Here is a 134538-nt window from a genome sequence, read left to right as displayed (position 1 = left end):
GAACGATATCAATCAACCAATCAAATCACAAGGATCTATCCAAGTGTCATATAAAATTATTTGATATTAATAACTTTATGATGATATAAAGAGAATGATGAGGTAACTTAGGGTAGAATTAGACCGTGTTATAAAAATAAATGAAAAAGAGGGGTGGTAGGCCAAAGAATATAAATAGCCAAGTCATGACCCCCACAATCACAATTGCCATTAATCCAACTTAATTCTCTATTTTTAAATAACAGGTTCAACTAGATCATGATTAATGAATTAGATTCACCATTCTTTTCATGCTAATCAGGGCGGCGGAAGCAGGGGCACTTGCCCCCCCCCAAAAAAAAAAAAAATTCCGTAGGAAGCAAAATAAAACACATTTTAGGTTAGAATTCTTAGGAAATAAAAAAAAATTGGGGGTCGCACTTTTCGCTCGCATCAATTATTGTTAAGTAAGGTACTCATCCTGTTCATGGTTACAAAAATGTTTAGAATGTCCAGTTTTTAGATTAGACAAGAATCTTTTTGTGATTACAATAACTACTCAGAATATTTAGTTTTCATGTCTGAATTGTGACATATGTCCAAGAGTTTGAGCTAACGATTCACACTCACATATCGCAAAGATCATGCCTGTTAACAGTGATTAGTGCCATAATTTATCTATATCTTATCAATCCAATATCACTTCAAAAAGGCTTTGCTCAACATAATCACTACAAAACTCACAGCTAGGGCCCACTTCATGCAGATGATAATCTTATGGTGAAAATATCCGTTTGCACTCATGATGCTAATTTTGACACACATAAGTTCCCTTTTTGGCTTCCCCAAATGAAAATATGTTCCACAACCCCTGATGCTAATTCTTATACAATAATAAAATATTAATGGCAATGCTCGTTTTCACAGACCAAAATCTTCGGTCTCGGTTATGTTGATTGTTCCGCTGAACTCCATTGGCTGACTTGGCTCCACTGCACCAATTACAGAGACCGAAGTTCTAACTCTATCTGTACAGGAACTAAATGGCCATATATATGCAGCATTAAGTTTGGATAAACCAGGGAAGTCGGAGTTTCGCAACAGCCATAGTTAGTCAATATCTTATTCTTTTAATTTTTTCCCATTTTCATGCATTTATTCAGGCCAAAATGAAATGACCATCTTTCATTAGGTCCAGTTCTTTTTATATATTTTATGAAGTGAAGACAAAAATCGATGAGCCCCGTCAGGGGGATTTGGCATTGACTGTTAACCCCTAATTGCGGCTGCACGATCGCGAGCCGTCTGTGTAAGAGGATTTTTTTTTTTTAATTTAAATGTTTGAAATCTCCTTGAAACAGACGGCTGCCAGAGTGCCAACTGTCTATGTTTTCAAAGTCAATGCTCATTTAGGACAAGTTATCTCTCTTTCTAATCCATTACATTACATTAAGAAGTGATTAACAGAACACGAAAAGAATGCATTAAATGATTAAAGTACTAGAAGTATATCTATCACTCATCAGCGTACTGCTCATGCAGCTCAGCTATAACTGCACAGTACTGCATTTCGAGGTTACAGCTCAGCTAACCCAGGGGGCTCCCGGCCGCGTAGCGGTCGGGAGCCCATGATCGTACTTGCAATTTGGCATACTCACCTGACAAGCGTGAAGTACATGTATGGTCAAAATAATTCTCTGAACAAATAAAACAGAAATCAAGCACTTACCAAGATTATATGGATGATGGTCTAATGAGTGGCAGTTTTTCTGACATCTGGGCACAGACTAGAACCTCAAAAAACTAAAAGTTCTCTCCTTCTACCCCCGTCTCGATCGGCCATTTTGTTACAATTCATAACAAAAATGGCCGATCAAGTCGGGGGTAGGACATTGTAGGAGAGAACTTTTCGTTTTTTGAGGTTCCAGTCTGTGCCCAGATGTCAGAAAAACTGCCACTCGTTAGACCCTCATCCATATAATCGTGGTAAGTACTTTATTTCTGTTTCAACTATTTATTCGGAGAATTATTTTGACCATACTTCACGCTTGTCAGGTGAGTATGCCAAATTGCACATACGATCCTGGGCTCCCGACCGCTACGCGGCCGGGAGCCCCAGCTGGGTTACAGCTCAGCCAGAGTTCCGGCGAGCATGAAGACCCATGCAGGGGCTCCCCTCAACTTTACTCGCAATAAAATAAAAATTTACTCATGTGGCTTCCAAGGAGCTGCTTATCTCAAGATGGAGTAGAGGGGTATCAGATGGACGGGGTCTCTTTCCTTTCAGATCCATGTAAATAAGCTACTGGGCTGAACAATTTACATCTTTTGGCCGCAAACCTGAGACGTCGACAAAGCTCATCATCCAGTTACGCTTCGTTGCACCTGTTCACGCTAAATCTGTTGTTGTGGTAACTTGATTCCTACATTATTGTATAGGGGTGTTGCGATAAAGAGTGATGTACATACAACAAAATAAATGCTAATTCTGTCAAGCCCGTCTTATATAAACGTAAAAATTGTTAAAATGGTATTTAATTTATTCTTTAATCAATAATTCATAATAAAACAATGTAGATAATGCGACAGTCGGCACCAATAAGTTTCAGAATACCCATCTATCGAGTGAGCTCGTCTCTGGATTTGGACTTGTCAATTTGTGACAAATTTATGGAGCGAGGGGGGGGGTTATTGTTCACCTTTTTCCGAGTGCCAATACGAGACAGAAGGGGAGTGTTGCAAAGTGTAAATGTTGATGTTTCAAGTTTCAAAATTTATTTATAAAAATCCACACGTATTGGATAAATCTCAATTTTACAAACACTTATATGGACAATTACAGTGATTATTAAGTTACAAATCTCCGGTACAAATCAAATAAATTTTGTTCAATTTGAGATAAATTCATATAGGTTCGGTACTATCACTGAGGGGAGAGATCAGTGGGAGAAGGGAGTGAAGAAGAAGAAGATCGATCTAGAAGAAGGATCGGGGAAGGGGCTCAGGGCTCAGAAGAAAGGTCTTGCCTTCTTCGATCTTCTTGGGGAGGAGAATTAAAGGAGAGGAAGAAAAAGAAGGAGGAGGAAAAGATCCTTTCTTTTTCTTCGATTGATCTTCTAAAGGAGGAGAAGTAGATATATAAGAAAAAGTAGAAAATAAAGGAAGAGGAGGAAGTTGGAACCTCGAGACAGCCTCGCCACCCGTTTTCATTTTGTTTTGTGAGATATAATACACCATATGCTTAGAATATTAGAAAGTATATGCTTGAAAGTAAATGAGGCTTTAATAGGAGGAAATCATAATTTGTAAACAAATTTTCGGCATTACTCCTATGTATTAAGATCGCATGCTCGATCTTTAATACACAGGAGTAATGCCGAAATTTTGTTTACAAATTATAATTTCCTCCTATTAAAGCCTCATTTACTATCTATTATCCATGGCAGACTGCATTTGCATGTTATGGATATTAATGAGTCAGAAAGAAGAGGATCGAGGGCACTTGAATTCCAGTTCATCGTGATTTAGCTGTGAACCAGAATAGTGGTTAAGTCGCTGCCCGGAAGCAGTAGATGGCAGGTTCGCGAATCCCACTGGTTCTATTATTTTTTTCTGACTTATGATTTTCATTAAAGATCATGCATGAGATCTTAATACATAGGAGTAATGCCGAAAATTTGTTTACAAATTATATGCTTGAAATGCGGTTGGAATGTCCCTTTTTAAGGTTTCACTATAACAAAAAACAGCTTATATTTCGCGCTTACATTTTGTTTTAATCTCTGGGCTGCGGTGGGATTCGAGTTCACACGAAACTCGATCTGCGACTGTAGGTTCACCCCCCCCCCCCACTGTGGCAGCTAGTGGCCTCCTTACCCTTGGATAATCCTTTAATATGCACTTTTTAAAAATCTTGATCAGTGCGAGTAGGCCATATCCTATAAAGATTATCATTATGAGGGGATCGAGCCCGCAGGGGAGATGAGAAATTAAACAAAAGGAAGAAAAGAGAATAAAAGGAGGGGAGGGGGAACCCGAGGGGGAAACTAGAAAAAAAAATCAGGTCACGGTCCCTGGTCGTGATCCCTGTGATACGAAAATTAATATGAAAAATAAAAATGTGTTTCTAGTTCAGTGTCTCTCCTCCCCATGTTTCCCTTGTCAGTTTGCTACACAGAAACACCATAGATAAGATCCACGCCAAAGTTGGAATTTACTTTTCTTTGTTTAATAATAATCAAATTTACCAATTATTTTGTGTGGCTGGCATCGAATCGACATGGCAGGTAAATAATTGAATTCTACTTAAAATATTGACGTAAAGAGCTCAAAAATTTCTCCTAGATTAAAAGAACTTTTTTGTATTTGAATTCAGCTGTTTATAATAAGTAGGCCCACAAATAGGTATTCATGTACGGTACCGTATTATATAGTCATGATAGTGTCCAAACTTCTTTAAGTTCTTACTGCTTCTGCAAGTTCTGTCTTGTTTAGACAGCTGGCAGCCGTCTGTTTCGAGTTTTTTAACTTTTCTTTTTTATTTCTCCTCGTACACAGACGGCTCGCTATCGTGCAGCCACCATTAGGGGACTTGCAATGCAAAATCCCCCCGTCGGCCGTCGGGGCTCTTCAATTTTTGTCTTGAAGTTGAATGAATAAAAATTTTGAAATTAACGCGACCAAAAAGCAAAATGCAAATTAATATTCCTTCTTGGCATTTATTGCCAAAAAAAAGAGAAAAATCAAGTTAAAAGGAACAAAAACAGCGACCATGGTGACTTACCTCAGCTGTTGCACAAATCACTCCTAGTATAGTGAGTGATTGTATTACCGACCGGCCTTGTATTACCGAACGCGCGCATCATATGCGTCAGAAAATAATCAAATACGCTCAAACCTTTGCAACTTCCTTAAAAAGGGAACTTAAATAGAAAAATGATGAAAAATTATCAAAAACACAATTTCGAAGTCTTTATATCCTCAACACAGGAAAATACCCTTATAAAAAAAATTGAATGGTATACCATTGACTACCATTTATCATACACCATTGATATACCATTGGAATACCATTCGCACAGCACCCACCATACACCAATGGTATACCATTCAAGCCTCAATGGTATACCATTCAAACTAATTTAAATAATTCGGACGTTACTATTACCATATTCATGAGCACCATTTACCATTCATATACCATTGATCAAACACCATTCACCATTGATCTACCATATGGCCACTATAGACAGGTTTACCATTGACCACCATTCACCATTCAGCCACCATTCACTGGCCTACCATTTACCATTCAGCCACCATTCACCGGACACCATTGGCCTACCAATTGCCTTTCACCATACACCATTCGCCTACCATTGACCATACACCATTCATGTACCATTCACCATCCGCGTACCATACACTGTACACCATTCGCGTACCATTGACCGTACACCATTCGCGTACCATTCAACGTACACCATTCGTGTACCATTCATCGCTCACCATTCAACTACCATTCGCCGTACACCATACACCGTTCACCATTGATTGACCATTCACTTTACACCATTCTACCATACACCGTACACCATTGACCTACCATTTACAGTACACCATTGGCCTACCATACACCATACTACTATTCACCGTACACCGTAGGCTTACCATACACCATACAACATTGGCTTACCATACACTGTACACCATTGACCTACCATTTACCATACAATACTGTCATACCATACACTCTATACTATTAGTCAACCATTCAAATAACACCATTGGTCATACACTATAGACCACAAGTGTACATTCAATGGTAGACCAATGGTAGACAGTAGAACAAAGATGTGCAATGTATAGTAAGCCAATAAAGTACAGTGAATGGTAGACCAATGGTGTACAGCATATATCTGGGGTTAATGGTAGGCTTAATAATGGAATAAGTATACACAAGAAAAAAAATGAAAGCAGTTATTTCAAGAACGTCATTAAAATGTTTTTACTATAAGAAGTTTAAGTACAGCATAAATGGCACAGAGTATTCACAAGTATAGACTTTATAATTAAAGCACATAAGTTATTAATATATATGACTTAGCTACTCGTTGATATCTCTGTCAATCTTGTTATGAAAAAAATAAACATGTATCAAGACAGATCGAGTTTGATTGAAAAACACAACAAATGAAGACTAACATTTCCAAGAATAAACCTGTTCTCTCTTATTGCTTTTTACATGGATTGAGTACTTGGCAAAACCACTGTTCTGCATACAAATCTGATACTTGATGTTAAATCTGTTGTGTGAATTGCTTTCAACAATATTAATAAACATTTTTTTACTAATAAGTTCAAGTACAAAAGAGTATTGACAGGAATGGTAATAAAAGCACCATATTATGAATACATGTGACTGCGCGACACTACAAGAGATCAATGATTGCACTCCACATAGGTATTATGTTAATCTTCCTATAAACGAATTTACATGCAAGACAGAATTTGGACAACAAACTAATGAACACCAAATTTCGAAGATTAAACTCAAAATGTGCGATAGCCTTCACATGGCCAAATGAATAAAGGGTACCACACCTAGAAGAAATGAAATATCTCAAAAGGGGGGGGGGGAAATAGTACCCCCGTCCCCCAAATTGTTCTTTTTTTTCTTTTCACCTAAAAAGATATATCAATGGCGTGTTTCTACAAAGAATTGTTAAAAAGTATTACCCGCCTAAGTATCCAGAATCCTGGATAAGTTTCCTGTAGAAATAGACGCGATGTGGTTAAATGATTAATTGCATCGTGCAAAATATGGTTTCACATAACCATCTTTGAGAGGTGGTTATTGCCATGTTAATCCGTTTAACTTTTCTGTAAACATGGGGCAAAATAGCATTCATGTCTGGCTTAAGTGCTTGAACCCAGAAGTGCGATCTCACAGTATACATATATACTGGCCTGTTTAATCTCGCCAGCTGATCGCGAAACATATATACCTGCTACAATGAGTGAGATGTACCATGAATTTTGAAAATTTTCCTAACGAGATGCAATTTTTGACATACCAAAATGCAATGTTGATGTTATAGTTTGAATTTTCCGATTTCTGCCGTATTTGCGAAGCGAAATGCAAGTTGATCAGATTATTTGGTCTGTAGAAACAGGTTGGTTTAAGAGCGATAAGGTTATTCGAGTCCGGAAAAGATAAACTGTTTTTAATGATTTACTGTAGAAACACGCCAAAAGTTTATCATAAATACAATAAAGATAAATTAAGAAATAAATAATATATCACACATAGAAAGAAAATATAATGAAAATAGGGAAAGAAAATTATTCAATTTGGAACACTAAAAAACATAAAAAATAGAGACCTCTTTTTGCAAAATATATAGAAAATAATATATACAAGATACCCACTTATTTCTTTTCTGTCTAATTTTGCTGTGCTGAATCAGATGAATAACTCAACTATGTGTGAGAAATAATATGATTATTGTCTTACACAGAATCAGTAGTCAATTGTAACTTTTTATAACCTAGCTTGGACAAAATTTGAATTCATATAATACAAAAAATATATAAATTGTGATTTTGTATATTCATGAGGACTTGAAGAGAACAGTTTTACCAAAAAATAACAACTTTAATTCGTCATAACTTCGTTAATCCGCAACAAATTTTGATGAAATTTTCAGTGCTTTTTGTTTGTCTGATGTACACTTTGAATTGTATCACATAACTTTCAGTCTCGAGTACCTCTAGCCCTCCAATCAAATGGGTTGGACGACCGGTTACATTTTACACATGAAATAGTTATAAGGAGAATGAAGGGGACCATAGAAAGAAAGCATGAGAAAATGGCAGATTTTGGTAAGGAGAGAATGAATCAGAAAAGCATCATGCTGAAAATTTCATTAACATCTAATAATAACAAAGTTATTGAATTTGAAATTTTAACAATATTTTGGTAAAAAATAACCTAATGTACACATGATCGTCAGGAATATTTGCTAGGCTTATTGTATAAAATGAAATCATAATTATTTAATATTTTCATACATGTGTGTATGATATGTCCCAAGTATCATATCATTATTTCCAGCAATGCATATCTTCACATTAAAGGTCAAGTCCACCACAGAAAAGGTTGTTTTGAATCAACAGAGAAAAATCAGGCAAGCATCATGCAAAATATTTCATCAAAATCGGATGCAAAATAAGAAAGTTATGACATTTTGAAATTTCGCTTATATTTCACAAAATAGTTATATGCACAATTTACCCACATGCATATGAGAGAATCGATGATGTCCCTCACTTTTTGTTTTGTTTTTCATTGTTTGAATTCTACAATATTTCAAATTTTACAGATTTGACAATAAGGACCAACTGGACTGAACCAAATAATGTTAAGCAATGGTAACTCCACATGTTCAGTGAGAAATAAAACTTTATTTGATAGGTCAATGGGGAGAAAATTATATTTCATATTTAAAAAAACAAAAGAAAAGTGAATGAGTGATGTCATCAGTTCCCTCATTTGCATACCGACCAGGATATGCATATAACTATTAAGTGAAATTGAGTGAAACTTAAAAATGTCATACCTTTCTTATTTTTCATCCGATTTTTATGTTTGATTTTTCTTTTTTTAATCAAATCAACTTTTTGTTAGGGTGGACATGTCTTTGAAATAAATTTTCACTCCATTTTTTAGAGTTCTCGGAGGACAAAGTGTAAATAAGCACGACTTCTTGTAATAAAATACAAAAGAACAAGTGGGGATATAACATCAGCTTGGGTACGTCGTGGTCTAGTGGTTCTGACTCTCACCTTACAAACAGAGGGTCATGAATTTGAGTCCTAGCCATGGTGTGTTTTCCTTCAGCCCAAAATTTATCCGCACTGTGCTGCACTATAGACCCAGGTGAAGTGAATGGGTACCCGGCAGGATCAATTCCTTGAAGCTGTAATAAGAAATATTGGATGAAAACAATGCAAAGGACAGTATATTAGCTAAGGGTTCAAAACATCAATGCTTGTCGTGTGTGTAAGCTTTCTTTAGAAGTTCATATATTTTTTTAAATATCGAGAAATTTGCAGTATACACTACCATTCAATTGAATGGTACCAATTAACAAATATCAACAAAACATTTTGTAAAATATGATAAATAAATTTATGTTTAACCATAGATGGGAAGAAAATAACCTATTATCTCATGGGAGGCCCCAATGATGACAAATACCACAACAAATGAATACCTGAGGACAAAGTGTCCACCCCTCCCCCTCAGCCAACATACTGATTTTTTTTCAGCTATGCCACTGCAGGAATACAATCTGTTTTATCTCATGAAGCTTTGCAATTTTTCCTACTGAAGAAAATTCTTACACACATACCTTTCATAAACTCCATTCTTTTCTTGTACACGGCACGTTTTCTGTGTTCAACACCCGTCGTGTCACTCCCAGATAAGGCTGGACCATTAACCTTATCATCCAGTGTATCCGTCGTCCAAACTTTGAAAATGAAATAAAATCAATTTGAGTGTTGTAAAATCTGCATGTATGTGCAGAATGCAGATACAAGCAAAAATAGAATACTAATATAGTAAAAGAAAAAGAATGATCTTAGAACTTTAATTTTAGAGATATTTTTCATGGATCTCTGATTATCAGCCCAGAATTCAGGAAAACAATAAGGAAATGTGATATTGTTCAGCTTAGTTCAGACAAGGCTGTATTATAACTATGCATGCTTTATACTAGTAATAGCTATGTCATCTGAAATCAAATTTCCAGAGCAGCAATTTTCAAAAGGAGGGTAATCGATGACATAAATTCCATTTCCCTGGTATTGACAATCGCAGAAGCGGATCCAAGTGGGCACATTTGACCTGGAGTCCGTTGTATATTTAGAGTTGCAATAAATCGCAACTCTAAATATCATGCGCAACTTGATTTTCAACCAATCAACAGCGCGCATTTGGGACTTGCGATTGATTTTTTACCTGCGTTTAAACGCAACTCTTTCTGCAATGGACCCCTGTGCCCCCACCTTGAGAGCAAGATAAAAATGTGGCTTTCTTACACAAGTGTTCACCCCCCCCCTCGATAGTTACAGCAAATATTTATATTGAAAATATTGTCTCATACAAGAGGATCTCTTTTTTGGTTTGCTTGTTATTTAAAGTTTCCTTGGGGAAAATCTGCCCCACTACCCCCTTTGAGAAATCATGGATCCGTTCATGGAAAATCATATGCCAGTGGATGAATTCCAGACATTGTTTTAGGCAAGTTTTGATCAGTAAATAAATAAAAACAGATAAAATGTGATCACAGGACAAACTTAAAAAAGGGATAAAATTTACTTTAAAAATTGATATGCCTAGCCCCATGAAAAGATCTAATAATATCCTCCCGCATTAATGCTTCACAAGTTTCACACAAGCCAAATGCGAGCAAAACTCCCCACCAGAAATTGTCTACACACATTTTTCAAAATATTGCGGATCGCTTGGATTTGCCGTCATGTTGATATGGACCGAAGTTATGCGACCAAAAGATTCGCATGTGGCATGTTGGCTGTTTGTTCGCCACATGTAAACATCATTTGTTCGCTAGCTTCAGTCCCAATAAACATTACAGCGAATCCAAGCAATCCGCGAAGTGATGTCTACGGATTAGATCAACGCGTCGAGATCGAAGACTAAATACAGCCGTTCCAGATATTTTGAAAAGCGGTGGTATTCACAACGAACAACTGTGTACAACAGATAGCGGAGCGTGAACGTAGCGGTCGTGTACAGTTTTGCTTATTACATGACGTCATCCAGCCCCTGCCGAGAACCAATTTATGAATGAAAATATAGTAAGCATGCGCAGTGCAAGCCTTTTATTTCCTCACACAGAATTCCACCAAAACAAGTGTGCAATTCTCTATCACCTCTTACCAAAATCGACCTAGAATTTCACTTTCCCGTATTTTATATGAATTATGAAAGGTATTGTCGGAGGATCTATTTTCTCACCGATACTGCACAGGTAAGCAAATTTCGATTACTTCTTGCTTTTCCGTCAAAATCTTACGAATTAGCATCTATATGCCATCGTGTTCGTTGGAATTTGTAGAGTCTATCGCAACGTGCACAAAGTCAATTGGCTTCCGGGTTTCGGAGCGTCGCCTGAATATGCATGAAATTGCAGAGTTTCGATAATTTTCGATCAATACCGGAGCGATCCGATCACGAACCAAAACTATTTACGGCGTACACAAAGTGACCGGATATCGTTATCGCTATCGATACTTCCGCACGCAGTCCGAAGGAATTATTTTTGGGACCACGTGGTCATGACGTGATCTGCGCGATTGACCAATCAGCGGTCTTCGAATCGCTGTGCGGAGACGATCTATCCGTTGTACACAGTCTATGGACAATTGTTCGTTGTGGTATTAACATCGAAATGTGACTGAGAGACCTGTCATGACATTTGGGAACAAATTTTGGTGATGAGGTATGCTGGTAATCGGCCGGTGCAAAACTGCATTAGCGCCACTGCATAATTATTGCAGCCTCTGTAGAAAAATTGAATAGGAATCGTTTGTCACTATGTCCAGTCACAGTTCCACACACAAAGTGCTCATTTCACCATATGTGCCATGAGTGGTACAGTGTAACTTTATAGGGGCTGCGTAGCCTTTATCATTTTTTAAACTTTAGGACCCCTTCCATGTTTCACCTCCATTTTATCTCATTTACCAACATCTATCAACAACAACAAATTATAGACCTAATTCCAACACTATTTGTCGGCAAGTTTTCAATTTCAGTGAATTAACGTTGTGCAGTGTTTCACAATTAACGCTTTGACAGTCTTGACATTAGATTAACAAATCATTCATTCGTGAATTCAACGTATTCAGAGATGGTTTTTGTAAAACATTGACAATAAACATCAGGCAATATGAGCGAATTACTAATCTATTCAATGCTCGTCGAGCTAAACTCAGCCAACACAAAGCATAAGCACTCCCTATCGCCATAGCCACGTCCCGGCCAGTAGAGCAGCGGCCAGCGCCAACGGGGCAATGGCGGTGGCAGTGCAGTGGTCGTGGCAGTACACCGACATCTAACATTTTGAGACAATTTGAGAAATAAATCAAAGAAAATTGTTATAGAACTTACTGTTTAGCCTTCTACAAATGACTTTGAAGTCGCTGTCCGAATCTGACCCGTGTTCCTGTATTAGTTTTTGATGAATTATCGACGGACTTATCAACAGCAAAACGGCGGTCCCGGTAGATGGAGTTTTCTTTTTCAAATATTGCAATCGGCGGTTAGACGTGCGCGCGCGCGTGCGTGCGATAGAGCTAGCTAGCAAGCAGCCAAGCGGCCCTGCTTGCCAACGCATATGGGGGGAGGGGGTGAATTAAAACCAAATTAGGGGTGTCTCCTTTTTCCTCTCGATTGGTTCTGGGTTGGAAACCATGATGGCGTGAGTGCCACTGTTTTCCTTGGATCTTGGAATCTATGAAAAAAGTTTTCGATCCCTTCACTTTTTTTTCCTGTTCTCTCTCTTATATTTTCTTTTTTATTTTCGCTGTCTTTTTTTCTTTTCTGTTGATTTTTCTTTTCTTCTTTGCCTTTTTTCTTTTCTTGTTTTTTCCCCTTTATATATATATTATTTAATCACTCCTCTTCCCTTTTAATTTGCTTTTGTAATGATTGAAATTGAGATTTCATTCAGTAGATTTCTTTTCTGTTACATTGTTCTATATCCTGTATGGCGGCAGGGAATTTTGATAGGGGTGAGGGAGCAAGACCATGTGGATAAATCATTTCAATCAAGTATAATGACCGGCCTATAGAATAGCTCTCCTCTTTATGAACGCCGTCCACAAGTGGGAAAGAATATTTAGGGCCTAAAAAATAGAATTAGAATTTTTAAAATATCATTTGTAAAAAAAAGAGAAATAATTCATGATTGGAAGCAGCTATAATAGCGTACAAATGGGTTCAGAGGGGGTTTTGACGTTGCAGACAGACCAAATCAGGGTTGCGAATGGGAATTTGATAGAGGTTAGGGGACCAAGACAACCAACAGTGAATTCATTTTGAGCAAAATATGGGACATTGCAAGAAACTTGCAATCGAACGCAAATCAATTTCAGACTCCAAAATCATGAGAGTCATACTTTTCATTGCAAACTTGCAACTGATCCATAAAAAAAATCCAAATTGTTATGTTCTATAGATAAACTTAATGTATCATTTTCTGTAAATTTGCATCTGATCGAATTTTGGGATTGATTGCAAATATCTTCTTGGAACACTCAATACATAGTTCTCTTTATAAAAAGCGGCCATAAACAAGCAAAATGATTATAAAAATAGAATAAAACTTATTAATTAAAAATTAAAACCCTTTTTATCAAAAAAGATTCATTGACCGATTGATTTTGTTTTTGCACCCATTGCATCAGATTTAAATTTAGAAGGTAATATGTACAATTGTAAAATATAACAAATTTATGATATTGTATCATAACCACTGGATCAATAATATTTAAACACATATAGACCTTTTACTTTAAATAAGGACAAAGGCAATTTAAAAGAATGCAAGAGATCATGTTTACAATCATGAGCGATTACACTTGATTTGGGGAAGCTGCTCGCATAAAAGTCACAGCTCAAATATTTAATTAACTCTAAATACCTTTTAATCTTTGATACATTTTCTTTAAACCTTCGGAATTATGTTAATGGGTAATGCAATTGGGCATACCATTCACCATTAACACAAATGGCATTCATTAGGCAAACACCACTAAGCCACTATGGCTTTACAATTATCCAACATGATTATATATACCACTAGGCACTTACTACTAAGACACCATATTGATACCAATCATACCATTATAGAGGCACATACTACTGAGACACCATTGAATACCACTGAGACACCATTTGACACCACTGAGACACCATTGGGTATATGGTATACAATTCATCATACCAGTCATACCATTATAGAGACACATACTACTGAGACACCATTGAATACCACTGAGACACCATTGTATACCACTGAGACACCATTGGTGCATGGTATACCATTCATTATACCAGTCATACCATTAGAGGCATATACTACTGAGACAATATGGAATACCACTGAGACACCATTGTATACCACTGATACACCATTCGTGTATGGTATACCATTGATCATACCAATCATACCATTACAGGCACATACTACTGAGACACCATTGAATACCACTGAGACACCATTGTATACCACTGAGACACCATTGGATGTATGGTATACCATTCATTATACCAGTCACACCATTAGAGGCATATACTACTGAGACACTATTGAATACCACTGAGACACCATTGTATACCACTGATACACCATTCGTGTATGGTATACCATTGATCATACCAATCATACCATTACAGGCACATACTACTGAGACACCATTGTATACCACTGAGACACCATTGGATGTATGGTATACTATTCATCATACCAATCATACCATTACAGGCACATACTACTGAGACACCATTGAATACCACTGAGACACCATTGTATACCACTGAGACACCATTGGATGTATGGTATACTATTCATCATACCAATCATACCATTACAAGCACATACCACTGAGACACCATTGAATACCACTGAGACACCATTGGGTAAATGTATACCATTCATCATACCAATCATATCATTAGTCACATACCACTGAAACACCATTGGGTATATGGTATACCATTTACCATTAAATAAACTACCAATTACCATAAGAACTTACCATTGAAACACCACTTAAATACCATTCGCGTACCATTTACCATTCAGATCACCATTCAACTACCATTCGGCACCATTCAAATACCATTGGCGATTTTTATAAGGGTATGGTCAAAATAGCTCATCAGTGACTTTGTTGTTTTCCCAACTTTTCCCATAGAAAACACACGTTCGGTAATACGATACCTTTTCAAGTGACCAAAATATTTCACTTGCGAAGAGGGGTCCGATTGGAAGCTGATGTCGTAAAAATGAAAAACAATTTCGGCAAAATTTCTGCATGTTTATATTTTGTAGGTATTTGTGTATTTATGGTGAAAGTTTGGTGAATTTTATTGGAATAATGTGTTTGATATGATCAAATTCATGAAAAGTGTTCGGTAATACGATCCACTACCATACCAATGAGGTCCAAACATTAACATGTATGGACCTCATAGGCGACATTACCCAAAAATATGGGTTAGACAATGCTGTTCTGATTTCCAACCCAAGACTTTGGTAAATGTACGCCTTAATACAAATTGGAGTTACGTGATATGACTTTCATTTGTTGGGGAGACATTAAAAGTATTAATTAAGTAGTTCAAATTAAAATATATTATCATTAAACTTACATTTCAGGCCCTTTTTGTTGATTTTCGGTGAGCGTTCCACACAGCTGCGACGAGTGATCAACTCCGAAGTGATACGCGAACTGGTCAGCTGATCGGTCAGGTGATCGGTAGATTATCTTTTTGTCAGACGTTCATAATTTATGTAAAGCGTATCAATCTTCAGTATCTTGATTCCAAAGTATCAGTATTGCAGATAAATGTCATTATTGATTGAAATCAGTGGCGGATCGGGGGGGGGGGGGGGGGGGGGGGTGGGGGTGGGGGTGAGCATTTCTGCCCGATCCCCCTATTGAGATTTGTAGTAAATATTTTGGAATTAAATACGTTGTTCATACTAGTTATGCGACCCCTCCCTTATGATGATCACAGCATTATTTGTAATGGGGATATTTCTTCATAATTATTCTTGTCTCTTCTTTCTCCTTTTTAGCCTTTTTTTGCTTGTTAAAACCTTTTTTCCTTTTTTTTTGGGGGGGGCTCGCCAAATTTTACGTGGGTCAAAATTACCTTCATTTTTTTAGTGACAATCTTTTTTTCATTTGTCCAGTTCTACGCGAGACAAAATACCTTCGATCATTATTATAGTTAAAAACTTTTTTTTATTTTTTATTTATTTATTTATTTTTTTGGGGGGGGGGGGAGGTTGCCAAATATCACGCGAACGTTTGTCAGCTTTTACTGTTTTATTCGACTTATAATCAAATATTAAATGGGGCTTACCACAGTTTTTTTTAAAGTCAATTCATAAGAATATTCCTCCTCGGGATTTGAGCTTTCTTTCATGAAATATCAATTTTTTTCATGATTACCAAAAATACTTAAAATTTTTTATCGGTGTATGCCTATAAAGCTTTAGCTCATGCGTTGCGCCTGCCATATTTTAATGCTGATCAACTTTATGCTTTTAATGAATTCCTAAAAACAATAAATTCTCAGATCATCAATTTTGTCGCAATCGAATAATTCGATTGCGTCTCTCTATCAGTTTTGAATATTCATAAAAAATATCAGCTCGTGCTTTTTGCTCATAATATTTTGATTAGTAAATTCTTCTCTTATATAATCGAGTCGGATAGATAGATAACTAGAGAGAGAGAGTTGGGGGGGGGGGTCCCTCAGCTACTTGTCCTCGCTTATTTGTTATTATTTGTTATTATGCTCATGTTGTGAGAGCTTTGTGTTTTCACATTTTTTTCTTTTTCAACCTTTTTATTGTCTCGGAGCTTCCCTCTATTTCTTTACACTATATTATAATGTAGTCCTGTTTCAATCATTGGCGGCGGAAGCCCCAAATTTTAGGAGGGGACAACCTAAAAAATTTTGACAAGCAAAAAAAAAGGCTCTCAACCCAAACATTTTAGGGGGGACGTGGGAAAATAAATTGACAAGCAAAAAAAAAAAAAGGTCAACAACAAATTTAGGGGGGAACGTCCCCGCTTCCGCCGCCTATGGTTTCAATTCTTTTTTTTGTTCTCATTTCAATGAAAACATCATTATTAAACTGACGTACATGTAGAAGACTTTATTACGAAATTTTGACATTGTTTTGTTTCATTTGTTTGGCTTTCTTTTTTTCTTCTCATCTTCTTTTTCTTCTTACTTTTTCCCTTTCCTTATTTTCTCTTCAGTATTTCATTCAGGTATCCGCCAATTTATACAACACCAAGCATATAGAGGCGGATAATCAGTGAGGGAGCATGACGGTGTGCCGCTCTAAAAAAAAGGAGGAATATTGGAAGAAAAAAAAAAGGAAGGGATGGGGAAAAAATAAAGAAAAAAAAAAGATGATGATGGCAATGACGATGATGAAAATTATCTTGGTGATGATGATGGTTGTGGTGACGGTTGTGGTGATGATGATGGTGATGCTAATGATAGTGGTGATGATGATGATGACGAGATGTAATTTTGTTATTTTGTCTTTGAAAAAATTAAGTAGTGCAAAGTTGAATTCATTTAAAGTTTATTATGAAAATAGTAGAAAAAAATTGGTATGCGTTCGAGGAAAATCCATCCCCCACCAATCTTTTTCAAAGGTAAGATTTTTTTTTTGCCCGGGGGGGGGCCACTTCCATTCACGAGTGGATACCATGCGCGACCATGGGGTCTCGAAAAGCACCCTAAACACGTAATTTCCATATTCTGAAAATGCACCCCTTAACAAGTATTGGCGTGTGAAACCCTACCCTTAACAAGTATTGGAAACAAAACGATACTCTTGGCAAATATTCCCTGAAATGAACCCCTAAACAAGTACAGGAATGTTTTATTCTTACGGGTCCTTCGGTCGTCGGCTTTACCTTATTTGGTTTAGTACGACCCCACCTTCTACACCTCGCGCAAATCGGACTCTAAACACGAAGTGTTGGAGCAAAAAGGACATCCTTTATAAAACATTTTGATTTTGTTTTATCATCCCCGCAAATTAGACCCTAAACACGACGGTTTTCCTAGCGAATTAATAGATACCCTTTTTTCGTTATTTTTGTGTTTTTGACACCCTTATCACGTTACGTAGGTAACGTGCCCTATCGTGAAAAGGACATCCTTTTTTTTGGTCGCGCATGGTATCCACTCGTCAATGTAAGTGCCCCCCCCCCCCCCCCGGCCCCCCGGGTTTTTTTGTGACGGCGTAGGCCTTTGCAAGCAGCTATTATTATGGTAAAAAAGTAAATGAAATGTCAAGAAATACATGATAATGATTTTTATGGTACATTTTAGTAGGCCTATATCAATTCATACTTGTTATCAAAAAGAAAAAAGTGGGTCGTTACGGACCATTAAAAATGGGAAATTTGGGCATTTTATATTTAGGATAGAGCAACTGCTCGTTATAGACGTCACAATAAATCAAGCATTCTAAATTCTATCAACTCCATTTTTTGTCAAATAACACCTTCATCGATATTTTGGAATGACTTTTCTCATATTTTCATCATCTTTTTATCAGGGTGAAATTCCCCTTTAATTTACAAAACAGATTCGCAAACAATATCAAGAGTAGTGGGAGGCAAGGGTGGAAATCTAAGGTAGGGGACCAGGGCTGGAAAACAGGCAAAAAAAAAACAAAAACAAACTAACAAAAAAAAAAAAAAGGAAGGTTTATCACCCCCAAAAGAAGGTCGTCTCGTCCAAAATACATGTTTTACTTCGATTTAAATGATGTAGGCCTATTTCTTTCCATCATATATAAAAGAACAAAAATAGTAGGGGGACATTTGATAATGTGCCCCTACTATTTTGGGTTAGGGGGAAGTGTCCCCCTGGGATTTGCGCCCATGTGGGTGGGGGGTGCTGCACCTCCTTTCGGAATCATTATGGAACAGTGTGAATAGTCGCTGTGATTTCGATCTCATACCTATAAAAAAAATAGAACAAAAGAACGCCTTGACCACAGGCCAAAATGCCTAACAATTTTTTCCGCGGCATTAACAACTCTCGTAAGGGGCGCTCCATTTATAAATAGAGTTGCATGTGTAGCTGTCTATGGCAACAGAATCCATCGCAGAATTGAAGCCAGAAGCGTGGGAATTTGGCAGAAAATTCAAGAAAAGAACCGGTGAGTACCGATTTAAGAGTAATTATATATTCATTAACATTTATTGAATCATAAGAATAAAGATTTTTTTACGGAAAGAAAGCTTAGTTCTAAGCTAGGGCTGCCCAAATGCGCGTGAGTGGAGTCTCAGTTTCTTAACACGGGTAAGTATTGCGGTGTCGCCTAGAGTGGCACAAATTCACTTCCCCGTTTTATCCGATCTTATTTTGGGCATATTTTTGTGTACGTCCTCTATTGGTGGAAAGTAATATGGTAAGAAAACTTTCATTTTTCAATCTCTATTTTTAATTAAAAAAATATTTTAAAGAATTAAATTTACATAAGTGCCAAGTTATATGATGAATAGTTATGAAAACTGAAAAGTGTAAGAAATAAAGCATTTATCCCATATAAAAAGAGAAATTAAGCCAAACATTGCCACCATTATTTTGCCACACATGGGGATGTAACTTTGTATCATAACCTTGTTCATTGAATGAGTGGGTTTCTGTATTTGGTGAGTGAAGCCAACGGAGTTCAGCTGAACAACCAACATAACAGAGACCGAAGCTTTTGGTCTATGTCTTGTTCTGACTCGAACGTTGAAAGTGATGTGAAGGAGCAGAAAAAAAATGGAAAGGGGGAAGAGAAACAACAAGATTAAGAAGTAGGAGGAGGCATGGATCTGCGGAATCGATTGGGAGGTGGAAAAGTAGAACAAGACTGATAGTGATACAAAGTATTTAAAAAAATGATTTTTTTTTTATTCTAACTTTGTTGGTGTTACTTGTCTAATGTCTTCTCTCACTCTGTGACTGTCTCTCATGTCATTTTAAAAAAAAAAATTCTCTATGATTATCTGCTCTCATTGCTGAACATTATACTTTGGCGCTGGCTCTGCCTTTCTCTTAACTTAAGGAAGTTAAGCTCTCCTTTCTTGGCCTGGACTTGAGTTATAAGTTTTGTTTTCTGATTTTTTTTCCTTTTATTTCATTATTTTTTTCTTTCTTTTCTTTCATTGTTGAGACTGGGTCAAAGATTAGGGCGGCTGATTCTAAATGTAAACTAAACATGATATATTCTCATTCCCCCCCCCCCCCCATATTATCAATGTGCGCCTAGATGTTGATTGGTTTTCTGGTGAAGGGGGAGGAGATGGTGGAGGAGGAGGTAAATCAGGGAAAAAGAATCAGAAGAGACGAGCCAAGGCTAAGAAGAGTAAGAATGAAAGCAGTGTTTCCTCCCAGGCACCTCAGGTTGATCCAATTGAAGAGCTCAGGCAGAGACTAGCTGATGCCAAAATCAATAAGGTAGTTCATATTTCATCAGTGTGGCCTTATCCACTCTTGCTATTTACTTTTGCAATATGATTGTCATTTGTATGAAAACTTTCACTTTTTCATTGATGGAATAATTGTTACAAAATTTGTTGAATTATTCGTTTATGTATTGTGCATTATGAACATAAAGGATGCAACTCTCGACTGTCAACTCTCTAATTCAGTGACTTGATAATTGATGTTTTGAATATTTGGCTTTTTTATACCTGAAGACAATAGCTTCCAGTATCTTATTTTTTTCCCACTGTTCGAAAATCAATATTCACAATCTGTTATCCATCTATACACATTTATGTATTGTGCGTTTTAGAGCCCCTCTAACTCTTAATCCCTCTCCCCCCCCCCCCCCCCCATTAGTAGTATACTGTATTATAATTTCTGATTGAGTTTTATAAAAAGAAAACGAATTGATAAATAAGTTGTCCAAATTATTATTTTTTCTTTATCACATCATATTCATTTCAAAATATCTTTCGACCATATAAAACATAAAATACTATAATTATATACATAACATAAACAGTGATACAACAATGTATGATTTGAATACAGCATAATGAAAAATATGTATCTACAGCAAAATTATACAAGTTTGTCCAAATTTGAAACCACTGCACCATGACATATTAACATTAAAAAGTTTATGTAAAACATACATGCTATGCTACCCATCCATTGGTAGTCTTTACTTATACATTTTTCAACTTGCCCATGTTGGGAAAATGAACACTCAAGAACTGCACACTCGCAAAGTAATTGTTTAGAGGAGCAATTATTTTATATGGAATTTGATTCTTTGGAATGACATATCCAATAGAATAGAAATAGAAAGATGTTATTATCCCTCTCCTCTGGGACCTCTGGATTTTCATTTTCATTTCATTGTTTTTCTATGTACATATAGTCTAGGGACTTTTTATTAACTAATCCGCCATGAATTGCAGGGCCGGGCATTACTCTGTTTTATTTTCCTCATTTTTAGGACCAGAAATTGGCAGGAAAACTCAGGCAACAACTTTGGATCGTTCAAGACTTAACAGCTGGAGTGAAGTGAGTCTGGCATTAAAATCCTAACTGAATATATCTTAATTTCACTTTTTAAAACTTTTTTGAAGATTAGTCATTCAAAGACAGACAATCCAACATTTAGATATCAAACAATCAATCTTTTTTTAATCCAGCAGTATTTTTAAAGAATCTTGTAATTGTTTGGTCACCTAAAGGGATGGTCCAGGCTGAAAATAATCATATCTAATGAAATAGAGTAAAATTCACAGAGCAAAATGCTGAAAATTTCATCAAAATCAGATAACAAAGTCATTGAATTTTAAAGTTTATCAATATTTTGTGAAAACAGTTATATGCACATTGTCATGAATACTCATAATGTGGGCTGATGATGTCACATCTCCACTTTCTATTTTCTTCTGTTATTACATGAAATCATAAATTTATTTTTTCATACATGTGTAAATGATGTGTCTCCATTATGATGAAATAGGTTGCGGCAATGATTAACTAATGCACTTAATCAGTTTTCAATCCAATTGTGGTTCTTGGTAGAAACATTTTGAATAAACCTAATTTCATATAATAAAATACAAAAGAATAAGATGGGATATGACATCATAAGCCCACCTAATTCATATTAAAAAAGACGTGGCTAGAACTAATCTTTAAAATTCATTAATTTTGTTATTTGTCATCCAATTTTGATCAAATTTTCAGCATTTTGCTCAGTGAATTTCACTCAAATTATTGAGATATAAACATTCCCAGCCTGGACCATCCCTTTAACCCTATATAGCCCGGGGGGCTATATAGGGTTAAAGGGATGGTCCCCCCCTCGACATTTTTCGCGATAATTTCTAAATGCAAAAAAATAATACGCTGAAATTTCATGACTTTTTCTTTCACATCTCCCGCACATTTTGAGACCCTGTTTGCGAAAATCGGGGGTACACTTGCGGAGATATAGCACATATTCGTGACCAATGTCACCGAAAATGGCAATTTCCATCGACTTTTGTGTGTACAATGTATGGGTTTTACAAGAAGTGTTGTCAGATGAATGTTTTTTTTTCTGTTTTTCCTCACATAACTTTCTTTTGGGCTATCACCAACTATTCTAGATTAAAAAAAACAATAAAAAATAAAGATTTCAAAACAAAGAAATACATAATAAATTAAAAACAAAGAAATACATAAGAATTTGGAAATACAGAAAGAAACAAGAATATTATCAAGAAAAATTAGCATATGCGCATATTTAATTATTTTTAAAATCTAATAATTGTACAATTTCAATACAGTTGAGTGAACTGTCTTTTAGATGACATGACTGGCTACTACCATGCTTGATTCCATTGCATTTTCTCAAAAATGGGGGAAAACTACAAAAAAATGAAAATTCCTTGAATTTTTTTTAAATATTTGCATAATTAATTAGATAAATAAAAAATGATATTAAATATCACAAATTTGACAATGCATTCTTGTAAAATACATATTGAGACACCCACACACCAAATTTGGTCGCAATTGGTCGATAAACGGCCGAGATCTGAGGGGAGGGCCTAATAGGCCCCCCCCCCCCCGGGCTATGCAATTTCAAAATAGCCCAGGCTATATAGGGTTAAGCTGGAAGATGGAATGTTTGTTCCGTTGATTGATGGATACTTATAATTTTGTCATGAAAATTTACCTTGTAGCTTGTTGAGTGCATGGTATAGATGGTTTGTATCCTCCAACATAACACATGTTAATATGGATGCACATTTTTCTGCAGACATCCATTTAGTGAATTAAACTTATCTGCTCACTCAATTCTTGGGGACCAAAGAAATCTGTTCAACCTAAGAGGAACTGAATTTGAAAAAGAATGAAACATGTTTTAATGGTTTATTTCCTATTCGTCTAATGCCAATTCATCCAATGGCCAACTCGTCTACTATCATTTGGTCTACCATCAGTTCGTCCACTCACCACACGGTCTACTTTCATTTAGTCTAATGCCATTCCATGTAATAACCAGTTGGTCCAAAGGCCATTTAGTCTATACATGTATAGGGGAAGGCGGGGTAAGTTGTGACAGTTTTTGCTTTTTGCATGTTAGAATTGATATGATTAATAATCTTGTCAAAATAAGTACCTTGCCTTGAAATTTAATTCTTCTGAAATATTTTCCACCTATATATAACTTTCTATCCCCACACTGAAAGTCATCGTGACCTTTGAAAAAAAACCATGTCAAATGGCTCAACTTGCCCCATATATGGGGTAAGTTTGAGCCACCTTCTGGGGTAAGTTGAGCCACAAAAACTATGTACAAAATGTATGAGGGGAGAACCAGCATGTCAATTTTTTGTTTAAAGTCTTTTCACTTGCTATTCTCTATAAATACTAACATCCTTTAAAAGGAAAAGAGCAGTCATGTAAATTTGCTCCTTTCAGCCAGCATTTCAATCGATTTTTATGGTTTGTTTGTTTTTTAAGATACATTACCATAGGAAATACCATGGCTCAACTTGCCCCATGCTGTTTGGCTCAACTTACCCCAGTCCGAACTTAGTGCGATAATTTTATATCCACACATTTATTATGCATCCATCATATAAAAGACTATGACAAGAATGAAGATCCATACCTGGACTAATAATGTTGTTGTCATGTCTTTATTATATTTAAAGACGTGTGTGTTTATAAAGCACTTATCTATTTCACACTCTTTTTTACTTTTTAGGCTGAAATTCATATTTTTCCCTCTAAAAAACAAATTTTTGTTTCAAAGTTGAAAACAATATGGTGGGGTTAGGGGTTATACTATGGGTCATCAATACATGACACCACCACAATGTCTGACTCATTCATTATTGGCCTGGGGCTGGTGGCTCAACTTGCCCCTATGCTCAACTTACCCCGCCTTCCCCTACCATTTGGTCTAATTGGACTAAATTGTGCAGAATGTGTGAAAATGAAATGGAAATTAGACCAACTGGTTATGAGACAAAATGGTCATAGACGAAATGGTGATTAGACAAAGCGATGATTGGACCAAATGGTTGTTAGATGAAATGTTGATGGACGTAATGGCATTAGACTTAATGAAAATAGACCATGTGGTGATTGGACGAGTTGGCATAGATGTATTGGCAATATACTGTTTTGAATAATCTGGTCTGAAAAGTTGCTTTGACTTGGGAGATTATTCAACTTATGGGAGGTTGATTTATAAATGCATGTTTCCTTGTAGTTATACAAGTTTAAAGAGAAATTCCAGTAGTTGCAGTAAACACTGATTTCATGAGAAAGTCTGTAAAACCAGGCTTAATTGTCAGTATATCATCGAGGATGAAGATCTGGTACAGTTACATAAACTGAACTTTGTGAAATCTTGAAATCTACGCTGAAAAACGTTCACACTGAAGATCACAAACACAGATAGGCACACGTGGGACAGTGTATTATTATTGCTGGAATAAAGACCCGACGGAAGTGACAGAATCCGCGCTTATTTTGCTTATTTCTCAGCAATTACACAGTTTCTCCCAGAATCCTTTGGCACATATTTTTTATTCATACAAACAGACACTTGGGTGGTCATTATATTAGATTCTGTAAAAAGTCATTTTGAGATCGTTACCAAAACTGGAATTTATCTTTAAACCAATAGGTTATACACGAAAGGTAAATGTCTTTAATATTCCATATCACTCAAATACTGTAAAGTTTCAATATATTGTAAGTTTCAAAATGGTTGCAATTCGCAAAATAATTTCACTCCCTTATTCAAACTGACTACTGTTTTTTATCACAGACCACAAGTAGATCCAGAAGACCGAGATGGACAAGCCATGGTGAAAGAGTTTGAAAGGACTGGTATCATATCTCTCCCCTCTAACAATGCAGCAAGCCCAGAGAGTAAGGTGGAAGAGGAGGTCCCGCAGTCTGGACCAGTCTTCTTTACCCCCGTAGCTGGCGGTGCGGTGATAGAAGACAAGAGACTGAAAAACCTGAACAAGAAGTTGAAGCAGATTGAGACTCTCAAGGAGAAGCAAAGGAAAGGGGAGAAACTAGAATCTAATCAGGTTTGTGTTAGTTAACAGTTATTGTTTTATTGTCCTGGAGATGGTAGGTTATCCCATCAACTCCAAAATCAGTAATTATTTGGTATATTGTCCTAGAAGTAATAGTTTGGCCCATCAACTCCACAAACAGTGATTTTTTTGTTGTTGCTATATTGCCTTAAAATGATGGTGAAGTGATAGGTTGTCTTGGCTTGGCTCTTCCACGTCTTATTTGGCCATCCCCTTCTCCTTAAACCACCCAACTCAAACTCCCTCAAAAGCCCTTCTTAAAACATGCCTGTCATCCCTTTACCAACAAAAATTGTTTTCTTTTTGTTTTAAGTACATGTATTTGATAAAGGATGCCGAATGAACCAACTATCTTTAGTATCAACTCATCTCACTGATCTCTTTGTTTTTTACATCTGGTTTGCAGCTAGAGAAAATCAAATCAGAAGCTGCCATCCACCAAGAAATCCAGGAGATCGAGGAACTCATCAGTAAACTTTCTGCTCAGATCAAGAGTTGACGTCGGCTGTTCATCTTCAAGAAAAAGCAAGCAATTACCTCATACTGATGCAAGATACTGTCTTCAGATTTTGATAGGCCTTTTGCGAGAGTCTCTGGCATTTCGTGTGCTTATGAGGCAACAAGTGAACTGAATGGCTGTCACCTCATTGGGACTCTAAATTGCAGAATTACTTCTGCTTACCGCTTGGTCTAATTGCAATTTTAGCCCATTTACCTTTTTGTCTAATTTTCAGTTAGGCTCTACCCATTTTGTCTAATATCCAACAGAGTTAACATCGTTTAGTCTATAGTGTTAGATGAACTGTCCATGAATCAAATTTTTGTATGACGAAGAGTAAAATGATTAGTAGACAATGGGAAATAATGAATTAATTAGACTAAATGAGAAATAGACTAAACAGGTATTAGACCAGGTGCAGTGTAGACCAAAATGGCAATTATACCAAAGGTGTATTAGTTGTCAAGTTGGTTTATCCCATGTGGTAATAGAATATCTGAGAAGCAGAAAACTGCTTTGTAGACTGAGTGAGTATGAACCGTTCAGACTCAAAATGTGAGGACAGTTCGGACCAACAAGGTAAGTTAACATAAGCCTGATCATGTATGGATGTTGCTTCTAGCTTGAATTCATCTCAGTGTCTTTTCACTTAAGCAATGGGGGAGTGTGAAAGCTGCAGTGAAATCCAGCATGTGGGAAAGCTTTGGACACAGCTTTTGTTACCTTTGCCTTGTGTTCCTTACTTTAAAAATGCCAAATGGAACTTTAACTGGATGTTTGTGAGGAAGCTCAACGAGATTATGAATTTAGGGGATTTACAATGAATTCAATATTGGAGTTTGGATAGCAGATTTAAAGGCCATGCGGGAAGATTTAACGTCTACTGTAGTTTGAGGGAGGCCATTCCAGAGTTTTACAACTTCGGGAAAGAAGGATTGTGTGAATGGTCGGGATGAGCATTGGAAGACGGCTAGTTGCCTAGCCTATATCTGTGTACTTCTTCGGGCTTTCCTTTGAATGTAATCCCTATAAACAATAAACATGTTGTTGATATGGGTCCAGCCAACCTTTATCCAGGTATGTGTTTCATAAAGCTGTTCATAAAGTTATGCAGACTTTACGAAAGATTGGCACATGTTCTCAGATGCTAAGGCAGCTATATCTAGGGATATCATTTAGCACAAAAAGTGTCACCAGTCTTTTGTTAAAGTCGCTCATTACTTACAAACAGCTTTACGGTACACCAACTGGAGCATATGACCTCCCAATAAGACCCATGCACCCAGACAGTTCATTTTGCAAAACGTTATGGATGAAGGTATGCATGAGAACCACTGCACCAGGAAAAACACCATGGTCCGAATTCACAAAGGTTGTTTTGAAAACCCATGGTTGAATCCATGGTTTATGCAGATTTCCTGTATAAATAAATTATTTTACTGCGTATATTAAAAAGTGTTCAATGCCGATGCACGCTTTAGTCACAGTGCGCCAAATTGATTCCTGTTGCCGTGATTATCCACGCTATTTCATCCACTCGTCAAACAGTGGACTCATGAATAAAATAGCGTATCTAACCATGGTAACAGTTGTCAATTTGGCGCACTTTGACAAAAGCGTGCATCAGCATTGGACATTTTTTATACATGCACCTGATACATGCTAAATGAAGCGTAATTTATACAGGAAATCTGCATAAACCATGGATTTATCATTTATCAAAACATTCAAAACCACATTTGTGAATTCGGGCCCTTGTGTCTAAGCATTCTGCAGTAGGCCCGTCATGTGAGATCTTACAGTATGTTGTTCTTGTTCATCTGAGGGATGAAATGTATGCACTGTTGGAAATACAATTTAGGCTTTCATGATACTGAGGATAAGGATGGTGATCATGACAATCATGATGGTGGCAATGAGGATGATGATGATGGTGGTGGTGGTGATGATGATGGTGGTGATGATGATGGTGGTGATGATGATGACGTTGGGTTGGTGATGTTGGTTGTATTAAGCATGATGATAATGAGGATGGTGATGGTGATGGTGATGATGATGACATTGGGTTGGTGATGTTGGTTGTAATGAGCATGATGATAATGAGGATGATGTTGATGATGACGGTGATGGTAATGATTATTGTCCAGGTGATGATGATGCTTTAAGTAAATTATGATTTCATAACTGTATTGAAAATTTTTCAAACTAGCACTGAAAATCAATTGTAAGAAATATAGGAATTGAAAGTCATTATTTTAAGAAATGAAGATGAAAATGAAAATTTATGTAAAACTGGAATTTAGGCACAATGATGGATTATGTATAATGTATGACCAATGCATTCCTTAATTTTGTTCTCCGTGATTTGTAATCTTTAGAATTTGACTCTTCTGTATTATTTGGCATGGTGTTAAGTATTTATGGTTTATTTTGCTCCATTGTTGATGTAATATGTAATTTTGACTTGCACCATGCTCAATACTGTATGTTCAATCATTCTCGATCAATTTATATAAATATACATGATATACAATTTCAATATTTGTGCGTTCAGTTGAGTAGTAATTTTTGAGTATTTCTAGATATGGGATAAAGATGCTTGAGGGGAGAGGTCACATGGCCGGGAATAGGGCTTATCAGTAGAAAGAAAGGCATGGAAGAGAAGAGAGAAATGGATTTTTGAATGATTAAGAGAGAAAGTGAAGGAGAGAGTTAGAGTGGGAATTAATGAGTAAGAGTGAATGAGTGAGGGAGTGAGTTATTAAATGATTGATTGATGACTGACTGATTTATTTATCTGTAGAGAAAAGTAATTTGAGAAAGGGTTAGATTAGCTTCTATTGATAAAGGTAGATGTAGAAAGAGGGGAGCAGGAAAAGAGAAAGTGACTGAATGAGGGGGAAGAAAAGAGGTGGGTGGGAGAGACGAGAGTGGGTGAGGAAGAAGGTTTACATATGCTTGATAAAGGAAGATGTAGAATTAGAAAGGGGAGCAAGAAGAAAGGATGATAGACCTGAAGGATAAGAGGACAATCCATGGGATGGTAGATTAGCTTGGTTGATAGAAAATGAAGAAAGGATGGAGGGATAAAGGAACACATTGATGAACAGTAAATACTGAGAAAGGGATGAAGAAGAAAAAAAGTGGTTATAAAAACAAATAGGATGTGAACAAGAAAATCCACCCAACTTGGGTAATTTTCAGGTCCTTTATTGTAATTGAAAATCATCAGTGGAGAGAAATGAAATCTTGTCCTATTATCACAGAAAAACAATAGAGACATTCCAATAAAAATAACCAAAATGACATCACTTGCTTTGAAAGTGTTCTTTAATAAAGCAATAACTGCTGGAAGCATACGGGTAGGAGCAATAATACAAACATTCACATCAATCTACCATCATACATCATGATGAAAGCAAGCTGAGAAATGCATCGAGTGCAAGGCCCCGTAACAAAGAGCTTAGCGATTGATTGTGGGTTTGAGTATTAATACTGATCATACACAGTCAATAATGAAATCAATCATAGATATTGGTCCCAAGATCAATCACTAAGGTTTGTGTTACAGGGCCGAGATTACAAAAAAAATCGCACTTAACTACATATCTGCACTGGAATGGAATAATTGTGAAAGGAAATAAATGAAACACGAATGAAAGGAGGTATTTCACTGGTCAATGTCATGTAAATTTTAGTTACACTTGCTTTTACATTCCAGCGTGACACACAGGTACGTTTCGCATTCCTGTGCAGCTTTAGGTCATAGATACATTCCAACTATTTCTAAGGGGAAGTTGCACAAACCTTTTACAATCAATTGTAAATTACATCCAATTCTAAAAATGCTATAATTCTACAACTGATAAATCAATTTTAGCCCTTGCAAATCAGTTTACACACCTTGTTACATAAAGAAAGTCAGCATTAAATTGCAAACGTGTAATTAATTGTAAAACAGAAGATTGATTTCAATATATATGCAATTGATATGTTTCCTGCAATTCCCTTTTAGTCATCAATAAAATCCTATCATAACTAAAAATATACAAATCATAGAGTATATTTGCAAGTGACCGTGGATTAAAGTCGAGGAAAGACTATTACTAGCACATCTTGGATGTATAATTGAGATCTCATGATTACAACACTATTTACGATCACATCTTGATTCCGTAATTGAGATTTGACAAATAAAAACAAATGTATTACAATCTGAAGCACCATTCATACGATTGCACAATATTATTCAAGAATATTTGATGAAGAATTTAGACTGCTTGCGAACAAAATTCTCTCCATGTATCCATTCTATCTATAATCTTCTTGCTACTTAGTAAAAAGATTCTTTTCTATTCTTTTACCCACTTGCCCCCCCCCAACATTTCACAAACAAAGAGAACATGATGGAAAATTGGAAGCCCCCCCCCCCCCCCCCCCGAATTTGAAGCATGATCTAGCTTAAGTTTCAGGAGTTTTTATTTTTTATAATAAACGGCTTCATAATCGTAAAAGTAAATCCCACAGGAATAGATAATGATAAACAATTTTTAAGAGCAACAGCATTAAAACAAACAAGAAAAGAGGTAGAAAATAAGCTTTAAATGATAATAATACAATGGCAACAAGGAGAAAATATAGTTCACAAAAAAGAGGGAAATATACGTACTTTCAGATATAGAACAACTCAATTGGCAAGATTACAGGGAATATACATACTTCCAGAAGAGGACATTTGTTCAATTGTGGTAGCATCTATTACACAAAACAAAACTGAAAACATACATTTATCTTAAAAACAGAATATAACTGCAAGAGATCATCAGGTTTCAGGAGAATAAACTTCATTTTATATATCTTCAAGACAAGATGTTCCATTACTGGATGAAAAATAAAGTTTTTACAGAGAACAGCCTCTCTTTAACAGATTATCTGTTAACATATATAATATTTCAATATGTTATTACTCTCAATATGACCTTTGACTTATGAAGATTACAAGAGGTATCTAACTGGGTAAACTAAAGTATAAATGGTTCATTAAGGAGTATTAAGTACAATTCATGATATCTGGCTAAAAGAAATGCTGAAAGAATAATCATTTATGTAATAGGATAATTGGGTGATTTCAACTAGGTATCAAAAGTGATATTTGTGTTGAGGCAACATTTTGGCTAGCCACAACGATGAAAGCAAAATGTGTTGTTCAATTGTAAGAGCTTAAATAGCTCATTACTTCTTTATAAAGCTTTTCTCATCTTGCCATATGCACTCAATGTCAACTTGTACACCATATTTGAACACAATGCTTGAAATCATCCAATACATTTCAACAAATGGTAAATGAAATATACTGATTATACCAATGCCAATAACAGTACTTTGCATAAATTCAAAACTATTGCCAATGCTCGAAGAGCCTGCAAATTACATTCATCCAAAAGCTTAAACTTTCATTGTTTTATTTCATTTCACTGGGTTTACTAGTGAGCAGAAAAACTGCATCACATATCAAAGATACAATGGCTATACTTACACAGGACTAACATAAGTACAAATACATGTATTATATACCATCATCAAACAAAAAATCAATTATATGTAGACCTGTGGAATGAACTCATCAATATGAAAATAAATCAAACATATAGAAAAGGGGCAACTAATATTACAAGACTAAAAATAGAATGCTAATCCAGATAAAATTGGCAGAAAAGATATATTCCTTAAGAAAATAAAGCTCATATTTTCATCCAAATTTTTCAAATAATGCAAAAAATGGTCAAAATAAACATATACAATGATAAGAACTGAATAAAGAATATACATGTATATTCAAAATATATTTCATTTGTAATTATTAAAGCACAATACAAGCATACCGGTATTTAGATTGCATAAAATATAACAAGCACGTCTCAAATAGCAATTGGACATTCCGTCAATGCAACCAAAACCATAATGTATAATCTTTTGAAAAAACATTGATGTATATGCTCCACTAGTATAAGCGTCCTATCAGTTATTGTATTTTCATATTGGTAAACTGTATACAAATGTATAAATTGCCTGGCCTAGCAACAGGCCATGTACAGAAAATGCAATTTGATTGCTGAAATAATATAAAGGTGGGTTATAGGAAATGTTACTAATAAAGTAACATGTTTCACGAGCTGAGTACATTTACAAAAATGACCAAAGATTATGAAAATAATAATAACAATAAGTCTCCCCATTTGTGAATTACTATGTTATGATTTACATCTAAATATTTGTAAACACATTTTCAAAGAATAAACCAAATAAATGGAATGAGTAAATCTTTCTTGCGAAGTATATTAAATAAAGGAAATTATTCATACAAGATCAATATGTTCTATCCTATTTCTAAGCACTTGTGGGAATTGGTTATATATTCAAAGCTTGTTATCACAAGAAAAAATTGCCAAATATATACATGAACATCTCCTCGCAGAAAAATATAATGTGACGCATTTGAATTATCACAAGACAGACACAAAATGGATGGAATCCAAAATAAATTGGTACCTCAATATGCAAAAAAAATATTACAAATGTGCAGGAGTTATATAAATGGTCTGTACATTGAATGTCATGCATAACAAACTATTGCTTGGGTGCCACACACATTGATTATACACAAATCCGAGTTTCACAGATATGCGAAAGTGACATCAAAACCTTGAGCTAAATAGACAGGTGTAATCTACATACAAGACGTAACATCACTATTTCGCTGCAAGAAAATGCCAGTGATAGAGTGCTCTATAAACGCCACTGAAAATGGAACCTTTTTTTGCAGAAACCTGCTACAATGCCATTAGATAACCTTGTGCTGTGCAGTGCATGTACCGATTTCAGACAAATGCTCAAAGCACCTGGAAGCTATGAGCCAGGCTCAAGTCACACTTTACACTTTGTGAAGCGTCCCCAGATCACCTATAATTGATATATCCATTTATCTATCATTGATCTGCATAGCTTCTTACTTTGCCTACTGGACACTGTATACATGTACTTTGACTACTACTACGACAAAATACTACTGACTAATTTCTCTACAACCAAGACAAGCACAAACTGCCTAACCTCTACAGCTCTTTTTATCATTAATTTTCGTAATTCAACACACTTTTCTTACAAATCTGAAAGCACTTTCCACTGAATCGACTATAAAAACGGACACTATTGCTCAGTTTGACAAAGGTGCAGCAACTGTGTAGGTACGTCTAGTACAAAAAAAGCAATTACATGTAACCTCAACGCTCAAGAACGCCTGCCATTTTTTCGTCTGATTGCATATTTTCATGAAAAAGTAGAAATAACAGGCCAGTTATCTTTGTCAGCTGTTTCATGAAAAATGCCTTTTGACTGAAGTTTTTATTTTTTATTGTTATTTTACACATGAATAAGTGCAACATGATCAAACAATACCTCCTACTGTTGCATATTGACAATCAGACTGACCAAAGGCCACATACACAAAAGATGAGGAACACACTGACTAAAGGCAATATTAACAAGAGATGAAGAACACACCTTCATACATGTAGTTCAGTTGTTTAAGGAGTGATAGCCTGGGAGTTTCGAAATAATCATAATGTTAAAAAAGGGCCTGGCAAGCTACATCTAACACCTACACCTACATCAAATATGGAGATAATTTCCTTGTATGATACAGCTATATTGAATTTTTGATTCTGTCTCACTCGAGGGAAAAAAATCCTCAGAAAACCTAATGAAAGTGGCTTTGTTCTCATTACTTTCTCTACAATTTTCATTAGTTTGTTACAACTACCTATTGTTTTGCAATATATACAGCTACCTATGGTCTGTCATGAATCTAATGCTAAAACAATTTCTACGATCTATTCCTTCATTTTGTTTATCCAGAGTTATCCTCTCTGCGGAATGAGCTAATAAGAGTCTCTACCAGACGGTCCAATAATATGAAGGTCAAATAAATAGCGAGTACCGACGACGTTTGGATCTGGACGGCTTTTTGAAAACCGACCAGTCCGCAATACTAGGAATGCACAAGACAAGGTACAGCAAGACAAGGGTGTGCGGGTAAGGAGTGCGCCATCTATAGACAGAGTTTGGCCAATGTTGGTTCGACTCCTCACAACTGTAAACTGAATGTTAGTCAGTCCACAGTAGGTTCACTTAATTATTAAATATTCCATTATACAACAACATGTCAATGGCATAGATTGGAGTGGCAAACCTATCGTCTAGAGGGGGATCTATTGTCATTCCCCCCACTTGAATAGTGTGACGACATACGTCTCCGCCAGTGCAACATGCTATGTGCGTTGCGCAGATATCATAGTGCACTACAATGCAATATGCAACACTATGTTGTGGGAAATGACATGTTTCATACAGCTGTTAGTAAAGTTACGCACGACTTGAACATGTTCTTAGGTTCCAAGTCACATAGGAAGGGATATTTCATTTAGCACACAAAAGGGTCACTAGTCGTGCGTCAATCCATTTGTAACAGCTTTATAAAATGGCTCCCGACTGGTGCATTTGTGAGAGCGCTGCAACACATATTTTACATACTACATGTGCTGTGAGAGTGCAACCTCTGACAAACGCATAAACACAACGGAAGGAATCATTTAAGACTCGACGAAACTCTGGCCTATCAGAAACATATCCCCACTGATGCCACTCTGCCAATGCTTTTCCACTATACCACTCCAATGCAAACCAAATTGGCAAAAACTCGTCTAATCGACAGCGATGTAAAACGGTGCGACTAAAGCGCCCTCTCCTGTTGGTTATGCCGTCTCTCCGTTGACTGGGTTCCTCCCATCCTCCATGGTGATGACCTCGATGACATCACAGTTGTACGACCTTTCCTTCGCGAGGCCGGGGTTCTCAAAGGTCAAACAGTGCGTACTGAATCCCTTCGTCAGATCGCCTTCTAACAGTATCCCGTCTCCGTCACTGAAAAGGAAGGGACGATGAAATAATGTGAATTTTACCGCCACTTTTAGGCAGACTATATGCATCATAACAACCAGTTTGAAGATTGAGTTTTTTCCACTTTCATGATGGCTAAATGATTTTTTAAAAATGGCATTTTCAGCTGTCATGTAACAGACAAAATTACATGGTTGATTGCAATAAGAAATTTTTTATTTAAATCACATCATATCCCGTAAAAAACAATTTCAAAAGCAAATGAAAACAATAACTATAAGAAAAAAAGTCAACACATTTTTGCTAGAAAGTAGGCTCACCCTCCTCCAACGGCAATAAGGCTCTTTGACGCTCTCATGAACATCTCGTTCATTTTCTTCTTGAAGTCTCCTCCGCTGGACCTCCTCTCTCCTTCTCCATTCTCCTTCACCTCCCCCTCCTCCTTCTCCTCCTCCTTCTTCTCTTCTTTCTCCACCTCCTCCTTCGTTTCTTCCTTGGGGAGGATCCCGACCCAGGGGTACTTCTTTTCTTCCGGTGCGAAGCTGAAGAGGAAGCTCTCGCCGGTGCCGAAGTAGATACCCTTCTGGTCTCCGTCGTTTCGGGTGCTCCAGCTTGCCGATAGGTAAGCTCCAAAGATCTACAGAAAGGACAGAACAGGAGTGACATGGTAAGATGTATATCTGTTGAGATTTTTGTGATAGCTCTTCTCCTGGTATAACCCTTTTCAAGCTCCTTTGTAGCTTTTTGGTTTTTCCCATATTTCTCTTACAAAATAAGTTTTAAATTTCAAATTCAAATACCTATTTATTATATCATTGATTCAATTATTACGTTTTTATTGTTTGAATGTACATATTTTTGATTGTTTTCATCATGACAAATAAAGTCTATCAATCAATCAATCCATCAATATAGCAAATTTCAAAAGCTATTTCATACTATTATTATTGACAAGCATCATCATTTTGCAATAATCACTACTTTCATCCCTGTCATCATTATAATCATTACCATCACTATCACCATCATCATCATTACCATCATCATTACCATCACCACAATAATCATCATCCTTGATCTTCATCATCACCATCATCCTCTTCATTATCATCATCATCGATTACTGTCTCAATCATCATGATCACTACTACCACCACCAAAGTCATCATAATTTCCTCCACCAAAACCACCATTATCACCTTCACATCACCACCAACACCATCGGAATCATCCTCATCATCATCACGATCCTCCTCGTCCTCACCACACTACCATCATCACCATCATCATCATCCTCCTACCTACCTCTTGGTCCGACGTCTTGATGAGTAGAATGGTAGGCTCACAGTATTCACACCTTGTATAGAAGGTCGTCAACGAGAATCCATGCTCTTGTGTCGTGAAGACCAACCTCGGCTGATAGATGCTAAACCGACTTGGAACCCAGCTCCATAGAGTATGCAGCTAAATGGCAAACAATAAATACATCAATTAGAAAAGTATGACGACTACATTCTGAATGATGTATGAAGCATGATGTCTCATACTAGAGTCATTGGACCCGTTGCAGAAAGTAATGCACTTAATTAAGTGCAACCCCCCCAAAAAAAAATCAAGCACAAGTCCCTAAGATTTAATTGGTTGAAACTCTTTTTTTGCAACTGGCCAATTATCTGATAGATTTTGAAGGCTAAAGACTTTGAACTGAGATGATTCTGTTTATCAAAAATCATTGCCATACTGTTGGTGTCAATGTACTGTTCATAGAAGGCACTATCGGACACATCTGAGTAAATCCGACTTTCTTAATCCTATTAGACATGGCTATTACGACGCCTAAGACAGGGGGGGGGGGATTCAGCCGCCTTTATGATCTCGGCCATCGCGCAATACCCACAGCATAATCTACAAAATGAAATTCTGCGAAAAATCTCAATGCGAATTGTTTATGCTAGTTCATTCATAAAATCAAAAATTTGTTCTTATTAACTAAATAATGCCCCTAAAATGCAAATATTTGGTTCACAGATTCATTGTAGGAATCTGATCGAATGCACATTTTTGGGTCTGCATACACTTACATTAAGTTGCATAATCTGCGGAATCAGAGACACCCCCCCCCCCCCCCCCCGTCTTCTTAGGGTTAAGGTGAGTTGCTGTTGTTCCAAATCTAAATTTGTTACCCGTTTCCCAGAGTAATCAACACACTTATAACTCTAGTAAATAAATGGAACTACAATTTATTTAAACACATTTGTGTAGGCTATGTGTAACTGCGTGACTTTAACAAAATATATTTTGGTCGAGATAACAAAACAAGTGAAACATCTTGAGTTTTGATGAATAAAATGCCTGATATTTCCATTAAATTGAAGAAAATCTAAGTAATCCCTCAGTTGCGGTCAACTTAAACGACAAAATAGAGGCAAGGTCAGTGTTTACACTCGTATTGTATAATTTTGTTAGAAACAATGTGTGCTAATATGACATTTATGTGTTTAACTATTAGTTTATTACACTCGTACATATGAGTAGCGTTGCATGCCCCACATATAAGAATTCATGTTGGTTATAGTTGACGAAGTTCAAAAGTCGTAATGAAACAGTTTCTTTGATAAAAGGATAGATTTATTGTTTAATATAGTATCGACCTGTATGAAACAAGTTTTAAACATGTCAAGTTGTAAACATTTAGCTATTATAGAAGTGTTTAGGATAATTAATGAAATACAAAGAAGGGGCATTTTAAGGGTATATTCATAAGGTCAGATAAAGGGCAATTGTGTTGGAATGCCCATGGGTCATGCCCAAATTTTTAGTTATGGAGATGTTATAAGAGATATATGATAGCATTGTGATATCATGGACCTGAGAAAGCTTTATAATGATGTCATTTAGTTTAAAGAGCTCAGTCAAGTTTCATGATATTAATTGGTTTCTATATATGTATTTTATTCGTTACAGTTTTCACGGAGTCAAGGAAAAGACAGAATAAACGAAACCACTCCCGTAAAAACATGTGTGCTATGTTTGATTGATTGGCTGCAACTACACTATGAGACCCAGACTTTTTCCTCTCTTATTTTTAGGGTATTTTTATTAAATACATTTATTTTTAGGGCTCTGTCTCAACAGTTATTGGTTCAACCGCAAATTATGCAGTCATTTTGTCATGCATTGATCAAAGGCAAGTTTATTTGTTTTCCTATACTACATACCTGTTGGTGGGTGATGATACATGAATTTATGTGGTTTAGCTTGGTGAGACCATCATTCTGTCTTCTGCTAGCGGCCCTGTACGGTGAATTGTCTTCTCGTAGCGTCTCTTTGTGTTTCGTCTGGTACGTTCCTATGACAGACCTAGACAAACCTCGGAACTGGAATCCAACCTAATGAGAGAGACAAAAAAACACAAAATATTTCAGTTTGGTGATGATGAAGTCTGTATTTTTTTTTCTTAATTATGGTAAATGATTTATATGAAACTATTCCTATACACTATTTTAAATATGTTGATGATTTGTCTTTAGTACAGTGTCGTAAATCAACCAATCAATCAATCAATTACAATCAGTAATTAGATTCAGTGCAATACTGGTCGCAATCAAATAACATGTCACTCAATCCCACCAAGTGTTTCAACTTACATATTACTTTTATGAAAAACCCCATCACTCCTGAGGTTTTTGCCATTCATAACTCTGCCTTATGCAATGTAGAAAGCATCAAACTGTGCAGAATAATCCTACCTGTCTCTCGTGTATTTCATTAAACAGAAATGTATTACTATTTACTTACCGTTAGGAGAGTGTTTGGGCTGACTGGAATGGTCCTGACAAATTCTCGGATGGAAGCAGCTACGCCATCGGGTGCCTCTGCGGTACCTAGACATTTAATAAAATCAAGTTCAAAGACAACGCTTGCGGAAACATTAACAAGTCTGTTTTAAACAAGGATTTTGAAATTCCATAATCGGTGTTTTCCGAGGAGAAAGGGGACGGGGTGGAATACAGTTCCCTCCACTCTAAATGTCAAACATGTGAAATAAATTCAGAACGGCTGTAAATGGTGATATTGATTTCATCTTGAAATTTGGAATGAAAATCAGTTTGTACAGTTTTAAATTTGAATTCATTTCTGTCTTCTTTAAAACCCATATGGCATAGAATGGCTCCTCAAGCATAGAATAGGCTGAAAATTTCAGGATATAATCTTCATCTGTATTTATCTAATATCCAATTACTAAATTCGCAAAAGAAGTGCTCAAGGGCTATTTTTAAATAGAAATAAAACATTACCGAGAGAGGGCGAAATTCAAATTTTTCATAATAGTTGAATGACCACTATACTTTTGTAATATTGGGATGTTAGATGATACTCCAGTATAAAACATCTATCCTTAATTTCTACTTTGTTTGAATGGAAATGAAATGAAATGAATATAATTCACATTACTGACACTTCACGGTTTACCCAAGCTTTAAACTGGCTTTACAGCATTCATTATCTAATCTTCCCCTTTAACAAACTGTCATGATCCCAACGTGCCTTTGCACGTGAGCTGCACACGATACCCAAGGTTATGACATTGAAAGATGTACATTTGACATGTACATGACACTGACAATGATCTTATCTGTGATAATAATCACCCGACATCCCCAAAACACAAACACATATATCCAGGGAACTTTATACAAACTCAAATAAAAACTTGGTCAAGCACCCATTATTGTTTGTGGAAGCAGGCGTGTAGTGGGCTTGATCAAAGAATAACATATTTATTGGCTAAATAGGCGTAAACATTCATATCTTAATGGTACGCACCTCAAGGCCCAAGATAACAATAATAGCATAATAGTAGGTAGAAAGCACAATGATCTGTTTGTCTTTGGATGAAAAGTTCACCTTTGAAGCATACTGAAATGTGAAACCTTCACTCTCTCTCTCTTCTTCTTCCCATTTTATCCTCCCACTGTACATTCAAATTCTCTACTTCACTTTCTAAATCCCTTAGACAAATCCTATTTGTGACTATTTAATTTTTATAGATTGAGAGAAAAATATGTTTCCTCACAGGTCTCACTGTAGTTTTCAAAGAAATATGGGAATAGGAACCATAAAAAGTAGAAATAAAGCAAAGCATGCCTGCTCTTCTCCTTTAACAAACAGCCATGATCCCAGCGTGCCTATGCACGTGAGCTGCACACCATACCGAAGGTCATGGACATTGGAAGAGATACATTTGATCATGACACTGACAATGATCTTATCTGTGATAATAATCACCCAACACCCCATAACACAAACACAATATCCAGGGACCTTTATACAAACTCACATAAAAACTGGGTCAAGCACCCATTATTGCTTGTGGAAGCAGGTGTGTAGTGGGCTTGATCCAAAGAATAACATATTTACTGGCTAAATGGGCACAAATATTCAAATTTGAATGGTATGCACCTTCAAACCCACGATAAAAACATCAACAACGTAATAGTCAGTGCAAAGCGCAATGACCTGATTGTCTTTGGATAAAATGTTCACCTTTGAAACAATGTGAAACCTTTTCTTTGCCCTTCCCTTCACATATTATCCTCCCTACATACATTCACATCTCTACTTCACTTTCTAACAAAAATCAAACAAATGTAATTTGTGAGAGAATATGTTTCCTCACAGGTCTCACTGTAATTAAAAAAAATTCTTTTCATAATATTTTCCATTTATTTTCCTTTTTTCAATCTATTTCTTGTTCACTTTTATTTTCCTTTTGCCCTTCTCTCCTTGTTATTCCCTTCCATCTTTCCTCTTCCTTCCTCTCTGTTGTTCTCCCAATTCTTCTCTCCATCTATCCTCTCTTCCTTCCTTCGTTTTCTTTCTTCCTCCATCCACTTTTCTTCTCTCTCTCTCTCTCTCCCTCTTCTCAACACTGTCCTTCCTTTCTTCTCCTCCCTCTCTCTGTGTCTCCCGCTTCTTATATCTTTCCACGTCCCTCTTCTCCAATTCTATCTCCGCCCTTCCCCTATCCGTCCCTTCTCTCTCTCTCACTACCCCTCCTCCCTTTCTTCTCCATTGTCATCCCCCTTTCCGACCTTCTATCAATCATACCTCTATGTTTCTTGTAAAGCATGAGAATGGCCAGCCCCACTCGGTAAAAGATTTTCAGTCCTTCTGATAAATAGCAGTCCATCACTCGAATCTAGGAGAATAAATGGGTATTAAAAATAGAATAACATTACAAAGTAAATAAATATTGAATACTGGCTTCATCCATGCAAATTAGAATCAAAATAACAAATCACGATTCACAATTTTGCTTTGTAATAAGAATTCTCCATAGGGCTTCACACAAACATTTGTTAGCTTTTATTTATTCAAATATCATTTATTTACAGAATAATGTCTTCCATCCTGGGAAAAGCATCAATCTATAAAAAAGTGTTTGAATAAATAGCTTTACATCCTTGTAGCAGTGATGGAAATACAAAAAATAACTGAAAATTAAGAGCAATTCAAGCTGTGCTTTATCATAGCACACTAGCGCAGGGTATCAAATAACCTCTTCACTACTATCAAAGACTCGAGATAGAAAAGTTGTATATCCGTCAACATGATTCAAGTACAAAATTAATACATATGGTAACAAAAATATAAAGCTGTATGATTAAAATAAACAACATTCTCACAAGTGAGCAATTTATTAAAAAGGAGTAGAAGGGCTTCGAGTGTTTCCTTATATCCATTGGTTTACTCTCTCACTCCAATCCCTTGGTAGTGTGCAGTCAGCAGAGTTATTTTATTTGGATCAATATTCAATCAAAACACAAAAAAAAAAAAATAAAAACACTTGAAGCTATTTTATACTTTTTAGTGGGTATTGAAAAAATATCTTCTCACACTGCCCAGGTAGACATGTAATGCAAATATATGAGGATATTAGGTAAATACAACAATTGTGCAACAAATTTCATAAAGAGTACTATTATTTTATTTTGTTCAATATACACTATTTTATGTTTTCTTGTTATGATTGAAAACTAAACTATTTTCTCACATTGGGCAGATCTATAGGCAGTGCTGCGCCAGCCCGAGTTTGCCAAATCTCGAAATTTTAGACCGATCAGCCCTCTTCGCGATTAATCTCGAGATAATCGTAAGAAGAGCGATTCGTGCTCAAGTGAGGTATGGATGCATTATGGTGTGATGCAGTGAATAGATAATCCCAAGGGCTTCTGCGCCTGCGAATTAGCGGGATAATTTGTAAAATAGCGCACTATTTTGCACATAATCCCAAGTTGACTTGGGATTGCAATCTCGAGATTAATCCAGCGAAATAGCGCGATAATTGCATCTCGATTACAAATAATCTTGAGATTATTCAGAACGGGATAATTTGCCAGATCAGAAATAGCGCGCTAATCTGAAATTCGGACTGGTGCAGACGGCCCTTATGAAAGGTTGGGTAAATGCAACAATTGTTCATCAAATTTAATGAAGAGCACTGCTAATTAGTCCTATTTCATTTAGATCAATATCTGATCAAAACATTAATACACTATGTTTCTTGGTTTCATTGAAAAATATTTACTCACGTTGGGCAAGCATCTTTATGCCGCTACATGCAGTACATGTAAGGCTAGATATATTCAACAATTACATGTGAGAACTTTTACAGCACTATATTGTCAGGTCCATCCCATGGGGGTGGGGCAGAAATCAGTATTCTCACCTCTCTCTCTACATTCATTCAATCCCATAAAGGGGAAGGATAGAATGTTCTGCTGTAAGATTCAAAATCTTTGTTAATTTGGTATTAAATTGAATTTATTTATCTATTGCATCAAACATAGAAAGGAACATTATTTGTTTCAATACTGGGGCAATTGAAGAGTACTACTTTGTAGCGGAAATTTTTATTATTTGTACTCTTTTTAAAAACAAATTTGAAAAGAAACTGCAGACCAACAATAATTGTTTCACCTTTTTACCCATTTATACTTTCAATTTCCCCTCAACATTATTTCAATTCTCCCCTAAAGGGCAATGGTAGGTGGCAGTACATGAACTACATTAACAAGTGCGGATGATTTTGTCATACGTGTGCGTTATAAAGGAAAAGTGCATTTCCTTTGGCTAACACATCATAAAGGTGTATCAAAATTGTGTCAAACGGCTTCTGTTTCAGGTTTCAGATGAGTATGATGTGATTCACATTGGGTCATTTAAAAGTATGGTGTTGGTGTTACATGTAGGTGGTAGTGTTTGTGTGGTGTTACAAGTGAAATCCAGATTGCCTTCCCGACATGTAGCACTCCAAGTCACATTCTTGATAACTCAAGACCTAGTGATTGTCTAGTAACCAGCTTACTTGTGTGGTGCTGTGCTAATAAAAAGACTGAAAAATTGCTTCATTGCCAATCATGGTTAAACGAGTTCAGACAGATACCACTAATAAATGCATAGACAACCACCGTGGAATCATCGCGTGCCACGCCAACTTCAGAAATCTAGTTAAGCTTCAAGAGCTGGGAGCTGGTGAATTAGTTATCACATACATTGTTATTTTACCTCTTCACAATGAAAATTATTCCTTTCTCAAAGCACTTTCGTATTGGAATTAACTATTAAATGTGATGCCTTTATAGCGAAAGCAGCAAGGTTAGAATAACAATAAACGATAGGAGGGACGATAAACAACAAGAATGATGATAAAAAAATGTCCACTGATCCCTATCTAACGTATGCATTAAAGTATGTACATGTCCAGGATTTCCTTAGGGACTTTGTACACACAAAAACACCATACGTATACTTATACTGATGAGAAAAGCTCTTTCTTTTTTTTATGACAGTATACTAAATTTTAAACAAACTGCGATTCCCAAGCACTCGCACGCTATTTTCTTTGAAATGTCAAGTCCAGTTAAACAAAAAGCTCAATTCAATAATAGAAAAAAAACAGACTACCACAACACTGAAAATTCCATCAAAATCTGATATAAAATGAGAAAGTTTTGACATTTTGCTTTAATTTCAAAATTCCAGTTATGGGCAGACTTTGAACCTTGTGGTTCAAAGTCTAGAGACTTATCCACTAATAATAATAATATTCCGCATTTATATAGCGCTTAATACATCGGAACGACGTCTCTAAGCGCTTACAGACATATTATTACCCCAGTCATCGGATCCTTGCATGCCCGCATACAATGTATGCACCTTCTCCACTCCCTGGGGAGCATTCCAACAAGAGTTCCAAGACTCAATTGCTAGGCATACTACATATAGGCTTTCACATCCTACCGGGTACCCATTTAACACCTGGGTCGAGAGTGGCAAAGTGTGGATTAACGCCTTGCCAAAGGACGCTAGGCCATGGTGGGATTCGAACACACGACCCTCTGATTACAAGGCGAGAGTCAGAACCGCTACACCACGGCGCTTCCACTAAGCCACAACTCCTCTCAAATCACACTAATTACTTACGATATGTGAGAAAGGCAGATCCTCAAGAATCCACCATATCCAGTCGTTATAGATTTCCGAGACATCTCCTTGCTTGATAAACATCTTATGAGCTGATGCCTGTGAGGGGGAGGGGGGGGGGGAGACAGGAGAACAAAGCAAAGAAAAATAATGATTCAGAGGTATATCTTTCCCAAAGTTTTTTTTTTTTGATTAACCACAGGAATTTGTCAATCGGTGATAGCTCATTCAGTGAAGCGGGGAGGGGTTGGATTCCAGTGACCCAGGTTTTATTCCAACTGGGTGCATTAGAATCATTTAGTAAGGCACTTATCCCCACTACCAGGTCCCTCGGAGAGGACCTTCAGCCTTCGGTCCTTGGGTCACTTGCTCAAAAGCATTTTTTGTTTCTGCCTTCTCAGCGATCAGGCCCTACATTCACCTGTAAAATCGCTTGTAACGTACATGCATATACAGAACTAGATTTGCATACAGTACTATAGGTTATAGGTAAATTAGAAGAAAAAAAGATAAATGAAAGTGCTAGTAATTGAGGAAATGATGATTGCACCACAACCCAGGCAAGGGGTGCAGAGATCACATCCCTGTCAAAACAAGCACTTGAACTGCTGTATAGTGCTACCCTCGGAACTCATGTGAGGTTCTGGTGGCACAGGCTCTGAACTTGATCACGTTGTCCAACGCTTGTTCTATCCAAACAATCGCAAGCCTTGAAAACTATCGTCACATCCTGACCTTGGGTACAAGTAAATAGTTTTCAAACTTTGAAACTTCACTTGTTGACAATTGTCAGTTTATGACAACATGATTTGATAGATTTCCAATCAAGTATGGTTTTACAGTTTGACAAATAAGTTTTGAATAGGTGTCAAACATTCAGGGACCAATAAATATCTAAAATCTACCTCTTCTAAATTCTAAAATTTTGGTATAAGTACATGGCTATGTACAATGTATGTCAGTTTGTAGTTACACAATTATAGAATCCTACATTCTTCTTATATTTCTTTGTCTGTTAAAATAGATGCATAAATTATGCTTTGTATCCAATGTCTTTATTGTTCAATGATTGTTTTATTTTTTATTAACAACATATAAACAAACACATTGGTCTCATAAATTCAAAAGAGAAACTATTATTTGAAAAAAATGAAAATATATGAAACTATAATCTATCAGTAAATGTTTATGTTTACAACTCCCACAAAAAAACAATAAAAAATATTCAGAATGAACTAATAAATTGGCTACCTGAAGAAAAATCATTACCAATAAATGAACAAAATATCAATACTTTCATGATTGGAGCAATCATACGGAAGAATATTTTCATGAACATTGAGCAAAAATAATCATGCACTCAGCTAAAACTACCTACAGTAAAGAAGAATCCCGAACTGAAAAAAAAGACCAGTCAAATCATTTTTAGTTCAAAAGCTGTGACGAAGGAATAAAAAATAGCGTCAGCCAGTCAGGGTTTTTACTAATAACCTAAGAAATGAAAAAGAGCTCTTACATCTATTTTCATTTGAAAATTGACAGCAGCTCAAGCACAATATCCGCTGATTACAATATGGACAATGTTCTACCAACATTTGAACAAGATTCATCAATTTCAAACAGAAAGGAAAGATGCATAGAAATCATGGTAAGTCAGCACACATTTTGGCCAGATGTAATTAAAATTTTGCAGGATTTATTAGGGTCTGTGGGGCTATTTTTTTTCTTCTTTTTTGTTGTTGCCAAACTGGTGCGATTGGTCTGACCGTGCCTTGAACACTACAAGAGACATTACAGAGCTGAATGAGGCAGAATTCAGAAACCCTGTAGACTAGCCGAAATGGTGTTCGACCAACTGTCAAATGAGGGATCACTCTAAGATTGAACTCATGCAATTTTTAGATGGATCGAGGCAATCACACTCTCGGCCGAGCTAATTTTGTGTTGCTATAGCAACTGCGATTGATGCAATTGGCTGCGGCTTGGGTCAAATTTGCCTGAAAAGCAATACATTGAAGAAAGTATGTGTATGTTCCTGAAAGAGACACTCTTTAAGGCCTGGTCACACCGCCCGAGCGTTGTTGGAGCGGTCGAGGAGCGGAGAGAAAAAATCACCACCACTCGCTACCATTCACCATTTTTTATTTCGATTGTTTTTATTTTGTTTTCGATTTTTATTTTTTATTTTTTCTCCAATTTTGTGAGCGAAATTTGACCCTCCCTCACTTCCGCTCCACGGCCACTCCAACAACGCTCGGGCTGTGTGACCAGGCCTTTACCAGAGGTCCATTAGGGAATAGGGAGGGGGCTTGGAGGGCATGATCCATCATATGTCACTTTCAGATGGGCACAAATAAGCTAAGAATTTTGTTTTTTCTAAAAGAAAAACCCTTCGAACTTATCCTTAAAATCTTCAAGATCCTGAATAGTGAAACAAAGTTACTAGTGTCAGAAGTTGTACAAGGCAAACTTAAGAGCTTGCACCATTTTCATTTGACGGAAGGATTATGATTTCTGGCTTCTCCCCTTCCTGACCATCAGTCATCAGATATTGGAATGGGGCATAGTTTCAGCCATTACCCGGGCAATATATATTACTAGAACTGGCGGTTCTTTATATGCTTCAAGAATCAAAGGGGGTTCGTATCAGAAGCATGATGAGGGATCACACTCAAATGAACCCAAGACACCTCTTGATGGATCGAAGCAATCAAAATAAGAGCCCCTCTTTTTTATGTTGCCATGACAACAGCAATTGATGCAGTTAACAACATCCGTGGTTAATTTGACTTTCTAGAATCTTTGATATCGCAAGGAGCTCGAACTGTGAGAGAAAGCTGATGATATGCTGATGGGATTATACTAAAATGGATCTTAAAGGTAATCCCAGTACCCTAAATAACGCTGCTCATTTAAAGTGGAGAGTTAATAGCCAATTATCGAGTGGAGGCTAATCAGGTGCCATTGATTTTTTTTTAGGGGCACTGAAATAAAAAGATACTATTCAATATTGTAAATTTGCTGTATGATTTGTCCACAGCTACCAACCTAAATTGTAATGAAAAATATTCTTTATCACTTTTTATCCTATTTTCAAGCCTAAAATCTTATTTTTCTTAACTGCTTTTAAAATAGTATTACAAAAATCTTATTTTTCTTGCAAAATCCTAGGGGAAAAATCCTACATTATTTGGTGTCACTTTTCCCTTAACAATCCTTTAAAATAGGATGAAATCTAGTACTAACTACAGTAGCAGCTCTTTTTGTCAATTCATTTATCTATTTATTCATTTGGGTGCATTGTGGTCTAGTGGTTCTGACTCTCGCCTTTCAAACAAAGGGTTGTGGGTTCGAATCCTAGCCATTGCGTGTTTTCCTTCAGCAAGAAATTTATCCACACTGTGCTGCACTCGACCCAGGTGAGGTAAATGGGTACCGGCTGGAAGAAATTCCTCAAAAAGCTGTATGCACCAGACTTGGTAGACTAGCTTAGCCGGGGTAATATAGGAGTGCCTTGAGCACCAAGCAAGGTGAATATGGGTGCTATAGAAATCCTATATTATTCATTCTTATTATTTATTTATTCATATCTTCATATTCCATAAATTCTCAAGTACATTTCATAACAAATCATTTTCATTAATATATACATCATCTGCATATGCAGTTTTGAAATATAGGCCTACCGGTACCAAATAAAATGAAAAAAAAAGTGGAAGGGCCTACTAAAAAGCAAAGCTGGTAAGATGTAGACCCCCTAACGAAATCATATACAAGGGTAATATATGATATGAATATACATGTAGTAAAATAATCAGAAAAATTCTATGAATTAGCTGAGACCTGATAAACAAATATTTTCATATCCAATACAAGAAGAGGACATTGTACGGAGGAGTTACTCCTTGGTTGTAAAATTTATGCACTCACACGGCTTCTCCTCTCCGTTAAGAAACTATCAAATGATAATTGCTGAACTGGACGAAAAAATTTGAGGTTAGCATTCGACCTAACAAGTCTATTTAACCCAATCTGGCGCATTATGGCATTGTATAGAAACTCTTTAATTGGTGATGAAAACAGTTCATAAAGCATTCAGAGAATTCGAAATGTGCCTCGCCATTGAAAATTACCCCGAGCCATTGTTGTTGTCTAATCAACAACTTCCTCGTAAGGAAGCTCAGAGCTGCGGGTGATAATGAAACTGTGTAGTAGTACTTGGAACCTGAAAGTAAAAAAAAAAAACAAATCCAGGCCAGTCTCTGCCGCAGAAAACACTCCTAATGACAGTGAAGTCTGGCAGGAATCTGCATTCTCACTTAAAGGGGAAGTTCACCCTGACAAAAAGTTTATTGTAAAAATAGCAGAAAAACTAATAAAAAATATTGCCGAAGGTTTGAGAAAAATTCATCAAATAATTAAAAAGTTATTAGAATTTCAATTATTTGATTTGTGACGTCATATGCGAGCAGCATTCATACATAGCGAACGGTAAAAAATCAAAGAAATTTCATTTTCTCAGAATATTAAAAATGGTTTTCATTGTACCTTTTATATATCAATAGACAAATCATTTCACACCCGATCATGAATAGAAAACAAAATTAAGTCATCAGGAACCATACAAAATTTGAAATTCATACATTTTATATTACATAATACATGGGGCAACTGCTCGTTTATGACGTCACAAATCCAAAACTTTGAACTCTAATAACTTTCTTACTTTTTAACGGATTTTCCTCAAACCTTCACCAATATTTTTTACTAATTTTTCTGCTATTTTTACAACAAAGTTTTTTTCAGGGTGAACTTCCCCTTTAACAAAGTTACAAACGGAGTACAAACAGCAAACTTTTTAAAAGAGAAACTTGGGTCTAATGGTAGATTAATCAAGAATTGGAAATTAGTTTTCCATATAGCTCCTGGGGAGAAAAAAAACCCTGTACAACATATATCTCTAAATTTACATGTATGGGGAAAATAGGGATATAACTATTAAACAATTGGGTAGTCTAACCTCTGTAGGGGTATACATGTACAAGTAGTGGATCCAAAGCTAACGAAAGAGAATTGTAATTAATAAGACAGGATAAATACAATAAGTGATAAGATGACATCCTTCTCACAAAGACCACATATCTTGTTTCCTTTTTGCAGTTTTTATATACAGTGTTGGCTGTACATGTATCATGAATTTTACTACTAAGAAATTAGGATGAAAAACCCAAAGTTGTGGGTTCTTTTGACATGCATGTATTTAAGCTGTGGAGAAATTTGTGGCTTCATGTCTAAAGATTTTGCACCCCTTAATACCTCATGCTTGACAAATAGCCCGGGGGGGGGGGGGGGCACTTACATTGATGAGTGGATACCATCTGCGACAAAAATACACGTAAAAGGGATGTCTTTTTCAAGATAAGGCATTTTATGTACATAACGTAATAAGGCGCTAGGAAAGCTACGTGTTTAAGGTCAAGTTTGTCAGGGTAAAAAGACTAAAATGTTCTATAATGGATGTACTGTTTACCAAACAGCAGTCAACACTAGGCTACTTGTTTAGAGTCTGATTTGTGCGAGGTGTGGGAGGTTGGGCCCTATACTAAACATATACATTGACATAAAACAATTAAAATATTGCTGTACTTGTTTAGGGGTTCCATTCAGGGAATACTTGCCAAGGATATCATTTCTTTTCCAATACTTGTTAAGGGGTGCATTTTTAGAATATGGCTTTTTCTGGACCCCATGGTCGTGCATGGTATCCACTCGTCAATGGAAGGCACCCCCCCCCCCCCCCCCCCCCCCCGGACAAGTAGGAACTTAGAACCAACCACATTTAGCCATTAGCATTTCAAACAAAATTTGAATTGTTATCCTGAATTCATAGAACCATCATGAAATCATGTTGGTAATTTTCATTACAGAAATGTGATCAATGTGGCCTTTAAAATCTCCCTGTTTTGCTCAAGATCATGATAATCAAGCTCTCATTGCTATCCTCTCAAAACATAAATAGATAAAGCAATGATGACTCTTATTCTATGTCCATTTCCTCTATCTAGTTTCATTTCCTGGTCGAAATGACAGATACATGTACTTATAGCCTCCACATTGTGATATATCCTTGACTTTATTTTTAATAATGTATAAAACAAAACATTTACATGTATCATAGTTTTTATTTTTTATGATAAAAAAAAACTCCTACCAAAAATTCAATATATTGAGTTAAAAAATGTTCATTAAAGTTTCTATCTGTTCAAAATAGCTATCAATTATTTACAGGCAACAAATCTTATGGTTTTTATACCAAGTTGAAAAAAGAGTGATTACACTTAAAATGTCATTTTCTGAATTTATTCACCTTTGAATGTCATTTTTCAAGGCTAATGCAAATAATCATCCTTTGCTAGTTAATATTTTCATACATATCAAGCTCTTAAAAGGCATAGCCATTTTTCCATTTTGACAAATGTTTTGACTGCATGGAAAAAAATCTCCCCAAAAGTTGCCTAAAATTCACATTTCACTTTTTATTCATGAAATGTCCATTTGTTGTCCATGTATCCTTGAAAGTATTTTTTAATTGGATGTCAATGAGGTACATTCCTTTCTTTCTTGTCACTGAAAGACAGATCCCTTGAAATTTAATGATGATAATAACATATAGCATTAATGAGATGATTTATCTAGTTTCTTATTCAATGGCGCACTATAAATTACCCCAGCTGTAGCTCCAGCTGCTAAAGATGCTTGGAGCATTTAAGGAATTAATCCTGCCAGGTTTCCATTCACCTCACCTGGGTTGAGTGCAGCACAATTTGGGTAACTTTTTTTGCTGAAGGAAAACACGCCATGGCTGAGATTTGAACCCACGCCCCCATATGAAAATGTGATGTACACTTAAGCCATCCCTCTGATTTCCACTCAGAATTTGCTAAAACACGCGCAAAAACCTGTTGTTTTCGCACTTCAACTCATTGTCGTTTTTTAATATTGGGTCAATATCAAAAAGTGAAGCAGATCTAGAAAATTTAGATTATCAGCTTATACATGTATTACTCATATCAAATATGTAGAATTTAAAAGATACCGTCATCTTAGACTTACATTTTTCAAGTTTCCCCCAATTTTGTGTGAGAGAGGGCTACAATAAGGACTTCACACATCTTTTGCTCTGATAACTTCGTGCCAAATCAAGCTAAGTAAGAAAGTGAAACATCATCTGAAAGTTCAGATCACTGTGATTACAATTATATAACATCCATTTTGATTAGTTAAAAAAAAAGTACCGTCATTTTTTAATCCAATCTCTTTGTTCATTTCAAAATGTTGACATTTTGCCCGGTCAGAGTAAACCCGTACCCGTGTTTGCCAAGGACAACCCATGCATAATATGCGTGTATGTGTAACAGTTGCAGCTCGGTGATCGAACCTAATGCTGCAGCCCGAGCTCTGGGGAGCTTTGTCGAATTTTATTGGTGAATTGCATTGTTTTTTCAGAGGAACTAAATTAAATAGTTTACCATCTTAACAGTAGTATACCGTACAAATCACACAGGGAATCATTTTGAATAATACCAAACACAAATAAAGTTTTATTGAAAAATTTGAAGGCATGCCCAGTCGCTCCGTGTCAAATTCTACACGAAGACGTTGTGTGTTAGTACTAGGAAGTAGGAACGTTCCATTTTGTCTACGGTAGATAGTAAGTTGTCTTATAAACCGGCGTATGACTATGACTGGGTGTGTATGCACATTCACTGGCTGGGGCCCCGGGCCGGGTACCGAAGCAGAGCGCTGGGTATGGGAGTTGGGTGTCCGGACACCTAACATAATAAACACACTTCTCCAGTCATAATAAATAAACGAGATGGCGATTCAGAGCATTGATACTATCTATATACATACACTGTACATTATTTACAATGTAAAATAATATGCATTTGCATGCAACGAACGTAATTCAGGCGCACAGTAATTTTCTCTCCCGACTGCGTACTTTTATACCCCTCATATCCTAATGGATCAGTCCGATTCTTTTTTTATTCTGTGAAGTGTCAGACCGCGCGTTGTGTCCTGAGTCACGTCAGTAGCATTGGAAGAGGCTCTGCAGACATAACTATGTGCAAAAACGTTCTTATGGGCATAAAATACCTTTTACACCACCAGATAATCCAATAAAAATTTGTAAAATCATTCATTTGGGACTAAATTATGGTTTTTGGCTCGATTTCCTAACCTGAAAAAAAAACGATCAAATTAGACAGTCACAGGGCATTGTGGGTATAAAGCAAAAGTACATTGACATGACCTATGACTTTGTCTTGTCAATCAAGTATTAGTGTATATACATACATAGGGTATGAGAGAACAAACTCTAATTTATGAAAATGAAACAAACAAAACCAAAACCATGTATGTGTAATCTATATCGCATGCAAGAGTTAGATAGATCACCATATTAGTTCAGAATGACCTATTCATCATTTGCAGATGTCTAACAAAATTTGATTAATAGTTTCAGTTTGACTTGTCATGTAAATTATGTAGATTGACTCATACAATGTTGACATAAACTGTGACCCCAAAACCAATCATTTCAATGAGAAGGATACAATTTACTCAAGATGGTTATGAAAACATATATCCAAGTTTCAGGGCCACATCTAGTTTTTCAATGTATCTATCATTCATAATAGGCCTATGCTGCCAAATGGATTTTACAAGGAAACTACAAAGCCATTTTCCCTTTAAAGCCCATCTAAAGCTTTGGTAAAATAAGGAGTAACTGGGGCGTTGCAAGAAAACTGAATTGCAATCAAACCCAAATCAACGACAAATTTGTGTTCAATCAAAGGACTTATGTTTGATGTGAAATAGAATTTTAGAGTAATGTCTCCTAATTACCATAAGTATAATTAAATGGGAAGTTCACCCTGAAGAAAACTTTGTTTTCAAAATAGCAGAAAAAATAGTAAAAAATATTGGTGAGGGTTTGAGGAAAATCCGTTAAAGAGTAAGAAAGTTATTAGAGTTCAAAGTTTTGGATTTGTGACATCATAAACGAGCAGCTGCCCCATGTGTTATATAATATAAAATGCATAAATTTCAAATTTTGTATGGTTCCTGAAGACTTAATTTTGTTTTCTTTTCATGATCGGGTGTGAAATGGTTTGTCTATTGATATATAAAAGATACAGTGAAAGCCATTTTCAATTTTCTGAGAAAATGACATTTCATTGATTTTTTACCATTCGCTATGTAGGAATGCTGCTTGCATATGAAGCCACAAATCATATAATTGAAATTCTAATAACTTATTAATTATTTGATGAATTTTTCTCAAACCTTCGGCAAAATTTTTTAAATTATTTTTTCTGCTATTTTTACAATAAGCTTTTTGTCAGGGTGAACTTCCCCTTTAAGACTATAGAGCTAAGATAAAAGTGATTGTAACCATGATTGGATCTGCATTTATTGCAGAAGAGATTGTCAACCTACCATAAAACTTGCAGCCAGCTTGTATCTGTTAATACCTCGAGTATGATCAAGAATAAATATAATAGCAAGGATACGAATGTGATCGTAATCATGGTTGCAGTCACGTTTATTGCAGAAAGGATTGGCAAGAAACAAATGCCAACCTACCACAAATCTGGAAGCCAGCTTGTATTTACAACATAATATTCAAGTATGATCAAGAGCCTGAGTTAAGACAAAAAATGTGATCATATTAATGATTACAGTTGCAATTATTGCAGAAAGGATTGCCAACCTACCGCAAACCTTGCAGCCAGCTTCTCAAAACTGATCCTGAAGGATTCGTGTTCCACCCAGGACACCTCCAAGAACTTGTAGCGGGTGCTTCCTAGGAGCGCCGAGAGACTGTCAAAGGCCTCTTCCGGACTCATGTAATGCAGCAGCATGCCTGCCAAGGGCGCCAGCAGTGGACAGAAAAGGATGTCGGGTCTTGTGTCGGCGAGTACGCAGAGGAGGCGGTTGAGGCGGGCTTGACCCTCCGACTTGAGGGCGTAGGAGGCCGCAGAGTGGTCAGGGTCCACAAAGCTGGGTAGGGTGATGGATGATGGGTCTGAGGAAAAAACAAGAATAGAAAACCAATATTTGAGAAACATTGAATGGAGTGTAAAAAAATAGATAGGCCTACAGACCAAGAGGCAATTTCAGAAAGTGATTCTATCTTACTTTCATACGAAAGTGCTGATGCAAACACAATCACATTGATTAGATCTACTTCATACATGCTCTATGAGTGTTCTCAAAATTTTGAAAACAAATTCTACCCGATTTTCAGGAATATTCTTGAGAGGAAAATCACAAGCATGAAAAGGTGTGTGTAAAAGCACCTCCAGCTCCCAGTAAACCCAGAGTTAGCTAAATGAAATGACCTATCAAGATCATCGTTGCATGCACATTTTGATCAGCAGACTGATGAGGAACCAATCAAAACTATTCTTTTAAATTATGGATTAATTGCTTATAAAATTTTGTGCTACGGGTCTGGATAAAACAATTATCATTCCTAGGGTTACATTATATCAAAGGGTTCCTCTCCTATTTACTACTGGAGTATGTTTCATAATGCAAGTTTCACTGACACATTTTGCTCTGAGCCAATCAGATTCAATGATTTCAGTAGCTTATAACAACTGTCAGTAATTATGACTCGATCTTTCTTTTTCTTCATAAATTGCTCCCCAGGACAGAGTGATCAAGTCCACTTCCTTCTGTTAAAACTCATAAATAAGAAACTTACGCATGGAAAAAAATTGGACCAATGACACATTTTTTTTTGACACACAAATTTTTAGGGGTCAACTAGGCACCATTCTCATTACATTCCGAAATCTAATCTAGTGGAAACCGGTTCAGGAAACCAGTTTGGAAGATCGCTTTGCTAGCGTTTCCAATTGATCAACCAATAAGTGATTTTCAAAACCCTCTTTACGTAAAGCAGTCTTCTTGCTACAGGGATGCGCTCAGAGTGGTCATAGATTTTACGCAAAATTAAGGTGATTTTCAGAACTGGTTTGGAAGATTGCTTCAAGGACCGCTTCGAGCGTTCTCATTACACGTTAAACTAGTTTTTGGGCGGTAACGAGAACAGGGTCCTAGTGTGCACACACATAAGAGCCCCTGAAATACCACTACATCCAACACGGCTGGATCTGCCAATGGATTAATCCACCAAAATATCCCAATAAAAGCATCTGTACTACAAACTATCTCCAGATTGGTTTTATCTGAAAAAGTTGCAAGAAAAAAAAAATGCACTTCATTATTTATCATTGCTCTAAGTATAAATCCTTTGGTTTGAATGTTTTCCTGTTTGTTATGTCTTCAAGAGGAATGAGTGAAATTGAAAGATCGCTGAGGTGAAATATTCACTTTTTCCGTCCACCCTGTGTGGTTTGATGTTTTATCTGCACTTGAGATCTGACTCAGCTATGGGATAGTGTTTCTCAGGGCCCCGAAGCAGCAGAACACAAACTCAATGATTGATCTTAAAATCTATTCCTATGTCAATGTGAGATTGATAATACCTCAGTTCTGTAATTCATGGTTCCCAGTTTTTCAAGAAAAGGAAATTCCCTGATTTTTCCCTGATGAAGTTTCAAAATTACCTGATACTTATTTAAACAAATTCCCAGTTTCGCATGTTTTCTAAGTTGTTGCAGTGAATCACATGTATTTTCAGTATAAAAACTGTACTGCAGGCAAAGAGGCTACACTAAATAAACACCCTAATCAGTCATTCAATGGATGCTGTTTTGATATGCAACAATATAACAGTCTAAAGGCCATAGCACGCCTTACGACCTGACCGGTCGCCGACTGGCTTGCGACAGGGTGAGGGGAGATGTGACGTCACAGCTCTTGTCAGCTTGAGCGTCGCAGACCGGTCAGAGACAAGTCGCAAGGAAAATCGGAAGGATTTGACATGTCGAATCCTTATGACTGGGTCGCAAGCTCAATACAACCTCCAGCCAATCAGACAGCAGAGTTGCATGACGCGCATACGCAGTAGTAAGCGCAATTTCTCAGATGCTATGCCAAAAAGCAAAATGCGCATGCGTGAGTCACAGATCGGATCGCAATGTGTGCGGTGTCGAGGCTTATGACTGCCTTGCGATTCATCTCCCCTCACTCAGTCGCAAGCCAGTCGCCGACCAGTCGGGTCATAAGGTGTGCGGTGGCCTTTACTGACTACCGTGCTTTTCTCTTTTGGGCTAATCAAAATTCAGATTTTTCTTTCATCTGGTGATCTGGGGCATTTTTCCTTGATTTTAGGTATTTTTTAAATCAAATTCCCTGATTTTTCCCTGACTGAAAGAAAGCAAAATAATTTTCCCAGATTTCCCTGATGGGCTGGGAACCCTGGTAACTCGTTGAAATTGTGTAGTAGGATCCAGACTCAATCTATAAGTTTACACTTCTTGTGCACAAACCATGAAGATATTTTTGTAGCATTCTTTATTTGTCTTAATTTCCGAGGTGTTGCATTCATAAGCTCAAATCTTTTCCTTGTGTATTAACTTGTATAGTTTGTGGGGTTTTAATTTTATAATTACTGCCAGAACCATTTAACTTGTTTAAATGTTTCATTTACATTTAATGTTTTCTTTATTTTTCAGGCCAAGTACAAAAAAAAATATGATGGTTATGGTGGCCTAAATGGGCCAACACTGACATGAGTTGGTACGGAGTCTTGAAAACTGGATCACACCAACAAAAACCAATCGTTAAAAAAAGGAACAAATTGTGGGTACTCAAAACAAATCATGTTTGGTAAACATTTCAAATTGAATTCTCTTTTTTGTATTCTATTCACGCACAAACAAACATTCATAAAACTTAAGATAGTAGATCACAAAGTCTGACAAAATATGATAGTTGTTTGCTTTACCTAAATTCTTTCTACTTGGGAAGTATGGGACAAGCTACATGTATGTATGTATGTATGTATGTATGTATGTATGTATGTATGTATGTATGTATGTATGTATGTATGTATGTATGTATGTATGTATGTATGTATGTATGCAGGGCTCCACACTAACCCATTTTTTCTACTGGTCCAACCTATTCATGTCGGACCAGTAGATACCCAGTTTTTCAAATTTTTACTGGTCCGAACCTAAAATCTACTGGTCCCAAAAAATAAAGAAAACATTAAAAAAAAGGCGCAAGTTTATTTTTCTAGCCTTTCGTGACCCACCCCCCCCCCCCCCCGTAAAACGAAGGAATGAAGGACAAAAAGAAAGCAAGACAGAAACGAAGAAAGTAAGAAAGAAAGAAGGAAAGAAAGAAAGAAGGAAAGAAGGAAGGAAGGAAGGAAAGAAGGAAGGAAAGGAAGAAGGAAGGAAAGAAGGAAGGAAAGAAGGAAGGAAAGAAGGAAGGAAAGAAGGAAGGAAAGAAGTAAGGAAAGAAGGAAAGTAAGAAAGAAAGAAAGGATGGAAGGAAGGAAAGAAGTAAGGAAAGAAGTAAGGAAAGAAGGAAGGAAAGTCAGAAAGAAAGAAAGGAAGGAAGGGAGGAAAGAAGGGAGGAAAGAAGGAAGGAAAGAAAAAAAGAAGGAAAGAAGGAAGGAAAGAAGTAAGGAAAGAAGGAAAGAAGTAAGGAAAGAAGGAAGGAAAGAAGGAAGGAAAGAAGGAAGGAAAGTCAGAAAGAAAGAAGGAAGGAAGGAAAGAAGGAAGGAAGGAAAGAAGGAAGGAAAGAAAGAAAGAAGGAAAGAAGGAAGGAAAGAAGGAAGGAAAGCCAGAAAGAAAGAAAGGGTAGAAGGAAGGAAGGAAAGAAGTAAGGAAAGAAGGAAGGAAGAAAGAAAGGATGGAAGGAATGAAGGAAAGAAGTATATAAGGAAAGAAGGAAAGAAGAAAGAAAGGATGGAAGGAAGGGATGAAGGAAAGAAGTAAGGAAAGAAAGAAAGGATGGAAGGGAGGAATGAAAAAAGGGAGGAAAGAAGAAAGGAAAGAAAGAAGGATAGAAGTAAGGAAAGAAGGAAGGAAAGAAAGGATGGAAGGAAGGGAGGAAAGAAGGGAGGAAAGAAGGAAAGAAGGAAGGAAAGAAAGAAATAAAGAAAGATTGAAAAGAAAGAAGCGAAGAAAACAGACGAAGAAAGCTAAAACTATTATCATAAATTATGTTTCTTTTTTGGCTCAATTAAAATAGCTACGAAAGAAAGTCAGAAACCAAGTGTATCAACACACACATAAATGCATATGTGGGGCTAATATGTATACAGACGATACCACCCGAAACCCGATCTGTTTGAACCAAACAGAAGTAAAAATGTACCCTTTTACTGCTTACAGATGACAGAGTTACTCCAATTTTTAGGAAATATGGACATTATAAGAGCCTTTCATGAGTATGAACCGTGAATTTTGACAGTTCTGTGAGAGATTTCTGCCAGAGTTTAGCCAAGCTTCGTTCGCGTAGCCAGTAAAGAAATTACCACTAGCTAGCTACATATGTACACTGTATCTGCTCTAGTAGCAATTACGTGCGATTAATTCTGTGTGTATTCTGTGTGTGAATGATAGAATTTATCGGGGGGGGGGGGGGGAATGGTTTGCAGTGAATTTGACCATTTCTGGAGTAGTTATTGGCCCAACAATGGTTTTTATTACTGGTCATGTCGGACACTTAAAATCTTGCTGTTTTTTTGAAAAATTACTGGCCCGACAATGATATTTTTTACTGGTCATGTCGGACCAGTAAATCTTCCTATTTTTGAAAATCTACTGGCCCGACGGCGATTTTTACCGGTCTGGGACCGTCGGACCGCCGCTAGTGTCGAGCCCTGATGTATGTATGTACATGTATGTATGTATGTATGTATGTTGTTTGCTTTCTGTTTTCTTAAAAATAACCTCAAATCAAATGGTGAAATCACCTGTAAGTACATTGTTGATGAATTGCTGAGATCACAAAGTCTAGCAAAATATGATTGGGTGTTTGTTTTTCAAACTTATACTACTTGGACAGCACAAGACATATTGCAAAGTTTCTAGCTCTTGAATTTCAAAACCTTTTTTACCCTGGACATAAATGTTACAAGGTTATCTTCAAAATAAAATGAAATCGGCTCATTATCTGTGAGTATATTGTTGATGAAATAAAGCTTAGCAAAGGTGATCAGAGGACTTTTTACCCATTGAAATAGGACCATGGGCAGAAGAAGCCTGAGCCCCTTGCTCACTTCCATATAGGGAAGTGACAAAAACAGATGAGCTAAACCACCGTCAAACACACACAAACGCACACCCACACATCATCTTCATAAGATAAACTAGTTCAGACACAAATCCACATACACAGAGACATATGTACTTAAAGCCACACTCACACACCCACTTAGACAGATGCATACAAATGAAATCTTCCATAAACCCACATCACACATCCATTTAAACACACAGACCCACACATACACAACTAAATTTGGAAAAATGAAGTAACTCATACATGATACACAAACCCACTCACTTTGTCAAATGAACAAAATCAAACAAACCAACACTGACACATCCACGTCAACAAAGACACCAAGTCATACACAAACCCACACTCACACACCCACTTTAGACAAAGAAACTGATTCATACACAAACCCACACTCACACCCACTTTAGACAAAGAAACTGATTCATACACAAACCCACACTCACACCCACTTTAGACAAAGAAACTGATTCATACACAAACCCACACTCACACCCACTTTAGACAAAGAAACTGATTCATACACAAACCCACACTCACACCCACTTCAGACAAAGAAACTGATTCATACACAAACCCACACTCACACCCATTTTAGACAAAGAAACTGCTTCATACACAAACCCACACTCACACCCACTTTAGACAAAGAAACTGATTCATACACAAACCCACACTCACACCCACTTTAGACAAAGAGACTAATTCATACAAAAACCCACACTCACACCCACTTTAGACAAAGAAACTGATTCATACACAAACCCACACACACACCCACTTTATACAAAGAAACTGATTCATACACAAACTCACACTCACACCCACTTTAGACAAAGAGACTAATTCATACAAAAACCCACACTCACACCCACTTTAGACAAAGAAACTGATTCATACACAAACCCACACTCACACCCACTTTAGACAAAGAAACTGATTCATACACAAACCCACACTCACACCCACTTTAGACAAAGAAACTGATTCATACACAAACCCACACTCACACCCACTTTAGACAAAGAAACTGATTCATACACAAACCCACACTCACACCCACTTTAGACAAAGAAACTGATTCATACACAAACCCACACTCACATCCACTTTAGACAAAGAAACTGATTCACACACAAACCCACACTCACTTTTACAAATAAACTAATTCACTCACAAACCCACATTCACACACCCACTTTAGCCAAAAAAATAAGTCATACACAAACCCACACCCACACCCCCTCCTTGGCAAATATACAAATCACTCACAAACCCACTCGCTCAGACAATAAATTAAACCAGAAATAAACACACACCCACACCTCTACTTAGACAAATTGAGGAACTAAATCATTCAAACACACACACACATATTTACAATAATGAAATCAATCATTCATAAACACACATCCACACCAACAAACGTGATTAATGAAATACACACATCAGCTTTAAATGCATAAAATTATGCTACATTGTATAACACGCATACAGACATCCTCATAGTGAAGTAAATTAATTCTCACATAAACCCATCAACACGCACGTGCAAGTACATGTACTAATGACAAATAAACTAGACCATAAAAACCCTAACAAACCAACTTTAGACTCATAAAGTGCATCACTCATAAACACACACACACACAAACAAACCAACAACACCCACATGCATATGGGTCACCCTCACTTAAACACCAATGTACCAAAATGTGCACCTATTACCCACTCCCACTGTACACAAGCATACACAGATCACTCAGATACAAATGCACAAATTTTTTAAAGAATGATGCACAAATCCACACACCAATATATGAAACAAACATACAAATGTATATAAATTGCATCATAATCATAATTTACTTGGAAATGAATAATCTCCAACATTCACCAAAGAGAAACATACGCCCCACTCACTTGCTTACTTTTACCTGTTGTTATTGGGGGGCTCGAAATATTGTTTTTTATATAAGCATTCAAAAAAAAAGATTTCTGCATGATAGACAATTATGAAATTCATCAAGCGAACTTACCAATTGAGTCTGGCCCTTTCCCAAAGAGTCCTTCTTCGACTTCCTGGTAGACATGGGACACAGATGCTCCTGCGCTGTTCTGGAGACAAAGATTCTTCCACATCTCCTTGCGAACCTGATCATAAAAGACAGAATCCGTCTTGAGCAAAACAAAAACAAGGTTCCAACTTCTTTCAATAACAACTATCCAATCAATGGCTCTTTCGATACCACATTTCTAAATTACAGGATAGAACAAACCTCCAAGACCAATTAGAGGGGGCATGAAGGCCAGTTAATGTGGCACCCATGGCAATGGCCTCCAATGGCCTTGGGTAACTTTAAACCCTGTTCTTATGGGTAATTAAGCTGATGAATATGGTTAAAAGTTTGATTTTAAAAGCCCTTCAAACAAGCTATTTAGAACCCTTTGACTTTTTGATTCTGTTATTACCTTTGCATTTATACAGGGATTACCGGGGGTTCAGAGCAACCAAATGTTCCTCTGAACATTTGAGATTTCAGAGCCAAACTCTAACAAGTTCTTACAAATAAGGGGATGTCAGAAAGGGCAAAAGGAAAAGACACTGTATTATTTACACTGTAGAATCAGTTATTTTGAAACCGTAAGACCTTAATTAGTTTCTCTTTATATCTGTGAATAGGACCTAAGATTTAATCACCTCATGTTCTGTTTCACTTGCCCATCGCTCCTTCCGTATAACCTTCTTCAGCCTCTTCAGATCCGAAGGGATGTCTTCCGGCGAATGCTGTGGACTCTTTGTACTCTGGTCGGGTCGAACCGTCTGCACCAGATCTGGATCTACCCACAGCATCAGCGATCTTCGTTTGCTCTCGTCGGCACTTGCTTCACCCTTGACCCGTCTCTGCACAGCAGAGGGCGGCATATCCGAAACCTGATCTTCCGCTTCCGCTGCATTTGAAGCGGCTTGTCCGTCAACGGCTGTTTCATCTTTGGGATCTCTGATCTGGACTGTTACGGATACTGTTGGAACGTCAATTTTGACCACAGGTTCTTTCGTTTCCTCAGTTACAGCATGATTACTATCAGCGCCATTAGCTAAAACATGTTTAGAAATAAATGGGATACATGTATTTGGTAGTTACAATCCATCATTGAAACATTTTACAACATATGCACACACATTTTTAAGAGTCCCAGCACAATATTCAGAAATGTTCAAACTATTAATCTTATTGAGTTATCCATTCTTATTATTACAATTTATATCTTCAATTTCGCCGTTTACATTTCAATTTGTATGTCAGAATATATCCAGAAATCTACCTTAATTTGAATGGCATCAACATACATGATATACAGTACCTTATTGCCTAATTATGCCTTGCCTAACATGGACGCTCCAAACGTTGGAGCCGCACACCTCTAACTAGTTTCATCATCACAACTGATGGTTATTCAATTCCAAGGAGGCTTTGTCATCTAGATTTTGCAGATCAACCTGCAGCTTTCAAATTCTCTGAAAGATTCTGTGTTGTCCAAATTGAAATACCTAAATGTAGTTCCCATTTTCACAATCGCTCCATGATTGAAACAGTGATCTTAATCATGTAATAATCATAGTGGTCGTGTCAGATCGTATCAGATTACTTGTGGCAATCGTACTGATCGCAGAAAATTTTGAATGGTTAAAAATTCTGGGAATTAGTTTACAGCAAAGATACAAGGGGAAGATCGGACAGTACATAGACAACGTAATGAAACGCTCGGGAAGAGCGCCCCACAGCGTTAAGTAACAACCTTTTTTTACCTAAGCGTATCACGATCTGGTTGTGTACAAAACATATGAGAGAAATGGTGGAGTGAAGGAATAGAATATTTGAACATTTTAAGATTTTTTTCCTTCAATTTTCTTTTTTTTTATTAGAGATGAATATATTCAGAGGTTTCTGAGTCATAAAAGGTGGAGATATTCCCATGCGCCGCCCTTGTGCCCTCTCAAAAATCCCCTCTCTCATTTTCCCCACATGTTTTATACACAGCAGCGTGACAATGTGCAATGGTTTGCCTGGTTTACTTGCTTGACGCTAGTGGGCGTCCTTCCCCATGAGCATTTTATCGAGCGTTTCAAAAATCGCCAAAGTGTCCGATCTTCCCCTTGTAGTATCTTTGGTTACGGGAGGTACATGTATATCGTGGCATTCGTAACGGATTGCACAATAGTAGAAACAGGGCATTACAAGTATATATGTTTGATATGCCGAACATCCAGGCATGTTCAAGCACTGTTGATCCAATCCCTAGTTGATCTCAAGCAACAACTTCACTTGAAATGATACAGAGCTCTGATAAGAGTATATCAGTCAGCCATCTTTATAGCTCTTTGACAAGCACAATTCAGTACTTCCCTGTGGATATCAGCTTTCAAACTTCATTCTAAAGTCATTAGAGGTAAACACAATCAGATAATCGTTGCAATTCCATACAGTCACATACTAAAATCAATTTACATTTGCTAATAACCTTCAACATTTCAATAGGAATTGGGCAACCAGCTATACAGATCGCTGCCTTCATTATCAAAGAAAAAACTGTTACTGTTCTGAGGATAAAGGTGCTTAGGAGAAAATCCATAAATTCCTGATAAGTATGTGACTAAATGGAAAAATGTCTCTAGCACTACTAACAATCCTATTCTGCAAATTACAAATTTGAGAAAGTCTCTAATAACTTTTCGAAACAACAGAAAATTTCTTAATATAATTAAGAAAGTTTGGGTTCACCCTTGAACCTCAATCTTTGTCTGATGTGAACATACTGCACTTCAACGTACATTTCTAAAGAGAACTGAGTATGCCTGATGAACCTTATGAATTTTACCTCTTCATTTGAAGTGGCGACAGGTTAAACCCAGATTAAACAGATTTGGGAAGGGTTGGGATGTTGGATGGATGAGGGGGGGGGGGGGGTGAAGACGGTTCATAATGTGATGTCATTTTTTTATCTTAATAGAATTTAGGGATATTACAGGGTTACACAGGCCAAATCTCCCATTTTAAGATCTTCTTTCTACCTTTAATCAACCATTCTTTTTCACTACTTGAAAATAAAATCAGTGGGGGCCACCCCCTGCCCCCCCCCCCCCCTATGGTGCTGCCCCTGGTACTTTCATGTACTGTAAACATGATGAGGATAGTTGACATGCTAACTTGGCAATCATCCAAGAGATATTGGTAATGACCCTGAGTTCATTAGAGTCAATCAAAACAATACAAAGAGGGGAATTTTCTTGATAACGAGCCATCAAGTTTAAATGCAAACAACTGTGATGTCGCAATTATAAAATCTAAATAATCGTGATTTCAAATTGAGTAGGCTAATTTTTCCTGAATTTTAAATCATTAGAACAAAAATTTATGTCACTGCCTTTGTGATCGAGGCAGTTTGAAACCATCCAGTGGCATATTGTAGAGCAAGAGAGTGTCAGCGTGTGCAAGTGCTACTAAACTATGCCCCCTTCTAACATTTGATGCCAGTAATTTTTGCTTTATCGTAGCAGAGGGACATCGTTCAATCTCAGTACCACCTCTTTCTACAATGTAAAACACAAGACAACGTACAATGGCCCATAAGTAAATGTAAACAGAAATATTGTAGCCCATGGCCCCATAGCACCTACAATGCCACCAAAATATCATAGACTAATCCATGTATGATGATCTTAGAAAATGTAAATGAGGCATACATATAAAGTGTTCATGAACACAACTTGGACACTGTTCTCACTACTATCTTAAGACTAGTTTAGTGAAACTGAAAACTAGTTTAATGTGTAATGAGAACGCTCGAAGCGATCTTCCAAACTGGTTCATCGCGATGTAGTTGTCAAGATCACTTTGCGGCATTAAACTGGTTTTAGCGTGAGGACACAACCATTATTCAGAAAGCGATCTTCGCACACTTTAGCGCACTACTCCACACACTGTGTGTGTTGAATGCCTAAGCTGCGGTTTCCAATTTCGCAAGAAACATGTCACCCCACTGAGAGCGTACCCGTAACATTAAGATCGCTTTACTTGAAGTAATTTTGAAAACAACTTTTGGGTGATCAAATTGGAACACAAGCAAAGCACTCTTCCAAACTGGTTTCCTGAACCAGTTTCCAGTAAACTAGTGTTAGAAAGTGTAGTGAGAACGGGGTCTTGGTTTCTTTCCACCTTGAATTTTTTGAAAACACTACACTACCTGTAAATTCCACAAGGGCACAACCATCTCAGACACTCTGACTGTATCTGATGATTAGAAATTCATGAAGCAGCTTAACTCCCAATGCATTGGGATGAGTCACCTGTATTTCCCTGGGGGGGAGAGTTACACAAGGCTCAGCAATCAATCACACAGCTGACACCCGCCATTGATCACACACGATCATCAATCGTAAGAATGAGGCGTACCATCAATCGCTACGCTTGGTGATATGGCACACAGAGCATCTTTACTTGCATATTTTACGGTTCCACAAACACATTACAACAGTGCATCTTATCTTAAGAAGTATGTTAGCGTGGAATATTGGTAGAGATTAGGCCGGTTTGAAAACACAACAGGTGATTCAAATCCCAGCATTACATATGTATAGAATATTTGATACTAATTCTTTCTGCCAACAGCAAACCTTAGGCTTTAGACTTTAAAAAGAATGCATATCTTGATAGAAAATTAAAGGTACTGATCACTGATGGAATGATTACAAATCTTGTATGGGTAATGCTTTGGGGCCAGACCACGCCCCATCTTAATGATCTAAATGAATGGAAACTATGAAGAAAAGCTAGAAATGCCATAATTGGTCTCATTTGAGACTTTTGAATTAACTAGTGGAATAATGGCCATAACTTCTGTTGTCAATATGTTCAAGTGTTGTAAAAAAAAACACACGATGTAAATTACTGACCAAAATCGTAAATTTATTCACTGAAAGGAGCACAGGATGAACCTGAATTCATCAACTGTTTTGGTGAGTTGTCAAATTGGCAACCATCATTGTTAGGTGATATGATGTATAAAGCATTCATCAAGGATCTTTCAAACAAGGCCTTTAGTTGTTATAATTATATTAAATGCCTATCGATTAAAAAACGATAAGTCGTGAAAGGCCGGGTAGTACGAGAGATGCGAGCTCAGTCACAGTGCCTTTAGGAACCCGACTTGGATTTATTATTTTAACCACTATTACCGTCTCGCAATCTCTACCTGAAAGGTAGCGGCCGATCAGCTAGCATCGTTCGTATTGAACCCCGTATGACCCTGTACCACTGATACTGGATACAGATCAGTGCCTCTAACCCGCCGGGATGACGTCATCAGCATCAATAGTGCAGAATGGCGCATCAGCATGCTCATGAATAATTCACAGGAAGCAGTGAACGCAAGGTTCTGACAAAAGTCTTTATCTTGATCTTCGCCCGCTCTCTTCTTTGACTGCTGGTCTCCTTCCAGCCACTACTTGACAAAGAACATAGCCAAGTAACAATTCCTTGTCAAAAGTCTATCTTCAGGCCTCCATAACAAATTCCCCCGCTTGGATGGTTTGCTTTTCCTCTATTCAATATGACAGAGGTATTTTTTCTAAAACATTTTAAAACAATGTTAATGCTATATTGGAGCGGAATATTATTATTCAAACAAATCAAGAATTATTACCATTTCTGTCAATGTTGATCCCCTGAATCTTCCCATCTTTGAACCACTCTCTCTTCATCCCTATATCACTGCCTCACTGCTGCACCTCCTCGACCCAGCGCAGAAGAATGCCTCTCTGGAGTCTGGACTCCTCAAGAAAACTTTCATTTTTATCAACCCATCTTTATAAACTATTTTGCAGGTCCAAAGTGCTTCTGTCAATTTTCTATGTAAGGCTGAACTGCTTACAAATGTGATATTTTGTTCTGTTTGTCGTATCATGGACCAGGTAATTTGAGAAACGGCACAGCATCCAGGAGCGCATCCAGTCGGATTAGAACAAAATACTTTTCAGAAGCCGAGTATTGTGCAAAACAATATGGCCCTGAAGTGGTATTCATGTGTCTTATCCGGGTAACAGTATCTCGCAAAAGTGACTTGTACCACTCTTTACTAAATCTCAGGTCCATACAGTAGAAAAGAATGCCAAAATTTACAAGAAATTGCAAAAATTAAGTGTTTGTCCTTGGTATAAATTGCTGACATCTTGTTTTGTTTTGATAAATACATATCTTAAGTTAAATGATATTTTTAAGGGCGGGAGGGGGGGGGTATGCCAGTGTAGTCAGACATCCCAACTAAAATAAAGTTCTTCCACAATGTAAGCACAAAGAATTCAACATATTTTGAAGTCTGCTAAAATATGATCTGCATATTTGTAAGACTTTCTTTGCTATCTAACAATTACCAACATTTTGAGTTTTGAAAGCTATGACAAAACAGTGCCATGGGCATACTGGTATTCATAGAGCTCACCTTTGTGGGATAACACCCAAAATACTTGGAAAATCAATGAATAAAAAACATAAGATTTTCTTTAAAAAGACCATCTGGGATACATTAATTGGTTATGTATAACTTGAATGCCAATGTCTTTACTGTTGACATAAACAATAGCCCCTAGTCTCACTTCACTGCGCAGGTGAAACAAAAAACAAAAAACATGGATTATCCCAAGTTAGCATTTAGTTTCTGATTTAATAGATTCAAGAATATATTTAGGGTGACGGTTAAGGTTACACTTTGTAATTCCGAAGGTTCTTTATTCTGAAGGTTCGTAATTCCGAAACACGTAAAATGCCTAAACCTCGATGTTCGTTAATCCGAAAATGAAAAAGGGTTCGTTAATCCAAACATTTGTGGCGTAATTCCGAAGGTTGGTTAATCCGAAAAGAAAATGATAGGCGTAATTCCGAAGGTTCGTTAGTCCAAAAATGAAATGAGGTTCGTAATTCCGAAGGTTCGTTAATGCCAAAACGAAATGAGGTTAGTAATTCAGTTGGTTCGTTAGTCCGAAAACGAAATGAACAACGAACCCCATTTCATTTTCGGATAAATGAACCTTCGGAACAACGAACCTTATTCCGTTTTCGGATAAACGAACCCTCGGAACAACGAACCTCATTTTGTTTTCGGATTGTCGAACTATCAGAACAACGTACCTTATTTCGCTTTCGGATTAAGGAACCTTCGGAATATCCGAACCTTCGGAATAACAAAGCTTTGGAATCACGAATGTACACGATGGTTAGGGTGGAACATGTGACAGTGATTTAGAGAATGTAAGAATGAATCAGAGGAACTTACAAAAATAAAATTCATACTTCTACTTATACGACGATACTACTCAGCAGGATCCATAAGTCAGGATGTAGTGCTAAGGAAATATCTCGAGTGCTCATCTGCAGTGCATACTTGTTGGTGCTTATAAAACATTGTGCTGTTTGTGCAAGTAAAAATCTAGTCTACTATTTAGTAGTATAATCATTTAGTCTTTATAATTACCTATAACATTATCATTATTATAATTATTTGTTTGGCATCACTTATGTCCAGGAGAAAAGAGCTAAGTGAATCACTGTGAGTATACTCTATCACCCCCCCCCCCCCCGCCCCCGCCCCCACTGAAGTTGGAGGAGTACAGGAGGACCACCACACCAGTCTGCATTTCCAAGATTTCTCCCTTCTCTTTTACGAAGAGTGCAGCAGGTTCTTAAAGTTCAAAGTTGGTGATTCTCTCTAGACATTACTTTCTTACTTGTCAATATAACCAGTGATATAAGTTAATAACTATTTAGTAGTATAATCATTTAGTCTTTATAATTACCTATAACATTATCATTATTATAATTATTTGTTTAGCATCACCTATATCCAAGAGAAAAGAGCTAAGTGAATCACTGTGAGTAAACTCTATCACCCCCACCCCCCCCCACTGAAATTGGAGGAGTACAGGACCATCGAACCAGCATTTCCAAGATTTCTCCCTACTCTTGTACGAAGAGTGCAGCAGGTTCTTAAAGTTCAAAGGTTGTGATTCTCTAGATATGGGACCTCTTTTAAAAACCTTCTTACGGAAGTACTTGTCAATATAATTAGTGATATTGATTAATAACATGTGTTCCATTCCAAGCAAAATATACACATAAGGGTATCACCTGATTTCTCTGCTAGGATTATGTTTCAAACTGGGTTTAAGACTTTCAGGGTACTTTTTTAGATGATGAATGCATTTGTATTGATAACAGGGTTCCAGAATCTTTTTGAAGATTTTGCAAACATTTGTGCAATCCATGACCTGTCTGAGCCAGAAACACATTTTTGCAGTGGTGATTTTAATACTTCTATCACTTCCACCAATTTTCTTTTTCAGAGAATACTTGATGATCGCCAAACCATGGAGCTCCATGGCCAAACCAAGTATACACAGCTACATTGCGAAAAAAACATGAGCCTTTATACGCGACCCCTTCTCCCGAGCAATGCAGCTGTACACTGACAAGTCTGTTTGTTTTGTTTTTTACTTTGCAATTAGATGATTAGCACGGGCAATTATTTTTTAAAAGTCCATGGAAACACATTTTGAGAGTGGTAGACATGTTTCCAACTGGGAAAAGTTGAGAAACGCAGCCTAAGATAAATAAATTGAAAGGGAATTCCACTAGTATTTAAACTAATAAAAGCAGAAAATTAGAGAAGGATCTTGCTGAAAATTTTGCGAAAATTCATCAAAGAATAATGTTAATGAGTTTTCAAAAAAATTTAATCAAAGAAAAGACAAAGTAAGCAAGTAATCCTGATAAAGTGATACATTCATAAATATCTATGGTTCATGATGATTGAATTTCATTATCAAGAAAGGTTTTCAAAATTTATTGCATATTCACGACCAAACTGTCAAAATTCATATCACTTTGGAGCATGGAATGTGATAATTTTCAAAATCTTTGAATATTTTTTATATGATATATTAGTGTTTGAAGACCTACCATAGAAAAAAAAATGATTATTTCAATTCTTCCATTCAAATGATCAAATTCTAATTTCAACAAGCATCAGTGGATGAAACAGATAATGACCCTAACTACAGTCTCTATCTTATACACTCTCAGAATTTTTTAACAAACCAAAAAGTTAAAGCATGAACAGACCAACTGTCGGTAAAATCTAAATAAAAATTCATTTTGCAAGAATTTTTTTTAACCGGCAGTTGTTACATTCATACACTCAGTATGTGGAAGTGGCTATAACCCCACCCCCCCCCCAAAAAAAAAGGGGAGAAAATGGCTGAATAGCAAGAGAGGCAACAGAGATACAGACACCCATATTTGCTCTGACTGAATATCAATTACCATGCATACATGTAGGCCTACATACAATGTACATGTACATATACACTATGAGGTAATAATGAGTAATACTTTTCAATATACACATATGAGATGAAAATAAACTATGTTCATACACAGTAGATAAGGAAATAGGCATCCAATACAAGAATATATAAGACATACACCTACATGTAATAAGGGTTTGTTAATGAGGAGAAATATAAAAAAAATGTCTGGGTTAAAAATGTAATTGGTGGATTGTTAGGGATAAATAGTGACCCAGAATTGTTAAGGATGAAATTAAGTACAGAATAATATGGAATAACCATGGCAAAAAAGTGATACTTGATTACTCTTATGTCCAAGTCTTATGAACTACCTCCATAAAAATTTAAAGATACAATGCAAAGTAAAAAAAATACCTCTGGTATGCCCAAAGTTCATTGAGCCTAAATAACCTTTGACCTTGGTCATGTGACCTGACACTCTGGCAGGATGTTCAGAAATACTTCATGACCCTTATGTGTAAGTTCCATGAACTAAGTCCTTATACTTTTTAAGTTATGACATTTCAAAAACTTAACGTTAGGTTTAAGATTTTGATATTGATTCCCCAACATGGTCTACATTAAGTTCATTGACCCTAAAAGACCTTTGACCTTGGTCATGTGACCTGAAACCAGGGCGGAATGTTCAGTTATACGTGATTACCCTTATGTTCAAGTTTCATGTACTAGGTCCATAAACTTTCTAAGTTATGATGTCATTTCAAAAACTTAACCTCAGGTTTGATTTTGACGCCGCCGTCGGAAAAGAGGTGCCTGAATAGTCTCGCTCAAGACAAAAACTGTATTGATAAATTGAGGAATCATTTTGGGAAAAGATCAGATAAAGTTTTTTTTTTTAAAGCAAAAATAACATTTTCAAACATCACATGTTGAAGTTTTTTCTCTGCATAATTCAAAATAAATCTTTGTGACACCCAGAATCTGCAGATTCTACTGAAAACTGATTCCAACTGTCCTTATACCCAGACAAGGTTTAATTTCTTTATGATGAAAATTTGAAGGATTTCAGTTGCATTCAGGTATTCTCGTCATATTTTGTTATAATCAGTTATGACCATGATGATAGAGTGAAGTTATAGGTGTATATCTTCATGCACATGCATATACAAATAACTTGTTAATTTTGTTCTATGAAGTTTTACCATTTCGATCACTTTCTTGATTTCCTGGAAGCTCACTATGTGATACAGCTTCTCCATCATTTTTCCCCTCTCTGACATTCTCCAAATCTTTCTCTTTACCCCCATCCTTGGGTAAATCTCTTTTCACTTCTTTCCAGAAATCGTCATGTTGGATCATGACAAAATCAGCACTGCTGATTGACTCAGAATCTTTTCTAGGAGCTTGTGTAAGGTCTTGAGAATTTTTGGACTCTGTGTGTTCTTTTTCTGCCTGTTGTGTATTGTCCATTTGTGGGTTGGAGTGTTCAAGAACTTGGGTGGTTGGTAGGTCAGATTCAGGAGCTGACTCAAATTCTGAGGATAAATTTGCCATGGTGGCAAGGTGGGACAATGTTTCAGCAGGGAGCCCAGTTGAATTTCTAGGACAAGCTGGTCGCTCTTCTTCCGCATGCTCTGCTTCATCTTCTGCAATGATATCGTCAGGCTCAACAGAGGTGTTTTGGTTATCAGTATTTTGATCTACATTGTCTGCATTGTTTGAAAGCCCAACCCTCTTGTGTGCTGTAAATGAACCACTAAACAATTCTACTGACCCTGACCGTTTTACTCTAAACCAAGGAGACTTGACTTGACAACGGACCCTTTGTCCTTCGTCACCGGTTTTGCTTTCTGGGAAGGTGAATCCAAACATTTCAATTGAACCTGACCTAGTCGTGCGTGCTTGCGGAATAGAGAAGCGGCGGACCTGACTGTGATTTTGACCTTCACTTTCCAATTGAGGTTCACTTTCTGGGGTTTCCTCACTTTTCTTTTCAGGGAATGAGAAGCCAAACATTTCTACAGATCCAGACCTTTTAGACCGTCCTTGAGGGATAGAAAACCTTCTAACTTGACTATTCTTTTGACCATAACTATCTGAGTTTTCGCTATCTTCGGAATCTTCAGCACCTTTTTTTGCTGAATATGAGAACCCAAACATTTCTACTGATCCTGATCTCTTAACCCTTGCCATTGGGACTTGTTTTAATTGATTATCTCCACCAGCAGCAGTGTGTGAAGCTTCACCATTCTTGTATTCAGGATATGAAAAGCCAAACATTTCTACTGATCCAGACCTTTTAACCCTAGCCTGTGGAACCACAATTGGCTGCGATGGCCTTCTTTGAATTTCACTAACATTCTGATCCTCCGGATAAATGAATCCAAACATATCCACAGACCCTGATCGTACAGTACGAGGTCTAGCAATGGAATCATCTATAAAGTCTTCTGCATTTCCTTCATTAGAATCATCAGGAGTTGGTTGTGGGGAAGCGGGTAGGATTTGCTCTTCCTCTACATGATCATCATCGGCCTCACCAATGGGAAGCAAAGACACTGAAGAGTCATTTGTGGTTGAGACATCAGGTTGCACAGAGGAAGTTTGAAGATCATCCTGATCACTACCGTCACTATTCGCTCTGCTTCTTCCACTATTGTAAGATGGGTAGAAGGACCCAAACATCTCTACAGATCCAGACCTTTTAACACGAGCAAAGGGAAGAGATCTTCGATCACGGTCATTGCTCTTTTGACTTTCGTCGCTGTCTGATCTCTCCCTGGAATCTTTAGCAGCTGGATAGAACGACCCAAACATTTCAACAGACCCAGACCTTTTAACCCTTGCATGGGGAATGGAAAACCTTGGCAGATTGCCACTTCCTGTAACACTTGAACCTGCCCCATTTTTATTTTCAGGATAAGAGAAACCGAACATCTCTAAGGACCCGGATCTTTTTACCCTTGCTTGGGGGATAGAAAATCGTCGCAAATCACTACCCTGTTCATGCTCTGAACCATCATCTTTCTTTTCAGGATAACAAAATCCAAACATTTCCACCGACCCTGACCTTGAAGTGCGTGCATGGGGTATAGAAAATCTTCGCATTTCCCCACTTGCTCGCCTGACGTTATCAGAAACTTCATCATCATCCTGTTGATCTTCATTGCTTTTCTTCTCAGGGTAGGAGAATCCAAACATTTCAACTGACCCTGATCTTGTGGTACGTGCTTGAGGGATTGAAAAGCGTCGGACAATACTTTGATTATCACCATCAGAAATATCTTCTGAACCTCCCTCGGTTTTGTCTGGTGGATAGCCGAAGCCAAACATTTCAACTGACCCAGACCTTTTGACTCGAGCTCTCGGAACAAACTTTGGTCGTAGACGGCCTCCATTCGAGCCTTCTGCGATTTTGTTTTCAGGATATAAGAATCCAAACATTTCTACCGACCCAGACCTTTTGGTGCGTGCTTGGGGCACATAAAACCGTTGCATAGAGTCACTGCTACCTTCACTCTCTGAGCGATCTCTCCCACCAGAACTTGCATCTGATTTCTTCTTTTGGTAAGAGAATCCAAACATTTCAACAGAACCTGACCTTTTCACTCTTGCCCATGGACATCTATTTTGGTGTTTCATAGTGTTTTCTGCATTCTCACCTTCACCACTTTTACTTTGAGGGAAAGAAAAGCCAAACATTTCTACTGAACCAGACCTGGTAGTACGTGCTTGGGGAATAGAGAATCTTCGGACATCACTTCTCCTTTCAACTGCATTATCAGGGATGTCTTCATCTGTATCACCTTCATTTTTCTTTTCAGGGAAAGAGAATCCAAACATCTCTACTGAGCCAGATCTTGTGGTACGTGCCTGAGGAATAGAAAATCGTCGCACCACACGATTACGAGCATCACTTTCTAGGGAATCATCCTCAATACCTTCATCTTGCTTCTTCTCGGGGTAAGTGAAACCAAACATTTCAACAGACCCTGACCTCTTTACCCGTGCCCCAGGTACAGAGATGGGAGAGAGCTTCCCGCTTGCCTCAGACCTTGAATCTGCTCCAGCCTTTTGAGGAGGGTAAAATGAGCCAAACATTTCTATTGAACCTGACCTCTTTACCCTTGCTCTTGGAACATGCAATGGTTGCAGTCTAGTTCTTCCTCCTGTATCTGTCCCATCTTGTACTCCTGCACGATCATCATCAGCTTCCACTATAGCATGCAATGATGAAGCACTACCTTGGTTCATGATGGCAGGTTTCTCACAAGAGGATTGACATCCATTTCTCTCTTCAACATCCTCAACAACCTCTGTGCTTCTTCCCGCCTTGTCGCTTGGGTAAAAGGACCCAAACATTTCGACAGACCCAGACCGTTTAACTCGTGCATAAGGAACAGACTTTGGTTCAAGCTGATCGCTCTTTTGACTAGCATCACTGTCCGATCTCTCCCTGGGCTCTTTGCCAACTGGATAGAAGGACCCAAACATCTCTACAGAGCCAGACCTTTTAACCCTTGCCTGAGGAACGGAAAACCTTGGCAATTTGTCACTTTCCCTCATATTTGAACCATCCTCATTTTTGTTTTCAGGGAAAGAAAACCCAAACATTTCCACTGATCCTGACCTTGTAGTGCGTGCTTGGGGTATTGAGAATCTGCGCATACTACCACTCTTCACACTGTCAGTATCTGAAAAATCATCTTCTTCTGCATTTTCAACTTTTTTCTTTTCTGGAAAAGAGAAACCAAACATTTCTACTGATCCTGACCTTTTTACCCTTGCTCCTGGAACAGAAACACATTGCAGATTTCCACTATTTCCAGAAACTGAATCAGCTCCAATTTTGTGAGCTGGGTAGAACGAGCCAAACATTTCTACTGATCCTGACCTTTTCACCCTTGCTCCAGGAACATACATCCCTTGAGGGCCCCCTCTGTTTCTGGTCTTAGAACCCACTTTTACATTCTGCTCAGGGAAGAAAGAGCCAAACATTTCTATAGACGCAGATCTCTTAGTGCGTGCCCTTGTGGATGAACCGTCAGATTGTGAAGTGTCTGAGGCATTTGCTTCTTTTGTTTGCATATTTTCAAAGTCACTGGTATTTTCATTTTGTATTTCTGCTTTGATTTCTTCTGTTTTAACATGAACATCATGTTCAGACTCTGCTGGAGTGGCAATGTCTTGTAATTCTGTTTCTAATTGGGCTAGAACTGATGAATCAATAGCAATTTCAGCAGACACTTTAAGAGCTGTGTCTTCAGATTGTTGTTGATCATGTGATATGTGTGTCACAAGTGAGGGGTACTGCTCAGAAGGCATTTGCGCCTCACCCTCTAAAGGTATCGTTTGGTCACTAGGGGTGCAAGAGGGGTGCAGTGAGACAGGTTGTTGGGGACCAAGAGGTTCTGAGGTAGGATCGGAAGGAACGGCAACAGAGGATTGGTGGGTATGGTCCTCTATATTAGGGCACAACAGAGAGAGACAGAAAGGAAAAACAATACATTGACATTAAGAGAATAGAATCTTCCCATTTATAGCAGGAAGCAATCTAAATGTAAATCTAATAATAAATGGCAATTATTATATCCTTATTACTGCTGTATATAATATGCTCTACATGCATGTATGTACTGTATAAGCAGCAAAAGCGAAGTTATGACCTACATGTACATGAACGTATTCCAAGGGAACATTCTATGGAATAAAAGATGCATTGGCTCTCACCACGAACCAGATTTATATGCAAAGCATGTACTTGTATGGATATCATTAATTAGGTCATGAACAAGATCTTGCTAAATGTCTCTTGCATTGGCAATATATGCAAGATGGAAAGCCATATTAATTCTGAGTGATGATCATAATATAGTTTCACTTTCAGAAGCTTGCCAAGTATTGGCAAATTATGTGCCTTTGTTCTGTACATAGATGATTTAATGTGTGGCAAGAATGACTGCTTATATGACAGAACTTGACATAATTTTACTGTATGAAAAGTAGCAACTGCTATAAATGTTCAGTTATTTTAAACAAATATTGCAAGGCTGCCTACATGAACATGTATATCATGAATTTATTATCGCTATTAATGTTTGCCAAACAGATTTTGTTGCTGATCAATGTGAATGTATCTTTGATATTTACGGCGAGTCTGCCTAGCAGAAGAGTTTTACTTTTTTCTACTGATGCACACAGATGCAAGGGTATTCTTTTCAAAAATCAAAGCTGCCAATCCTTAAAACATATTTTCTTTTTTTAGTCTTTATTCGTTCTGCATCTTTCATCTTTATTCTCTTTTTTAAAAAATCCATAATAACTTCCGAGTCATAGTCCTAATTTAAGGACTGAAAGGGAATACTCCCCTAAGGTCTAATGCTTTGATTACGTTATTTCCTTGTTCAAAATCAAATGTACATGTATGATGAATTTCTTATGTATGTATAATGTAAATCAACTAAACTTACAGATACATACATGTAGTTGACCAAATGGTAGCATCTTGGTACGACTTTGGGGCTCTGTCGCTAGAAATCTCAGGAACAAATGAATACCGAGTACTGGAAATTGATGATTAAAGCAAAGCTGGTATGTTTTGTTAATTAGCATAAATATCATAGGTGACTAAATAAAGTAATAATATGTACAGAGCCATTTTATAGAGCAGTCAATAAGCAAGGAAGGAGGTTGCACTTTAAGACACAGAGCTTTTAATATAGAATTGGGGATGTTGCAAGAAAATATAGTTGCAAATTTACAAGTGGTAGAACAATTTTAACTAAACAAAGCAATTTATAGTTGTTGATACAAGAATTAGACCTGGGTCTCGTTTCATAAAGACTTGTTACAGAAATTTCTGTGAGAATTTTTTAATCAACCAATCAAATTGCAGGATTTCAGTAGCTTTTAACTGTTATTGCAATTTTGTTATTATAACAAGCTCTATGAAACGGGACCCAGCAATCGATTTCAAATTTGCACTTGATTGCAAGACTTATGATTGGTTTTGGGTGTTGATATTTACTTGCATTCAAATGCAAGATTCTTGCAACACTCCGTTAGTCTGTTAAAGATAAATATGATCCCTGTTCCAAGAAAACTCCCCTAAGTTAATAGGGGAGTTTTCCATAGAAAGTCAATCTTCGGAAAGACTACATGTAGTATTTCTGGGAACAGTACCTTTTATAGAGAGCAGTGCTCTAGAGAAGATGTAAGATGGGCACTGTATCCAACTGGGGAAGGGGAGACAAATGCTATATCACAGAAGTGCGCATCCGGTGCAGATGATCTGACCAATGCTATGTGTTATACGACACAAATGGATATTTAAAAGGCAAGTCCACCCCAATAGAGAATTTATTTGAATAAAAGGAGAAAAATCCAACAAACATAACAGTGAAAATTTCATCAAAATCTGATGTAAAATAAGAAAGTTATATTTTTAATATGCATATCCTTGTCGGTATGCAAATGAGCAGACTGATGACGTCACCCACTCAATATTTCTTTTGTATTTTATTAAATGAAATATGAAAAATTATAATTTTCTCCTCATTGTCATGTGAAACAAAATTTTATTTCTCCCTGAATATGGAATTATCATTATTTCAACAGTTTATTGGTTAGTCAAGTTGGTCCTTATTGTCCAATCTGTACAAAAAAAATATTGTATAATTCAAATAATCAAAAACAGAAGAAATAGTGAGTGAAGGACATCATCGACTCTCATTTGCATAAAAAAAACACTGAGTTGTGCATATGACTGTTTTGGGAAAAACAAGCAAAACTTATAAGTGTCATAACTTTCTTATTTTACATCCAATTTAGATGAAATTTTCAGCGTTATGCTTGTTTGATATTTCTCTATCGATTCAAATCAACAATTTTCCGGGATGGACTTGACCTTTAACACTCCCCCCCCACCATGGGTATTGAACCAAATTTGCCCCTGTCACATGTTGCTAAGAAATGGTCAAGTGACTTAAGTCTGAGTTCAGACAACTCCAGCACTAACTTTCACGATTGGAAAAAACACAATTTTCACAATCAGGAGTTCAAAGCATAAATCAATGCTTTAAGAGAGTATTTAACATGGACTTCTGTATGAAAATGAATTTCAAGGCATTCTTTACCTTTTTTAAAAAACAAACACTCAAAACTCAAATATTTGGGAAATATAATGGGTTGCCCCCAATTGCACAGTGGGCATGATATTGATTTGATGAGTGCAGCGCAGAGAAGTGAATGAAGTGCAGATTACAAGTTGTTCATTGACTTTTATCTTAGTTTTATGGAAGTTTGTGTCTACATTCACTCTTTCATGTGTACCACAAACAAATCCATAATTTATGGAATACACAATACATGTATTAAAGCAATGTACAATGTCTTCAATGGCATAAATAATCCAGCAAGATAAATGACAAGTGATGAAAAGTGAATCAAGTGATTATCCACGCTCGTCAAGTCACGTGCAGGCCTTATGCGCGCAGGCTGCATGGAATGAATGGATAGTAGATACAACATCATGTTATGACCTGTATGTACAAATATATACTGCAGACATTGCAAGCTTGTTTTGTACATGTAGGATTGCAAAGAATTTAAATAAAATATTTATATACATTGCTATAAAATTTTCTACACAACCCTGTGAACAAAACTTCACAAAATTAGATGTGTCATAATGGATGAGAATTGTGTGTTTTCTTTCAACCCCCCCCCCCCAAAAACAAAAGGAAGGGACTGTCCCCATCATAGGGACAGTTGGTTGTATATGCCCTTTCTGATTACAAAAATTAAAATCTTTATCCCTGGGGAAACTTATTCAAAACACACAGCCAGCAAGTACATAAAGAGCAATTCTTTCACATAAGACCATTTATTACATTTCTATTTCAAAGTCCAATAGACTATTTTGGCAACATATTACAGATAACCTTGAATTCCGACTATGGAAATTAACCTGTTGAAGATCAAGCCTGCGATTCGCTGCATGCCTATGGAAAATATGCATATTGTAGCATCACTCTCCAGCTCTGGTTTTTAAAGGTAATGACATGACTGCAATGTGCGTACTTATGCACAATATATGCCATATGAAAAGCAGCCATATACGAAAGCGATGAAAAATCATAAAACGTTGACTTAAATACTGGATTTAGCATGACTGTCGTACAGAACAACTTTGATGAAAATGAATTTGCTAAAAATCTATATTTCCTGAAAATATATTTCTATAATTATCATAATCATGTAAAAATATAATGCTTCATGAACAGGTAACACAATAACACATAACTATATTTGACCTATTCAATACTTCAAATTTTCTTGGATGGAACGTTTTTGTGCCAACAAGAGGCATACATACTGTACGAGAAACTTTTTTGTTCATTCATTCAATAAATACATGTGAATTTTCAAAAACTACTTTCTTTAATTTTCAAAGTTCAAATAAAAGTAGTAAACTTAACACTGCATTTCTTGTCAAGGCAATCCATTTGAAGAAAATTGACAAAATTTTCAATATCATTTGTCAGTAGATTCATTCATTTCAGACAGACTCTCTATAAAATGAAAATGCAGTTGAGCAAAAGGAAGATAATATTTTTGATGCTATTAATTTGTGGACAAAAAGCTGATCAAATAATTCTTTCTAAAAGATATTCAAAATTCATTGAACTTATTTCTTTAAATTTGAAAATGACCTCAATTTACGAGTACAGTACAAACACAGTATTCTTACCTGCTTGCTCCACATCTTGAGTTTTATCAGCTCCTGATACAGTCTCTGAGGGCGGAGGATCAGTATTGGTCTCCATGGCAACTTCACCCGTCTGGGCATCGCCAGCTTCATCCGGAGGAGTAGGCATAACGGCTAGCTTCTCTCAGATTGGATCAGCTGTAGAGTATTAAAGGGTAATCAAGACCACATATGGAGGTTGAAGTTGAAACAAAATAATAGTAATAATCTGGGGTGGTTTTTTTTGCATGCATGTACCTACATAAAGCCCAACAGATTTATTATTTCCCCCTTATCATATTCCAAAAGACATACAAAGAATCATGCACTCCTCTAATCCCTAGGGAGTGTTCAAGCCAGTCCCAGGAGAGGCGAACACACTTCGGGACAAGCTACAACCACTTTCACATCCTACCTGGTAGCATAAAATAAGGTGGTGCTGCATCAGCCCGAGTTTGCTCAATCTCAAGATTTTTGCCCGATCGGCCCTCTTCGCGATTAACCTCAAGATTCAAGAAACCCCATCTCCACCATCGCAAGAAGAACAATTCCTGCTCGAGCAAGGCATCGATGCATTATGGTCTGATGCCGTGAATAAATAATCCTGAGTGCATCTGCACTTGCTAATTAGCAGGATAATCTGTAAAATAGCGCGCTATTTTGCAAATAATCCCAAGTTGACTTGGGACTGCAATCTCGAGATTAATCCTACGAACTAGCGCGATAATTACATCTCCATTACAAATAATATCAAGATTGTTCAGATCAAGACAATTTGCCGGATCAGAAATAGAGTGTGGGTGGATTAATGCCTTGCCAAAGGACGCAAGGCTGCGGTGGAATTAAAAAAAACCTATCCCAAGGCTCGACATTAGCGGTGGCCCGGGGCCACCAAAAATTCATCTCGGGCAACCATTATTGAAAAAATGTTAAGTTTTGGTGGCCCGAATCGGGCAACCAATAATTTTCAAAGTAGCGCAATTTTTCTCCCGATTTTGCATGCATTTATCATCTTCTACAGTTAAAATTGCAAGCCAATTCGTCATGCGCCTTTTTTGTTAATCTACACACAAATACACACACACAAAGATTGCATAGTCATGACAGTATGTAGGCCTACCGCTAGCATACAGTAACTACTATTCAGCCGGCCGTGCCGGCTGTCTGGCTGAGCTTTGCATGCATGAAACCAATGCAGCTAGCTGTGCACGAGCAGACTATTCAGACCCAGGGAGCTGCGATACGAAATGTTACTGCTAAGAAATCTTCCCCAGAGCTTTGGAAATCTACGTCAAAGTCACATTTTACACCAATGAAATGCCCTTCTACAGTCCATATTACTGAAACCTGATTAATTGCAAGCATTAAAAGGAGGAATTATGACCTCTCTTTTGACTCAAAAAGACCGATTTCCAAATGCATTAATACACATAAAACACATAGGTGAGTACATCACAGTCCCATTTGTGCATATGGTCATTTTCAAACGTGAGTGACACGACAATCGGAGAGGTTTAAGGGCTCATATCTTCAAACTTAAAGGTTATGAATCAATCATGACTACTATATTATATACAATGTAGGACTGGCATGGGCCACTACAAGTTTGATTTGAATTCAACAATTCGTTTAGTAGATATGATTAAAAAACAGTGCGTGAGTGACACGACAAATTTTGGACATGGGTTTCTGACCACTAACACATATGGTTGGATTCGTGCCCAAGTAGTTGTCATGGAGTACTGTGAGTACCAGTAAATGGACATAAATAGTGTACCTATCTAACACATATAGTCAAAATCAATCAAACCTTCTCTATGGAAAATGGTACCCTCCTATATACCGTGAGTGACACGACATCCAAAACGTGAGTGACACGACAAGTGCAAAATACAACATTTATCTCAACATTGAAAGTATTTTTTCATGATGTAGAAGAGTAAAATACCATTAACCAAAAAACAAGCTTAATTACATAATAACTGCTTTCTTTAAAGTTCATAATATGTCATCCTGATGTTTTATTCTTGGTTTATGGTCATGTTTGCCCATCAACTCACATTCCTTATACCATACCACATTGTCACACTAGGGCTTCTACCACTCTCCTCTTTAGAGGAGGAGGGGGCACTTGAAGGAGGTGTTATGAGGTCTTGGCATTGACATCAACTCAAACATTCTTTTTGTGGCCTGATATAATTCAAAACTTTAACTCTTTCTCCCTATCTGTATATGAAAGTTTACAGGTTTATACAATTCAGCATCCACAACGGATGGAATAATTTTTCCTTGTAAGGAGGTATTCTCAATAGTCACATCATCTGGCATGGTCTGGTAGCCAATGATGTCATGTATGACTCCTTTTTCTTGAAATATTGGATTAGAATATTATCCTCCTTTAATATTTTAGGCATTGTCCAAATAGGACATGGCAGTTTCAATGTCTTTTTTGGTACCAAACCACAATCACGTTGCTGCACACTTCAGATGGACTATCAGCAAATCCTTGAGAAACTTGGGAATTCAACTCAACAAGCATAGGTTTTCTCCTGAACACTGTTGTATGTGGACCCTCCCAAGGCAGTATATGTAGGCACTGTACCAAAATTCAGAGCTATGCTTTTAGCTGGAATCTTGTAAGCGCCTTTTCATTGCTAATTATTTGATCATATACCATACCACGGGAATCCAGGGAAAGCCACAAGGTGAAAGGCGCAGTCAGTACCTGATTCTTGCAGTCTGCTACTATTACATAACAACTACAAGTCATTAGCCTTTCCTTTTCTAAGCCCTTGGATGTCACACTAAAATCCAATTCAGCATCCCAATCAGGCTCCCTTTATACCTCAATAGCTTTTTCCCCTCGAGGTCCAGCTCTGTTCTTATCAGGGTACCCCCCCCAAAAAAAAAATTGATCTACTGGTACATGGCAACCCATCCAAAGTTGCTCAAATCAAAATGCGGTCTCGGGGTTGAGACTTGTTGGGACCTACATGAACATGCATCATTTTGTTGTAATGAATATGTGTAAATGCAAATCTGCTCTGAACACACATCGGCCCGCTTACGGTAGTTTGCTGTTTAGACCCTTCATGTAGTTAATCACTAGCGGTATGAATGGTGGCCTAACAAATAGTGATGTTGAACTTGGCATGTAGCTGCTTCAAGCAATATCCAAAATGTTCTGTCAAATCTCAGTACATTCTCACCTGAAATGTTTATGTTTTCTTGCAAATTTGTTTATTTCATGTCCTGGAATACAAGCTTTATGGCAAATGAAAAGGTTGATTTAATCAATCAGAAGGAAAAGAAAAATATTTTCTTTTCCGAATTTGAAAAAAAATGTTTGGTGTTCATGGTGATCTCTTATATCTCATGTAAACTACTTTACCACTAAAATCTCTGCAAGTTTCAAAAAAGGATCCCTGACTTTTCTCGCTATGAGTATAACAAAGAAATAACATTGCTCAAAAGAAAAGTGAACTTTCTGCTCATTTCTGTAAATGCAGACACAGAATGTTCGAGTAATACCTAGGTATGACTTGAACCATCACCAACCCTTTATGCATTGTAAATATGTCCATTGCTAAAGTATAGTGGTTTTTCTCTTGATACATTCATAATTTTGTGTTGATTATGTTGTTATATTCTTAATCACAGTACATTCACCAAAATATGAATTAGGATCCGAGTCTTCACACCAATGGAAAATTGTCAGGATTTTTTAAACCAAGGCAACCACGGAGAGGAGAGAAAATAGATGAACTCAATGTCAAATTTGATATTTCCATAAAAAGGAGTAAAATTCGGAAGATGGAGGAAATTATTAGCCTAAAATAGACCTAAATGATGTCAGGAACAACATTTTGACTGTATCCCTGGTAAAACGCTTCAAAAATTACTGGATGTCCTTTTTTACACACAATATAATACCGTGAGTGACACGACATTTCGTGAGTGACACGACATTGTGAGTGACACGACACAACTTTAACAGTTAATTTTAGCTTTACCTTAACACATTGGACCAAGTTACTTTATATACAATAAGGTACAGATAAACTGTATTTGCTCCAGTACTGGGATAAATTAATTTTCAGAATACACAGCTCTAGAAAACTTTTTGCATTTAAAACGTGAGTGACACGACAACCAGTTTTGAAAACTTCGAAACCCAATTTTTTTCAGAAAAACACTTCGCAGAATTTTTTTTTGGTGTTTAGGAGTTAGATACAATACACAGCTTGTATCTTGCCAACAAATGTGCTTCCAATACAAATTTTATATTGTGATAGGCAATATGTGAATTTTAATGCCAAAATCAACATTTTGTAACATTTAATTTCCCTTGCATAAAATTCGCTGTATCTCAAGACATAATTAATAATTTTATGTAAATGAAATGGAAAAATATACTTTAAGATGTCTAGTTTCGAAAAACATTGAAGCCTAATGATTTCTAGCAAGTTTTAATTTTCACCCCCACGTCCACTTTTGTTTGAAAATGACCATTTGTATGTATGTTGATATTTGGTTTATTTCGAAGCTGTTTATCTTTGAGCCAAAAATAAATAGGCCGCTCTTTCTTTCTTGTTTACAAATGACTTCTTAAACCACTCTTAAGGAAGTAAATACTTTGGGAAGGCATTTCATTGATATGACATGTGATTTTTTTCCATCATTTTGTCAAATATAGGGAAGGAATTTTCTCACTGTTTTTTCCAGATAACTTTTGCCATTTTATTTTTTTCTTTCATTTTTTCAGTGATTAAACCATTTATACCCCTTCCCATTGAAAATGCCTGATTAAAGAACATGTTTCTACTGAATAATAATAATTTTCCCCATTTTTTGATAATTTTGTTTTATTTATTTTTCTTAAATTTTCTTTTGTTTTTTCTCAAATTTTTTTTTTATGACCTGTTCTTTTGTTTTTTCTTTCTTCATCTTCTTTTATTTCACTTACCGTGTTCATATTTACAATTTTTTTTTCTTTTTTCAATATACTATTCTAAAAATTATTTTTGTTTATTTCCCCCTTTTACACATTGTTCTAATTCTGCAGCATGTGATTTTCTCCTGCTATAATATGCTGGAAAAGAGAAAATAAACTGGATTTGGGGCCTGCATAATCTAGGTTTTACAATAAAAAATCATTGTTTTGTAAATCTATCTGAGTTTGATACATGTATATGCACTATTTATTTACTTTACCATTATGAGTATGTGTCTATACGGAGATTAAAAATCTACACAACCTGGGAACAATACAATTCTTTTATTCTCTTTCAATCATTTCATATTTACAATGATAGAACAATATATATATTACCACAAAATAAGCAAAGTAAAATAACAGCAAGCACGATTTACATACACGATGTACAAAGAATAGTGGTACGTGTTAGTGATTGCAGAATATTTCAGTTTGTTTTATTCATTTTTAATTAATGTTTTTCTTTATATTTTTCGGGCCACCAAACCTTATTAGTGGGCCACCAAAAAAAATTATTTGAAGGTTTTGGTGGCCCGAACGGGCCACCACCAAAAAAAGTTAATGTGGAGCCTTGCGGCTATCCTCAGATTAGGTGAGAGTTAGAACCACGACACCATGGTTCTTCCAAAAACTCATTTTTAAAAGGGGTCAATCAAAGGTACATCTCCATATGTACACATACATGTACTCACCCATGACCAACAACCTCACAAATGCACCCCCCGGGGGAGCCACTTCCATTCACGAGTGGATACCATGCGCGACCATGGGGTCTCGAAAAGCACCCTAAACACGTAATTTCCATATTCTGAAAATGCACCCCTTAACAAGTATTGGCGTGTGAAACCCTACCCTTAACAAGTATTGCAAACAAAACGATACTCTTGGCAAATATTCATTGAAATGAACCCTAAACAAGTACAGGAATGTTTTATTGTTACGGGTCCTATTCGGTCGTCGGCTCTACCTTATTTGGTTTATAGTACGACCCCACCTTCTACACCTCGCGCAAATCGGACTCTAAACACGAAGTGTTGGGGCAAAAAGGACTTCCTTTATAAAACATTTTAATTTTGTTTTATCATCCCCGCAAATTCGACCCTAAACACGTAATTTTCCTAGCGAAATAGATACCCTTTTTTCATTATTTTTGTGTTTTTGACACCCTTATCACGTTACGTACGTAACATGCCCTATCGTGAAAAGGACATCCTTTTTACATGTTTTTTTGGTCGCGCATGCACTCGTCAATGTAAGTGGCCTTCCCGGGATGCACCCTAAAAGACATAATCTACATCCAATTAAAATGGTATTAACAGGGAGTTTCACTAATTCTGATACCTGTATTGCAGGGGGAAAAAATGTATTATGCAAATCCCCCCCCCCCCTCCCCCCGAATTCTCCAAATTATAGCCCTGGTCCCTAGATATTTAAAAAGAGCCTGAAAAAGTCCCCATACACTGCAAAAATAAAGCTTAATATGCAGTAGGTAATACAAATTATCCACCCCCCTCCCCCAAAAAAAAATAATAATAAAAAAATATGAGGCTAACCATACTAACCTCGCAATACGTGTGAGTGTCAATAAACAATCAATTGATAATCCATAGAATCAGAATGATTGAGAAAATGTTATCACTTGGCGTCTGCTCATGAATGGTCCCGAAAAAACAAACCTTCTTCTCAACTACATTGACGCATATTGGCTGTCTACAACTATAGACAATTTTCAATGCTTTTTGTAGCTGAAGGTGGCTTAGAATATTAGATAGAACAGAACTCAAGGCCGTTTCATAAGACCCCCACCGTCCACTCTCCCCATCCTCTACCCCGACCCCAACAATAAAAACATTCAATTTGAACTAGGAGTCTCATGTCCCTGTCAAACTTGTTAATTCTCACAGCAAGCTTACCCAAATTGTTAAATTCTTCTCTAAAGATTTCAAATTCAACTTCGCATTTCCCTTAGTACACGTAGTCTTTCAAAGTCGCCGCCACTCCACCCTAAAAATTAACTAGCCTCGGCCTGTCTACTTCAGCATACCACGAAGTAATGTTTTTCACGCCGCTGGCTCCGGCGAAAGTCATGGTGGAATACCGACGGCACTTAGGACTTTGCGGCATCTCGTTCAACAAAAATACCAAACGAAAACAATAATCTCTTTTGATGTCAGTAAGCCCAAATGTGTATCGAAAAAAATACTCACCGACACTGAGTGAATCTTGAATCCTATATTGTTTCCTGACGATGATTTTTATTATCTTTTTTAGGCTCTGAGTCCAACGCCCGTATCACTGCCACTGGATAGGTTTTGGAATCAGCATGCATCTGCAGCTAGCGCAGCGCAGTATACGACGAATGTGTAAAGTGAAGGATTGGCGCGCGATGTGCAGTGGTATAATAGTAGCAGAGTACGAGTGTATAGATGCTCGACGGGCACCTAAAATTTAGATGCCTGGATGCAGAGAGTTTTATCAATTCTCCCAATCAAAGTGATCAAATATATTTTGAGGTCAGAACTTCAGAAGCTCAACATTTCGACCCGGCCTTTTGATAACTATGATAGGACAACGTTGGAATTGCAGACATATGACATGCATAATTCGGTAAAAATTCCCCAGTGAAAAAAAATATCATGTAACTCCCTACACTTCAATCCAATGCAATTCGAACCAATCGCATTTATCCAGCTTTGGATAAACAGGTGATAAATTAAAACGAAACCGATAGGTGCTCGAAATATGATTGATTGATTGATTGATTGATTGATGGATGGATGGATGGATGGATGGATGATTGATTGATTGATTGATTTAATTCAGAGTTAATCAAGTATTTTCAATCTGTTAATGTAAGGTATGTGCAACAGTATCGGAGGCAGTTAGGGCAGTTTTTACCCCCCCCCCCCCAAAAAAAAAAAAAACATGATTTTGGGGGGCGAAAGAAAAAATGTGCCGTTTATATGATTAACTTTTTTTCGCCTCCGAGTTTGATTCTATTAAGCAGCATGCAGACAGTAAAGAGAAGATATAAAAGAGAAAAATCTAAAAAGCATAACACTGAAAATTTCATCAAAATCGGATGTAAAATAAGAAAGTTATGACATTTTCAAGTTTCGCTCAATTTCACAAAACACTTCTATTCACATCGTGGTCGGTATGCAAATGAGGAGACTGATGATGTCACCCACTCACTATTTCTTTTGTATTTTGTTATATGAAATATGAAATATTCTAATTTTCTCCTCATTGTCAAGTGAAACAATTCCTCCCTTAACATTTTTCTCTATTTCTTCAAATCAACATTTTTCTAGGGTGGACTTGAACTTTAATGCAATATATGCCACTTTGTTCTCTTCAAGTGAAAAAAGGGGTATATCTTTTGTGCAGGAGGGAATTTTCCGACAATCAAGTTTTCTTATATAGATAAACAAATACTAGTGAAGAATTGTCTGCAAAACTTTTGAAATTCAGTGTTGTAATTAGCTCTAGAACGACCACAAAAGCAACGTTTATTATTTTTAATTTTTCAGAACCGCCCATTTGACGTTTCTTCAAGTTCAGGCCCGTACATATATTAAAAAAAAAATCTTATCCAGCCAGTGTTATATCTGCATATGGCAGTGGGAACTTAATCGAATTCATCATTATGTTAATAAAATACTAGCAATTCTCTGATTCTTCTAACTTTTCGAGTTAAAATCTAAAATATTGTTTCAATTCCCCCGGCAATAATTGAAAATTAAATTTTGATTACCGTACGGTGCAATAACATTGAAGCAAGCTGGCGCACTTTAAAAACGAAGCAGTATCGATATCGCATTTCTCAAATATTACATCACTTTGAAGAAATGGCGTCTGCTGCTCTTCGTTCAGGGCGGAAAGTTCTCTGCAAATCGCCCTTAATTCGGCGGTTTTATTCTAAACCAGTTTTGTATGATCATGTAATAGATCGTCGGATTAGTAATCCAGCAAAGGTTCTGACAGAAAGTGACCTATGGGAGGATTACAATTCACTGAAAAGTTACTGCGAGGGTTATGGTAAGTCAGTTTGCAGTGCCAACAACTGCTCATGGCGCGGGAGAGCACAGGCGCAGGGCAGGACAGGGTACAGTACAGGCATGGCAAAACGACGAGAGCGACTCGCTGAGCGAGGCTTCGCCTTTAGTTATTAATTTTAAGAGCCGAACAGGTGCTAATGCACTTTCGTATCCAGTTCCTCATGTTTGTCTTCTGTTTATCTTTTAAGATAGCTACCATTTATTTTTTCTAGGCCGATCACCATTTTCTATTTTTAAAGTAAAATCATTGAATCATGGTTATTAATGGTATCCTTTCGATGCGATGGCCAGCCAAATTTTTTTTCTTTTTGGCTTTGCTACTGCTAGCTAGGCCTTGGTTATTAATTTCTAATAATATGCCATCCACGGGTGCATTACTGTCGCCATGTACAGGAAAATTGAAGGCATGGCGCATGCAAAATTGCAACAAACTCCCACAAATTTAATAAGAGGATATTAAACAGAGTCAAGTCATACGAAACTTACCAAACAATCTGCAGTCAATTCCTCCTAATGATAAATGATGAATATCCCTGAAAATGAAATAGCGTTGATTTTACTTCTCGTTGACAAAATATCTAGTGAGCTTGCGATTTCCCAAATTTTTTTTCCCAAAAGATTTATCTTCATATGAAAGACACTACAAGGGAAAGACTAGGCACAAAAACTATCTTACACGTAAATCAATGCAAAGCGTTACGCGAAGTCAGCAAAGTGTCCAATGTTTTTACTGAAGACTTTGGTGGAACGTCAATTGACAAGCGAATGGTAGGGGAGATCAGGGTTAGTTGGAACGCGGGTTAAGTTGAAACATTGTAATTTTCTTTAACGCCTGTAAAATAAATTGAAGCAAAACTGCCCTCAATTTATTGCTAGTAATAATACTACAGTGTTGTATCATTGATAGCAATAAATTGAGGGCAGTATTGCTGAACTTTCATTTTGTTATCAAGGGCAGAGGCTGGTTTGAGCATGGGGGGGGGTGGAACTCAAGTGGTATGGGTACGTTGCACATCCAAACTAAAGTTCGGAAAATCAGCTGTTGAAAGCAGAAGAAGAGTACCAAATTTTTGTTGTGCTTGCCAGTGTCGGAACTCCTCTGCCTCAGCAGGAGGGTGCATGTGCACCTCCCCCCCCCCCCCCCGAGCCCATGCTATGGGTTATACATGTATTAATTCCCTTTCAAATTGTTTCATTTTCTCATCCTATCCACTGCAGCTGCAAACCACACATTTAAAGTCGACCCAAAGACTGTATTTGCCAACAACGAAGTAAGCTTGGACGATATTGAGGTGTATGGTTTTGACTATGATTACACGCTGGCTTGTTACAACGATGCATTACATCATCTCATCTATAAACAGGCTCTTGACAATCTGATCCTGAAAAAAAAGGTATGTATGTCCACATCAGCCCCCCCCCCCATACATTCAAATCCCTCTGTGGCCTAGCGGCCGTTAGCAAGGTGTTGATCTTTACATTGCTTCTCTCCACCCAGGTGTTAAAGGGGAAGTTCACCCTGACAAAAAGTTTATTGTAAAAATAGTAGAAAAAATGATAAAAAATACTGCTGAAGGTTCGAGAAAAATTAATCAAAGAATTAAAAAATTATTAGAATTTCAATTACTTAATTTGTGACGTCATATGCGAGCCGCATTCCTACATAGCGAATGGTAAAAATCAATTAAATGTCATTTTCTCAGAAAATTGAAAATGGTTTTCACTGTACCTTTTGTATATCAATAGACAAATCATTTCACACCCGATCAAAAATTAAGTCATCAGGAACCATACAAAGTTGGAAATTCATGAATTTTATATTACACAACATATGGGGCAGCTGCTCGTTCATGACGTCACAAATACAAATCTTTGAACTCTAATAACTTTCTTAATTTTTAACGGATTTTCCTCAAACCTTCATCAATATATTTTTATTATTTTTCTGCTATTTTTACAACAAAGTTTTCTTCAGGGTGAACTACCCCTTTTAATGGATACCCAGTTGGATGCAAAAGCCTAGATGTTGTATGCCCAACAATTGGGATTGAAACTATTGTTGAAATGCTCCCCAGGGAGTGGAAAAAAAAACATTTTGAGCAGGCAAGCTAGGATCTTTGACATGACTGCCTACATGTAGGTAATATTTATGAAGTGCTTAAAACTTTTAATGTACATATTACTAAAAAAGCAGTTGACATAGTTTTAGTACTTTTAAATATTACAAAAATATTACAAATGAACTGAGAGCTGTTTAGTTCCTGTATGTTTGCAAAATATCTAAATTGTAAGCAATCATTTAAACAAATTACAATTTAATGAATATGAAATGCAAAACAGAAGGAGGAAGAATTAGCCCCACTGCAGAAGGTAATAATCATTATTTTCCCTGACACACACAGATAAATGTACATATAGGAGCAATGTCTCAAATTCAGTTCAAGCCTTTACATGTTTTTGATTAATGCAAACACAAATAGTTCTTTTATTATACCGCTACTCTAATAAATGATGGCAATTAAAATATGTTATTATTGATACCCAAAACTACTGATGATACAAGATCTACACTTCCAATCCATCATGGGTTTGTACATTATATTATAAAGCCAGCTGTGTGCGGTACTGATTTCACTTAATTTGTTTACATTGCGTGGGAGTATTCCTCTATTAAAATGAGGATATAGACTATACAGGTACCATTGGAGATGAATCTAAATCCCATTATCTTTCGGATGTGTTCATACATGTACTAATCATTTGATATTCAAGCTCCATTTTGATATACAGTGAAATATTATATGAATGTGGGAGTGTTTCACAAAAAGTTTCGTTGGTGATTTTTACTGATGGGTGTTATAAGCTATGGCAAATCCTTGAATCTGAGTGGCAGAGAACAATTTTTCAGTGAAAAATCATTGATAATACTTTTCATGAAGAGCTCCCCTGGACATTGCTGTTCATACATACTTGAACCTTGAAGCCTTTAAAATCCCTGTTCACATCAATATACAGTACTTTAAGATTCCTGTTCACGTCAATATAAAATATGGTACTTTTAAATCCCTATTCCATATTTGATTTTTAAATGAGCAGAATTATTGAAGGTTAATATCCCACTGCATGAAATATTATCAGTGTTTTCTTGAATGAGATTACCTGGTAATGTATTTGATATCCAGATTTAATGGCATTACAATTCCTCTGTTAAACTTTACTGTAATATTCCATGATTAATAATATCAGCAGATATCAGCAACCTTAACATTGTGATTACTCCATAAACTGAGATGAATACATTGCTTTTACATGGAGGCAAAATCCTTATCAAGGTTCGTTGGTGAGTGCTCTGTGTGAACCCAACTGAACAGGCTTTTATTGAAGCTCGATTTGCCACAGTCTTTGCCTGAGGCTAGGCATGATTGTAAAATCAATAATGTGTGATGCTGTTGGTATATCAGATTCATGGTAATGCGATACTATACTAGCAAATGCATCCATGCAGATACTGTACGGAAGTGTACAGTGTGATCATATGGGTTTTGAGGAGTTGTAAAACATTGCTTATTGAATTCAAGGCAGTGATGCATTTAAAGGGAAATATTTGGTTGTCTTGTGGGAAAATTGAAAAACCTACGAGTAGTTTTAGTTAGCTTTCAAATTCTATAATCTCTCTTTTGGCTGAGAATAAAATGAATGGTCTACTCTCAAGCATTGGGTTTTTGTGTTTAATTCATGTTTCTTTTTTATTTTTATTTATGATTTTTTTTAATTAATATCATTAATACCATTATTAGCATTGTTTTTATTATTATTTTCATTATCATAATCATCATTACCATCATTATCTTCATTATCATCACCATCATCATCATCATCACCATCTTCATCATCATTATCATCATCATCACCATCATCATCATCATCATCATCATCTCCATCATCATTATCATCATTACCATCTTCATCATCACCATCATCATCATCACCATCATCATCACCATCATCATCATCACCATCATCATCACCATAATCATCACCATCGTCATGATCACCATTATCATCATCATCATCACCATCATCATTATCATCATCATTATCATCATCTTCATCATCATCTTCATCATCATCTTCATCATCATCATCTTCATCACCATCATCATTATCATCTTCATCATCACCATCATCATTATCATCTTCATTATCATCACCATCATCATCATCACCATCATCACCATCATCATCTTCATCATCCTCCTCATCATCATCATCACCATTATCATCACCATTATCATCATCCATCTTCATCATCATCACCATCATCATTACCATCATCATCACCATCATCATCACCATTATCATCTTCATCATCATCACCATCATCACCATCTTCAGCATCATCACCATCTTTTTCGTCATCATCATCACCATCATCACCATCATCATCATGATCATCATCATCACCACCATCATCATCATCATCATCATCACCATCATCATTACCATCATCATCACCATCGTCATCATCACCATCTTCATCATCATCATCACCATCTTCACCAACATCACCATCATCTTCGTCATCATCATCATCATCACCATCTTCATCATCATCATCATCACCATCTTCACCATCATCACCATCTTTTCATCATCATCACCATTATCTCACCATCTTCATCATCTTCTTCACCAACATCACCATCATCTTCGTCATCATCACCATTATCTCACCATCTTCATCAACGTCATCACCATCTTTTTCTTCATCATCAGTGTCACATGGAGACTCAAATAATAAAGATTCAACACATGCCATTTACCATAATGAACAATCATCAGGGTTTATTTAGCACAATTAGCATTAAGTGAATATATTGTCTCACTATCCATACATTATATACCTCACTCCAACAATGATGGGATTAGGCCCTGAATTAGCCTATCTATCCTTCACCATTTGGAATATAACTCTAGTACCTGTAGGAATGTTTAGATATCACTTGAGTACATAATTATTTCTCATAGCATCCTGCACTGTTAGTCAACTTTCAATTCGAATATCATAAGTTCTCTACACCCTTACTAATCATAGTGAGTTGTGACGGACACCAGAACTGTGTCGAGTTTGAACTCCTACAAACAACTTCCACAATCAGCTTCTACAATATGTTCAGTGCACGAACTCAATACATAGGCCTACTGGGCTACTCGCCATTCAACAATGAAAACATCGACAAAAACACATGTCTTTTCTGAAAATCAGTTTAGGTTTTCTTCACAAGATTGTCATCCTTTCTCTGTATAACAGTTTCATTTCAAGCATTATCTCGCTTTGATACAGCTCACCAGTTCAACGATTGATGACAGTCGGCCTGCAAATCGAAGGTTTGGAACTGCTGTGCGGGTGACTTTACTTCGATGTAGTTCAAACCGCCAACTCAGTCATCCAGATTGTGTATTTCGTCCTAAGTCCCAAGATCACGTGCCATCTACATTTTGAGAATGCACATAACATATTCTCTAGTATGCATTCATTTATTTTATACACATGCAGAATACAAATGACATACATAACTTCATATTCAGTTAACAATTACTGACATGCATTGTCTTTAACATTATATGAAGCATTATTTGCTGATTTTAGTACATTTCAAGTTCGAATTGTTACAAATCAAATACAATACTCTACCATGGTCTAGCACAGTTCAGCCATGTCTTTAAAGCATTTGAAAATAACTTAAGCCTAGGTCACATAGCCCGGCCGGTGTCCGGCATCGGTGGAGCTCGGTGGATTTTTGAGGTGTCGCCGAGCTCCCCTCATCGGTGGCATAGCTCGGTGACGTGACCGGGCTCCGTCCGGAAATCTACAGGCGACCGACCAAACACCGGCCGATGACCGTCCGGAGTCTGTCTCAAAAGTGGAGATTTTTTTCGGCGGATGTGGCAGCAACTACCGGCCGATGTCCGGCCGATGGTCGGCCGGACATCGGGGGGTATACGGCCGGTACCCGAGCAGGTTAAAGGACACCGTGCGATCACCGGCCGGGTTGTTAACGGGCTTCGAACACTGCCCGGCCGATGTTCGGCCGGTGTACCTCGGACTTGGGGGGCCGATGGTCAGCTATTCCATACCTGTATATATATGTCCACCCTACTTGGAATGGTCAGTTCATCACTATGGCTGCACCGAGAAGACTACGAATGGCGTTGTTAGAACACGAGCTAGCTCAGGCGAGGTTCCAGTACAACTTGGTCCTGGCAGCACTGCTCGAAGAAGCCGAGAGGGAGCGACAGAGGGCCGGCAGAAGAATAAGACGTTGGTGGGTGCGCGAGTGGATCCTACGCAGACCTCGTTTCGGCCAGTATGAGACGCTCATGAGGGAACTCGAGGCCGAGCACGCTGCCGACTTCAAATCCTACCTCCGCATGGTGCCACAGATGTTCTATGAGTTGCTTGACCGAGTTAGCCCCCGCATTGCCAAGACCACAACGTAAGTTTACACTTTATGAACCTACTGTCAAATTGTGCTGAAATGTCTTCCATCCATATTTATTCTAGTTTGATTTTATTCATATTTCACCCTCTTCTGTTGCAGGCATCGAACCCCCTTGGATCCTGGGCTGAAGCTGGCGATCACCTTGAGGTTCTTGGCGACCGGAAGCAGCTATCATGATCTGGCGTTCGCGTTTCGTGTCCCACACAACACCATCTCTCTGTTCGTCCCCGAGGTCTGTCAGGCCATCTACGACGAATACGAGGACGAGATGTGGGCCACTCCCCAGACAGAAGATGAGTGGCGCCCGGTAGCCGAGGGATTCGGAGACAGATGGAACTTTCCCCACTGTTGTGGCGCGATCGATGGGAAACATGTCGCCATCAAGAAGCCCCCCAAGAGCGACTCACTTTACTACAACTACAAAGGCTTCTTTTCCATCGTCATGCTTGCAGTGGTAAACTCTGACTACAAGTTCATCTGGGCGGATGTGGGGTCACCAGGGTCGTATTCCGACGCCGGCATCTTTAACCGGTCGCGACTGGAGCCAGGTCTGCGTGAGGGAACGATCGGACTACCCCAGCCGGATCCCCTACCAAATGACGACCAGGACACACCCTACTACATGGTCGGAGACGACGCCTTCCCCCTACGGCCATACATGATGAAGCCTTACCCTCATCGGCACCTGAAACGGGACGAGCGGATCTACAACTACCGGTGTTCCAGGGCACGCCGTGTGGTTGAAAACGCGTTTGGTATATTCGCCAATCGCTTCAGATGTCTGCTAACAACCCTGGGATTGAGACCGTCGAAAGTTACCAAGATCGTCAAGGCCTGCATGACCCTTCACAACCTCATGAGGACTCGTTACCCCAACCTTCAGAATGCTGACCTCGACCGGGAAGATGAGCAGGGTCAGATCATCGCGGGTGCATGGCGAGACCAAGCCGTGCTCGAAGATGTGCAAGCAGCAGGGCACGGGCCAAGATTGACCCGACCAGGCAAAGAACTGCGCGCATACCTCAAGAATTACTTTTGCAGTCCTGCCGGGAGTGTGCCATGGCAAGATGTGGCAATAAACCAGCAGTAACTTGTGTCTAATATTGTTACAGTATACCGGATGCAGCCACAGACATTCCATTATTCTTCTCAGGACTTAACGCATTTTTGATGTGTTATACTTTCCATTATTCAGTATGTTGTTTGCAAATAAATCTGTTATTGGGTAATCTTAAAACATTGCCTTTGCTCTTTTTAATTTGAACACTAGTAATAAATGCCAAAAGAAATCAAACCTGTTTGAAAGAATAAATCAATATTAAAATACACCAGTATGAATAAGATGAGATGTGTGTAAATAATACAACAGCAACACATTCATTGTGATTGAATTATTTTTAATCAAAGAATAATCGTCATTGTATCTTTTCTTTCACCTTTAAAAACTAACCTTTCATAAAGAAAAACACTTGTATCAACCAATATGATTAGCTTTGTAATTTTGTAATAGGCTTCAAATGATTGCCCATTAATATGTTTTCACCTTTTAAAAAGTATGTGTTTTTTCATAATGAGGAAGGATCTCCATTGTTTACATATCAGATAAAGTCTTACGAAATATTAATTTTTACTTGAGTACTGTTTAACTTTTGATCTATGCAACTTTGTTAAAATTAACCAATTTTTATGGTGTGTTCTATAAAACCTTCTAAATGACATTTTCTTTCCTTCTAAATTAACTTTGTTTTACCTTTTGAGTTCTCAGTTTATTGCTCTAAGATGTTAAAAAGATAAAAACAATAAAGACAACGACAGAACTTTAGTTTTCATACCTTGGATGTTACCACATACACAATAAATATGGCAATAAACATAAACTGGCACGGGACACCGGCCGATACTCGGTCGTACACCGGCCGATGCGTATTCCGATGTGGTAAGGATGGGGCTGCGATGAGGGAGCTCGGTGAGAGCCCGTCGAATTTTTAACTCCGAAGTTAAATTTCGCCGAGCTGCCACCGATGCGGTTTTTAGCCCCAAACGCCGGCCGGTGACCACGGGAGTCCGGCCGGTGTCCGGCTAAAATCGCATCGCTGGCTCATCGGAACCTCATCGGCCGGGCTATGTGACCTAGGCATTAATTATAGTAGCTCAATTACAAAAGTTTCATTCGCTTACCGATGGCTTGAGTTTCACAGGCTTGAAAAAAGTGTTAAGTTACACTGATGTAACAGGCTAACTCTTCTGCCTTTGGATTATAAAAATAGGTAGCTCTTGCATAATCTTAGCAAGTTCAGGAAGAAAAGTAAAATAAATTATCTTCAACTGTGTTTTTCAGAGCAGCCAAATTCGACTCTCCCTTCCTCATGGCGTTCAAGTTGAGGTGTGTCCACTCTCTGTACACCAGCAAGCCACATACAATGTATAAAACCCAATTAAGTGCATTGCTATGTCTCCTATTCAAAAGCCAAAATGCTAAACCAAGACAGGTATGTCTTGCACGGCTGAATAACTCCTCACCATCAATGGCACACTCAATAGACTCTCTCTCTCTCTCACTGACTTTGATTCAAAGATATTGCATTTTCAACGTGACATTTCACTCCCCTTCCAAGAAAATGCATATCTCTTGAAAGTAAATTTCTGACTTTTTTTTTTTTTTTAATTTTGTTTTCTGGTTATGTTAAACAAAAAAAATTTATATATATATATATACATATCAATCTCATTCACAGCAATTACTTTTATTTGCTAATCTTTCTCACTTTTTTTTTTCTTTTACTCTGCGCGGCTCAAAAAATCAGCTCCAACGTTTTCGACGCCTTTGATTGCTTCAATGCGAAAACGGTATGGTTGTAGCGCAAGTGCCCAGCGCATGATTCTGCCATTCGCCACTTTTGCGCTTTGCATATAAGCTAGAGGGTGGTGATCTGTTTCGAGTACGAATTCTTTGCCATATAGGTATGTTTCAAACTTTTTAATGGCCCATACGATTCCTAGACATTCCCGTTCGATAACAGAATATGCTCTCTCTCTTGGGAGCAGCTTTCGACTTGCATAAGCCACTGGAAACTTCTCATTTTCCTCTGTCTGTAGAAGAACTGCGCCCAATCCAGAATCTGAGGCATCTGTTCTGAGAATAAAATTCTTACTCAAATCTGGAAGATGTAATATGGGAGGGTTGGCCAACTTTGTCTTCAGTGCGTGGAAGGCATTCTCTTGACTTGTCTCCCATCTGATGATATTTGGTTCCAGCTTCTTGGTCTTATCTGTAAGGGGAACAGCAATAGCAGCATAATTAGGAATGAATTTTCGATAGTAATTCATCATACCGAGAAAGGATCTAAGTTGTTTCTTAGTCTTTGGCTGTTTCACCTCTTGTATGGCTGTTACTTTCTCAGGTCGCGGTGCAACTTGTCCATGTCCAATTACATGTCCAAGGAACTCCACACTTTCATGACCAATATAACACTTACTTGGCCTGGCAGTCAACTTGGCGGCTCTAATCCTCGACAACAGCTCAGTGAGAGTTTCCAAATGTTGTTGCCAAGACGTTGAATAGACGAGGATGTCATCTATATAGTTTAGCGCACCTTCTAAACCATCAAGGAGTTTTCTCATGATGCGACTAAATGAGGCAGGGGCATTAACCAATCCAAAGGGCATTACCCTGAACTGGAAGAGACCGTCTGGTGTTATGAAAGCAGTAAGGGATTTAGACACTGACTCCATAGGAATTTGCCAATAACCTTTACTTAGATCAACTTTGGTAAAGTACTTGCCTTTTGCGATTCTTGTAAAGAGCTCTTCCTGGTCAGGAACTGGTTCTGCATCAAACTTGGTAACTTTATTCAGCTTACGAAAATCAACACAAAACCTATTTGTACCATCCGGCTTTTTAACGATCACTATGGGTGATGCATATGGACTGTTTGAGGGTTCAATAACATTGAGTGACAGCATTGTTTTAACCTCCTTCTTTACTGTATCTCTGAGGGCATGAGGAATTGGGTATGGTTTACCTTTCGGCAACTCTCGTTGTTTTAACTCAATGGTGTGTTGGCCAAGTGAAGTACAACCAGGGATATCAGTGAGTATGTCTTGGAATTCTGTCAAAAGAGCTTTCACTTGATTGGTTTGAGAAGGAAGGAGTTTTTCATTAATCTTAACATCTTCTGCAGATTCCGTGGCTCCTATAGGATAAGGTTGAAGGAGAGAAGTGTTAGACATGTATTCCTGATTTTCTGAGGTGGTATCAGAGGAAAGGTTTTCATCCTCAATCACAGCAGCACAGACATTGACTGTGTCTTCGTTACTGAGGGCACTTACCTCTTCTCGGGGATAGTATTTCTTTAGCAAGTTGATGTGAAAGATCTTTGATTTCCCACTGAGATCAATGCGATAATCTGTGGTACTCACTTTATCGACCACCAGAAATGGGCCCTTCCATTGTAATAGAAGTTTATTTCTATCGGTAGGGAGTAAAAGAAGGACTTGGTCACCTACCTGAAACTCTCGATGCTTGGCGTTTCGGTTGTAGTACCTTTCATATCTAGTTGACGACTTCTGTAGTTCTTCGTGGGCATTGCGACATGTTTCATCTAATCTATTTTTTAGATCAAGAACATATTGGTAAGTTGTTTTTGTTTCTGCTGTATCAACTTCCCCTGTCCACAATTCACGAAGTATTGCTATGGGGCCTCTGACCTTTCTCCCATATAGGAGCTCGAAGGGGGAGTATCCCATGCTCTCTTGAGGGGCTTCTCGAACTGCAAAGAGAAGGGGTTCAATATAACGGTCCCAGTTAGTAGGGTTTTCTGCACACATTCTTTTGAGCATTTGTTTAAGTGTGCCATTGAACCTTTCAACGAGACCGTTCGCTGCGGGGTGATACGGGGATGTTGTGAATTGTTTGACAGATAACAGTTTACTTACTTGCTTCATGACTTCGGAGGTAAACTGAGATCCCTGGTCTGTTAGCATTTCTTTTGGGATTCCTACACGAGTAAAGATACTCACTAATGCCTCTGCTACTCGTTCTGCTTCAATATTTTGCAATGGGATGGCCTCTGGGTACCTGGTGGCATAATCAATAACGGTAAGTATGTATCTATTCTTTTGTTCAGTTACCGGGTGAATTGGGCCCACGATGTCTACGGCAATCCTCTCGAATGGTACCTCAATGAGAGGCATCTTACCAAGGGGTACTTTCGGAACTCTACCTTTTGAAATGGTTCTTTGACATACATCGCATGACCTGCAAAATCTAGTTATGTCTGTTGTAATACCAGGCCAGAAAAAATTGGTAAGTACCTTTTGAAGTGTTTTCTTTGCACCTTGATGTCCTCCAAGCAGAGCCTCGTGGGCGATTTGCATGACCTGTCTACGATATGGTTTAGGGACGACGATTTGAGTGAAAATGTGACCTTCTTCTACTTTGGGTGAATGAAATTTACGATGCAATATGTCATTGTGGAAATAAAAAGATGAAGTGCCATTATGGCGAGTTACCTTTTCATCTTGACTGCTGGCCAATTCTCTAGCACGGTTCAATGTGGGATCCTCTTGCTGGGCAGTCTTCAGCATCTGTGGGGTGACAATATTCTCAAATGGCTTGGGAGTCTTTAATGCCCGGTATGGCTTCTCTCGGCCCCTTCGTTGAGCTCTTGTCTCCACGGCACATATTCCATGGAATTCACGTGACCAGGATAGGTCTGGGTCATCTGCTGCTCGAACACCTCTGAGTCATGAGGTGTCCATTCTTGGTGATTAGCTCCTGGTATGGCTGTCTCTTCTGCTGTCATCAACCCTGCTGCTTTTGTAGAGGTAAAACGGCAGTCCTTAGCGTAGTGGCCTGTTTTACGACAAAGGTAACAAAGGGGCTGCTTGGGGGCACTAGTTGGACAATTCCTTGCGAGATGACCTATTTGGTGACAATTGAAGCAAGTTTTTTGTTTGTTATTTTCTTGGAAAGATTTAGCTTGGGATGAAAGCGGCTTACCTTCGTTTCTCTTTGAGGTACCAGGCTGCATAGGCTGTCTTGGAGGAAACTGTGTTTTAAAATACCCACCTCTTGCATCAAGGTAGTGATCTACCAGGGTTACTGTCTGTTGCATGGTTGCTGGTTGTCGTTCCTTCAGGAAGATTACAAGATCTCGATGACAGCCTTCAATGTACTGACCTCTAAGAATTAGGTCCTTGAGATCCTGAAATGTCAATTTGATACCTGCAAGTTCAATCCACCTATCAAGGTAGTTTTCCATTCGGGTAGCATATTGATGTCCCGTCTCTCCTGTGCGCGGTTTTCCTGTAACAAATTTTGATCTAAATCCATCTTCAGTTAAGTGAAATCTTTTCAAAAGGGCATTCTTCAATATTTTGAAGTTGTTTCCATCATCACAAGACAACTGAGTAAATACCTCTAACGCACTACCTGTAAGCAAAGTACTCAGATTTATGGCCCAGTCAGTTTCAGGCCAATTTTGACTTTTGGCATATCTTTCAAACCTTTGGAGGTAAGAATCAATGTCATCCCTCTCTTCATAGAAAGTAGGCAGTTTCGGCGCTTTCGCTTTGTTAGCTACAACCTGTGAAAGGTTCATTTCAGAACCATTACTTTCGCGGGCAGTGCGCTTTTCGCGTTCTATCTCTAGCTGTAGCTCTGCCACTTCCTTTTCTCTCCTTTTCAATTCGAGCTGTTCTGCTCTCTCATCTCTTGCTCTTTTCTGTTCCGCCGTCACAAATGACTTTAAATCGTTCCCACTCAATCCAAACTTTTCCCCTACTTCAATCAACTTACTCAAATCCATGTTATGCCTGTTATATACGCTCTCTGACTTTACATAGGTTACTATTATCAAAATTAAAATTTGCGAGAGGTCCCGGGTTCGACTCCCGGACAAGCCCCCAGAAATGTCACATGGAGACTCAAATAATAAAGATTCAACACATGCCATTTACCATAATGAACAATCATCAGGGTTTATTTAGCACAATTAGCATTAAGTGAATATATTGTCTCACTATCCATACATTATATACCTCACTCCAACAATGATGGGATTAGGCCCTGAATTAGCCTATCTATCCTTCACCATTTGGAATATAACTCTAGTACCTGTAGGAATGTTTAGATATCACTTGAGTACATAATTATTTCTCATAGCATCCTGCACTGTTAGTCAACTTTCAATTCGAATATCATAAGTTCTCTACACCCTTACTAATCATAGTGAGTTGTGACGGACACCAGAACTGTGTCGAGTTTGAACTCCTACAAACAACTTCCACAATCAGCTTCTACAATATGTTCAGTGCACGAACTCAATACATAGGCCTACTGGGCTACTCGCCATTCAACAATGAAAACATCGACAAAAACACATGTCTTTTCTGAAAATCAGTTTAGGTTTTCTTCACAAGATTGTCATCCTTTCTCTGTATAACAGTTTCATTTCAAGCATTATCTCGCTTTGATACAGCTCACCAGTTCAACGATTGATGACAGTCGGCCTGCAAATCGAAGGTTTGGAACTGCTGTGCGGGTGACTTTACTTCGATGTAGTTCAAACCGCCAACTCAGTCATCCAGATTGTGTATTTCGTCCTAAGTCCCAAGATCACGTGCCATCTACATTTTGAGAATGCACATAACATATTCTCTAGTATGCATTCATTTATTTTATACACGTGCAGAATACAAATGACATACATAACTTCATATTCAGTTAACAATTACTGACATGCATTGTCTTTAACATTATATGAAGCATTATTTGCTGATTTTAGTACATTTCAAGTTCGAATTGTTACAAATCAAATACAATACTCTACCATGGTCTAGCACAGTTCAGCCATGTCTTTAAAGCATTTGAAAATAACTTAATTATAGTAGCTGAATTACAAAAGTTTCATTCGCTTACCGATGGCTTGAGTTTCACAGGCTTGAAAAAAGTGTTAAGTTACACTGATGTAACAGGCTAACTCTTCTGCCTTTGGATTATAAAAATAGGTAGCTCTTGCATAATCTTAGCAAGTTCAGGAAGAAAAGTAAAATAAATTATCTTCAACTGTGTTTTTCAGAGCAGCCAAATTCGACTCTCCCTTCCTCATGGCGTTCAAGTTGAGGTGTGTCCACTCTCTGTACACCAGCAAGCCACATACAATGTATAAAACCCAATTAAGTGCATTGCTATGTCTCCTATTCAAAAGCCAAAATGCTAAACCAAGACAGGTATGTCTTGCACGGCTGAATAACTCCTCACCATCAATGGCACACTCAATAGATTCTCTCTCTCTCTCTCTCTCTCTCTCACTGACTTTGATTCAAAGATATTGCATTTTCAACGTGACAGTCACCATCTTCATCATCACCATCATTACCATCTTTTTCTTCATCATCACCATCATCCTCACCATTTTCATCATCATCTTCATCACCATCTTCATCATCATCTTCATCATCATTGTCATCATCATAACATCTTCATCATCATTATCACCATCTTCATCATCATTATCACCATCTTCATCATCATCATCATCATTACCACCATCTTCATTCTCATCATCATTGTCATCACCGTCACCATCGCTATTATGAGTCTTTTTGTTTTCTTCTTTTCAGTTTCCGCCTGGTATCCAGGATATGCCTTACAATCCAGATTATCCAATCAGAGGACTCCATTTCGACACACAAAAGGTAGGTATACTCTCGATCTCTCATACCTTTCTCCCATTGATCATGTAAGTGACATCTGAGGCCTGTTTTATAAAGGCTTGGTCCCACTGCACTTGCGGAGGCAGAGAGGATGTAAAACGTAAAAGAATCCTGCCATACGTTTGAAAACGTTATGTATCCATTGTGTAATCTTGCATACGTGTTTCATACGCTCTATATCCATTGAGTATCAGTCCACTGTGATTTAATTGTTTGCCCATTTTATCCATTGTCTATAGCAAATGAAAACAAATGGAGCTACCCCAAAATTTTGCTTGTCTGTATGATGTATCCGTTATGAGTACGTTTTGTGTCCGTTGGCCAGTGGGACTGGGCCTTGAAGAATGACAACTATGATATTAGTTTGCCAGTATGGCAACTACCACGGTAACACTGCTCCGCAGCCAATCACAATTATGTAGTAACAACAATGGCAGAGATATCATAGTTAAATGATACAGGCCCCAAGAGAATGTTTGATTTGAGTTGGGACCTATTTCATAAAACATGTTCTAATACCAAATTTACAATAACAGTTACAAGCTACTGAAATCATCCAATTTGATTGGCTGCTAGTAGACTTGTAATAGAAATTGTCCATGTATTATTATAACAAGTCTTTATAAAACAGGACCCTGGGAAGCATATCAAGAAAGGACCTTTTTTTGTCCAAAAAAGTATGTTTTCTTTGACAGTTACCATAGGAACTATATTTCTCAGCAACTCAAAATTAAATAAAGTTGTCAACTGAATTGCAACTCTGAAAATCTGCGCAACTTGATTTTCAACCAATCAACAGCGCGCATTTGGGACGATTTATTTTTTGGCTTGCGTTTAAACGCAACTCTTTCTGCAACGGGCCCCAGGGGCCCTACGTAGGTCCTGATCCAATTACTTCTCAGGGATGAATGTTGATGAAACGCTCCCCAGAAAGCCTTTTTACACTGTGAAATATTGTTAATGCACCCAGGTATATTTTAGACACTTTAATCTAGTTTTTACTTTACTGTTTTTACAGTCTGTTATCCATGTACATGTAACTGGGGAAACATGCATACCCATATTCAAATGGGTGGCATTCCTTCAAATTCTGACCAAAACAAATTTCCTTGTACATGTTTCTTCTTTCTTTATTAGATGTTGCTACATTAGAACCTAAATCCACTCTGATGAATCTCCATTGGTTTATAATATTCATCTCCAATAAAATTATTTTTATAGACTTCATAGCGAGACAAGTGATGCTATGTGCCCTGGACACAAGGCATTTGAATGTCCAACAACTTATTTCTATTTAATGTACATTGTATGTACTTTGGTCACATTATTAGTACAAGAAGGTGCAGAGTCTTTGACCTAGAAAACAGAAAGTCAACTCTGGGCGTATCCTGGAAAAACCCTTTAGTTTCATACATGTAGCATGTAATACCGTTTGCCTGGATATGAGCTGTATAGCAAAATAGTACAGAAAAATCACCTACGACTTTTTTAAAAAGAATTTAAAACTTGCTCTTATCTGTTTCTCTGATTTTTCATTTCTGCTTTCCAGATTAAATTAGATATTAGATCAAATACGATTTCAAGATGTTATAGTATAAATTTATTTTTTCTCTTGGATTACATATTTATCAGCATGATTTTCTCAACTTTTTTCTCTCTGAAAATGTAGACCTGATTTCAATGAGACAATGAATTCAAATATTTATTACTACTTTATATTTCTAGGGTGTTCTTTTGAAAGTTGATGCTTTTCATCACATACAGCTTGGTACAGTGAGGAGGTTCGTATTTTACTTATTTATCTATTCATTTGTTTATTTGTGTATTAATTTATGTATTTATGAATTTTTTATTTGTTGATTCATTTATCTACTCATTCAAGTTTATGAAACACCTATGTAGGGAAAGTATAGATAGGGAATGTGGCAATTTCTTACATCTTTCAATTCTATTAGATACAAATTCATCTGCAATTTAATCTCACTATTAATGCTATACTTTTTTAAGTATTCATTTTTCTAGAGTATTCATTTTATTAAGTATGTAGTTGTTGATTGTCATATGATAAAGTTAACTACTTGTTTATTCATTTATTTATTTCATTGATTTTTTTCTTTTATTAGTTTTGATTACATATTCATTCTACGCAATGCTGACAACATCAATGAAATAATAGGATAATAGAGCTTTATTTTGAAAAGTGAATTTCACAGGGCTCACAAACTTTTTGTATGGATGTGAATTTAACCACTACACCATGGCTCCTCCACACAATTGTGCTAACATATTGGTATTACAAAAATATACATGTAGTATGTGAATATAAGTTGAAGTATTGAAAGGAATTATAAGGATTATTTTGTCTCTTGGCAGAGGTTTGCAGGCAGTAAGCAATGAAGAAGTCATTGAGATGTACGGTGGAACCCATATACCTGACGAAATGATAGTTGATCGCAGTATGCATGGCTATGTAAGTATGGAGAGGTGTGGTAGTATACAAATAATACACATCTTTAGGGGTGTTAGTAGAATTATGCACATTAGGTAAATTTGGAATAGTTCTCACTGTTCTAGAGTGTTTCAAAGGTTACAATTGCAGATGATTATTTCAATTCCCATACAAATTTCTGTGTATTATTTGTTTTATAATGTAGTGATGTGGATCTTTAATATTTGATAATCCATCGTCATCTCAAAACCATGACTACCGGTAATAGAATAGAAGGAGTCATCAGTACCTTCCATTGGCAAATTTGCCTCTTAGTCGAAATGAATTACTAGTGTGGGGTTGAAAATAATACAGTATATATGGGGGAAATAAATGTTTAACTGAAGAAGGAACAGAAGCTCAATCATACACATCAAACAGAAGCAAACGGAGAGGAGAAGATGGAACATAATTCTGAAGACACGGGAACAAAAGTGAACTTAACTCGATGAAGTCTGGTAGTGCACTGCTTTAATCTCTGGGCTTCCCTGCCTCAGTAAGACTCAATTGCATTTAATACAAAATTAGCATATTTAAATTACACAAAACCAACCAATGCAAATAAAGAGAATGGAGAAGCCAACTGAAAGTGGAAAAGTCTAATTCATAAAAATAACCAATAAGAGATAGAGGATGGAGATGAATAAGACGTTGGGATGATTACATAATAAGAATGTTGAACAAAAGAATCAGATGTGAGAATGTAATGAATGAACACATTTGAATAGGAAAGGAATGACAGGAGAAGCAGGTTGAAAAGTCAAATGGAAATGGATGACAACAGAAGCATCAAGAATGTAAACAAAGCTGAACTACATACCAAAGCTTGGGCTATAAATAATTAAACTATTAAAGGAAACCAAATGTCAAAATAACAGTCCTCCACTAGCCATGTAATAGATTTTATTCGATCATTTGATTGGGATCCATATTACTGTTTATACTAAGGCATAATGAACATATTGAAATGTACATTGTGAATTATAATTTGGAAATAATTCACAGGAGTACTCGTTATACTGCTCTTTCACAAACCTGAGATCTACCTGACACGTAGCTGTGAGAACCGTCATTAACAGTGCATCTCAAACAGAAACCCGTTTTTCAGAATAACTTTGATCAAGCTATATAGTTCATAAATAATAATATAGGATATTTATATTGTGCACATATCCACCTTGTTAGGTACTCAAGGCGCTCCTATATTACCCAGCTAAGCTAGGCGTTCATAGCGCACACAGCTTCTTAAGGAATTACTTCCTACGGTACCCATTTACCTCACCTGGGTTGAGTGCAGCACATTGTGGATCAGCTTCTTGCTGAAGGAAATTACGCTATGGCTGGGATTCGAACCCACGACCCTCTGTTTCAAAGTCCGAAGACTAATCCACTGGGCTACAACGCTCCACAGGGACTATTCTCTCTTTTTTAGAGACCAAAGAGATAAGGATATGTGAATACATGTCAGAAAATCATCATTAGAAATTAAAACAGCGTTGAGATACATAAATGTAGGTTTACTTTTTCTCTTTTGAAGAAACGTGAAGTTTTTAACCTTCTTGATCATTTCAATATTCTCTAGGAGAAAGGTCTTCGTCAGCTGATGGATATGTTTGCTACAGCTGAGATGTGTCTTCTCGTCAATGTCATAGAGGTATGCTTTATCTGTTATATTGCCACTTGGTCTACACCCATTTGGTCTATACATACTTCGTCCACTTCCCTTCAGGCAATGCCACATGGACTAATCCTAGTTCACCTTTTTACCAGTAAGACTACTAAGCATTTGGTCTAATTGCCACTAAGCCCATTAATGTTTTTTTGTCTAATTTCCGACTAGACGGATTGCATCTAATATCCACTTGGCCTAACACCACTTACATGTAGGCACTTGTCAACAGTTTGTGCCACATCTTTTCTGCAGGAATCCTATATAACGCAGTTCTTTACCGATCCTCACATGTCATCATCATAGACATGTAGGAATGTATGAAGTCAATGCAGGAAGTCATGAAAAGATGCCTAGTACCTTTATAGTAGGATTCCTGCAAAAATATTTGGCATAAAATATTTATAAGCTGCCTTGGTGCGTAATATTATTAAACCCTTCTAGACAAAAAAGAACTCTTCATAAACTCTCATGAACTCTTTATGAACTCTCTTCATGAACTCTTCATGAACAAAAAGAATGTTCTTTATGGACAATAAAGTTATTCAATTCCATTCCAAATGTATTTGTGTGACAAAGTGTGCAAAAGTAAGTAGACTATGTGAAAGTTAGACCATCCAGGCATTAGGCTAAATGACAGTAAGCCCAATTGATGGTTGGACCAACTTTCAATTGGACCAAGTTGATAGTAGACTAAGTAGGTTTATCCATAATCGGAGAATTAGACCATCTGCTAGAAGATCAAATAAATGCATATTGTTGAACTGAAGATATAATCATGGGGAAAATTGTTATTACAATTTCTAGACGCCCCCCCTGGAGTGATGATATTTACCACTGGGACTGTATTAAGGATAAAAGTTTTTGACATCAAATACTGTACATGATCGTGGATGTCATGTAGGTTTGAATTGAGAGAGGGCTTAAGTTTATGATAATTACAATGACTTCATTTAAAAGAGGAAAATGTTCACATGGGCTATGTATTGAAATTTACATTAATAAATCATTGTAATATCTAATAAAATGACAATAATAATAAAAATAGATGTGAATAATCCAATATAAACTAGTCATAGCATAAACGTGAATGAAATTAACATAACATTTTGTTGGTCTATATTCATTTCCTCTTTCATCTACACCATCACACATTTGTTTAGTGTTCGGCCAAAGAGTTATGGTGCCAAACACCGTGGGGTGATGTAGTTAACAGCAAAAAATGATATCACAAGAAAGTCTTTGACATTAACCATTGCAGATCTAGATCTGATACATTTACATAAACTTAATTTTGCGTGATCATGAAATCTAAGCAGGAAAAAAAGACAACCATGCTGAAGGTTGCTAATACAGATAAGCACATGTGAGACATTGTAATACTATTGTCTTGAAAAACATCAGACACCAGACTGGAATGCCATCTTTGTTTTTTGCTCACTTTTTAGCAATTACACATTTTCTTCCAGATTCCTTTGACACATATTATATTATTCATTCATACAAACAAGTGGGTGGTCATTTGCACAAAGCACAGGATTGATTTTGCACAAAGCACAGGATTGATTTTGCCCAGAGTTCGAACAGAAATGGGCAAACAAAGTTTTTCTTTTGCTGGAGCATTCATTTGGAACAATTTACCTAATTTTTTAAGAAATGCTCAATCGGAATCCTCATTTAGTCTTCTATTTTGGCGTTCTAACAGTCTTAATTTATAAACTGGCCCCTTGTGTTGTTCTTTTCTTTACAGTTTGTTTGTTTCAACTTACATTGTACACTGTTTATACTCATGTTTGTTATATGTTTGTATTTTTGTTGTAGGGCCTCCAAGGACAACAGTATATCAATTACTGATGGAGCTACCCTACTAAAAAAAGATTTATAAATAAATAGAATAAATAAATTTGATTGGATTCTGTTCAAACTCATTCTCAGATTGTCACCTCATGTTGCATTTGAGAGTAAATACTTATCATTAAAGGTCAAGTCCACCCCGGAAAAATGTTGATTTGAATCAATAGAGAAAAATCAAACTAGCACCATGCTGAAAATTTCATCAAAATCGGATGTAAAATAAGAAAGTTCTGACATTTCAAAGTTTCGCTTATTTTTAACAAAATAGTTATGTGAACGAGCCAGTTACATCCAAATGAGAGAGTCGATGATGTCACTCACTCACTATTTCTTTTGTTTTTTATTGTTTGAATTATGAAATATTTTGATTTTCTCGTCACTGTCATGTGAAATGAAGTTTCATTCCACCCTGAACACGTTGAATTCCATTATTTTAACATTTTGTTCTTCAGGCAAGGAGATCCTAATCGTCAAATTCGTAAAAATTGAAATATTGTATAATTCAAACAATAAAAAACAAAAGAAATAGTGAGTGAGTGACATCATCGACTCTCTCATTTGGATGTAACTGGCTCGTTCATATAACTATTTTTTTTAAATAAGCGAAACTTTGAAATGTCACAACTTTCTTATTTTACATCCGATTTTGATGAAATTTTCAGTGTTATGCTTGTTGAATTTTTCTCTTTATATTCAAATCAACTTTTTATTGCGGTGGACTTGTCCTTTCATATATTGTTCATTTTTTGCAGTTTTTAAGGACACGAGGATTTGACTATGATGCTGAATATCTCTTTCATGATATTCACGTAAGTATATAAATGAGAGTGTTTTCCCCTCTTCAGAGGGATTTATGATGATATGATATCAAACAAGAAAATTTGGTTATTTTCGAAAAGGGCTATTGGGATGGTGAGAGATGCAAGTCAATAACCCAGTTGCAGCAAGACAAGATTAACAGTGGAGAGTAGGATGATGCTTCTCAACGTTTTGGGCAGCTTGATTATTTCTTATCAAATTCACTCACATTACTCCTATTTTAAGATCCTTACATTGGCTCCCTGTAAAACAGCGTATTATGTTCAAGATTTTGTTGTTAACTTTCCATTGTGTTCATGGCTCATCTCCCCAGTACCTTATTTCACTGATCAAAAGTTATACCCCTTCAAGATCCTTACGTTCCTCCCTTTCCAATTCTCTTGTTACCCCCAAAGTTTCCAAAACCTGGGGTGAAAGATCATTTGTTTACTCATCCTCGAAGCTATGGAATAGCCTCCCTCATAACATCAAACAGTGCTTGACTTCTGAAACTTTCAAAAATAACCTCAAAACATTTCTGTTCAATTCTTCTTAATTTCTTTTATAATTTCCTAAAACGCGCCTTGAGCACTCTACAGAGTGGATTTGGCGCGATATAAGTCTAATTATTATTATTATTATGTCATAATTCTTATCATGTTGCATTGAATGGAAATAACAACAAAATATAGAATTACTCTTACAATTAAAAATCTATTGCTAAATTTTTTTTCTTATGATTTATTTCAGAATGCTGTGAAAGAGGTACATTACTCCGGATCAATGCACGCTGAAGTTGCCAACAATGTCCGTAAGTCATGCTCTAGATTTATGTTTTTGATTTATATTCCATTGCTGAGAGACTTGCGATCCAATTTGTACGTTTCATGATACATGCAGACAAGTTCTGCCTGTTTTGCGACCGTGCTCCTTTTGCATTAATCCTGACAGAGTCATAGACGAATGTGGATTAATATTCCAGTACTTATATTAATCAAAGTATTTCTCTTTCAAAGGGATTACATACTTTATTTAAACACTAGTTTTCCTGAGATCTCACATTTAGTTCTACTGATTAATCCTTATCACGCCCTCACTGGGAATTCTTCATTTTGGTAAACATTTTTTTAATTCTTCAATTCACCCGTGCAGTGTTCTAACGCCCTTGGCTATACCTTGGGCATATTAGAGCTTCTCCAAAGTTACCTTGTTTGTGTAATTCTTAGTTAATGCATTTCATGATGTGTATACCAATTCCTCTCGGTGATTTGTATTATTTGTATTCATAATATTATTACCATTATCATAACTATTATATCTTTTTTTTTTGTAGATGAATATCTTCAGATGGATACCGGCATTCCTGAACTTCTTCAAAGACTGCACGACGCAGGGAAACAACTCTTCCTTATCACCAATTCAGAATTTGCATTTGTGTAAGTCATGGTGCTCCAATGCCCTGGGGGGGGGGCCACTTACATTGACGAGTGGATACCATGCGCGACCCAAAAAATACGTTAAAAAAATGACTTTTTCAAGATAGGGCACGTTACGTACGTAACGTTATAAGGGTGTCAAAAACACTTAATAATGAAAAAAGAGTATCTATTTCGCTAGGAAAGCTACTTGTTTAGGGTCATACTTGCGAGGGTAAAGACTAAAATATAAAAGATGTACTTTTTGCCCAAACACTAGTCTAACACTACGTGTTTAGAGTCCCGATATGCATGAGGGATGGGAGGTGGGGCCGTACTAATCCCAATGATGTAGGTAAAGGTAAAACCAACATGGGCGTCCGTGAAATTAGAATATCGCTGTACTTGTTTAGGGGTTCAATTCAGGGAATACTTACCAAGGGTTGTTTGTTTCCAATACTTGTTCAGGGTAGGGTTTCACAGGCCAATACTTGTTAATGGGTGCATTTTCAGAATATTGTAAATACGTGTTTAGGGTGCTTTTCGAGACCCCATGGTCGCACATGGTATCCGCTCATCAATGGAATTGCCCCCCCCCCCCCCCCCCCCCCCCCCGGTCCAACCAATGCTCATCATTTACACTATTGGCCCCAAAAAATTTTATACCAGTAACCTTCCTGTATGTCAATATATTTCATGTATAACCATAATGTTGTTGACTGTATAGTTTTAAAGGGAAGACTCAACCCTTTTCACCCCCTGAGAGCAGAAGAGGACCATACTTTGCCATTTTTGTAACAAAGGGGAAGACAAAGAATGAAAAGCCCCCAAATTATATTATTGGGGTGGGGGGGTATCTGTGAAAGAATAAATTAAGCTGTTTCATATTATCTCCCATTTTTAAACAGATTTCCTTTACACTTTGTACCTAAATAAATAATGGCCATAAGGTGTTGAGAAAAGGCAGAGAGTGATGGCAAGGCCTGAGAAGATAACTTTCTTTGTTCATTTACTAAGGGGGATTAACATCAAAACCAATGGTCATGATTATCCAGAAAAAAAATTATACAAATAATGAATGTTTATGAGTGCAATGGACAGAATACTTCATGAGGTGACAGATGAAATGATCCGTTCAACAAGGCGTAGCAGAGTTGAATTGATCATGATTTCATCTTTTACCGAATGAAGTATTCTGTCCATTGCACGAATGAAAAGAACATTCATTATTTGATTTTATATGTGACACCTAAAAAATACATTATTTTTCATATGAAATTTTAATATGCAATGCGAGCTCAGTCTGTTGATTGTCGCGTTCATACAACATGTGCGCTGCAAATACGTCTGGTGCTCATAGGTGGTGCCTGTGTCTCGGTGTGAGTTTGTAGTGGACAAAATCATATGGATCCAAAAAACGCCCGATGAATGGATCCAAAATTGCACTGTTGGTGATGTCATTGTAAAATAGGCTGAATGATCGATATCAAACAACCAATCAAATGACAAGGATCTATCTAGGTGTCATATAAATAAAATTGATAAAAAATTTACTTTCTGCAGTAAAATGCAATATGTTCACCTCAGGAAACAAATTCAAATTGTTATTGATATTTTGGAAGAAAGTTGCATGAAAATGTCATTGCAATACAACAAGTGAAATCTTTTCACAATTCTGTTTATCCTTTAAAGCTAAAGATCCAATGGTTTAACCTAAATATCAATGCAAGTAAAATTTGTGAGCTCTATATGGAGGCTGTATCCACATGGTCGACCAGCAGATAGTCAAAACCTCCTTGATCTATTATTAACTTGGATTAATCTGTCTCTCCGTCACATGGTCTAATGATCAAACGGTCTCACTGCTTAAAAATTAAACTTTCATATTGAGTAGACAAAGCAGAAATTAGACTATCTAGTCATTAGACTAATGTCAGATAGACCAAGTGAGACCATGTGATGGTGAGACAAATTAGATCCATAAATAAGTGTTTGATACCGCAAAATCATAAATAGCCTTAAAAACGGACATACTGAAGCTTTTCGACATGCGCTCATAGGAGTAAAATCGTATGAATGACTAAAATGCGTCCATTGTCTATTTCGGTTCTATTATATATTGTTTTGCTCTGGGGTTTTAGTCATTCATGTGATTTTACTCCGATGAATGCATGTCGAATAGCTTCAGTATGTTCCATTTTTAAGCCTAATTGAAAATTAGACAAAGTGGTTAATGGGCTGAATGGTTATTAAACATGATGAAGTGAGATTATACTCCTTGATTAGACCAAATGGAAAGTTGACGAAGTGGGTGTAGACCAAGGGCAGTGTGAACGGGTTGTTTTGTAGCGGAATGTCATGTAGTCACCGCTACAATGTGGGGGCGTCATGGTCTAGTGGTCTTGACTCTGGTCTTTCAATCAGAGGGACATGGGTTCGATTCCCAGCCATGGCGTGTTTTCCTTCAGCAAGAAATTTTCTCACATTGTGCTGCACTCAACCCAGGTGAGGTAAATGGGTACCAGGGGACCGTTTTATCAACATTTTTGTCCGACAAATTGTCAGATCTGACATCTTTCCTTGATTCTGATTGGCTGAGAGGTACTGTTACTATAGTAACTGTCGGATAGAATGGGACTTGTCGGATAAAACGTCCGACAAGTCCTTTCATGAAACGCTCCCCTGGTAGGAAGAAATTCTTTGAATGCTTCAGCACCTATATGGCAGCACCGCTATAGCTGGGCTAATGATAGCAGCGATTTGTATCCTCAGGCAAATAGCATTAATGAATCCAGCGGTTATTATCATTATTATAAATGCCTTCACAAATTGAATTGTTTTTGCTCTACAGGAATAGTGGAATGTCCCACCTCATTGGATCTGATTGGGCTAACCTCTTCGACATCATTGTAACTCAGGCTAGGAAACCACAGTTCTTCAACGATACCGCAAGGTATGTCGACAAAAATAATCTTTAACGTGCAATCTTGTCAACTGGACTTATTACGAATTTCGAAGAACGGTTTCTTCTACGAGCTTGGATGCTCCTTTTTTGTAATAATCGGAGTGTATTTTGTATTCCATGTATGTCAATGAATCCCTTCAGTCTCCTGTAAGGAGTATAATAATAATAACGCAGTTCTTGTATAGTGCGTATCACATTATATCATAACATCCCTATGCGCTTCCAAAGGACTTGGATATTATTACCCTGGCTTTAGGAGTATTTCACCTGGATGGAGTATTAAAGGAAACAAAAACCCAAGAAGAGAAGCAATCTTATTGGAAAGAGTATAAAAATGAGAGGAACAATTGAGAACAAGTTTCATCAAAATCGGTTATGAATTAAACAAGTTATGGACATTTTTTTCAAGTCTGGTACCTTCTATGGGGATCCTCAAATTGGCCACCATGGTTCAGAATCACAGATTTTGTGGACAACTCTCCATTTATTTTGTACACAAATTTTCAGATTTTCCCCATTATCTTTCAAATTACATCTTGCCTCCTTCTGAGCATAACATATGTCATGGGAAAATATAATTCCCACTACATATTTCAAGTTCAGGATGAGATAATGTGAAATATTTAAAATAAGGGGAAGAATTTGAAAATATGTGTACCGAGGAGAGTTGTCCACAAAATTGGCCATTTTGAAGCATGTTTGCCGATTTGAGGATCCCCATAGAAAGTACAGCAAGACTATTCAAACTTGTACATAACTTTCTTATTCTATAACTGATTTTGATGAAACAAGTTTTTGATGGGTGAATAGGTGGATTCTCTCCTTGTATTTTTGTTTCCTTTAAATGTGAATCAATTTCTTGCTGCTACACAGTTACTATAAACTGCTTTTAATGTTTTTTAATATTTCTGTGCCTTTTATTCAATGCAGGCCTTTCAGATCAATCTACAGGAAAACGGGGACGCCATCTTGGGCCAAAGTCACAGAACTCAAGAAAGGAAAGATATATCTTGAGGTGAGAAAACATAAATCTATATTTTAGTTAGACCTATGATGCTGACATTTTCATTTTACTATACCTGTTTGACTCCACAGAACCTCGGTCAAACATATTAAAGGACAAGTCCACCCCAACAAAAAGTTTATTTGAAAAAATGAGAAAAATCCAACAAGCAAAACAATGAAAATTTCATCAAAATCGGATGTAAAATAAGAAAGTAATGACATTTCAGAGTTTTCGCTTAATTTCACAAAACAGTCATATGCACATCCTGGTTGGTATGCAAATTGGTAGACTGATGACGTCACACACTCACTATTGAGTTATATGAAATATTCTTATTTTCTCCTCCTTGTCAAGTGAAACAAAGTTTTATTCCTCCCTGAACATGTCAAATTGCCATTATTTTAACAGTTATAGTTAAGTTAAGTTGGTCCTTATTGTCAAATTTGTAAAAATTGAAATATTGTATTATTCAAACAATAATAAAAACAAAAGAAATAGTGAGTGACAGACATCATCGACTCTCTCATTTGCATAACGCTGAGTTGTGCATTTAACTGTGTTGTGAAATATGAGCTTAACTTAAAAATGTCATAACTTTCTTATTTTACATTCGATTTCGATGAAATTTGCAGCGTTATGTTTGTTTGATTTTTCTCTTTCTATTCAAATCAACAATTTTCTGGGGTGGACTTGACCTTTAAACATATTAAGGGTCTGTGTGTAGGAATGGTAGGGCGATATAGCAACCTTTGTCACAGGTTCACCAATGCATACATGTATTATAGGGGTGATGTGACTGATTACAACACCCCCCCCCCCAAGTCCTTTTGATTAGTCTCCTCCTGTGAATCAATTGGTATCGCTTTGCTGTTCTTATACATAGCACCAAACATTTCTCAGCATTGAATTCTTGTAGCCACACTTCTGACCTTGCAGCACGTGCATTTTGAAAGCTTCTTTCATTGAAGATTTCTCATAGTGGCCCTGAGTATCATCTAGGGAGTGTTTATTTATAGAAATAGTGATTTTGTGTCGTGAAAGTGAACCACACAACCATGAAAAATTAGGTTTTCAGTTGTGTTTGCATTATTTCTGATGTTCAAAGTAGGATGCATTTATGTTGGTCGGCTCTTGGAGAATGCGATCTTCCTTTGAAGAAGTTATAGGGAGCAATTCAGATGGTTGAGGTAGATCTTCACCAGCGGCATCACCGAATCTAGCATCAGAGTTCATGCTAGGCATGACAAGGCTCGAAGTTGTGCTAGTTTCTGGTCCTTCAGCTCATACCGGTCATCTAGACTTGGACCAGGAGGATGAATAGGTGCATGTAGATCTGTGCTTGATCCTGACAGACTAGCAGGACAAGGCCTAGGTTGGGGAAGGCTATGGCTAGGCCCAGGCAGGTTAGACTCAGATCTAGACAACTGGACTTGGACCTGGAGGATGGATAGGTGCATGTAGATCTGTGCTTGGCCCTGGCAGACCCTCAAGGCTAGGCCCAGGTCGGGGTAGGCTATGGCTAGCCCCAGGCAGGTCAGACTCAGGTCTAGGCAACTGAACAGCCATCATGGGCTCTGGACTTGGTACTGATGTAGAGTTTTCATGTGAAACAACTTTAGCTGTTAGAACATCACTCATTTGTTTCTTCTTCGCATCATTGGTAGTTCTGTAGTGATTGAAACTTTGTTCACTGTGGTGGCCACTATCACTCATTATGTCTTGACTTTCGCCACTATTGTATATTCTTATGATTTATGTCATATGATTTTGTGCTTTTGTCATTACCATGTTTGATTGTATTTTGTATATTTTTATTGTTGTGTGCATGGACCCCTACAAAAAACACCATGTGCTGATAGGGTGTTCCATCTCACAAGTGGTAAATAAATAAAAAAATATATAAAAACTTGAGAATCCTGCATTATCCAGTGTTGAAATGCATGATGCCATTATAAATTTTTTTTGTACACACTGCTACTCCCTACTGAAGTTGAGATTACCTTCATTTTTTCTCCAAGAGTGTTTATTCGGGAGGAGACATTGCATTACCAATACCCAGAGCCAAGTTTGCAAGTTCTTACGGTTTTTGCCAAAAGTCATTACATTCAGTGGATTCAATCTGGAAATGTATTTTTCAAAACAAGCAACTGGGCATCTGTCATAACAGGAAATCTCATACATGAATCCATTTGAAGAGCTGTCATCATCTTCGCGATTTTTTGTTTTGTATTAATAAATAGTATTTATTAAAATCATTCAGTTCTAAATCATACAAGTAATAGTACATCAACAAAAACACTTTTCACAAACTCAAATAACTTTTCATAATACAAAAAATTGTACAAAAAAATATAGAATATAGCATTCAAATCATCTAAAACAAAGTAAATACTTAGTCCGAAGAAAAAAATACAGATATGATGAAAAATAATTTTTACATGCATCAATGCAATGAAATCAAATGAAACTGAATGAGTATTAAAATTGTTCTTTTTTTGCTGATTGCATCTGGTCACATATTTCAGACCTTGTTCATCCCGACTTATGGGGAAATCATTAGGCTTCATGTCGCACAAATTTTTATGTCCTGATTACAAAAGTAGATCATGATGTCTCCAAACACTTTCTTCTGTAGGCCCAACGGTGTTCTTGTGTGAAGTGCCCCTGAACTCTGAATTCTTGCCATGTCCTCTGCAGATACGGTCTTCTTTTTCTTCACCATCTTCCCTTCAGTACTACCAACATGACTTCAAAGGCTTGATTACTTACATGAAATTCCACATCCTTACATAAGTTCACACCCTTAGATTTTTTCGGAAATATCTTATACTTAATTCTTTGCATGAATTTATTTCTGTGTGTAGAGAGTGGTGGGGCCTTCACCTTTCTGCTTGCATTGATTAGCTTAAAAAAGGGACAGGAATGCATCAAAGTTACTCGTAGAATAATATAAGCTTCAACAAAAGGCAAGGTTGTACTCCTAAATCTAGCAGTCACTTGATCGTTTTACGGCATATTGTATTTGTTTCTTTTTGTTCTCTGAGTAAACAGAATTGATAAGATCTTCCAATCCTGTTCAGTGATCGGCGCAAATTTCAAATCTACCGCTGCCATGATTGAACTCTTTTTGATCGATCCTGATCAAAATATACGCGTATCAGAGATAACAGGAGTATGCATCAGGTGACGCACTCATTGCCCCATAACAGGAAGGTTTACGATCAATCGTTAGATAGCTTGACCAATCAAGATCATTGCTGCATGAGTATGCTGTCAAAACAACCACTGAGGAACCAATCAGTATTGATCTTTCAAATTTCTTCTATCTATCGCAACCAGTTGTGTCACTGGGCCCAGTGGTATAGAGTGCATTGAACTCTTGTTCTGAAGTAAACATCACCGTGAAATGGTAAAAAGAAAAAATGCACAGTCGCCGTGTAATGGAATATTTAAAAATACATGCAGCAAAGAATGGGTAAAATATTGAATACTTTTTAACTAATCAGATGACAAGAATCTTTGTTGAGTGATACTATTGTTCTTGAATATTAGTGCAATATTCAAAAAAATTTGATATGTCTTTAAATTAAACCCAGTCTCACCTGCCACTTTCACTATTATTTTGTTCATAGTTGTCATTTAGTCTGCAATATATAGGGGAAGGCGGGGTAAGTTGTGACAGTTTTTGCTTTTTGCATGTTAGAATTGATATGATTAATAATCTTGTCGAAATAAGTACATTGCCTTGAAATTTAATTCTTCTGAAATATTTTCCACCTATAAATAACTTTCTATCCCCACACTGAAAGTCATTGTGACCTTTGAAAAAAACGATGTCAAATGGCTCAACTTGCCCCATATATGGGGTAAGTTTGAGCCACCTTCTGGGGTAAGTTGAGCCACAAAAACTATGTACAAAATGTATGAGGGGAGAACCAGCATGTCAATTTTTTGTTTAAAGTCTTTTCACTTGCTAATTCTCTATAAATACTAACATCCTTTAAAAGGAAAAGAGCAGTCATGTAAATTTGCTCCTTTCAGCCATAGCATTTCAATCGATTTTTATGATTTGTTTGTTTTTTAAGATACATCACCATATAGGAATTACCATGGCTCAACTTGCCCCATGCTGTTTGGCTCAACTTACCCCAGTCCGAACTTAGTGCGATAATTTTGTATCCACATATTTATTATGTATCCATCATATAAAAGACTATGACAAGAATGAAGATCCATACCTGGACTAATAATGTTGTTATCATGTCTTTATTAGACGTGTGTGTTTATAAAGCACTTATCTATTTCATACTCTTTTTTACTTTTTTGGCTGAAATTCATATTTTTCCCTCTAAAAAACTACTTTTTGTTTCAAAGTTGAAAACAATGTGGTGGGGTTAGGGGTTATGCTATGGGTCATCAATACATGACACCACCACAATGTCTGACTCATTCATTATTGGCCTGGGGCTGGTGGCTCAACTTGCCCCTATGCTCAACTTACCCCTCGTTACCCTACTATATCTTTATACTCCAGGGTGCTACATTAGCACTTGCCCGATTGCCCGGGGCAAGTAAAAGTTAGAGTTAGGCAAGTGTTTTGAAGTAAAGACCAAAACTACTAGCCCAAATTGGGCAAGCAAAATTCTCACAGTAGAATGAACAAAATAAGGGTCGGCATGATATGATATTGAGTTATTGACTCTAATTTTGGTCATGGCAGGCAAGATAACATCACTTTAGAAAACGAAATGCAATAACAATGTAGATCAGTTCATGTCAAAAGAGAGCAAAAGGTCAATGGTTTATAAAACCAGAAAACTTTCTTTTGAAGAGGTAAAAAAAAATTAAGGATTTTTTAGGGGCAAGCGAAATAGATTTTGGGGCAAGTATATTCCAACTATTTATAAATTTACTTGCCCAAATGGGCAAGTGCTTCTAAAAAGTTATGTAGCACCCTGTACTCATCATTTCTTTTTTGTGTGCCATCTATTTTTGTAGGGCAATGTAGAGCAGTTTACCCAACTTACAAACTGGCATGGATCAGGTGTGTTGTACTTTGGAGACCATGTGTATAGTGATTTGGTGGAGCCATGTTTGAAGAACGGCTGGAGGACAGGTGGTATTATACCGGAACTTGATGTGAGTAGCCTTATCTTGCTTTTCATGTTGGATTTATGATGATAATAAGACATAGAACTTGTAATAATAATAATTATACTTGCTTATATAGCGGTTAATACTTACTTTGTCAGAAGTCTCTAAGCGCTTTACAGTATATGCAGCATAATTACCCTGGCTTTAGCAGTGCAGCTGTTACGCGCGCTACGTTTCAAGGAATAAATTCCTGCCAGGTACCCATTTACCTCACCTGGGTCGAGTGCAGCACATTGTGGATCAATTTCTTGCTGAAGGAAATTACGCCATGGCTGGGATTCAAACCCACGACCCTCTGTTTCAGAGTCCGGAGACTAATCCACTGGGCCACAACGCTCCAGTGCACTTTTCATCTCAATTAGATGCTCAAGGTGTTTCAGAGCAGTAGACAAAGAGAGTGGGAAAAAGATCAAAGTTATATTTGATACATGTTCTAACTTTAACTAGCAGATAACATATTAGATAGCCTTGAGTGTGATACAAATACACTGTATACCAGGCTGTGAGGAATTATTTGTATGAGGTTAGACGGCAAGCCCCTCGGGCAAAATAGTTATATTGCCAGTACAACCAAGGATGAATAATTCCATCTTTCCTTTCGAAATGAAGGCCTGGTATATTTGTTTTATATCCTGATTTTAATCAGTTAGAACAATGGATCATGATAATCTAGTCCTCATTCGTAATATGAACCAAAATATAGATAACACACTGCGCTTCCATTTCCTGAAGCTAGCGCTCAGAGCGGTACCCGACTTGTGCCTGCACAATCCCTTCATGGAACTTGCCCGGCAGAGGCACCTCACTTACCGCAGTGTCTAAGAGAGTGCATGATCCATGACGTCAGTGATTCAATAGCGCACTATTCCATCATTGACGTCGCGGAATAGCAAATTTTCTTTGGTGGGCGTTGTGTTTCAACAGCATATCTAGAATATGCTTGTCCATATGATGCTATTTGAACAAAATCATGTAGGATATAAAGCAAAATATTGGATGAGGCGTTAACAAAATGTATTTGATGAATTAATAGCCTTACAAGTTGTCACAATGCGACTGTAAGTCTATTTAGTGTTAACCCCTAGTAACCATTCAGCTTGTATATAATAAAAGGAATTTGGGTGGTTGACTCTTGTCATAGTCCCAGAGTCAATCAACTGCATCTTTAAGTAAGTGATCAAACCCGCTGGGGTGTAAGGATTAGAATTTTACTTTGACTTCTTGACAATCTTAGGTCATGAGCATTGGGTCATTTAACTTGATATATTTAGTTAAGTTCAATGGGGCTCTAAAATTCTATAGATGTTTGTTTTTATGTATGAGAGGAAAAGACTGTTGAGAATGTTTGAGATGGGAGTTTTGAATAGGTGAAATTAAAGCTTGGATAGTTAAGTAGTTTTAATTGGATATGTTCAGCGTGGAAGAGTAAAGCAGAGGAATATTGAGAATGTTAATGACTTTGTCTTTGTGAGAGTCAAGATGGAGTGGTGTTTGAGTAAAAGCAAATCAGAAATCGTTTGATTCTCGGGAGAGGAAGACCCTTCCACATTTGGTCTTAACTCGGAGTGTGAGGGTGTGGTTCTCGTAGGCCATTACTTTGGGTGTATGTTGCAGGCTGTGTAGTGCAGGCACAGCGGAGTCTTAATCCCCATCGTTGGCAGGCTGGATCCAGGCAGCACAGGCCAGGTAAAGCCACCACATCTGCCCTCATCTCACCAGGCACGACTGTTCCAAAGAACTGTAAGTTCACTATTTATTGGTATAATTAATTATTGTAATTTAAAGCAAAACTTAGTGTTTTCAAAGAAAACAGAAGTTCAGTAATTATTTTGCTTATGATTAATGTTGGAGTATTGAACACTAAAGTGCAAAGAATATTAAATGCTTTGTTGTATTGTATAGTAAATCATATTTCATAAATGAAAACTTTGTGAAATCAAACCAAGGAGAAACCAACTAAACATGAAGTAATGATATAAATATGAAGTAATTAAATGTTACTAAATGAGACATTTTATTATGGAAGAATTGTTGGTTTATACGCTCAATGACAATGACGATTCCCATATATTTTAAACTGATAGTTATGTGATATATGGCTTGTGAACTGAACAAGAGTAATAGCCAGGATCTGTTTATTGATGTTGTATATGATATAGTTGATGTAAACATTCATTGAACTGAGAAGTTATACTTCTATGAGAAGAGAGATTTCCTTTTGCTATTTAGGGATAAAAGATACCGTAGTTTGTTTTTACATTATTTTCCGTAAGTAGCTCAGTGAATTCAAGCTAGTATATCTTAACTGACTTGTGAACATTTATAGTGTTATTACTGGACCTTGTCTATTAGGAGATGGTTATTTATTTACTCTCTTTAGGGACGAGCTGGGCTCGTACTTCATCCTCGAACTCAGAGTTCGTGACTTGTGATTCATCGTAGCAATCTTCGTACTGTGGCTCTCAGCCCTCATCATTTCGTCCGCGATTCTGGACTGGCTTTTCGTCGAGAGTTCGCTCGCTTTACTTCGCGTCGTCGTCGAAGCCACCGCAGCTCGCTGATCGCTCTTAGACGACTATATTCATCGGACCAACGATAGTCATTGACGATGTCGAAGGGGTCCTTATTCTGAACAATATAAATTATAACCAGATTAGATATACTACGGTCCAGTGTATGTATTCATCCAAGTATAAACCCTCTTTTGATGAAACTTAATTGGTGGAATTAATAACCAAAAATATTGTCACGTTTGGATGCCAAATTATTAGGCCTTGATTAAATATAAATAAATCACTCTCATTAGATACATATTGCAACATATTCAGTATAGGTTAATTCATGCTGATGTTAACTGCTAAATACAGTTTGATGTTATGTTGATATGCATGTGATTCATGATTTAATTCTGATTATTCAATTTCTTTAACTATATGTACATTTATAGAGCTGGTCGCTCTGAATTAAATTTATGTTACATATAGATATTGAATGATTGTGTGATTATTGCAAGTGGTAACTACTTTCGTTTCAAACAGAACCAAATCTATTACCAGACTGGGAATTTCAGTCCCAAGATCTGACATTTTGGCGACCACGAAGGGACTCTCTTGTCCATTTGATAGGTTAGGTTAATAATGAAATGATTGTTATCATTGATTGTAATTATACTTGTATGTAGATCTGATAATGATATTTTGATCTCTTTTCCATTTGGTTGTTTTTACAAAGTTGTTGTAGGTCCAAGGTTGTGAAAGACAGTGGTGCATGTGGAGGTCAGGGCAAGGAGGCTTTACTGCGTGTACGCCTGTACGTGCCAGTGCTGTGTGCATCGAGACTTCATTGCGCTGCGTAAACTGTCTGCATATGGTAAGTTTGTAACTAAACCTGTGGAGTGGCCTACAGTATGGAGAGAGACAAGTTCATTGCACAAGGAGAGAAGTTTGGTTTAGAGGGTGATAAATTGAGAGCATATGTTGATGGATGTGTGCGAGAAGCTAGAGATGAAAGAGCAGCAGCAAGGAGTGCTGAGATTGAAGCTAGGAAGGCAGAATCTTATATAATAGCTCAACAGGATGAAGCTAGGAAAAAAGAATCAGAGTTATTAGATAAACAGATTAAACTTGAAGAGTTAAGGAAAAATAATGGGACAGAAAATGTTTCACATGCAGGGCATTCACATAAGCCTAGTATTCCGCCCCTCCCTGTTTTTCAAGAAGGAAAGGATGACTTAGATAGTTATTTGTCTAGATTTGAGAAACACGCCATAATTGTGGGTTGGGATAGGTCAGTATGGGCACCTGCATTGTGTGCGTTGATGTCAGGTAAGGCTCTTGATATAATTTCAAGACTTACAGTGTCCCAGGCTCAGGAGTATGAAACAGTAAAATCCTCACTTCTTAAAGGGTATGATCTTACAGAAGAAGGGTATAGGACTAAGTTCAGGTACGCTAAACTCAATAATGGTGAGACCTATGTGCAGTACGCTTGCAGGATTGAGAAGTATCTCAATCATTGGATCGAGCTAAGCTCTTATGATGACAATATGGAAGGTCTGAAGAGTTTGCTCATCCAGGAGCAAGTATATAATTCATGTGGAAAAGAATTATTGATGTTCATTAAGGAACGTCACCCCTGTAATCTGTCGGAAGTTCTAAATCTAGCTGATCAATTCAATGAAGCCCATGCAGATATGAGAATAAGGAGAATGAATAAAGCCCATCAGTCCAGTTCTAAAAATGGAAATCCTAATGTGAATAAGAGTAATAACAATGCAATTAGTCACACTAAGGTTGAAAAACCAGGTAAGTCCAAATTTGATGACAAGAAGTGTTTCAATTGTAATAAATTTGGACATATCTCTTTTAATTGTCCAAACAAGAAAGGTCGTCGAGAGATGGGAGCCAGTGTTGTCGCAGGCAGGTCAGCAGAAGACACATCAGCTGGAGATGATGCTGCAGCAGGACCTACCGACACTAGAGAGATGGCCGGACACTTCAACCACAAGAGTTTGAGTCTAATCGTGCAGGAGAATCTCACAGAAGATGGAAGCGGAGTGAAGTTGGCATCTGGTGACACTCTACCGGTACTATCGGCAGTGGCGAGTGGATCAGAAGTGGAGATGCCAGTCGTCGATGGATTGGTGAATGGGAAGCCCGTGGATGTTCTTCGCGACAGTGGTTGCACAACAGTCATCGTCCGATATGAGTTGGTGCGTGAAGAGCAGTTCTTTGGAGATAGGCTGACGTGTTTGCTCGTCGACCGGACGCTGAGAAACTTCCGACGTGCCAAAATCGACATAGATACTCCATACTTCAAGGGTAAGGTAGAAGCTCTATGTGTACCAACCCCTGTTTATGATCTTGTATTAGGTAATATTCCTGGAGCGAGGCAACCAGCTGATCCAGACGGAGACTGGACGCCAGGAGATCATCAAGGCAGTGCAGTGGAGACAAGAGGGCAGAAGCGGCAGGCGGGACGGACAAGGCCCCCTCTTCCTGTACCCAAGCCACTAGAAGACATGGTGTCAGTGGATAATCTCATCCAGGCCCAGAAGGAAGACAGCTCGTTGGATGCCTCTAGGAAAGCCGCTGAGAAAGGAGAAAAGAAGATAAGTAAGGGTGGAAATTCATCTTGCTTTTTCTTTAAGAAGGATGTACTCTATAGGGAATACATGGATGCAACCCCAGGGTCAGATGTTCTGTTACAAGTTGTCGTGCCCACCAAGTTCAGAAATCAAGTCTTAAAACTGGCTCATGAGTCGATTCTAGGTGGTCATCTAGGGAATAAGAAGACCTGTGAAAAGATCTTGATGCATTTCTTCTGGCCAGGTATGCATGCAGATGTAGTCCGGTATTGTCGGTCATGTGGGCCATGTCAACGTACTTCGCCGAAGGGAAAGGTCACGAAGGTACCTCTGGGATCAACCCCTCTCATCGATGAACCTTTCAGACGTGTGGCGATGGACTTGGTTGGACCGATAGAGCCGGCTAGTAGTAAAGGTAACCGATTCATACTAACTGTTGTAGATTATGCTACTCGTTACCCAGAAGCAGTAGCGCTTCGCCGTATTGACGCACAGACGGTTGCGGAGGCACTGATGGACATCTACTCCAGGGTAGGGATACCACGAGAGGTGTTGACAGACCGTGGCAGCCAATTCACATCAGAGCTGATGAAGGAAGTGAGTCGTCTACTCTCCATCCGGCAGATGACTACTACACCCTATCATCCTGCTTGCAATGGGCTAGTTGAACGCTTCAATGGTACCTTGAAGTCCATGCTCCGCAAAATGTGTGAAGAAAGACCCAAGGATTGGGAAAGGTATCTTAACCCCCTCTTGTTTGCTTACAGAGATTCAGTGCAGGAGAGCACAGGCTTCTCACCCTTTGAACTCCTGTATGGGAGAGCAGTTCGAGGCCCTCTTGCTATTCTTCAAGAGCTCTGGACGGGTGAGGTTGACGAGCCAGATACCAAGACTACTTACCAATACGTACTGGATCTGAAGGAGAGGCTGGAGTCGACGTGTCAACTTGCCCAGCAGAATCTCAGCAAATCAGCGGAGACATACAGAAGACAGTACAACAAGAAAGCCAAGGAGCGAAAATTTGAAGTCGACGACGAAGTTCTTCTTCTACTTCCAAGCGACAACAACAAGTTGTTGATGCACTGGAAAGGACCTTTCAAGGTGGTGCAGAAGGTAGGACCTCTCGACTACAAAATCGATTTGGACGGGAAGACGAAGACATTTCACGCAAACCTTCTGAAGAAATATTACAGGAGAGATTCTACATGAAGCAGAAACCAGGATGAGTGTTTTTGGTTTTCTTGTAAATACATTTATATTTGTATATATATATTAATTGTTTGATTTTCCTTCCAGGTTCGGAGAAACTCACTCCAAAAATTATAGAAATTTCTTGAAGGAAGGGGAGATATGTCACAATGCGACTGTAAGTCTATTTAGTGTTAACCCCTAGTAACCATTCAGCTTGTATATAATAAAAGGAATTTGGGTGGTTGACTCTTGTCATAGTCCCAGAGTCAATCAACTGCATCTTTAAGTAAGTGATCAAACCCGCTGGGGTGTAAGGATTAGAATTTTACTTTGACTTCTTGACAATCTTAGGTCATGAGCATTGGGTCATTTAACTTGATATATTTAGTTAAGTTCAATGGGGCTCTAAAATTCTATAGATGTTTGTTTTTATGTATGAGAGGAAAAGACTGTTGAGAATGTTTGAGATGGGAGTTTTGAATAGGTGAAATTAAAGCTTGGATAGTTAAGTAGTTTTAATTGGATATGTTCAGCGTGGAAGAGTAAAGCAGAGGAATATTGAGAATGTTAATGACTTTGTCTTTGTGAGAGTCAAGATGGAGTGGTGTTTGAGTAAAAGCAAATCAGAAATCGTTTGATTCTCGGGAGAGGAAGACCCTTCCACATTTGGTCTTAACTCGGAGTGTGAGGGTGTGGTTCTCGTAGGCCATTACTTTGGGTGTATGTTGCAGGCTGTGTAGTGCAGGCACAGCGGAGTCTTAATCCCCATCGTTGGCAGGCTGGATCCAGGCAGCACAGGCCAGGTAAAGCCACCACATCTGCCCTCATCTCACCAGGCACGACTGTTCCAAAGAACTGTAAGTTCACTATTTATTGGTATAATTAATTATTGTAATTTAAAGCAAAACTTAGTGTTTTCAAAGAAAACAGAAGTTCAGTAATTATTTTGCTTATGATTAATGTTGGAGTATTGAACACTAAAGTGCAAAGAATATTAAATGCTTTGTTGTATTGTATAGTAAATCATATTTCATAAATGAAAACTTTGTGAAATCAAACCAAGGAGAAACCAACTAAACATGAAGTAATGATATAAATATGAAGTAATTAAATGTTACTAAATGAGACATTTTATTATGGAAGAATTGTTGGTTTATACGCTCAATGACAATGACGATTCCCATATATTTTAAACTGATAGTTATGTGATATATGGCTTGTGAACTGAACAAGAGTAATAGCCAGGATCTGTTTATTGATGTTGTATATGATATAGTTGATGTAAATATTCATTGAACTGAGAAGTTATACTTCTATGAGAAGAAAGATTTCCTTTTGCTATTTAGGGATAAAAGATACCGTAGTTTGTTTTTACATTATTTTCCGTAAGTAGCTCAGTGGATTCAAGCTAGTATATCTTAACTGACTTGTGAACATTTATAGTGTTATTACTGGACCTTGTCTATTAGGAGATGGTTATTTATTTACTCTCTTTAGGGACGAGCTGGGCTCGTACTTCATCCTCGAACTCAGAGTTCGTGACTTGTGATTCATCGTAGCAATCTTCGTACTGTGGCTCTCAGCCCTCATCATTTCGTCCGCGATTCTGGACTGGCTTTTCGTCGAGAGTTCGCTCGCTTTACTTCGCGTCGTCGTCGAAGCCACCGCAGCTCGCTGATCGCTCTTAGACGACTATATTCATCGGACCAACGATAGTCATTGACGATGTCGAAGGGGTCCTTATTCTGAACAATATAAATTATAACCAGATTAGATATACTACGGTCCAGTGTATGTATTCATCCAAGTATAAACCCTCTTTTGATGAAACTTAATTGGTGGAATTAATAACCAAAAATATTGTCACGTTTGGATGCCAAATTATTAGGCCTTGATTAAATATAAATAAATCACTCTCATTAGATACATATTGCAACATATTCAGTATAGGTTAATTCATGCTGATGTTAACTGCTAAATACAGTTTGATGTTATGTTGATATGCATGTGATTCATGATTTAATTCTGATTATTCAATTTCTTTAACTATATGTACATTTATAGAGCTGGTCGCTCTGAATTAAATTTATGTTACATATAGATATTGAATGATTGTGTGATTATTGCAAGTGGTAACTACTTTCGTTTCAAACAGAACCAAATCTATTACCAGACTGGGAATTTCAGTCCCAAGATCTGACACAAGTCAAGTCAATTATGATAAGTGCCAGTATTTGCACATTTGTCAGTATTGAAAATTTGGTGATTCTGTATTAGATGCCTCTATTATGATTGTTTTTTTAACAAACATGTGCAAACATTTGGCAATTATTCCTATAGCATTTCCATTTATTTAAATGAAGGATGGAAAAGTACATTTGCTTCTAACCCCCCTGCTTGAGTGCCGTGGCCGGGGATTAAACCTCTGACTTTTATGTGTGTCTAGTCAGGGACCTTGACCACTCGGCCATGGCACCTCTACACCCTATCAATGCCCTTTCCTTTGGATCGTTTGAAATCTGACCAGGGGGCCGTTTCATAAAGCTGTTCATAAGTTAAGAGCAACTTTAAGAACGACTGGTGATCCTTTCATATGCGCTAAACCATCGCCAATGAATATACCATTTACCATAAGAAAGTATTACCAGTCGTTCTTAAAGTCGCTCTTAACTTACGAACAGCTTTATGAAACGCCTGCCTGATATTTGCTCCAATGGCAATTGTCCCAGGGAATAATTTTCCTGATATTGCATTGCAATTCTTTCCATTTTTTTTTTGAAGACGGCTACACAAAAAGTTTTGTGTGTGGCAGATTTTTACATAGGACTGCACAGAATGTAGTTGAGAGCTTTACACAAGTTTATGATTAAAAAATTGCTTGTCAAATTTAGTTAGCAAAGTTATTCCTTTTAATTCTAGATCTCTCAAGATGTTTGATTTATTTAAAGGCCACCTCACACCGCACACATATCATTTTATTTGAGGTTAAAATTAATTGAAAGAATACTAAACATAACCATTTTGTAAGATTGTAAGCCTTTATTTTGGAGTAAAGGCCAAATTAGGTCCAAATCGTAGCCAATCGTAAGACTGCTATGAAGTCATTACGACTAGATATTAAATCTGCTTTTATTCTAAGATGGATGATAGCATAGTCACAAATTTGAACATAGGTATTTGTATGATGATTTCGAACATTACAAAGTAAGATATTCCATTTCTCAATACTGGCATCAATTTCTACTACGTTTTATTCCAAAATTGAGTCAGAGACCAATCATAAGGTGTGCAGTCGCTTTATGGGTTGGGATAACACATTTGTTACAGACTATTGTGAGGATTGTGATCAGGGTTAGTTTAGGTTTAGTGTTAGGTTTGGTGTTAGGTTGAGTGATATTTATGTAGGTTTTAAGTTTGGTTTGATGTGATAATTCTCTATTGGAGTAATTGCTGATGAAGAAGATGTCATGGAATGGTCTTGTGTGAAGTATTTTGGCAGCAATTTATAAAATACTTGTATGTGATTGGTTGAAATGAGATTTATGACTGAAAATTACTTACATGATGCTTTGTGAAATGCTCCCAACTACCTTTAGATTCAGGTTTGGTGTTGAAAAGTGATGTTGAAAAGTGGTGTTTAAAATTGGTGTAAGCGGTTTGACCCGAAAGGATGTTGGTGCTGAATTTGACATTGATAGGTGCTAAAGCTACCTGTGGTGTTATTGGTATTATTGCTGTAAACCTGAATTCAGTGTTAGAGCAAGCTAGATTTTTCACTCTTTTCTTAACACTAGCACTTACATTAAAAAAGGCAACCCCAACTCTTAAATCTCCAATCAGCACACTTATATGTATGTCAAATCACTTTTTAAAAGCCTTTTTTCAGTAAGATTTTCATGGGCAGATGTCCAGGGGGGGGGGTATATTGAATATATTTTCGATAATTTTTGAATTGTGTGTTTTGTACAGCTAACTATGTGAAGGGGGTCATTTCATCTGCCTGGCAGTGACTACAAATGATGAGAAATCACTGTGCCTGCTAGTGGTATACAGTGTACCACTGACTCTACTTGAACAAAATTTCATGCAATAGCTCCCTCTTGTGTTGGACATCAACTATGCCATTGTGTTCTGGGTTGTCAGTCTCATACTGCAGACCTTTTTTTTCACATTTTGTGTTGACTTTTTTTTACATGTCTTTGTTGCATTGCATGTTTGAGTAATTGATTATCTACATTGGAGCGGTTCATAAAAGGACTTGTCAGACGTTTTGTCCGACAAGTACTGTTTTATCTGACAGTGACTGTGGTAACAGTGCCTCTCAGCCAATCTTAATCAAGGAAAGTTTTCAAACCTGACAACTTGTTGGACGAAAATATTGATGAAACGCTCCCCAGTCGTACCACAAATAATTTTTGAACAATGTCAGGGTGGGTGATATACATGCATCATGCACCATATCAAGACTATATGACAACATCTATCAGAATTTTTAAAAAGGAAATTTACCCTGATGAAAGTTCATTTTAATAATAATAATAATAATATAGGATATTTATATTGCGCACATATCCACCTTGTTAGGTGCTCAAGGCGCTCCTATATTATACCCGGCTAAGCTAGGCGTTCATAGCGCACACACAGCTTCTTAAGGAATTACTTCCTGCCGGTACCCATTTACCTCACCTGGGTTGAGTGCAGCACATTGTGGATCAGTTTCTTGCTGAAGGAAATTACGCCGTGGCTGGGATTCGAACCCACGACCCTCTGTTTCAAAGTCCGAAGACTAATCCACTGGGCCACAACGCTCCATGCTTTAATCAAAGACAAATTATATTAATAAATATTGGTGAAGGTGTGAAGAAAATCCATCAAGGAATAACGGCTATTAAAGGAATTTTTACAGTTTTTATTTTGTGACGTGGCAAATTAGAATCACATCCATGTCATGTGATATCAATAAAGAAAAAATGCAATTTTCTCAGAGTATTGACTGATTTTATTCATACAGTGGATATATCATGAGATGCATCATTGCCTACTTCCATAGTATAAGAAAATAATTGTTACTCATCATGTTCCTTTGAAAATAATTATGGAATGCATATTCCATGATATATGGGGAACCTGCTTATGGATAATCTCACAATTTAAAAACTTATAAAAATAAGCATAAGTCTCAATATTTTTGATAGATTTTCATCAGACTTTTCCCATTATTTTATTTTTTTTTACTTTTCTGTTTTTTTTTATAAACCTGCAAATCGCCAGGGTGAACTTCCCATTTAATCTAACTATAAATCATCCAGCCCTACATCCTCTTGCTATTATGCAGGGCAACATGAATATTTGACCTAGTTTCCGTAGTTTGATAATTAACTCATATCATGTGATACCCATCAAACTAATGGACTGATAAATGGCACTGAAAGTGAGAAAATACCAGCAAGAAATAACAATACCAGTACTTTATGTCATGAATATGGCAGATCATGGTTTTTGTTTTTATGATGTTTGTGAGGGATCTGCTGAGGGTTGACTTGATGTAATCTCATACTTGTTGTTAATACTTCATCCTGCAGTGGATCCAGGCGGGGGCGTAAAGAAGGGGTGGATCTCCAATGTATATGAAGGGTTTAATTCCAAAATGAGCTAAATCCACTTTTAGCGTTTTTCAGTAAATTAAGTTTGTTTTTTTTAATTCACCAGTTTTATTTTCTTTTTATTGTAGTGCTATCATCATGAACTAATCATGTTTTTAAAAAATCGAACAATTATTTCAAATTTTTAAGAAATCATTATAATTTGGATAGTTTTGGATTTACATGGAGTTCCTTAAGGAATAAAACCTCAGTTGACGTCCATTTTTTCATGTCTCAACATGCTTAATGGAATTTCAACATGAAACATATG

General features: G+C 37.3%; 4 protein-coding genes across 4 annotated transcripts; 3 read left to right on the top strand and 1 right to left on the bottom strand.

The window, feature by feature from the left end:
- Window positions 1-4141: 4141 nt before the first annotated feature.
- Window positions 4142-27527, top strand: LOC121429925 (eukaryotic translation initiation factor 2A-like). Its single transcript, XM_041627187.1, has 5 exons — window positions 4142-4265; window positions 20109-20296; window positions 21309-21376; window positions 25143-25413; window positions 25829-27527. Exons 1-5 carry the CDS (start codon window positions 4259-4261, stop codon window positions 25919-25921), a joined length of 627 nt encoding a protein of 208 aa, XP_041483121.1. The 5' UTR covers window positions 4142-4258; the 3' UTR covers window positions 25922-27527.
- A 3697-nt stretch (window positions 27528-31224) lies between these two features.
- Window positions 31225-88003, bottom strand: LOC121429528. Its single transcript, XM_041626587.1, has 13 exons — window positions 87925-88003; window positions 80725-80880; window positions 72176-76435; window positions 62313-62710; window positions 61651-61765; window positions 54151-54461; window positions 44366-44464; window positions 40988-41078; window positions 38675-38760; window positions 38095-38265; window positions 36182-36340; window positions 35197-35513; window positions 31225-34900 (listed from the first exon to the last, which is right to left on the bottom strand). Exons 2-13 carry the CDS (start codon window positions 80849-80851, stop codon window positions 34732-34734), a joined length of 6303 nt encoding a protein of 2100 aa, XP_041482521.1. The 5' UTR covers window positions 80852-80880; window positions 87925-88003; the 3' UTR covers window positions 31225-34731.
- A 1550-nt stretch (window positions 88004-89553) lies between these two features.
- LOC121430107 (5'-nucleotidase domain-containing protein 3-like) lies at window positions 89554-122396 on the top strand. Its single transcript, XM_041627382.1, has 12 exons — window positions 89554-89758; window positions 90997-91172; window positions 104907-104981; window positions 106725-106780; window positions 107373-107469; window positions 109070-109141; window positions 111763-111819; window positions 112559-112619; window positions 113142-113244; window positions 116075-116176; window positions 117119-117203; window positions 122193-122396. The coding sequence occupies exons 1-12, from the start codon at window positions 89569-89571 to the stop codon at window positions 122370-122372; spliced, it is 1254 nt and encodes a 417-aa protein (XP_041483316.1). The 5' UTR covers window positions 89554-89568; the 3' UTR covers window positions 122373-122396.
- Window positions 95520-97554, top strand: LOC121430106 (putative nuclease HARBI1). The gene is made up of 2 exons (XM_041627381.1): window positions 95520-96275; window positions 96381-97554. Exons 1-2 carry the CDS (start codon window positions 95863-95865, stop codon window positions 97369-97371), a joined length of 1404 nt encoding a protein of 467 aa, XP_041483315.1. The 5' UTR covers window positions 95520-95862; the 3' UTR covers window positions 97372-97554.
- Window positions 122397-134538: the final 12142 nt, after the last annotated feature.

Source organism: Lytechinus variegatus, chromosome 16 (genome assembly GCF_018143015.1).
Source record: "Lytechinus variegatus isolate NC3 chromosome 16, Lvar_3.0, whole genome shotgun sequence".
Classification (NCBI taxonomy): domain Eukaryota; kingdom Metazoa; phylum Echinodermata; class Echinoidea; order Temnopleuroida; family Toxopneustidae; genus Lytechinus; species Lytechinus variegatus.
Note: the sequence above shows the minus strand (reverse complement) of the source record. Positions and strands in the feature narration are given on the sequence as shown.

Coding starts and splice junctions, on each gene's coding strand:
- LOC121429925 (XM_041627187.1), top strand. Junction 20,297..21,308: donor CTGATGCCAAAATCAATAAG/GTAGTTCATATT, acceptor CCTCATTTTTAG/GACCAGAAATTGGCAGGAAA. Junction 25,414..25,828: donor AGAAACTAGAATCTAATCAG/GTTTGTGTTAGT, acceptor TCTGGTTTGCAG/CTAGAGAAAATCAAATCAGA.
- LOC121429528 (XM_041626587.1), bottom strand. CDS start 80,851: ATGCCTACTCCTCCGGATGAAGCTGGCGATGCCCAGACGGGTGAAGTT. Junction 76,436..80,724: donor TCAAGATGTGGAGCAAGCAG/GTAAGAATACTG, acceptor GCCCTAATATAG/AGGACCATACCCACCAATCC. Junction 62,711..72,175: donor TCAAGAAAGTGATCGAAATG/GTAAAACTTCAT, acceptor AACATGTTTTAG/CTAATGGCGCTGATAGTAAT.
- LOC121430107 (XM_041627382.1), top strand. CDS start 89,569: ATGGCGTCTGCTGCTCTTCGTTCAGGGCGGAAAGTTCTCTGCAAATCG. Junction 89,759..90,996: donor AAGTTACTGCGAGGGTTATG/GTAAGTCAGTTT, acceptor TATCCACTGCAG/CTGCAAACCACACATTTAAA. Junction 107,470..109,069: donor ATCGCAGTATGCATGGCTAT/GTAAGTATGGAG, acceptor AATATTCTCTAG/GAGAAAGGTCTTCGTCAGCT.
- LOC121430106 (XM_041627381.1), top strand. CDS start 95,863: ATGTTCGGCCGGTGTACCTCGGACTTGGGGGGCCGATGGTCAGCTATT. Junction 96,276..96,380: donor CGCATTGCCAAGACCACAAC/GTAAGTTTACAC, acceptor CTTCTGTTGCAG/GCATCGAACCCCCTTGGATC.